The following is a 121,896-nucleotide window of genomic DNA, read 5'->3' as shown; positions in this document are numbered from 1 at the left end:
ATTAAAGTTGTTTAAATCGCTTTCAAGCCAAAAAAAAAAAAAAAAAATGCTGAATTTGAAATGTGAACATTTGCCGGTTTTCCTGACTGTAACCTCCATCCAGGACGTCCCATCACACCGTCTAATCCAAGTAACCAGCAGACACGCCGTCTCCACTCTGCCGTTACGTGGTTGGCGTTGGCGAAGGACAACCATGTTTTGTAAAAAAAAGAAAAAAAAAAAAAAGAAAGAAAAAAAAAAGAGGGTAATTGAGGGTTTTACTTGTACATTTAAAAAAAAAAGCATTAGTCACATTAATACAGAAATAAACAAATGGCACATTGGATTCCTAATTTAAAAATAAAGTGGTGCTTGAGGAACTTTCTTACTGAGGAGACAAGTTAAATAAATTACTACCATAAACGTTACATACAAATCTGGAGTAGTATATACAAAGGAGTTATTAGACACAAAAAAAAAAAAGAAATCTACAATTTCAAATTTTAAGTTCGACAAACAGACAGCAGTAGAACCTTATTTTACAAAGCAGGGTTAAAGAGTGTGGGTCAGAGTGGTGTGTGTGTGTGTGGGGGGGGGGGGGGGGGGGGCTTGATGTTTGAAACCGTCCAGCTGAACGTACTGTTACTCTCCGACATGATCTGGAACAGGAAGTGTGACCCTGAACGCCTCAGGCCTTGAGACGCAGGTTGATGATGGAGTATTCTTGGGACCGGCACTCACACACACGCACACACACTTGCACACACACACACACACACACACATGCACACACACTCGCACACACACACTCACACACACACACACGTCTGGGTGACTCCCCCCGTTCCAGCATCCTTGCAGACAGATCCATCCGTCTTTCCAACCAGACTCTTATTCCCACAGATGCGACTGATTCTCCGGTGATTTTCTGAGGTTTCCTTGACGACGACGGCGGTGTGAGACCTCCCGAAAAAAAGCTTCCCATAATGAACACAGGAAGTATAGCTCCCTTTGTTAGCTTCGGGAGCTAAAGCTGCAAAGGGATCTATTTCCATGGCGACCAGCCGGCTAACCAATCAGGTGCCGGCTCGTTGACCATAAACCTCACACAGCTGGTTGCACCGGCCAATTAATGTAAAGATGAGCTCTTTGTTGATCACGTGACTTCAGCACATCCATAGTGAGAATGAGAACTCGGTTGGAAAGAAAACAGACTTGACCTTTCACAAAAAAACATCCAGTTTCCAAACCTCTTTAAAAAAGAACAAACAAACTGCAGTCTCTGTGAAGCATCCCATAATATCACTCATGTTCATTAGTATCCCTCCTCTCTGGATCGTCCACCTGCCGGCTCTTCTTCCTTCCATAGATTTTTTTTCTTTAAAGATATCACTACAAAATAAATCCCTCCTCGTTTCCTTAAAGAGTCTGAGTGTTAATAGTGGTTGATTATAAAAAACAGGGGGAGGAGTTTATCTTTGAGGGGGAGGGGCGTTGTAAACACTCTCAGTGACAGTTCACCGACACACTCGCTACCTGACGGACTCCGCTCGGCTCCTCCGTTTGATCTCCGCCACCCCATGTCGTGGCTTTCACAGTATGTCGCCGTCGCCGCCGACGACCGTTCATCTGGTACGAATTTGAGATTTTTTGTGAAAAAAAAAAAAAAAAAAAAAAAAAGGAAATCCTTCATGAACCGTTGAGGAGTCCCCCCCCCCCCCCCCCTCCACTTAGATATCAGAGATCCTTTCCCCCAGCGGCTCCTTCGTCCTCCCTGGAGTGTTTTAAAGGGGGTCACTAGGAGGGGGGGGGGGGGGTCTGGAAGGATCTTCATGCTGGCCCCCCCCACAGAGAAAACGTGCTGTAATATGACATCCGGCTCGTAGTGGTCAGACGGGACGAGGGAGGCTGCAGCCGAGTGGTTCTTCACGGATTGGTTTTTTTTACATTTTCATTTTTTATAACAAAAACACTGAAACGTTGTGACGCAAGGTTATTAGTTCAACACTAGCGAACAGAACAGAGCTTAAGTGGTGAAAGGCCCCCCCCCCCCTCCCTTTGCTCCGCTGGGATCGGACCCCCGGGGGGGCAGAGACGTCCGTCAGGCGCACCGCGGCGCCGCTCCTTCGTTCCCGGTTGCTCCGCCCTCGTTAGGCGTCCGACAGGCAGTTCTGGACGCTGTCCATCCACAGCTGGGCGTTCAGGCTGTCCTGGGCACAGAAGTTGTACACCCGTTTGGTCGTCTTCAGCTGCAAGACGACGGGAGAGGGATTAATACTCACGCAGAGAGGATGACATCACTGTGTGCCACAATAATTGTGATTCATGATATTTTCCCGATAATTATCAGGGTTTATTTTAAAATAATCAAATAATCTGAAATAAAATGATCATTAAATGATAACGTCACCCTGCATAAATATGATAAATAAATAAAATACAACTGATACTTTGTGAAGGTTTTTTTTTAATTCAATGGATGAAACCCAACTATTATTCTTTGTTATTATTTTTCCTATTGGATAAAAACTTTCTGTGAAGTTTGTCAGAAATGTCCCGAAGGTTTAGCCAACGACAGCCGACCAATCAGGCTCCAGCTTGCTCTCGGTACCTCTGACTGATTTAAATAAAGGCCGGTGAGCTCACATCGAAGAAGGCTTTCTCCTCGATGTTCTTGGGCGCTCCCATGGTCGGCGTTCCCGGGGTGACGGACTCCACGTCGGCCAGCTCGATCACTCCTTTGCACTCTTTGTCCTGTCGGGTCTCGTAGTATCTCAGCTGGGGGGGCAGAGGGACGCCTCGTCACACACACCTCCCACCGAGCACATTGTTATTAATTAAATCACCCCTCTGTCTCACCTGGTGTTTGGTCTTGTCCAACACGAACCACCGCGGTTTCCATGGTTTCAGCAACGCCCCTTTCTTGAACAGGATGCCTTCGAAACTCCTGACGGGAGAAACAGGGTTTGTTTAACGAACGTACGGATCCTCGTTAGAGCCGACGGGTTTTTTGGGTCACAGACCTGTTCTCGCTCTCGGTGCTCTGGAACTGGCTGTACAGCGTGCTGGTGCTGGGCCGCCCGGCGACGGGCGTGGAGGTGGCGCTGGCCTCGCAGTCCAGCGCCAGGTTGATGGAGGAGCCCACGCCGCTCTCCTGCAGGTAGACGCCCTGAGAACGCCGCTGGTGGCTCAGGTTGGACGACATCAGCAGGGAGCTGGAGAACGACGGCTGCAGAGGAAGAAGACGTTAAAAAACAAACTGCTTGGAAAGAAGGAAGCAGAAAAACCTCAGTGTATTTTAAAAATTGTGCTTGATTTGGATCTAAAAACACTTTGAGTTCTTGGCTGCATTCTGCTTTTTCACCACTAGATGTCCACATTTCATCACCTTGACTTTTACTTGACATCCACACTGCAGGAGGATTGAACCCTCGGTCTTACCTTGCTCTCCAGTTTGGCCTCGGTCCTCTGAGCCGTCTTGATCTTGTCCCACGTGTCCTTCCACTTCTCCGACGTCTGGCCGAGCTCCGCCTCCAGGCTCTGCAGGTCCTGCAGCAGCTTGGTGATGGCGTCGGGCACCACCTTGCTAAGGCTGTCGTAGCACGGCCACACCACGCACCGCTGCGACTTGGGCCCGCCGCCGCCGTCGGGTTTCTCTGGCGCCTCCTCCGCCGCCGCCACGCGCTCCTGCCGGCCCCTCAGCTCCCAGTCGTAGGAGGGGCCCTCGGACAGCGTCTCCTCCATGTAGAAGTCCCACACCTTCAGGTTGGAGTTGAAGGTGTACGGCCGCAGCACCTGGGAAACACCAACACTCACGTCAGAAACTCACCAACTCATCAACGCTTCCTTAAATGTATTCAAGAGCAACGGAAACGGGAACTCCTCAGCAGACCAGAATCTCTCGTTTCGGCTGTTGCGGTCTTCAAAAGGACCCGGGTCCTCGCTAGTAATCATGGTGAGGCTGCATCTCCAAAGCTATTAGGCTGGTACAAGTGTGTGTGTGTGTGTGTGTGTGTGAACAGGAAGTGAGCCTCACCTCCTCGTCCTCCGGAGAGTACATGTAGTTGTAGAAGACGGGTGTTTTCTTGTTGAGTCTGTCGATGTAGTCCCACACAGACTTGCACACCTGAGGGCTTTTCCTCTCTCCCTTCTCCTCATACAGGACTCCTGCACACACACACACACACACATACACACACACACACACACCTGGTCAGAAACACACACACACACACACACACACAGATGCTGGAGATGGAGCTGTGTTGTTCTCACCCAGCTCGATGCGTTCATAGTCAGAGTCGAGCAGGAAGGTGCGGAAGCGGTTGGACACGTAGTGGTAGGCCAGGAACTTCAGGTAGTACTGACTGAACTCAAACTCCATGGGGAACTGGAGGTGGATCTGGGGGGGGGGGGGGGACACGGGTCAGTCCGGTTTGAAGGGGCGGGTTCGTGCCGGATTCACATGAACTGTACAAACGGCTAAAAACTTGAATAAAACTCTAAATCTGAAAGTACTAAACGGTGCAGTCCTGATGCTGACCTCTGACCTCCCTTTTTTAGGGGCATCACAGTGATTGAACCTCAACATGCAGCGCTGCAGGACCCACCTGGTGCACGCAGTCCAGGAACTGCAGGAAGACGGGGGTGAAGCCGCTGCTCTGGCTGCCCAGCGTCTGAGCGCCGCGGTGGCTGAAGCGGTGGCCGAACGACAGCCACTCCTTCTCCACCAGCAGCCGGAAGCCGTCGAAGGTCCGGTAGTACGGATCGGACAGCAGCTGCACCAGAGACACCACCTGCACACACAGCACAGGGTCCAGGGTTCCTCCACTTTCTCAAAGTCACATTCAAGCACTTTAAGGTGCATTTCCATGCTTTTCCAGCCCCTTCCAGCTGTGGTAAACTCCATATTTGTACCAATCCAATGGTCAGTATTCAGTCTACTTATTATGTCACTTGTTCATCACATTAAATGAGATGTTATTGTCCTCTAAACAACCAACATGATGTTTGGAGACAGCTTTTTACAGAAGGACCACAAATGAAAGGAAAACTAATTCCACTAACAGATCCACAGAAATATAATCACCAACTATTTTCATCATCTGTTCATCATCAAAAGTCATTTTTCATAAAGAAATGTCAGGAAATGCTGTTTTCAGTCCCTCAGATATGGAGATCTTCTTTCCTCTGTTCTATCATAGATGTCATCACATACAACACACATTTATAGACCTTTAGTCTACATCCAAGTACTTTTCAAACCTGGAAAACACCACATTAAAATTCAAGTGTTTTCCAGGATTTCCAGCACCCTAAGAGCCCTGAGGTTGGCACCGAGCCTAGAAACGAGGACAGTTTGGGGACTAATGTGGCGGTCGAACCTGCGTGGTGACGTCCCAGCCGTCCTCCAGGCTGACCATCACCGACGAGCCCGAGTCCAGAAGCTCCACCACCAGCACCGACACCTGCAGCACCCTGTGGAGCTGGAGAGAGACACCCAAGGGTGCTGGGTGAGAACACCGCCACGGAATGAGCAGTAAAACGTCCAAAAGCAAAGGACTAACCAGGGCCATCCACTCAGACTCCTCCAGGCAGCGCAGGAAGCTCATGTTGGGGTCGGAGGTCGAGGAGCTCGGCACGCAGGCCTTCATCAGCTTCTTGAAGCTGTTCTTCACCTGCCGGACGTCGCACACCTCGATGGGAACCACCTCCCACTGCTGGAACGAGTCCTGCTTCCCCCCCTGGACACAACGGCAACTTAAGATGCAATACAGGACAATACAGTGTGTGTGTGTGTGTGTGTGTGTGTGTGTGTGTGTGTGTGTGTGTGTGTGTGTGTCTACATCAGGAATTAATATCAAGAAAAAAACATGGGATAATATGAAAAACGAAGCTACAACTGAATATAATTAAAAATGTGAAAATAATAAAAAATAGTAATAATAATAACTACTAATAATGAAAGATAATGATCATAGCAATAATAATAATAACAGTAATAATAATGTTAACAAACAGAAACAGAAGAGGTGGAGCTGATGAGTTGACCCTTAAAGGTCACATGACTCGGTGCGTTACCTTGAGCTGGGCCTTGTCCCCGATGATGTAGAGGTAGGCCTTCTGCTGGCGGAGGAACAGCGCCTCGCTCGGCCCTCCGTTGGGCTGTGGAGACTCTTTCCCCGCCAGACGCGTCCCCACGTCGGGGTTGTAGGCACTTAGACGCCCGCTGCCCCGGATACTGCCCCACTTCCCTGCCATCCACACACACACACACACACACAGTAGCATCTTCAGGGGGAATCGTGACAATCAAAACGCTACGTGGACGTCATTTCCATGTCCAGGATCGAAATGATCCTTTAATAAAAACACACTGATGTGCATGACGTCCACTACCACTAGCCATGCTGGCAAACCCAGGCAGAAAGGACTGAAAGTCCCCGTCACATCGCCATGACGACGAGGACGAGGAGTCTAAATGCTGCTGACATTCAACAGAGAGAAGAATCAAACAGGAAAGGACAGAGAAGACGTCGGAGAGCTGCAGCAGCTGCATGCACCGGCAGCGGCTCTCCGATGGACACGGACATCTGCAGAGGTCAGGAGCCACGGCAAACACACTACTGTTAAAGAGCTCTGATTGGTTAGACAGGAGGGGCGGGGCGGAGGGGGGCGTGGCCTACTGTACCTCTAGGGGAGTTCCTGGCCTTGCCAGACACTTTGGGCTGAGACAGGGAGATGACTTTCGCCCTTTGACCCAGAGCTGAGGTCAAACGACAGAGATGGCCAGTTAACCAACAACAACAACGATGCTTCTACTAAAAAACATCGTCCCGGTTTCATGGGAACGAATGTAAACACCAGGAAGTGTGACAGCTAACAGAGGAGCTACGGGAGCTGAGAGGACACGCCCACGCCGACTCACCTCCTCGGCTGAACGTCCCAGGAACGTCCTCCTTGGTGCCCATCACCTGCTTCATCAGGGCGCCGATCTTCGGCTGCCGGAGCTTGTCCGACGAGTCTGTGGACGAGGAAGAGACCGTTAACGTCTCAGTGGGTCCACCACAGGTCTCTAACAGGTCTGTAGTCTCCGCCCCTCTAATCAAAGAGCCTCCGATGATGCAACATGAGGATGTTTGCGTCATCGGAGGCTCTTTTCCAGAACAGAAACACGGAGATCTCGGTCTGAAACGAGGGAACGATGACGACATTCAAACACACTACCGGGTTTCTAACACACAACGCTTCATGCAGAAGTGTCCCTTTAAGAGCCCTGTGAAGCCTGAACCGTTCCCGGGTCAGCGTGTCAGGTGACCCACCGGAGGTGCTCATGTGTGTGGAGGTGAAGCCGCTGAGCGTGTTCCTGCCGCTGGTCTCGCTGTAGGAGGGCATGGAGCTGATGATGGCCTGCAGGTACTTCTCCTGCTCCAGACTGGTGGAGTCGGCCTGCGAGGGCACTGCACGGGGACAAACACCTTTACTCTTACAGCTGCACCAGTTCACAAAATGCATCTCATCTTTTATAATAATCATAATAAATATCATTCATTTTACTCAAAAGGAGCCTTTTTTGGCACTCAATGACACCGTACAAGACATTAATCAAAGAAACAAAAACAAGATACAAATAAAACATACAAAATAATGATCTAAAATAAGCTTTTTCAATATAAAAATCTCTCTCTACCTGATGAGGGGGCGTTGGGGGACTTGAAGAAGCCCACCACCCCCTTGGCGTGAAGGCCTGCGGACCGCAGCAGGACGCCCTTGGTTCGCGAGTTCCTCCAGCAGACGACGGGGAAGCGGTTCTGCCGGTAGCAGCGACAGATTCTCTGGATGGTCGTGTCCGGGATGCTCTGAGGCACGATCAGCAGGCCGGGGTAGCTGTGACACACACACACACACACACACACACACACACACACACACACACACACACACACACACACACACACACACACACACACACACACACACACACACACACACACACACACACACACACACACACACACACACACACACACACACACACACACAGTATTACACACTGCAGAAGTCACCCTGCCATCACGTCCTCCGGCGACCTCTCACCTCCTGCAGACCGTGTACATGCGGTTGACGGTGGAAATCCTGAACGGCTCGTTTTTCGAGCGCGTCAGGCTGTTGCTGAGCGTGCCCAGGCCCAGACGCTGGTAGTCACGGCAACAGGCGCGCTCCACGACGTTGCTCATGGTCTGTCTGTCGGACGAGCGGATGGTGGAGGAGAGGGTGAGGGAGCTCTGGTCCACCTCCTCGGAAACTGTGGAAGTGAAACGGGACGGATTTAGTGAACTTTAACTTGTGTGTGAAACGAAGAAATGGCTTTCTGATGGTTTGAAAGTTTCACGTTATACACGGAACGGTGACTACCTGAGATTTCATCCTCGTCCAGCTCCAACTGGAAGCTGCTCCTGTTCTCCCAGGTGGGGGGGGAATACTTCTTCCGGGTCACGTACTGCCGGCCGATGGTCCTCTTGGCGCTCTTCACCAGATTTTTGGAGAGCGTCCTGACAGAAGACAAGGAGGGAGAAAGAAAAGGGAACGTTTTTTAATCAACAATCCACTTCCTGTTGGGTCTCTTAGCACAGAAATGTGAATTTACATCTGTGGCATCTGACTCAACGCCTTCAGTGTTAATTCATACGTCTGAATGGAGGAGGGGGGGTTATTTTTGCACACAACAGTGCAGCGATGGAAACAACAGGGACGATAAAACGGCTGCCACATTTTCCACTAATGAATTATTCAAAGGCTTCTCCCATGGCCTTTCATTCCTCAGAAAGGAAAGTGTGTGTGTGTGTGTGTGTGTGTGTGTGTGTGTGTGTGTGTGTACGTGTGTGTGTGTGTACGTGTGTGTGTGTGGGAGAGTTGGTGGCTAAGACTTTGAATAATGAAGAAACAAATCAAAATAAACAGACAGGAAACTAAAAAGGTAGGATACAAAAACATTAAGTCAAGTTGTGGCTGCAGCTTTAGGTTCTTCAAGGAACTCACATTTGATGCTACATGGCAAAGCTAAATAATAATAATAATAACTTTATTTATATAGCACCTCTAAAAAGTGTCTATACACAAATACAACATACACATCAGCAGAGCAGGAGTTAGAGGTCGATGCAGCCAGGTTGTTTGGCTTGTGTGCTTTTTAAGCTGATTTGCAGTGACACCAGCTAAGAATAGCTGTAGACAGACTGAGGTTTAACTCAGCCCATAATAACCCAATAACATCAATATGCACGAAGCACCCGACGGCTGCTTACTTGAGGGACTGGTTCTTGTCCTTGGTCTTGTGCTCCACCACCATCTTCCCACACTGACCCACGGTGAAGGCGAAGGTGCCCTGGACGTGCTGAGGGTAGCGCAGCTTGTGCATGTGCTTCCTGAAAACCTCCGCCAGGTCCGAGGCCACCTCCTCATCGAACGCGATCTTCATCAGCTACGGACGCACAGAGGAAGGGTGACATTTAGAGACCAGGGTACGAGGGACTGGATCGTTGTGGATCAGGGTTTGAGGATCTGAGAGTACCTGGAAGGTGCAGGACCGGAGCTGTAGACCCTCCTGGACGAACTGGTCCATCGGTAACGTGACCGAGATCCTCTTCTCCTTGGTCAGAGAGGCGATGGGGAACGAGCGAGTCACCACCTGCTCACCCACTGCAGGAGGAAGACAGAGAGCAGGGTTTAGAGGACCCACAGACAGAGAGCAGGGTGTAGAGGACCCACAGACAGAGAGCAGGGTGTAGAGGACCCACAGACAGAGAGCAGGGTGTAGAGGACCCACAGACAGAGAGCAGGGTGTAGAGGACCCACAGACAGAGAGCAGGGTGTAGAGGACCCACAGACAGAGAGCAGGGTTTAGAGGACCCACAGACAGAGAGCAGGATTTAATCAGACAGAGAGCAGGGTTTAGAGGACCCACAGACAGAGAGCAGGGTTTAGAGGACCCACAGACAGAGAGCAGGGTTTAGAGGACCCACAGACAGAGAGCAGGGTTTAATCAGACAGAGAGCAGGGTTTAGAGGACCCACAGACAGAGAGCAGGGTTTAGAGGACCCACAGACAGAGAGCAGGGTTTAGAGGACCCACAGACAGAGAGCAGGGTTTAGAGGATCCACAGACAGAGAGCAGGGTTTAGAGGACCCACAGACAGAGAGCAGGGTTTAATCAGACAGAGAGCAGGGTTTAGAGGACCCACATACAGAGCAGGGTTTAGAGGACCCACAGACAGAGAGCAGGGTTTAATCAGACAGAGAGCAGGGTTTAGAGGACCCACAGACAGAGGGCAGGGTGTAGAGGACCCACAGACAGAGAGCAGGGTTTAGAGGACCCACAGACAGAGAGCAGGGTTTAGAGGACCCACAGACAGAGAGCAGGGTTTAGAGGACCCACAGACAGAGAGCAGGGTTTAGAGGACCCACAGACAGAGAGCAGGGTTTAGAGGACCCACAGACAGAGAGCAGGGTTAAGAGGACCCACAGACAGAGAGCAGGGTTTAATCAGACAGAGAGCAGGGTGTAGAGGACCCACAGACAGAGAGCAGGGTTTAATCAGACAGAGAGCAGGGTTTAGAGGACCCACAGACAGAGGGCAGGGTGTAGAGGACCCACAGACAGAGAGCAGGGTTTAGAGGACCCACAGACAGAGAGCAGGGTGTAGAGGACTCTCACCCAGCGGGTCGTTGGGCGTGCCCTTGAAGATGAGCCGGTAGGTGGTGAGGAAGATGGCGCCCTCGGCGGGGAGCAGAGGTGGACCTCCCATCAGCCCCGTGGCCTCCTCGCGGCCGTCAGGGACCAAGTGGACCCGCATGCCGTCCATGACGAGCTCCTCGCCGGCCAACAGCGTGGGCCTCAGCAGCTTGGGCTGCAAAGAGACAGACAGAGAGGAGGGAGATTAATGAGCACATATCCTAAAATATATATATTTATTATTATTAACAGCTTCCCCGTCAGAAAGGGTGATGTAGTTTTTCATTTTCATGGCCAAACAACCACTTCACTCCTCAAAAGCTCATGCATTCATAAGCATGCTGAGGCTACTGGCTGGATGAACGGTCCAGAGCAAAGAAATGACGTTGAAATGTTTTCAACATGATCTGGGACGCTGGGATCTTGGCCGACACGATGTCACAAAAGATAAATATACAAAAAAGAAATGTATAATATTAATTCGGGTGTGTTTATGCGATTGGACGTTCATTTCATATTTCCTTTCTTGTTTGTTAAATACTGTCGTGTTATGAGCCCGAGGAATCCAAAGCTTGAGGCCTTGAGCTCTTCTGAATACCAACAGTATGAAACATTGTCCTCCTCGCCCTTTTTTACGTCACTTCCTGCCCCCCCCTCCCCCCATTGAGGCCCGGAGAGCTTCCTAAGGAACTCCACCTCCGACAGGAAACGTATTACAAGTTCGGTAACCCGTTTCTGTTACGCAACACTCCTAAAGCCCACACATCCAGCTGCAGGACCACAACAGAACCGGAGCACAGTTTCCTCTCTGGGCATTTAACTCCACGATCCTGCTCACGACAGGCATGCCACACCAGGGACTGCTGACGGGACATTGTGAGGTCAGAGGCGGGGAGGAAAGACATTCCCGGGGAGGGAGGGAGGGAGGGGGAGTCTTTAGAGGAAACAAGCAGCTACGACACCCTTCACACACTGAAGGCACTCGGCTCTGCAGGAGCTCCCCCCCTCAGAGCCTCGCAGACCAAACGGCACGACAAAGGGGGGAGAAGTCACCCAGCATGCACTGCTCTGGCGTGCTGTGAGTCACACAGGTTCTGTCTCCGGCGGCTGGAGGGGGGGGGGGGGGTGGACGTACCTGCTGTGACACTGTGAGTCAGAGCTGTAGGGAATGGCGGAGAGGGGAGTGGGCGAGGCTGGCCGGGGTTCTGGGCGGCCTTTGTCCAGTGGGACGTAAAAATAGGAATTGGTTACCTTTTGGATGGGAGGCAGCCTCTTACTCTCCCTGTGGACGGCGTCCAACGTCTCGATGTGCATCTGAACGATGTCTGCAAAGAGAGAGGAGGGTTGAAGGCGGAGGACGGAGGCTGCAGTCTGGGTGCTCTCTGGTGCAGAGAGGACCAGCGTACCTGGTATCATGGTGTGCAGGGCCTTCAGGTGCTCGTTGGTCACGCCGCTCTCGTTGCACACTTTGTCCACGAAGCGGTTGATGAAGCGCACCACGGAGTTCGCCACGTCGGAGCTCTCGGCGTCCTCGAAGCCGCTCTCCGTGTCGTAGCTCTCCGCCATGCTGCCGGCAATACTGCAAGAGAGGAGACAATTCTAGATGATCAACCACCAGCGTTCGGATTTACAGCAGTCTGTCTGTCAGAGTCACTTCCTCCTCTTCCTCTTCTGAGAGACCACGAGTGGATCCTGAGTCTCTTAGATTTCATTCACAGTGTGTGTGTGTGTGTGTGTGTGTGTGTGTGTGTGTGCGTGTGTGTGTGTGTGTGTGTGTGTGTGTGTGTGTGGACATCAGGAATTAATATCAAGGGGATAATATGAAAAACGAAGCTACAACTGAATAAATAAAAAAATAAGAAAAATAAAATAAAATAAAAAAGAATAATAATAGTAACAATAATAATAACAATACTAATAACATTAAGTCCCTGATGCCGGCCCCTCTGACCCCTTTAAAGTCCCCGATGCCGGTCCCTCTGACCCCTGACGCCGGCCCCTCTGACCCCCCATTAGGCCCCTACCTGTTGGTGACGTAGCTGTTGCTGACGCTCTCCACGTCTCCGAGGCCGGAGCTCCTGAGCAGCCGGTTCTTGCTGGTGTCCAGCGGCAGCAGCAGGTAGCTCATCCTGTTGGCGTAGTGGATGGCCTGGCTGAACACCGTGCTCTCCTCCTTCTGCACGCGCTCCGTCTGCAGCTCCTTGCTGAGCGTCGGCCACAGCCGGCTCTGCTCCGACGCCAGCTCCAGGGCGCTGACCTCCCTCGCGTCGCCCGCCGCGTCCTGCTGCTCCTGAGGAACCAATCAGAAAGGGAGGCTCGTTAGCGATGTATCACCCTACAGTCTCGTTAAGCGAGTGTAAGGTAGGCGTGCTCACAGAGCCGTTGGGCTGCTCCCCCTCCTCCGTCTCCAGGTACAGAGCTCGGATGTGGCTCTGGACGTCGCTGTAGAACATGGCCTCCCAGAACTGCATGGTGGTCCACACCATGTGCTCCTGTACGCAGCTGTAGGCAAACTGAGTGATGCCCGCGCCCATTTTCTGCCAGACAAAAACAGGAAGAGACTTTTTATGAGGGGGGAAAGCCTGTTTAAATTACATTCAGAAGTATTCATGTTCAGACATCCCACCGGCCTCAGAACAGCTCGCACCACTAAGGACCCCCCACTTAATCCATTGTAAAACCACGGCGAGGGAACGGCGGATTCTTGGTGGCTTTCGGGGCTCTTAGCTGTGGTCGGGGCTGAATTTAACGTGAGTGAACTTACTCGGCAGAAGGCTGTGACCAGAGGAAGGAGGGCGGCTGCGATGCCGTGTTCATCTATGTGGGAGCAGTCCTGGAACAGAAAACACAGCGGTGAAGGACTCATCAACATATATCATCTGGGGCTAATTACTGATCAAGTACTTTGGTCATGGGACTTTGATTATGAAACATCGGGCCCAGACATAAGACAGCCTTTACAGATGTTTAGCCTCTTCATTGTCCCACTTTGAAGTCACTACGCATTATTATAATCGCCTGAGTCTCTATGCAGTTGTTTTGTATCTATTTGTCATTTTGAGTCTCTTTGTGGTCATTTTGTGACACTTTTTAGTCATTTAGTGTCTCTTTGAAGCCTTTTTGTTTCTCTTTGAAGCCTTTTTGCTTCTCGTTGTAGTCTTTCTGAGTTTCATTGTAGTCTTTTAGAGTCTCTTGTGATTTTGCCCGTTGATAGTTGCTGTCAGTCACTATTTTGGTCTGTTTGTCGTCTTTCTGTAGTGGTTTTATGTTCCTTCTTGGTCACTTCCTGGTTTGTATGTCTCTCTTTGAGTGATATTATGAAGGTGAAGGCCAGAGGGACACCGACACTTCAGGGACCTGGACCTGAACCTGGTAGGCCTGCTCAAATACTATCCACATTGTTTTCCCGCCAAGCTTCAATTCCCCATGTTTTATTTATGATTTTTCTGGTGTTTGCAGACTCACCTGCAGGGTGCAGTTCATCATGCGGACGATGTAGTCAAACTGCTGGTCGTCCAGCACGGCTCGGTTCTGGAGGACGTGCTGGTTGAGCTCCTGGGTCAAACAGAGCCGGGCGGCGCGGCCCTTCAACGCCCGCAGCACGGCCGGCATCAACTGGACACGGAGACGAAAACAAGCACAGCAGCTGAGTCTCACACACGGGACCACTTCACAAAAACAGTTTAACAAATGATGAACTAAGAGATTTCCTCTCTTACCTTCTTGGCCTCCAGCATCTTGTTGTCGAAGATGTACGTGATGCAGTTCCTGACCACCTCCAGCCTGCGGGCGCTGTTCGCCATCACGCTGCCGTTCCTGTCCACGGTGTCTCCTGTGGAGACGCGACGACACGTCGTTCATCATCACCAAAACTCATTAACCCTCATTGACCGCCCACAGTGAGACGGACCGCCGGAGTGAAGAGTTTTTTTTACAATACAACTATTGAAGTCTCACCCAGCGGGGGTCCGGATGGCACCATGCCCTTGACCTCCGCCTTGACCACAGGAGGCACGTTCTTGAGCTTGGCGGCGGCGTGGTCGATGAAGAGCTGCACCGCCACCTCGTCCAGCACGGGGAACGGCGTCCGGCTCTGTGCGCCGTTCTGACTGTTCTCCGACGGCCGCTGGACTTTGTGCATCGCCACGGCAGGGTACGGGTTCTCCTGGAGAGAAGGACGACGGGACGAAGGGGAAGACGGAGAGAGAAAGGGATGTGATCTCTTCCTTCTTAATACATAAAGATCATGTTTATTGTGTGTAGGGACAAATACAAATCGACTTAAAAACATTAACGTAGAACCAAATAGAAATAAACGGAAGAGTCTCCCAGGAGGAAACTGGTACGACGAACAGGAAAGCAACAGGATATAAAGTAACTTTCATTAGAGAACGTACATTTTTGAAGAGCAGCTCGGCCAGCTCCTTCACGTGGTTCATGACTTTGTGTGGACACGTTTCCTCTTGTCGTATCCGCTCCACGTGATTGGCCACCAGCTGTGGAGACACGACACCTCATATTTCAGCAACTGTACATGAGCCAGGTTGTGTTTAATTACCCCACCAGTCACACACACACACACACACACACACACACACACACACACACACACACACACACACACACACACACACACACACACACACACACACACACACACACACACACACACACACACACACACACACAACTCACGTCATCAAACAGGTCCGTGACTCGGTACGGAGGCCCTCGCTCCGACACGAAGCCTGCAAACGCCATGCCGTCCAACACCTTCATGAGGAAGTCGTCCTCCGTCAGCGACCTCTGACCCAGGAAGGCAGCCTGCAGAAACACACACAGTATGCTAATCTGATGCATTTTAACAAACACACACACACAGCTGATCGGGATGGTAGGTGTTCTTCACAGACCTTGTGGAAGCGGATCACCGGTTCTGGGTGAATGCGGATGATGTGTAAACACCAGCGGTAGCCCTGGAAGAGCCGGGCGAAAAGCCACAGGAAGACCCCCCTGATCTCCTTATCCTGAAACACACACACACACACACACACACACACACACACACACACACACACACACACACATAATGAGGAACTGAACTGGACACAGAGTCTGGGAAACTTCATGAATTCTAGTGAATCAACATACAGAATATACTCAATGAAGTTAGCTAATGTTATCGTTATTTAAAAAACCTGACTATAAAGCCGAGACGTTCTGATTTCTGCGTTTTTTCTCACCTGGATCTTGAGAGCCGAGGGTTGTGTCGACTGTGGGGGAAAGGCTTGATCGGCCACCTCCAGCTCCGGATCCAAAACCTGCAGAAACAAACACGGAGCCACCGTCAGTCTGACTACGACTCACAGCCGTTCTACTGCATCAGTGGGATTATGGGTAACTGAGTCAAGATGTTAAAGAGAGAAATTAAGGGACTTTTCATGTTTCCAGCAGGTATAACCTTTTTAAACCTCAACTTTGGACATCTTGTAAACTAAACAGTTAGTCCATCAATAGAGAAAATAACCAGCAAATACACACAAATCCCACCAAACGACTTGTAGTCTGGCTTACGCATCGTAAAAGACCAAATATGAAATTTATTTAAAAAGTAGTGATTCACTCTAGTTATTTCTAACGTTGGAGACGGTTTAGATGCATGACGAAACATTATGTTTTGGTCAAAAACATGTAGAAAAGTGAAACATGAAACGTATCCAGAACCCTTGTCATCAAACGCCACCATGGCAACAAGCCTTTGTTCTCAAAACACGACACGAGAATTAACTCTGCTGAGTAATAAAAGAGGCCGGCGGCAGCTAAGTCCTGTTTCACGGTGGCTACTCGACGAATCAACGGCGTTGATCCAAACCAGCTTCCAGCCCTTTCGCTGGGAAACGCCGTCAAAAACAACTCAATGAAATCAAACACCACCTGCACAAACCGGCTGATCCGGTTCACCCTCTATGTGAGCCGCTGTCGGGTCACTAGTTTATAAATCTGTGCAAACAACAGACCCGTAACCCAGTGAACTTCTCACAAACAACCACAGCACACAAGAGTCTCCAGGTTAGAAGCCAGAAGGCAACAGGAACAGCTGACTCACACCAACACACGTGGGATGATTCCCCCTCCAGCTCTCACACTGACTATGTATTTTCAGCCTCTTCATCTCGAGCCTGGTTCAGTGTGTCGAGGTTCAACGTCTCACTGGAGGACACTTTGACACACAGCCGACGGTGGGAACAAATGAGCTGCTGTTGGGGATGTAGAGAATATTTGTACTGGGTTTACAGATCCTGAATCAGGGTCTGCTATTAGGCTCACTAGCAAATTAAAAACAGGAATCAAACCACCGTCATCTCTCCAGGAGGTGATGCAATATATTAAAAACAATATTCTGGGACAATATTCTGATTTATTTCCTTCTTCTCATTTCTCCAACCAACCCTAGAGCAGCAGAAGGAAGACCTTCTCTTTTACCAGAAACGCATTAGTCAGAGACAATAATCTAATAAAGTGAATCATCATCTTTTAAACTGCAATCACAACAACAGCAGATAAACCAGACAATCCGGGAAGGGAGGACACGCCAGGAGGAGCTTTCCCCACAACTGACTCAATCAAGAGAGCCGAAAGCAATCCACTTCACAGCTGATCAATAATAAATTAATCATTTTAAGAAGCTGCTTTTACCTTAATGGCTTCACGTGTTACAATATTGAGTTTCTGCAAATTCAGAACTTTAATGCTGATGAAAAGTTTATAGAAGTGGTGTAGTGAAGCCAAACACTGGAGTGGCTTTAAACTGTCATTCTCTCCGCTGTCCACCAGGGGGCGACTCCTCTCTGGTTGTATAGAAGTCTAAGAGAAAATGGTCCTACTTCTCTCTGCTGGCCACCAGGGGGCGACTCCTCTCTGGTTGTATAGAAGTCTATGAGAAAATGGTCCTACTTCTCTCTGCTGGCCACCAGGGGGCGACTCCTCTCTGGTTGTATAGAAGTCTATGAGAAAATGGTCCTACTTCTCTCTGCTGGCCACCAGGGGGCGACTCCTCTCTGGTTGTATAGAAGTCTATGAGAAAATGGTCCTACTTCTCTCTGCTGGCCACCAGGGGGCGACTCCTCTCTGGTTGTATAGAAGTCTATGAGAAAATGGTCCTACTTCTCTCTTGATGTATTATCTCAGTAAACATTGTAAACATGAGTTTATGGTCTCAATCTCTAGTTTCAAGTCTTCTTCAATCCAGCATGATGTTCATTTAGTACATTATGGTCCATTTAGAGTCCACCAGACCAGAAAGCAGGGGATGCTTTAGGGGGCGGGGCTTACCTGCTGATTGACAGGTCGCTACCAAGCTAACTTTAACACCTAGCTCTATAGATCACAAACCAATGTCACCATGACAACGTCCACTTCTTCTACACGATCTAAGGTCTAGACTGAATTATCTCTACTATGGTAGCATGCCTGCAGATTATCCCTCATTATCAGTGTCATAAAATCCAAATTACATCCACCAAGGCAGTAAAATAATGAAACATGCTAAAGTGAAGGGGAGTGAGTTTTTATGGCCGCTGTATAATTCTGTAAACATGGAGTGTCTTCACTACTAGTTTGTGCTAAAATGGAGAATGTACACGCTCGTTTGGACACGTACACACAGTAAACAGCAGCGACTTAGGGAAGCATGAAAGGAATCACATCAATACAAGAATAAGACTCATGTGTTTACACACGTTACACAGATAAAATAAGCATTTCTCAGAATGGGCTTGAACTGGAATACTGGAAGGGGATGTGGCCACAGGAGGCAGTAAAGTGCTTGATATTAACAAGGCAGCACGCGACAGGACATTCTCTACCAAGTGTGTGAGGGGTTATGGTGAGTTGGTGGCGTCAAGCCTCAACTTAATAGACCGAACTGCAACTACAAGTTTCTGTCATATTTGTGAAAAAAACTAAAATGCTTACGATAAAAACAAGTTTTGTGAATGTCTGCGCCTTTCTGATTTAAAAAACGTGCTGGATGTACAAAAATAACCTTAAGAGACAGCATCATTTTATCGATGAAGCTGCTACCACGATCTTTCGTTACGTGTTGTTTTTGGTGCCCTCTGTGGAGAAGAGTGGTAGTGCCTCTGAGCATCAGAGTCCCTTTAGAAAACCATGAAACAGCCAATCTTCACGCCGGTCTCATTCCCTTGAAACTTGATATCGATTTCTGAAAAAACCTGGAGGACGTTGAACATCACAGAACGGCTTCAGAAAGTATCCAAACCCCTTTGACTGTTTGATAGATTTCCCAAATCCAGGTCTGCGTCCATTTATATATATATATTTGCACAAAAAAATGTGTTATTGTGTGTATAATGAAAGGCAACAAATGGCAATTTTATCCATTCAAAAATTAAATCTGCACCACTCTGAATGATGTAGTGCATTGAAGGGGTCCGACTACTTCCTGAAATCGCTGTACGTGTTGTAACGCACGTGACTTATGAATGAAACGGACTTAAGTTAATCACCCAATTTTGTTTTTTTTATACTGTTTTTGTTGCTTTCACGCCAAAACCTCAATTCAATCTGTAATAAGTAATGCAGGAAAACAAATCCCCTCAAAAGCTTCCCGGCACCTCGTCCCACAAAGCACCGCTTCCTGGTAGAAAACCACCCACCCATGTAGATTTCCCATCACCCCCTGGTTGTGTGTGTGTGTGTGTGTGTTCAGCTCTTACCATGGAGAGCACAGTCTGGGTCTGCTGGAGGAGCGGCTCAGGCAGCAGCGAGATGTGGACGCACTCGGGGATGGTCACCGTGCCGCCGTCCAGGTCAGCGATAATCACGTCCAACTGGAAAACACACACACGCACACGCACACGCACACACACACACACACACACACACACACACACACACACACGGTTAAAGTGCAGCCGGGCTTCGATACATGAGCTGATAACGGCGACTGGAGGACGGATAAAGTCGTCTCCGTCATCGGCTGCTCATTACAGGACGCTTCGCAGTCAAACAAGCAAACATGCAAAAACGCAGTCAGCAGGTCGGACGCTAACCTCCGACCTCCCACATTGAGAACACGTCACGTGACCACGGTGCCAAACACAGCGTCTCATTGTGTGACGTGAGACGTCTCAGGGTTCATTACACCTTCATCAAGCTTTAATAAGACAACAGCTAATTGCTCTCTTTGATCTCCACTGTAATGATATATATATATATATATATATATATATATATAATATATATGTTGGTATAATCTATGTTGGCACAGGAGGCGGGTTTCTTAGGAGGCGGATGAAACCAGTGCTTCATGGGTCAGTGAGAGTTTACATGAAACAAGCATTGTCCGAGCAGCCGAGGGTGAAAAGTACACGACAGGGTTCGCTGAGCCTCTGAAGAGACGTTCGGGTCAGAGTTTATTAAACCTGGAACAATACTCCAGATGTTTTCATAGCATTTTGTTCCCTCATGATGCCCGATACCCACAAATTAATTTAACTTTAATTTCGTCTATTTTATATTGCTGTGAAAACATCTTCAAAAGAACTGGATTTACTCAAGTTGAGCCTCTATGGGTTTCATGCCTCTGCACTGTTTAAATGTTTTGTCTCTTCTGTTTCTGTTTTGCATTTTAATTGTGCAAAATAAAAGAAATTAAAAAATTGCAGCCGGTGTTCCGACTTTGTCTGCCTTCCACCCGTTGCATGCTGGGTATTTGCAGCGATGCTCGCTGTGTGTGTGTTGCTGATGGAGTGGACTTGTGTGCGCTGCCAAACATTTTCTGCATCCCTGGTTCTTTTCTGCACGAACCCCGACTTTGTTTTCTCTTTTAGAACGCCAACAACATCCAATAAAACACTAAATAAAGAGAATAAAGAGAAAAGGGGGGGCTGCTCTGCACATTTTCCCAAAAAAGGAACTCTATTTATTTTACTCAGAAGATTCTGTTACTTGAAAAGATTGATTGTAAATACAGCTATTAGTCATTCAAATTAAGTATGTTAAAAGTATCCTTAGCTTGAAAATAAATTGTTTAAAAAAGATATAAATATTGTTGAAATGATACGGAAATGTATGTTGATTGTATTTGATGGACGTGGGAGACGATTCGTCGGGGTTCAGATATTTGTTGGGAGGGAGTTTTAGAAACTGAACCTCTTGGAAATATTAATAATTGACTTATTGTTAGCAGTGAAGAAGAACTCACCAGTTCTTGAGTCTCCGAGCGGAAGAAGGAGTTGACGCCGATGATGAAGGGGGTCGGGGTGCTCAGGACTTCTAGAAGTTTCCCCGGGAGGATGGGAACGTAGGTGAAGCTGAAAAACACAACAGGAAGGAGGTTTAGCTCCTCTGGAACTCATGAAACAGCAACCAGGGTTCCTCCACCTTCTCCAACGTCAAATTCAAGCACTTTTCAAGCACTTCAAGGTGCATTTCCATGCTTTTCCAGCCCCTTCCAGCTGTGGTAAACTCCATATGTGTACCAATCCAATGGTCAGTATTCAGTCTACTTATTATGTCACTTGTTCATCACATTAAATGAGATGTTATTGTCCTCTAAACAACCAACATGATGTTTGGAGACAGCTTTTTACAGAAGGACCACAAATGAAAGGAAAACTAATTCCACTAACAGATCCACAGAAATATAATCACCAACTATTTTCATCATCTGTTCATCATCAAAAGTCATTTTTCATAAAGAAATGTCAGAAAATGCTGTTTTCAGTCCCTCAAATATGGAGATCTTCTTTTCTCTGTTCTATCATAGATGTCATCACATACAACACACATTTCAAGACCTTCATTCTACATCCAAGCACTTTGCAAACCTTGAAAACACCACACTAATATCCAAGTGTTTTCAAGGATTTCCAGTACCCGTACGAACCCTGAGGAACACCCAGGTAGAGGTCTCCCACCTGTATTTGAGCGGGAACATGATGGCCAGCAGGCCCCGGCAGGCGTCCGTGAGTCTCTGGTAGCTGCTGGACAGGAACAGGATCTTGTGCTCCGTCAGGGCGGCGCAGAACAGATACAACACGTTGACGATACCTGAAGGAAGAAGAGTCCGGAAGTTCATCATCACACCTTCTATCGGAGCAAAAATAAGTTCCTCATCCGAACTAACAATCTAAAAAAATGTTTTTACTAAGGGTTTTGATACCTCTGAAAAACAGGCTTTCTATGGAGGTCTAGAAATTCTGTCAGATTATATAATTTTCACTTTTGTAATAATATGCAGCTAAATTAGGGCCACACGGTTTGATAATTAAAAAAAAAGAAACATTTTAAACTGAAAGTTCATGTGTTGGTCTTGAATTTAGAAAACATATTCAAACAAACAAAAAAAGTATTTTTTTCCAGGTTAAATATACTTTAATATTGGCCCTGATTGATCTCCATACAACAGCAGCAGTTTACACAGAGAGAAAATCTGAAATCAATTATTGTAGAAAACTTTATACATTTATCAGAGTGAGTTTGATTCACCAAGTTAACAAACAAACAGTATTAATAAAACAGTGTTTCCATGTTCACAGTTAACGTACCAAGCTGTCTGAAGAGCTGGGCCACGGTGCTGCCGCTGACAGGAAGTGAGTCATCGATGGGGGTCTGGATGACTTGCCGGTCTCCAGCACCTAACGTGATGGTCCTCTATAGATGAAGAGAGAGAGAGGAGAGAAAAGAAGAAGAGCCGTGAAAACCAAAGAAGGTGTTCTCAGAAAACGGTGTGTTTTTAATCAGGAGTCCGGTGAGCAGCGTGAATCAGCGAGGATCCCAGAAGCTTAGCAGCTACATCACAAAGAAGAAAACACAAGCCATTCCAGCTGAGCGGGACGTGAATGGAGGGGGGGGGTCTCCATGACAACGACCTTCACGGCAGAAAGATGACACTTTGGCAGGTGTCATGCGCTGGCGATTTTTCCACCGCGAGCGGAAAGCAGGCTGATCGGAGCGGGTCTGTGTGGAGAATTCATTTTGAGGGCCGTGAAGCTGGTCCAGGGATAAAACAAACATCTTACGTGACCAAATTGACTTTGCAAAGCTAGAATAATCTACTCGGCTGCAGACAGGAAACAGAAAGCCAATAAATATCGGCCTGTGTGCGGTTTGGATAACAGGCGTATCTGAGGGTGGAAATGGGGATGATTTAAATCAATCAAAACAGCAAAGCAGAATAATACAGAACAACTAAGCACTGCACTTTTCTTTGTTGTCTTGTGATTGTATTCAAATTATTTTTAAAGCTTGAAAAAGGGAAAGTATCCGATATTTACCTGATTTCTGGTATTCACTCTCGTTAATTTTCTCTTTGGGGACAAGATATCTGATACTTTAAATAAGTACAGATACAATCATTTTTATTTCAATGCCCTATGGAAGCCCTGAGAGGCAAATAAGTAACAAGAAAAGAAAATGAGATCTATTTTCTAAATCTAATTTACATAGTTTCTCCCGTGTGAATAAATTAGTATAACAGACGGAGGAAAAAAAGGATATTTTTTCTAAATTCCTTAAAAAAGTTTTGCCAGGATAATTGTTTTATAAAAATGAATTAAAGTGGCATGTGGGGGGAAGCATTGTTTCAGGCTTTTGCAGCAGCAGCAATAGCGTCAGCAACCATCACAGCTGTTAGCAACTCAATGCTGTGATTCAACGTCTGATCATCAGGTGGTCATTGATAATAAAAATATTTAAAACTTTACTACGACGTTTGCATCAGATGTGATATGAAACGATCAGCTGTTGGTCACATATTGAGCGCGTAACAAAAAGCTTTATTTGATTGGCTGAGTGGGAAACGGGTGAAGGGGGAAAGCTCGAAGCTGATTGGTTAGCGGTGGGAGAAGGAAGTCAAGCCGGCGTACCAAACTCTCCTCTCTCTCCTCGTGGCCCGGCTACACAACGAGACACCGGCGGGATAAGACACAGGTTAGAAACCACAGGAGTGATGCCCCAAACTTACAGTATTACGGTAATGTGTCGGCGTGGCAACACAAGAAAGCTGCAGCACAGACAGTAACATCGTAAACAAGAAATGTGTAAAAAAAACATATGAATGAGAGACGCGTGCAAAACAAAAGCGAAGCCGTCGTTTAAGCATTCGGCAGCAAAACAAACAGCGGACGAGTCATCGAGTCGTTCTGCTGCCAAATCCAAATAAACAGCACCAACGCTGGAAACGCCGTCATATAGAGCAGTAATGACTGTAATAGAGGGGCATGTGGATTACTTTTTATTAGAGCAGTTCACTGTAGGACACACACTCACAGACACACACACACACACCTATATTTCAATATGAATCACACTTCATACCTATGTCGACATTATCTTTCTTTATCTTTTTTTTATTATCTTTTTCTTCTTTCTTGCTTTAGCAGGGTCCCTCAATTCTGCTTTATCAATCTCTGACAGCATGACTTGTATATTTATCTGATTATTGAGACATTAATTATGCTGGATTTACGACTAATAAACACACACACTTATTCTCCATCTTGTTTACGTTGAAGACAGGAGTGTTTGCTGAATCTGACGCAGTACGACTAAAAAAGTAAAGTTAAAATTAAGAATAGGAAAAGGGTTTTTGTTGCTTGTGATTTAAATTAAAATTCTATGAATTCTCCTCCGCCGGTGTAATAAGTGAATTTCTAAAAGCTGACATGCTTGAGAAGATCCTTCTTTTACTAACACTGCGTGACTGTTCCCATAATAGTCACTCATACCGATACTGGGAACACTGGACTTCCTGCTGTGAAATCAGATAAGCAGAAGAGGTAACGGGGGTTAGACTGAAGATCACGGCTACGTCTTTGTCATGTGACAGAAAGTGTCGATGACCTCCAGCAGAACAACTTGTGCAAACTCTCAGTCCCGTCACACAAATTCATATCGGGGAGATACATTTACACATATTCCTGTAACAGCTCTGTGGCTTGACTTTCTTCCATTCTAAACAGGAGTCATCCCACACTGTGGGGAAATCCACACACACGGAGGTTAAAGGTCAGGGTCGTGTACTGTACAGACTGTGGGGGGATTCATTGTGTTGTTTAAGGTCGCCTGTTGAGAAAGGATGCACACGAACTCGGCCGGCTTTTCCCGAGCCAGGAGGCCGACGACCTGAAGTTCAGCTCACATGCAGGGTGCGGCGTAAACTACTAGCATGACCGATCCTGCTGGTCGACCTGGGCTTTGTCATGCAGTCTTTTAATGTTTCACCAAGCGGCACAGCAGCGATGCAACAGGCACTATTCAGGCTCTTTTTAAAGACAAATATGGAAGGTTTAAACACTAGTGAATGTAAATGGAGCTTAAAAATTCCATTTTTGGTTTAAATCTTTAATCGCTACGACCATCAGTATATGAGCACTTTTCCAATACACGTCGTGATTTTGTTATTTCAGCATCCTCCTTGATCCAATCATAGCAAACCTCTTAAATCAACGTTATCTTGGGTTGATACCGCTGTGGTAAATCAGATTAATGGTTTGAGAGAGACTTTGCTATTAACATGGGCATGAGCCACGTCTTCTGTCTCCGGGCTTCGCAGCAGAACGCGTAGCTGATGGATAACAAAGGCCCGTTGTCGTGGGAAACGTTTGATCAATAGTGTGAATATAATGTGCAACTTGTGTATCACACAGTGTTAACATTCCCAAATATTACAGAACAGACATGAATACATATTGTAATAATAATAATAATAATAATAATGGGGCTTTGCAGAAGATTTGAGGTTTAAAAAGGCGTTTGGTGTTGGTGATGATTTCAGTGTCACGATGCCTGTGTGCGTGTGTGTGTGTGTGTGTGTGTGTGTGTGGATGTGAACAGACACACTCTGTGGTAATGACAGACATTTAGTGATAGAAGAGTGTGTGATTACACTGTCATGGGAATGTGTGCAGAGTAAGTGTGTGTTACTGTTGGTGCTCAGAGAGAAGCGGCATCAAGCTCACTTCCGAGGGCCTGGAGGAGCCGTGTGCACACGTTTAAGGGTGTTTGTGTTTTCAGATGTGTGTGTGTGTGTGTGTGTGTGTGTGTGTGTGTGTGTGTGTCTGCTAGTGTGTTAATGCTGATTAGATCTGATTCTCTCATTCAGACGCGGCGCTGCATGGTAGGAAGCCATCTGTCGTCCCATATGGTCACCCGGCAACGGAGCTACAACCGGCGCAGCAACGGGTTCGTGTGTGTGTTTGTTTTTAAAGAGGGAGCAAAACAACTTGACAATAATCACCGTCCTAAAATGCTCATAAATAGCTACAACAAATCAGGTTCATGACAAATATGAGCAATGAAAACAAAACAAAAAAATCAAATGTTTGAAATGATTCTGCAGAAAACCGTTTGATCACAAAACACACAGAACAAGCAGGTCGGAATAAAAACAGCTGCAGCGCCATCAATCACGCATGACTTTTTTTGCGGGGACACATTCATTAAAAGGGGGAAGAGACCCCGACTTTGTGGTCCACTTTGATTAACAGAACATGGAGCTGGCTGTTGATTGGTGAAGCTTGCAGAACGGGGAGTTACCTGGAGACAGGCCAGCAGCCAATCACAGGCCTGAGGAACCTTGTCTAAACTACAAACTGGGGACTCCTCTGTCTGTAACACAGAGGAACCAGTGTACAGTAGGGTGCAACCAAATGACACACATGGGTTACAACATCTGGAAGCCACATCTGCAGGGTTGCACATAGACACTTCCTACTGCGTGGCCGATACCTGATCCAGCATTTTCAGGCTGAAGCCATTTCTGACACCGGTAACCTTATTTCACATCTCACACCGTCGACACAAACATGTAAAAACAACCAGAGGAGCTATGATGAGTTTATAAAAGCCTACACAAACATTCTTGTCTGGTCTATCTGGCTATGAATGGAGGGGGTTGTGGTTTTTGCTTTGCTGAATCTATGGTCTATATCTGCTAAGCGGCACTAATCATCCACAAAGGAGGCTATGTGTGTTTTTAAAAAAAAAGCTCAGACACTAACGTCTCCCAGTAAGCCCACAACAATGAAAATGAACAGAAATAACATCTACAATAAAGTGTGTTTACTGTATTTAGGACTCGGGGACCTGCTGTAAATCCAGCTCCAAACCACGTGACTCTTAGAGATAGTAATCCACAAATTACTCAATTATGCATGCACAGAAAGAAATGTGCTCATGTCACATGTGTGTATTCATAGTCTCGTTACACGCATACATTCGCACATGAAGGGACTCAGACTCCTCCACGCCGCTCGCCGCCTGGAGAAGCTGCAAAGGCGGCGTGGAGTGTGTGTTTATATAACCCAGCGCAGCCAACAGCACGAGAAATGCAGCTTTAAATCATCACCCAGTGGTCAGCTGTGTACAGGTGTGTGGCTGTGTGTGTGTGTCTGTCTGTGTGTGTGTGTGTGTGTGTGTGTGTGTGGGAAAAGAGACGACTGGTCAGCCGTTACCTGGGAGCCTCCGGCGATGGGGATGATACAGGTGAGGAGATTTCCAACCACCGTTTCCAAGGGAACCGACAGGCCATCGACGTGGACGGTGTAGACCAGACCCAGGCAGTTCTGTTCATCAAGACACAGAGGTCAAAGGTCAACAAAACCATCACTGTCACTGTCATATCCTGGGTTCCTCCAGCTTCTCCAAAGTCAAATTCAAGCATTTCCAGGTGCATTTCCATGCTTTTCCAGCCCCTTCCAGCTGTGGTAAACTCCATATTTGTAACAATCCAATGGTCAGTATTCAGTCTACTTATTCTGTCACTTGTTCATCACATTAAATGAGATGTTATTGTCCTCTAAACAACCAACATGATGTTTGGAGACAGCTTTTTACAGAAGGACCACAAATGAAAGGAAAACTAATTCCACTAACAGATCCACAGAAATATAATCACCAACTATTTTCATCATCTGTTCATCATCAAAAGTCATTTTTCATAAAGAAATGTCAGAAAATGCTGTTTTCAGTCCCTCAAATATGGAGATCTTCTTTTCTCTGTTCTATCATAGATGTCATCACATACAACACATATTTCAAGACCTTTAGTCTAAATCCAAGCACTTTGCAAACCTTGAAAACACCACCACTAAAATGTAATATTGAATATGAATATTGAATATTTACAGTGAAGCAAATGATGGAAATTGACACAAAATCAAAATCTCTCAAACTAAAATCATTGCACGCTTGTGTGTGTGTGTGTGTGTGTGTGTGTGTGTGTGTGTGTGTGTCTGTGTCTGTGTGTGTGTGTGTGTGTGTGTGTGTGTGTGTGTGTGTGTGTGTGTGTGTGTGTGTGTGTGTGTGTGTCTGTGTGTGTGTGTCTGTGTGTGTGTGTGTGTGTGTGTGTGTGTGTGTGTGTGTGTGTGTGTGTGTGCGCGTCGTACCCTGAACACCTCGGTGTAATCCAGTCGGGACACCAGCACCAGACTCTTGGGGGCAAAGACCTGAGCTCGGTGGACGACGGCGAGATCCCCGACCACCTCGTCCACCTCGCTGGTCTCGGCCTTCTGCAGCTGAACACAGAGGAGCACAGACACAACGTCAGTGTGCAAACCTAACATTCTTTCCATGCTACTTGAACCTGCTGGTATCTCGTTTACATTTTGTGAAGAAGTGAATATTTGTATTGCGTCACAGATAAGACAAACAACCAAATAATCTGAAATATGGTGATCATAAATCAAAAGGTCTCCCTGCATAAATAAAGGATGAATCAAATTTAAAACACAGGCGGAAATTAGCAAAATTGCTATAACCTGGCTCAATACATGTTTTCTTGTTTTACGAGATGAATGTTTTTTTGTGCATTGTCCCTGTTTTAAATAAATAAACTCCTATCCTAAAAGAAATGTATTTGTTTCCTGTATTTTTATAAAATAAGGCTCTATTTTTCACTTTATCCCATCCCCAACCATGACTATATCCAAATCCACACAACTGAAAATGAAGAAAACCTGAAACCATTGCAGTCTATGAAGCGCTGTGATTGGAGGGGCGGGACTTAGTGAAGGGTGAAATGGACAGTGTTCATAAGTGGGAAAACATCTGTATTAAACGAGTCTGCACACAAACAGCATCCCGATACGACAGCTTCTATAAAACACACATTCTCTGACCTAAACCCACACATTAACCTCCCGCTGGCTCACCTGAGTGTTGTCCAAGCCCTCCCAGAAGGTGAAGCAGGCGCAGTAGTGCCGCTCCGAGTTGATGTCAGTCAAAACCGCTACGAAGAAGGAGGTCGGCTGCCGCTCAGAAACCAGCTGCCAACCGCTGGGCTGACAGAACTGGAGGGGAGGAAGAGGAGGAAGAGGATGTTAGACAGGTGATGGCAGCATTCGGAGGGGAAACCGGGACACGTTTGAAATCAGATAGCGATGGAAATAACAGAAAGATTAGTGTTCATAACAACCGGGGTGACATATCAGATCGGAGATAGATAACGTGTTGTTACGGCGCCTCGGGGCTCGGCTATCAGCAACAAAACAGCTTCTCAAGTCTCTCTGTCGACTGGAATAACATCGTTGGATCACAATGTAGTTTGAAGAAGTTAAAGAAAGTCATATTTACCTGCACAATAACGCAAACAAAAGAAGAAAATGGAGCAATCGATACTGTCGTTCATGACTGAGGTGAGCAAACAACAGAGCGTCAATATTAGCTGTTTTTTTCTTTGTTAAGATATTAAATTCATCATGTTACGCTCATTATTCATTAAGCTGCCTCACTGACATGCTTTTTACCAAAACCATTTATGAAGCAACTTGTTTCGTTGAGGATTTACATTTTTATGTAACTTTTAACTCCCCTGCATTAATTAGCTTCTAGTTATCCAACTTTGAAGATTCAGATTTTCGGGTCATAAAATATGATGCAGTATTAGGTATAATATATAGTTTAATTAAAGTAGTGAAATATGAGCTCCACCTTATTAAAAGTGACAAACACATCAATGCACTGATAATTATGAGTCAATGTTATGGGCCAAGCCGTCAATATATTATTTTAAATGAGCGTAATGAGCGTACTTTGAGGTTTTAGGATGTCTGTCATCGTAATTTATGATGCTATAGCTCATATGATTTGTGGTCGTATAAAGGAAGGTATGCAGCTGCTATACAACCACGTTAATGCAGGTGCAGGCAAGACGGTAAAATGTTTTTATGGGGGTTTTTTCCACTGAGGTTTAAATGTAAGTAAATGCCAACAAATATGGATTAAAGTGGTAGATTAAATTAGATAAAATCACGACATGCTACAGAAGTCTACTGTTCCACATAAAAGCCATAGTTATAAATGTTTCACCTCATTATCATCTGCCAACAAACACATCGACTTCCGTGGCCTTCTACGGCGTTTACTCTTTGTTATTGTTTTAGAGCTTGCGGAAGTCAGTTCGGGACCGTGACCGAAATAATGTGACCAGCCAAATAAATAAATCAAGATTTGAGCCATGAAATCAGAATGAAGCACTAAAGCTTGCTGCGTGAATGTAGCTTTGGAAGAAAAGGCATTTAAACACGGTTCATCCTCAGGGGACCATGCCTTTCCATGACAAATATTATGCAATCTGGCTCGTATTTGTTAAAGTTAAATTATGTTGGCACGGAGGAACCAAAAACAGTGACACTGCAATCCTCAGATAACCCCCGGCTGGTTGTTGTTTCTTATCAGGCCATCGGGGTAGAAGTGGTCCATGACAGTTCTCAAGTTCAACTGTTTCCTCACTTGTTAGTGGATGAAAAAATGTGTTTTCTTTTTTATCTATAAATACCAAGAGCCTGGAGGGAACATGCGTCCAAAAAAAACACAGAAGCAGTTTCATTGTATGCATGGAAGAGATAGGACTATGCTGACACTTAGCGAAACCACACCCAGGTGGGTTGAATGCATGAAATCTATAAAAACCTGTAATTCCTGCAGTGCCTTGCACCGGCCACGGAGCTGCTCCGGGGGGGAATTGAACCCTGAACCCCGACAGAGTACACGTGCCTTGTCCTGCCCCACCGAGTTACCCCGAAGCTCGTCTGTAAGTGTTGACTCACCAGCTCTATGCCTTGTGGGAACGGGCTGTCCTCCCAGTCTTTCTCAGGAAACCGCTGGAGAATGCAACCTTGACCTTCACCCTCCACTGCAACGAAACACAGAGACAAACACAGAGGTCAGCCGTGTTATTTACATGCTTTTGTTGTCTGTTTGGTTCTTGGAATAAGCTCCTTTGGGTTATTTTCTTTCACCATTTGTATGTTTGCATATACATCAACGTATTGCCACACGTTCCACAGTGATGGATCGTGGAGGGGAAAACAACGAGCCTCCATCAAAGGCTCGTTGTTTCACCACAACTATGACTTTTTATATTTGTATTTGTTCTGAACAAGTAAAGAAATAAAATAGGAATAAAAAACAACAAAAATCAAATTCCTTACAGCTCGATAACCCTTCAAACCCTTCTTCCATATTTAATAATTAATGAATGACTTGTGCCTCGTTTCATTACAGTATGACATTGGTAGATGTGATGATGTCACTGAAGATGTTGGAGGAAGTCTGAGAAACCGTTCCATGTCTGCCCGTTAAACAGTAGTGTGATGTGTTAAAATTGCTTATCTGCCGCTGGTTAATGAGGCCATTTCCAGGGGCCCGGCTCATCACCGGGGCACAATGACACGACAAAGGGGCCACTTATGTAACCACCACAAGCCCGTCTTTCAGCTTCATTCCAGCCGAAGCCCTGCATGCCGCTTAATGGCAGCATTCATCCGCACAGAGAATACACTTATCCTCCCCATACAAAAAAACAGCACAAAACAAAATATTACCCCGCTCCGAATAAAAGGGAGAAGGTTTTTTTTTTTTTTTTCACCAGCATTCGGGGACAAAACCTGGAGAGTTTAGTGCTGCCTCGGAGAAAATAACAGAGTGGGGCCTTTACCGAGGGAACTAAAACAGAAACGCAGACACACACACAGAGACAATTACACAAACAGAAAGCAGGCCAGCTCCCAAAACACACAGCGGACTGCTAAAGTCATCCGCTCTCCCTCCGGAGCCGGGATATGTGGACGGTGGTGGGATCGAGCCATCGAAGACGAGAGGTCTCCTTTTTGTTGTGGGAAGACGGGGCTTCGTTTCTGAGCCTTTAGCTCTGACGTGCATCAGCAAAAAGTAAAGAAGAAGCTGGAGAGGGAAAGCTGGTAGATCGGTACTCAATGCCTTTTAAAGATATTGACCATCAGTCAAACGACACATGCAAGCAATCGTTTGGTGTTTACTGGATGCACAGTGTGTCTAATCAAATCAGATCATCAGCGGTGCCATATGTCTAATTTAACTAAATGTCTACATAAACATAATAAACTATATTTAGACCAGAGTGTTTAATAATCATTAGGGATCTTTACCAATCATTAAATGTGCCAAAAGGTGAAAAACACAAACTTCCTTAAAGCATCCGTTTAATTCACAACATGACCTGAACACAAAAGGTGCAGGAAGACTACAGCGATATCAGAGAATTTAAAAAAGAAATCAATTTATCTGCAAATCTGCTTCAAAAATAACCCAAAACTGATAATCATAAAGATGCTGAATATTTATATATAAACCTAATTAGTGTAAAGAAGAGGTGAAAGTAAACCAGTCTGCTTGTAATAAAGGGAGCTGATGGACTAAAGAACACGTGACTTAGCCAAACCCAGTTGGTAAACTGATGAATCACACACAGCTCAATTATTCCAGGACTCAGCTACATCCTTTTTTTTTTTTTTTTAAGCAGCACGTGTCACCTGGCACGGCCGTCGTTCAGCCGATAGCGAGGCGGGCTGGAAAACTCACTTTTCACTCCAACTCCCATGATTCATTTCAACAAAACAAACAGTTCTCTCTCCTCCACGTCGTCACGAGAGGCTCATTTTCACCCTAATCCCATTATGTCAGGAGTATGTGCATGTATGGAAAAGAGGAATCTATGGAATGTAAACAAGAGACTTGAGTCGACTTCACGACACCAGCAGTTACTCAGAGACATGACAACGTGACATGAAAAACTAATTACACCCGCTGCACAGGACTTAAATATTTAAAAAGAAAATTAGACAGCGATGTTTCTATTTGTTTATCAAAACAGTTACCAAACATCAGCCGTATCTAAAATCAAACTGTATCACATTTGGCATTTAAACTCACTTTAATCTCCGTTCTGTGTGCAATCAGATCAGATTTCTATAATGTTTATTTTATTGTTTTGAGGACGTTGATGGCCGTCTGTCAGCGTGGATTACTACAAGCAACATATTCCTGAAGTCATTCAGGAAGACAGTGCCAGCCCCTGAATAGCTAATAAAACTAAAAATGACCAGCCTGTAACCTCTCGGCCTTTTCTTGGCTAATCCACCAGGCGAAAAAAAAAAAAAAAAAAGCAACCGCCATCAGGCCCAGAACAAACAGGAAGTTATGTGCCAGTAATAACCTCCATATCAGCCGCTAGCAACCACGACTGGAACGACCTCTGGCACCATGCCAGGGTGATCCGGTGTGATGCAATACTCGGTGACCGATTCCCAACTGAAAAAGAAAAGACAAAGCAGGTGTTTGCTTTTTAAATGACCAGCCCTTTGAACAGGTGAGCGATTCAAACTGGTGTCAAATATCTCTGTGTTGGATAAAATACATAAAAAATAAAGTGTCATGAGCAAGCTGTACCATGAATTTACAAAACCACCTACATAGGAAATTTATTTAAATATTTGCTTTTATTTAAAAAAGAAAAAAGTTGTTTTAACTCTGTATCATAAAGCTGCTTAAAGTCAGGCAGTTAAAAATGTCATAACTCCCTTTTTATTATCTATCTTAGTGTGAAAACAGCATTCTTCAAGTTTCCATTTTACAAGATTACATTTGAACACATCGTGACGGCGTTATAATCTCCCTTCACCCCATAAACTTTTACAAATCCATCATGATGTAAGTCATTGGAAGCAGTCACTGATTCATCTGCATGGGAATGAATTACAATGCTGACGTCAGGAACAGTGAAAAACTGACTAATCACTAAAAAGTGACGTTTTTAATAATTGGTCCAGTATTGAGAGAGAACGCAGATTGCAGATGGCTGATAGGATTACATTGCAGCCTGTTTGGCAGCTGCTATCTGCATCTTTCTCAGTTCCCAAAAAATATGGTCCAGATTGAAAAATACTGTCATAAAATCAGTTATTTCTCCAAACTGCAGCACAAATAAATATGGCAGGAATATGTAAAACCTGCAGGCTTCCTGCTGAATGAAATTAAATTAACATTCCTGTAGATAAAGTGACAGATCTGTTCCTGGTACAGGGTGAAACTAAAGAAGCACGCCCAAAGGTGGCACTGATCGAAACTTATGAATGCATGACTGATGATGATGAAAAAACAAAAAGCTGTGATGAAATCGTTTACTTTAAACAAATACCACTTGATTGTTGGCAGACCATTCTGCAACAGCAAACTTAAAATAAGAGATAAGCTGCGTTTCACGGAGCCACTGTGCGACAATTTCTTAATATTAAAATGTAAAGGTCAGAGGTCAGCAGGACGGTGCTGGGAAATCACTGATATCTGTATCAGAAAACGATAATCACATAGTGAAAGTGCGATAACACATAATAATGTGATTACGTTGCATTTTGTATCAAGTTGGTTATTAGCTCTCATGAGCGTCTGATTGTTCATCCGCCTTTTTCACTGAGTCGTTGAAAAGACTTGAAAAGAAGTGCTGCAGAAATCAGGTCCATTCATGACGAAGACGGTTTGAATCAAGTTATACGAGCGTGCATAAATCAAAAAATAGCTGCCAAAACTGAACATCGTCCACGTGTCACACCCACTGCTTTCCAGTCGGATGACTCTAGATGGAGCAGAGCACCGGCAGGTTGTGTGCAGAGGAGCTGCCACACAGAAATATCAAATCATACTTTCGTTTCCTGCACTTTTGCATTTGACAGTTTGTACTTCCCGACATTGCATCTTCAAATCCGCACCAAACCTTTTATTTTACTTGCTCTTACACGATTTTGATATTTTTAGATTGTTTACTCTTGTCTTGCCTTTTAAATGACTTAGTTTTCATACTATTTATCCATTTTTTTTTTTTACTTGTTATATTGTTGGCATTCTTTACTGTGCATATGATAATAAACCCTCCAATCATCTTCTTCACATTAACACTAATCCCAATTAAAGTCAGGTATTTTCCTGTGTAACCAAAATGACACCGCCCCGGGTGAACTCACACACACCGAGCTGGCAAACGTCCACGGCAGCGAAGCCGTCTGCAGGCATGACTGCACAACAGATGGCGCTGACGTCAGCCAGCGGTTCACTATCAGCCTGCCGTGTGAGAGGAATGCGGGGCGATGTGAAGCGGCCTTGCAGGGAACGGTGGCAGCAGCTAGACCCGTCGATGTTACTATGCAACGTTATTGAGTGGGGAGGCTCGCGGTTTTCATTTTGGAGGTGTGATCGCAATCACTGCGGCTACGCGGCGGCATAAGATGCACTATGTTTTAGTTTTTTTTGGACAACGCCTTCCTGGCACCACTTTGTCTGCGTCTGATTGGGATCATTTCCTCCTTCAGCATCTCAAGTCTCAAACTCAGGATTCGGCCGTTTTGCAACAACAAAAATAAGGTGTGGATGAGCATGCATTGCTGTCTAGGGGTGTCATGAGAACCGAGGCGGACGTGACGGTACTTATTTTTCTTTTCTAGGTACCGGGGGGATCCTGGGCTGTGAGACTACTATGGTGACTTTCTGGTATTGTGAAATAAAAGCTCACACATAACCCACCAGTAATCTCAACAAATGCTTCTAAAGTTACAACAGCAGAAACAATATCTAAAACAAGAGTGACCACAAGTCAAACTGACTGAACGCACTTGAAACACAACAAACTACAGCGTCTACGTAAAAAGAGAAAAAAACACACACATCACCACCGACCGAGAACAAAACACTCAAATACCAAAGCGGTGATTGCACTCGTATCTTCCCCGTGTTTGTGTGATTTCTTTTTTGTCCACCTAGTGAATTGGCAGGAGTGCAACAGCAGCTGTGTGTGTACGAGCGACACAATCAGAGTCACAATCGGTGCATTCGGTTCCTACAGTGCTGAGCAACCAAAGAGATCCAGTCAATGTGCAGACTGGGAACAGGCTTTTATCAGCCAGCTGAACTCTCCAATCCGCCAGTTACAGCCAAGTCTGGTTGGCTTTGAAACTCCATTTGTTGTGGGTCATATGTTCACACTGTCATTTATGCTAAAAATAAAAAATACATACAGCCTGATGTTGTGACTAAATAGCCATTAGGTTGTAAATGACACATTCCAGTCTCAGCAGTCCATGTCGTCTGAAGTCATTTTCTTTCAACACTCACATAAATTAAACATTCAGAACTTCAACATCACATCCATCGACATGTTGTCCCTCTGTGTGTGTTGTAACCTCTCTGTGCTTTGTTTACGTCATGTCGTCGCCTCATTGAGAGCTGCGTGGAGGAAATCCCTCAATCACAAAGATGCTCTGCATTTGGAATTTACCTCCTTATTAATAAGTTATGCAACATAGCAGAGGACAGCGGTTGATGCAGAGAATTATTATCACAGGAATATAGTCTATGAGGCAGTGAAAATACAAGATCCTTTCTACAAGATCAATGTTGTATCAGTTAGAATGTGGACAGTCAACCAAAACGAATGTGTTCAAAGCTAGTTGACTGGTTCTGGCTTCATTTTAAGCACTAAAACAAAATGCAGGTTTCTGCTAAATGAGTCTATCTTCCTGCAGATATAACACAGATATCATCAGAGCCTTGTGCCAGCCACAAACAGATCAAACAGGAAGTTCACAGTCTGAACCTGAAGCAGTCTGCCTCTTTGAAATAACACAAGTGCTGGTCGAATAAAGGTTACAGGAGAAAAAAAACATTTGGAGAGAGAGAGAGGGAGAAAGGTGAGAGCAAGGGAGGAAATGCTGGTCACACATGGGCGGTTGTGTGTGTGTGTGTGTGTGTGTGTGTGTGTGTGTGTGTGTGTGTGTGTAGCTCACAGTGTGTGTAGCTCATAGTGTGCGTCACGACTGTCCTGGTGCTGCTACCAGACCACAGGTTCTCGCTCGCAGGCCTCCAAACCACGGTGACACGACATCGGGCCGTTTCCACGGCAACTGTGGCGGTCGCAGCAAAAGAGCTCTGAGCCTTGTGTGTGTTTGTGTGTCTTTGTGTGTGTTTGTGTGTCTTTGTGTGTGTTTGTGTGCACATGCATACAGTGTGCAGGTTTGCAAACTATACGGATACAGGCTGGTCTAAAGCAAGTTTAGGCAAATACTACGATACTATCCCTCAATATGACATTGGGTCGCCACGGTAACGGTCCTGGCATCCACGATAACACAGCGATATTAGATTATTAAACGCCTGTCGGTCTTTCTCTTTGCTTCACCATGTTGTAGTCTCGTATCCTAAGAAAGGAACCAAATATCTAGCTATGTTTTGGGTTATTTTGGTTGTATGAATGTAATTTACGGGTTTGCTGTGAAAATGTTTTCAAAGGGATTACAGCCAACAGATATGCACCGAAGCAAAATATTTCATTAGATAAAGATAAAAGATGTTTTGTTAATTTTGGGAAGTTATTACATCCATCATCGCTTGCTGTTTGAGAGAAAGAGAGAGGAAGAGAAGGTGGATGCTGATGGATTACTGCATTCTCTAAGTTATTATTATTATTAAAATGTAAAAATAATAATTCAGTACAACCCTGGTTATTACTGGAGTGGAAAGATGTCTGTGTTGTGCCTTTAAAGTCGGGACTAAAGATGGAAACACTACAAATCTCCACTTCCAATCTTAAAACATCCAACATCAGATCATAAAGCAAAACAGCCAGTCGAGGAATTTCAATCACCCGTCCTGCTCCTCTTTAAGGTTCAGAGAGAGTATGTTGACTCCTATCTAATATAACGCTGCAGAAAAGAGAGCTAAGTGGGATCCGTATGCAGCAGGTGAGCATCCATCTCTGCAGTCGGGATCACGTTTTCTGCACCGTGTGGAGATAAAAATCTCCAGAAACAAAGTCTCAGGGTGAAAACGATGACATCATGACATTCAGCCTCGTATAACCACACCCTCTCTGCTGTCCGCCCAAGTTCTCTGGTCTGATTATAGCAGCGTTGTTGGGTCATACGGACGTGTGAGTCACTCTCTGATTAGAAGCAGCCGCGGTGATGTCAGAGGCAACACGTGGAATCGGCACATCAATAGGTTTAAAACTTGACGTCTAGAGTCGTCTGCATTTTGGCGACGACGATAACCCTCCATAAATATGTAAGAACAACCCTGCTCTGCCTGGAAACCGGAGACAAAGTGGGACATTTTCTCTTCTTCAGCAAACTCACATCCTTCCTGCAAAACCAATGCTCCCGCCCCCCAAATATCATCACGCAAACCCCCCGAAAAAAACAAGGAAATGCTCTCCAGGAGCGGAAATGTCCTCAGAGGGAGACACGGCAGCTAAAGTGACACTAGGAAGTACGTTGCTTCAGGTCCAACTCAAATCAAACATTATTAATGACATGATTTATTGCCTCGGCAGCTACAGGTTGCAGCTTCAGTCCAATCCACCAAACTGACTCAGAGTCAGTGAGAGTCACATCCCGGTACCTAAACAGCAACATCGCTACGCTAGTTTGAAGCGTAGCGATGTCAGCCCTTCAACAGTTGCAAAAATATATGGCAGGTCACGTATATGTGAGGTGTGCATAGTTTAAGAGCCAAGAAATGTGACATTGAGGCCGGCGTGACGTCCAGAGTGACATAAAGCTGAGGCACTGGATGACAGTCACATGATGTGGAGGAACATGGCCTGCATGCTGACATGCTGCTGTCATGGTGCAACTTCAGTCTTGTGGCTCTAAAAGGAGTTTGAAGTGGACGAGTGGGGGGGATGTATGTATTGGCTAAATGAATTACATAATTCCCAGCATGCAAATGGCTTCAAGATGTCAAAGAAACATCATTTAATCTTCACGGTGGCTCTGTGGTTGCACGTGGTGTTTATGAGTGCCGTATTAAAAGGATTCAGAGGACGACAGGTCGTCTTAAAAAACCTGGGACTTCCCTCCACATACACAATGACACACAGGAAAAAATCGCTCTGTGCAAGAAGCTCCTCGAGAACAAGATTTCCGCGTGCCGCCCCAGAATACCCGCGACAGGAAACCCACGGCTAAAGCGTTCAATCACGCCGTCCGCCACCCAGACCTTCTGTCTTTTACTCAGCAATACAATACAATACGTCCTGTCTAATCACGTCAAGCCAAACACTGTTCCTTCCTCTTTCATCACTCGCTGTGTTCAAGCACCCCGATTGTATTCTGTTGCAAATGTTAATTTAACCCTTCCCCGAAAAATAAATACTTTCTCCCGCCGCGGCGCTCACACCCACGGCCTGCCGGAAACTGCATCTGGTTACTTTGGAAACCAATAAGCAAGAAACAGGCGTGTGTGCATGTCTCGCACCATGTGACTGTTAACCTATGAGGGCTCTCTGAATTCCCAAAATAAATGCTTTAAATAATTGCTTATTCCAGCTCTGTGTCATCAACAATTAAAGCACAATATAGACACTTTCCGCTGGATAAAAAACCCCCACTAACATCTGCTTTTTGTCTTCGGTGGGAAACGTTACTCATTCTCTTTGATTCCCGGGACAGATGACACCGCAGTCGTCATGGCGACTTATTTATGGGCCGCAGCGAAGATCGGCTGTGATGAAAACGTGACACGGGACGATAAGAAAAATGCCATGTCATGATTATCCCGGCCAAAAAGTCAGATTATTATCCCGACACTGAGAAATTCACGACCAATTTAGTGTTTTCTTATCCCGATAAAAAAGGATAATAATAAGATTTACCCTTAAAAGACGCTGACCTCTTTCGTGGGGGGGTCCTTTAATCTGCACATTCAAACCAATCACAGCCTCCAGAGATTAGAGCGAGCAGAGTGGTGGGGGCAGATTTCCTTTTTGAATGACAGATTTGACCTGGAGGCCATCTTAATGGAGCTGAGCCTAAACACTGGGGCTACAGGGATGAAGGCACTCCATTCAGGAGTTAACGTGGTACTATATGAAAATCTCATGGCACCATTATCCTGGCCAAAACTTCTTATTTCACGATATTATACCAATAATCATCAAAATATGCTTGAAAAATGACACTTAGGCGATTTAAACATTTAAATATGAGTTGAGACGCATTTCAACAAGATGCGTTTGTTGACTGATTTTATATTAAACATCTAAAACATTATTTCTATGTAATAAGGGAGGCAATAATATAAGTTGTGCTGATGTTTTTCCCAGGCGTAGAGAGTCTATGGCATAAAGACAGAAAGAGGGGCGTTGCAGTGATGTGGTTGCCACCTCAGCCAACCAGCCTCACACCATTAACCTCCGCTAACCCCAAACACCCCCCCTCACCCCCTATCTGCACATCAAAACTGCCCCCGGGACGCGCTGCAATCGCCCCTCTGGGATCTGAACGATTGCCCCCTGGAGCACCGACAGGCTGGCTGTGACCAACTCTGACTCAGCCTTTGTCCCAGAGAAATTCTCTGAATTCCTGGGAAACCATCAAAGAAGCAGGGCATCCCCCTCTCACACACTCTCTCTCTCACACATACACACACACACACACACACACACTCTCTCACATACACACACACACACACACACTCTCTCACACATACACACACACACACACACACACTCTCTCACACACACACACACACACACACACACACACACTCTCTCTCTCTCACACACACACACACACACACACACACACACACTCTCTCACACACACACACACACACACACACATACACACACACACACACACACACTCTCTCACACACACACACACACACACACACACACTCTCTCACACACACAACCATCAACATGTCTCAGTTCATGGATGGGGTGATAAAGGATTTTATCGCAGATCCTTATAATAAATAAAAAAACGAAACACTCACAATAAGTTGATTGTGGTGAATTTCAGTTGTCACAATAATCGTGAATAAGAAAAATAAGAGCCTGATTTTAATAATACAAGGTAAGAAAAAATATGTGTTTTTTAATATATTTATGCCTTTTGATTTATGATAATCTTATTTATGATTATCTGATTTGTTTTTCACTGAAAAGGATGTTCACTAAAAAAAGATGCGTCTTATCCGTGACAAAAAGTTATGATTGTGATTGCAGTATGTTTTGGTGCCATTTTAAGCTTATTTTTATGATTATCTGGATAATATCGGATACTATTTTACTGTTGATCAATACTTTCGATCAATACAGTCCTAAAAATGGTCTCTAAAGTGGATCCATGCACTGTGTGGCTGTAAATACAAAAAAAAAAGTGCATACTATTTTGGCACCTTAACGAGAGGAAATGTGGGTAATTGCAATAAATCTTTTAAAAGTGCTTGAACTGTGTATCTCAATATGAATCTAGGGCAATAGACCAAACCCCGAGTCTCCTCGGGATGTGGATCACATTTACTTACTAACACACACTAACACACACACACACACACCAACACACACACACACAGATTACGATTGTGAGTATATAGTGGATGACGGGAGAATACGTCTACCGACAGATGTGGTGTTCGAGCCATGTGTGAGGAAAGAAGCATGTGTGTCTGCGTCCCTCCCCCCAGTGTACATGCACACACATGCATGCACACACACACACACACACACGGACACGCACACACACACACACACTCCTCTGTATCTATGTAGTAGGAATGAGGGCAGCGCTGGGGCCCCGGGGCCACCGTCTCCCTTATGAATAACAAGTATTCAGCACAGCAGACAGACTGTTGTAACACACACACACACACACACAAGTACGATGGCAACATCAAAAATGTGTTGGAAGTCGTTCTTGCCTTCAGCAAGATCGTAATCGTCTTGAAAGGCTGCAAACTTGTTTCCTGTTCTTTGAATCACATAATTCTGATCTATAAATATATTTAGTGTTTTTACTGCCATAAGCTCTTTACCTGACCTGATCTTTACCAGCTGCTAACACGGGGATGACTGGTGTCCTGTGGTGGTGTACATTTACGGATGGGACGACACAGGATTTCATCGTGGTTACAATAAAAAAATCCTCCACAATAAGTTGAGTAAGATAATCGAGATAATCGTAGATATCGTCAGGAGTGACTTTAAAAGATGTCTAGCTCTAGACAAGTGAACATTTATTTATCCTTCATTTATGCAGGGAGACTCGCAAAAATAAAATTTAAGTTTAAGATCATTGGATTGCTTTTCACAACAAAAGGATGTGCATCTTCTGTAACACAATAAAAATATTAGTTTCTCAACTAAATGCAGGTTCCAGAGTGTTTGGCTGCCATTTTAAGATTTAATTTTGATGATTATCATATCACTGGATAATATCGTGAATCGCAATTATTTTAGCCAGCATAATAGCAACGTTCCATGCCTAATCTAAAGTGCTGCCTTAAAATACTGATATTAAAAAGTTTACTTTTGTTTCAAATTTAAAAGGCGATGCAAAAAATGCCACCCACTACTTTCACCTAAAAAAAAAAAAAAAAATCTGCATCATGACTGATCACGAACTAGTCAATATGCGACGAGGCACCAACTACAAACACCGGCAAGCCCACATGGGGGTTAACGTTGCCGTGGTAACGCAGCAAAACACATAGCGACGGCCCCAAAACAGCCAGGCAGCCGTCTGAACCCCAACACACACACACACACACACACACGAGCGGCCTCGATGACCCAGCGTCCCTCGGCCCCCCTATGAAAGGCAGATTGTGAGGGCTATTTCTGGAGGGGCTGAAAGGCTGCGGCCCTGCTCTGGAGCGATGGAGGAAGTGGCTGCCCACAAGCAGTCACTGCTGGCAGCATCACACACACACACACACACACACACACACACACACACACACACACTCCTCTCTCTCTCCTCCGCTGCATCTCACTTTCGATCTGAGAGGTTTCTACCCCCCCCGCCGCCACGTTTCCTGCATTCACGCCGACTCTACTGAACACACCTGTGAGCGAGAGCAACGTGGATCAACCATGAAATAAAACCCTGACTGCAATGCTATGCAATACATATAGAAATAATATATATATATACATATATATACTTATGTTACACTCTCTGGAGGGAGATGGTTCACTCGTGATCTAGTTCCAATCCTGGTTTCGGTATCGGAGCCGCTCCTATTGTCCGGCGCCGCCTCGTTAACTGAAACCTCTGGTGATAAAACCTGGTAACCAAGTGGAAGTGAAATCTTAAAACAATCCTGCTTCCCAAGCTGACAACCGAGCCGACACCACGACCGCTGCTACAAAACCGTTCCATCCGAGAAGTTACAGCACACGGCTTTTTGTTCAGGGTTCCTACACCTTCTCCAACGTCATTCAAGTCATTCAATCCAAGCACTTTTCAAGCATTTCCAGGTGCATTTCCATGCTTTTCCAGCCCCTTCCAGCTGTGGTAAACTCCATATTTGTATCAATCCAATGGTCAGTATTCAGTCTACTTATTATGTCACTTGTTCATCACATTAAATGAGATGTTATTGTCCTCTAAACAACCAACATGATGTTTGGAGACAGCTTTTTACAGAAGGACCACAAATGAAAGGAAAACTAATTCCACTAACAGATCCACAGAAATATAATCACCAACTATTTTCATCATCTGTTCATCATCAAAAGTCATTTTTCATAAAGAAATGTCACAAAATGCTGTTTTCAGTCCCTCAAATATGGAGATCTTATTTTCTCTGTTCTATCATAGATGTCATCACATACAACACACATTTCCAGACCTTTAGTATAAATCTAAAAACACCACACTAACATTCAAGTGTTTTATGTATTACAGGTACGAAGCGCCCTTAAACCTCACAGTGAGTCATGACAACGCGGTAACAGAGATGTAAACACAGCAGAGCCTGCTCAGTCCACCCTGGCTGCACCGCGTCGTGTCCCCGCCGGCCTCCAAATGTTGTGAATGGTCCCAGATTCCCTGCAAGCTGTGCCGGTGTGATTGTGTGTGTAGAAGAGCTGTCGTTTCGGGCCGCCGTGCTCACAAACTGCACCGCCAGAGGCCCGCAGATGTAGCAACAATAGAGCCTCTAGGTTAGCGTCTTTTTGTGTGCGTTTTGTGTGAATGCAAGCGAGTGTGTGTGTGTGTGTCCATGCTTTCTTGAATGAGAACCGCCTTGCACACAAACACACACGCCCCCTTTTCCTGGGTTTTTCAGACGCAGCAAGAAGGAGACAATCTGGATTCTCACTCTAAACACAAAGTCTCCCTCAGGTCCTCACACCAGCTTCCTGTTTGGGCCTCGGACTGGACGTCCATTTGGGCTGCTGCTGTGTCAAAACTCAGGGACACGCCGTGGAGTTTGTCAGGAGACCATGGCTAGGGAGGACCACACCCTCCGGCATCTTGGCTCCCGGTGAGATCCGCCGATAGTAAAACTTGGATTCTAGGTTGAGGCACAATGTGAGGCAACCTGACACCTTAGAGAAAAATGTGGAGGGTGAATGGGAGATTCAAGGCTCTGCCCTCGGGGGTTAGCATCAGTTAAACAAGCCAAACTGTCACTTTTTTCCAAAACAAAGTACTATAAGCAGGTGGGAAACAGTTCTTCCTGCAGGACGTTCTGTTTGTAAACACCCACGGGCTTTCTGTTGGTGTCGGCGCTCCGAGAGATGAGCGGCGATGATGTCAGCCCCTGAAAACCTGTCAGTGCCCACGCTTGCAAAACATTCCACTGACAGAGTGACAACCAGCAACCACACACACACAGAGAAACACACACACACAAACACTAACACACACACGGACAGGATGTATGAAATATTTAAGCACAAGAGGAAACGCCACTGTGCTTCAGAATTCCTGGTATTCCTATAATCGACGACCGTTCTTGACTCAAAGCCAAGTTTTCTCGACAGTCATTTAAGCGCCGTGGCTGGAAAAGTTCAAACGCAAAAACTGTCATCAAAAACTATCGTAGACGTGCACAGGAAAGTTCAGAGCCCCTGACGTCTATGACTCACGCTGCAGCAGACGATTGGCTCTTTTGAGGAACTTGCCCACAATCGCCTCCATCTCCTTTGGGAGCTTGGCAACGATTTGTGTGAGGAGCCAGACAAAACTAGAAGAGCAGGAGACAGAGAAACTGTGCAGAAGCGTGGCCACCGAGCTGAATTAGGAAGTCAACGATTGGCTGCCAGTGCATCAAATAGTGGTGGCAATGATTGCTGATGACAGGAGTAACCTCATTGCTTGCTTCCAGCTTGAAATTTCACTTATATACATATTGTACATAGTGAGGCGGCGGGGCAATGCCAACAATCATCATCACCTTTAAGTGTTTGGTTTTACAAGACATGGGGGGGGGGGGGGGATCCATTAAAGCCACTGTGGCTTTAATGTCTGGTTCCCAGATGCTTTATTTTATGGGCTTGTTCTGCTCCGCGTTGCATTCAGGCAGCGTCGAACAGGAAGGAGAGATTCTGCAGCGTTCGCAGTGTCCACGTTATAACATCCTGTATTAGAAAAAAAAAAAAAAACAAGGTGCAATAAGAGCGTTCATGCGATGAGAAGAGGTGGATGTGGATGTTTTTGCTCCAGCATCATGGAGATAAAAGCCAGTTCCTCTTGCCTCCTTGCTTTTAGCCACAGGAGGCTCCTCATCGTGTTGCAATTTGCCTCTTCTGAATAAGTCATAGGCAAAAAAAAAAAAAAAAAAAAACCCACTCTATATAAAAGAGTCTACTGGGTTACAAGCTGCATGCTTCCTTTGGTTGAATATTTCATGATTAAACGGACCATTATACTACAAAGATCTAGGCCAAGGCCCGGGCTGAAGGGAGGAGGAGGTTGGAGGGGAGGAGGGGGGATAACGGTCCAAACCCCGTCCCAACAACACAAGGGGGAACAGAGCTCCGGTCCGAGGGGGCTCAGGGAGGGGCAAAGCCAATCTGGGTTAATCCACACAAAACACAGACAAAGAAAACAATCAGCAACTCCGCCGAGGAGACGCATCGATTTCCAGTTTTGTTTTAAAACACACGTTTCAAAGTAAAGTCCAAGCGGAAATCAGCAGCACTTTCGTGGCGTCCCAAGTCTAAACTACTCGGGACACTTGACAACCTCGCTGTCCGGCAGATCCGGCACTCAAGTCAAATGCCACTTTTATTTATTTTTTTATATATAAATGGGCGACAGTTTGCACAGCTAACAATGGTAAAAAAAAAATTACAGACAACCCGATGAAGAAGCGGCTGAATCTGTGAATAAATCCCGTCTTAGGTCACAGCCGACCAAGCCCCCCCTCCCTCTCCTCGGAGCTAGCCCGGCTAACGCTAGCTCTTAGCAAATAAAGTTAGCCTAACTTTACTGTCAACAGACTGAGACCGGTTCTTTTTTTGTTGCTAAAACTCAAACAAAATATGCCCGGAAACTAAGCATTGTAAAGTGGTTTTGTCCAGTCAACGTGCCCCCCGTCAGAAATGCGGGGACACCGGCTGACAGGCTAGCGTTTAAGTACACTAATCCCGCGAGGCCTTCGCGTCCCCGAGTAAAAGTTGAAGGCTAACACCGCGCTGACAGCGCCTAGCGTCGGTTGGTCGCGAGCGGCGGGCCCGGCCCGTCCCCGCCTCCCCCCTGAAAAAACCAGCCCCCTCCTGTTTACCCACTAGCTTATAACACGCAAGCTAACAGGCTAGCACAGGGGGGGAGGCTAACTGAAGTACCCACCTCGCTTGTCGAGGTCGTAACCGACCACTACATAGTAGTCTGCGAGCCTGGCCATCTTCGGAGCTCACGGCGACGAGCCTTTCACGCAAAATCCTCTTCTCTCGTTGCCGTCAATTGTCCATGTACGTCCTGCCGGCGCTAGACACATCACGGGCGACGGTAGCATCCTTCCAGCTGCACCCCGCCGCCATACTGTCAAGTCTGCCTTGCCCTGACAGCGGAGAGAGCCACGAGTCTGCGCACTGGGGACTTCCAGGGAGGGGCTGCTGCTGCTGCTGCTGCTGTTAGTGCTGTTAGTGCTGCTGCTGCTGCTGTTAGTGCTGCTGTTAGTGCTGCTGCTGCTGCTGCAACTGCTGCTGCTGTTAGTGCTGTTGCTGCTGCTGCTTTTAGTGCTGCTGCTGCTGATATTAGTGCTGCTGCTGCTGCTATTAGTGCTGCTGCTGCTGCTGCTGTTAGTGCTGCTGTTAAAGCTGCTGCTGTGAATGCTGCTGCTAATTATGTTAATGCTGCTAATGCTGCTGCAAATGCTGCTGCTGAAGTCTGACCAAAAACCTATGATAAAATAACAACAACTGTACCGTCGTTGGACATGCAGCAATCTCAATGGAGGAGTTTATTATGAATATTATTATTTAAAAAAAAATATGATTATGATAGAAAAAAATCAACTTCTCTACTGAGAGATTATATATAGTTATGTTATTAAATATATAATATATTAAATCCCATAAAGGTGTTGCATGTCCCCTGAGTACTAAATCTATTTTTTACCACTTCAGCTCTATCTCATAAATACAGGTGGACGTCACACACACACTGCTAATATTGTAGTCCTCATTCTGGTTTAAATCTAGCAGTTAGAATATCCTCAGTGAGGGAAATGTGATGGATTACAAGAACACATGTTGGGCTTTTGTCTGTGAAACTCGTTTATTTTGCTGAGCTGGTATGATGCATGCGGTGTCACCTCGGCGGCAGGCGGCAGGCCGGTGGATGTGTGGAAGGTCCGTCCTGAGGGCCCACATCCGCGTGGGCCCGTCCTTGGACGGCGGCCTCGAGAGAATTCCAACACTTCCTGCCGGTGACCTTTGACCTAAAGTGCTTATCGCTCTCTGGTTGAAAACAATCCCGGGCGTTTGGGATGTGTCACATATTTCTTTCTTTTAAGAGCTTTGTTTTCCCCCCCAAAACAACTCACTTCTCACCCGGTTATCTGAAGGCGACCGCTTCCAAACATCCAAAAGCATCTCTTCAAATAACATATTGTGCATTGTAAGGTGACAAAACGTATAGGACATACTGTCTAAACAGGGAGACAGCTTGCAGCTAACGGTGCTAACCGTGCAAACAGTGGCAAACCACACACAACCATTACACACAGAGGGAAAGTCATTCTCATGCTCAAGTCGACATTATAGCTTTGCATGGCTAATTGCTGCTTTGTTTATGCTCTGAATAATGTAGAGAGCAAAGAGGCTACGAGTGCTACTGATTTATTCATTTTATTAATTATTTATTTAACCTTTATTTAACCAGGTTTGAGATTAAAAACCTCTCTTCCAAGGGAGACCAAAACAGTCAGCAGCAAATACACATTTACAAACATACAAATGGAGACAAAGTACCGATACTTTTAAAACACGTAAGATTTACATTAAGAGAACAATCAGTGAAGGAGTGAGCCAGTTATGGAGCCCATTCAGTTAAAACATTGACATCTTATTCTCTTTTACTCTTGATTTGAAAGCTGTTTATGAGACGAGCTTGATTTCCAAAGTATATAATTATTTAAGGAGCAGAATACCCAAAAGCTTTTTTCCCTAATTTCTGTCCGAGCATTCGGGACAGAGAGCATAAAAAAAAATCCTGGGAAAGCAATGTATGTTCAGTATTTTTACGATTGATAAAACACATAGGTGTAGTTTGGCAGCAGTCCAACTGATAAAAGAGAATATAGAGATATTTTTGCATTAACGTGGCAAATCGTATTTAACCTGACCTGCTAAATATACAGTAGAAGCACTGAATGACAGTATTTATTGTGAAACAGAACAAGCTTTTTATTTCTAGGAATGAATAAAGAAGAGCAGGCGAGGTGCCCGTCCCCGTCACTGATTCTGAGTCCTCGCTCATGCGGCCCAATCAGAGCACAGAGTCACTCTCTGCAGGATGCAGCCACCATGTGACTTCCTGCAGACAAAACCAACACACAGGAAGTGGGTTTGAAGGTCTCTTGCACATCACTAGTTCTTCAACATGGGGGGGGGGGGGCTATTCTAGCTGCCCACTTCCCCTTCATCAGCTCAGGTGAAGCACAGCAAATGACATCGCTTCATTAAGCAACCCAAAGTCAGTTTAATCCCCCAGAGAGAGAAACACATGCTTACAGTCACAGCAATGTGGGTTTCATTTTTTTATCTGATGCTGTCACTGCATCCTCATCGCGTATCCAACTGCTGGAACTGGATCTTTGTAGCAAAAGACTGTGTGTACAGTAAACTGCTGCACATCCTGATTATTTGACTTGTTGTTTTCACCCACAACAGCCGAGGAAGAGGACCGCAGGAACAGGAAAACACTGGCTTATTTGTTTATTTCTGCTGTGCCAATAGACGAGAAGTATTGTATCACAGAGAGAGAATAGAAAAGAGAAAAGAGAAAAGAATAGCGAACCTTTGAAAACATTAAATCCTACACTTCCCATAATGCAACATGCAGAGTAAATGCCCGCGCCTTGCAAGCACCAACATGAAACACTCTTTACTTTTCTGAAAACTCGCCTTCAAATCATTTGACTGTATTTCTTTTACAGCATTAAGGGAAAAAAAGTGATACATTTTTTTTTTAAATACACATACATATTTATTTCTAGTACATAAAACAATTTCAACGATAAAAAGCTTTAAACTGAGCGAACACAGCAGGAAGCTTGAACCCAGAGTGAGACCCGGCGGTGACATCAGAGTGATGTTTTTAACCACATTATTAAGAAAGACATTCATTTCTATGGAATCTGTCTGCGGTCGCCGTGTGGAATCAACACACATACATCTCATTTCTACTCGCTCCTGCTGTCAGGTGGCGTTATCGTATACTATTATCGCCATGGCGACAGGCATCCGCCCTGCTGAAGCGTCTCTATATAGTAAGTGTGTTATAACTCATTATCTGCAGTTAATACTTCCTCATGCCAATTCATAAAAGATGGCAGGAATATTCAGAGGATGTTTGAGTTATATCGTGTTTTCTTCTACTGCTGTTAATGATGATTAAAGAGAAGAAAATTACAAAACTATGAAATATTATGGTTCATAAAATATATAAATAAAGCCTTTATTTAGATTTCTTCCAGCATGTTATTAATATATGCATGGGAGATGTTTCATAAATAATCTATTCATTTGTTTTTAACATGATTATATGGATAGTAACTTTACTCTGCAGCATGCTGGATCTGGTCCGGATCAGTTTGAGGGTTCTTGTGGGCCCATGTGGACATTAATAAGAAAACAACATCGCCGTTAGTGAGGTCAAACACTGAGTTCGGGAGCTGAGTCCTGGTCCTGGACTAGTTCACCTCTCAGGTGTTGATGGGGTTAAGGTCTGGGCCTCTGTGCCGGCCGGACCAGGTCCAACTGGGGGAACCTCGTGTCTTTATGGAGCACAGAGGCTTTGTCATGTTAGTGGAAGCTCAGTTTTCTGCTTTCTGTTATCATCCTCCTCTTGTCCTTTCTGCCATCATGTTTCCCACACTGACATCCAATCCCTCGTTTGTCCTCAGAGCTGGCAGCAGTCTGTCCTGTTAGCTCACACACACACACACACACACACACACACACACACACACACACACACACACACACCACTGGTGAGCAGCCAAACGCCAAACAAACCCACAGAGACAGCATCATCTCAAACAAGCGAAATGTAAATAAAGTTCACTGGAGCAGCAACCACAGTGGGAAAAATGTCTCCAAAATGGATTTTTAAGAGAGAAAAAAATGGAAGACAAGGGCGTAATATGATGTTTGGTTTTGTCGTCCAAAATATACTGTTAGATGTTATTTGTTTTGTATTTTCGTGGGGGTTAAATGAAGGGGGGGAGGTCCTCGTGGGAAGCACCATCAGAGGCTCTGTGAAGGATCTGCAGGGTGCACTGTTGATGTAACACGAAGGTTCACTAGGGGGCAGCAATCATTAGACTACCACACTGTGGCTCCTGATGGGATCAACCCGACCAGTGAGACTTAAAAAAAACAGGTTTGGCTTCAGTTCTGTCCAAAAACCCCCAAATCCAGAAAGCAAGAAGACTTTGGGGGAATGACATGACTGTTATCTCTGGGCTGCGTCACTTCTTTGTGCCAGGAAGGAGGAAGAAGAAGAAGAAGAAGAAGAAGAAGAAGAAGAAGTGGAGGGTGTGCTGCCGAGGTGTGGTCTGATTTCCAGGAATCACGACTAAATAACTTGAAGATGTCGCTGAAGTGTAAAACATGTTGACTTGGAATGTGGTTTCAAATAATCAGCAGGACAGGACGGAAAGATCAGAGAAAAGATGCCGTCTTCAGGCCGAACAGAAGAAGGATAACGATGTTTTCTTTAGATACAAGCTGGTTTTCCTCCTCAGGCCTTAGGATAATCCTTCAGCTCAGACATTCAACACTTCACCTCTGCCAGGTTTATAAAGAGAGCATCAAGCTGCTGTTTATGTGCCATTTTCACATTAACCCGCACTTTCAAGGTCAAGAATAAAAGTAAATTCTCCTCCATTGTATATAAATTGGAGAAGATCCAGATCTGGTCTGGTATAAAAGCAGAAATATCTGCATGGGTCTTTTAAATCTACTATAACTTCTTCCACAACTTGAAAGATAGATTATTTTACTGCTGAAGTCCGCAGAAATTCTATATTTGACTTAAATAACCAACAGTGAATCTAACAAGTATTGTGTGTCATTCCTCTGTGTCATAGAAAATCCAAAAACCACAGTGTCCAATTGTTTTAGAGCATTTCTGAGACGTTTTGCATTTTTCGTCAGTTAAACTATATAAACACTGTTGCCCATAAAGTTGGTATATTCGTTTTCAGACACAATTCTCTGTTTATTCCTATTTAAATGCATCAGTCATCACTTTTGACAAGATATCTGTCTTCAAAGCATCTGTATATACGAGATTGGGAGCGTTCTCATTGTCTCTGCGTGGCTGTCAACACGATGGCGGCTGAACCGGCGGCTTGCAGCTAACGGTGGCATGGTGGGTGCTGTGATTCGGGGATGAGGGGGCTCTGAATATCTGGATTTATTCCCTTTTCATAGAGATACAGATCTGTTAACAATAAGTAAGAAACATAGAATAGCTTCAGTGTTCGCTGCAGGTCGTCGGGGTCGCAGTTTGACGTGTCGGCTTCCAGTTAAGACTCATCAGCCGGCTCACCTTCCTTTCTGCCTCCGAGCGACGTCTTTGAATGCATGCGAGAGTACGTTTGGCCTCATCACTATTAACGAGACAACTAAGTGCTTATTGGCACTGTTTACATTTACCCTTTAAAGCACGCTACGCCTCCACCCACTCAAAAGACAAATCCATCAAAGGTCTCTTTGATCACTTGTCCTCCAAGTTGTCACAGATCGGAGACTCTTTAAAAAAAAAAAAACGGCCAGTTGCCGCCGCATTGGCTTGCTCCACAAAGTGCGTTCCCGTTTGTTCGTTAATTGGCGCCATTCGATCGGCCTCGGTTCAGAGGACTCTTACATAAACGGGTCAGAATCAGCGGAGAAGTGACCTGTTTTGTTTCCGAAGCCAAGTCTGAGTGATAGAGATCTCTATCAGCTGTCTTTATTTGTTTGGAAACATAATAAATCTAGCAAACTCTTCAGGAGCCACGCCTGAAAAAATGAAGGCAATTAATTAATAGCATGACCTAAAAATTGGCTTGTGGACTTGGATTCTTTCCAGCGCATCCAAAAAAATCTGGATTACCATGTCACTGGAGGTCACGCTCTAAACTGTGATGGTATTAGTACTCAAACTACACGAGACGATCAAAGGGAGGCCTGAGGCGAGGTGGGAGATGATAGCAAGAAGGGGGGTGAGAAGTTGGCAACCGCCACTGACGAAGCTGAGCATATATCGCTTCATGTTACACGCGAGGCCAGGATCGCGTTAAGACGTCGGGGCTCTTGACACTCGTAGCATTTTCTCACGCCGGTGGATTTGTAACGTTTGATGCGTCTGCGGAGATAAATTACTTGTTTTGCTCGGCCTCAGATATCGCCCCACTTTTGTGACAACAATGTAATATTATTATGGTCAAGTCAGAGTGCCAAGATTACCATTTTAAAATTAAATAACATTTAAAAAAAATCGTATTGCTGTTCCGAAGATATTTACAGAGTCAGTTCTAACCATGTTAGCTGTTTTAAAAAGCAGCAGCAAGTAGTTCGACTACGTGGCATAAAACCTCTGTGTTTTCATGAAACACAAACAAATTATTGTGTGGCTAAATGAGCTACTAGCCTGGGTCCAAGTGAGCTGTTAGCCTGGGGCTCAGGTGTTAGCCTGGGAGCTAAGGTGTTAGCCTGGGTCTAAGCAAGTTGCTAGCCTGGGGTAAATGAGATGCTGGCCTAGGGCTAATGAGATGCTAGCCTGGGTCTAAGCAAGCTGCTAGCCTGGGGTAAATGAGATGCTAGCCTGGGGCTAAGTGAGCTGTTAGCCTGGGGCTAAGTGAGCTGTTAGCCTGGGGCTACGTGAGTTGCCAGTATGTGGCTAAATGAGCTACTAGCCTGGGTCCAAGTGAGCTGTTAGCCTGGGGCTAAGGTGTTAGCCTGGGGTTGCTCCGCGGCAGGGTACGCCACGAGTCTGCAGGGTTATCCCCACCGATTCCCCCCAGGAGATCCAGACTAAACACGGGGCTAAAGGTTGCCGGTTTGAAACTGAGCTACAGTAAACAAAAGGAATATGCGTCATGTTTTTTTGTTGTTGTCCAATCTGTCGTCGCCATGCGTCATCCTTGAATGTAAACACTGGTCACATGTGACACATTTGGTAGTAAAGAGGTCAAGGTGTGGACGGTGGTGTGTGAAAGCTTATAGCTGTATTTAATGTCGTCATCCAAAAAGAACATTTAAAGCAAGAACATACAGAATGCCATCTCCATCTTCTTTTAAAAAAACATATACATTTTAATCATATAATAGATGTCTATTGACCTTTGACCTTCACATCGTCTCTGCGATAGGCCGACTGGTGTTTATTAAAGGAGCCTGGGAGGATTTTATTTTTGCATCAGCAAGAAGACAAATAACAAACATGTCGTCCTCACATTCCTCGCCGAGTCTCTGTTATTGTCTCTCTCTCTCTCTCTCTCTCTCTCTCTCTCTTGAGCATCGGACAGCTTCTCGTCTACCCCCCCCCCCCCCCCCCCCTTTTCGCGGGCTTTTTCTCGGAAACTAAATTAACAGTTGCGTAACCATGGCAGGATCAGGTGTATGTATGTCTCCACATCAATCAAGCGAGGTAGAGCAGGAGGAAGAAGGGCACTTGGACGCGGGACAACAATCCGCTCTCTAACGAGATGAAATAATAATAATCGGCGTAGGATTTATAGAGTCGTTAAACTGAGATGCACGTTCAGACCTGTGCGGTATATACGTTTTACAAAAACACAACTGACATGTTGTTGTGTAGCAACACACAACTTAATAAACAGCTTTGACATCAGATTTGACAAATGAGGGAACTATTAGCTCGAAGAAGAAGAAGAAGAAGAAGAAGGTTTCCCAGCGAGGATTCCTTCATATCTCGTCTCACACACTTGCCCCCCCAAGAGTGCCGATAAGAGATTAAGAGGAGGGTTTGGTCAGGAGGACAAACTGCTCGAGAAATTCATGTAAAAAGGGACTATTTTTCCTGAGAACTTGCGTGGATGGTTACGATTAGCGTATAAAATGTATAGCCACCGTAGCATCCTGAGCTGTTCATTATAACGACCTCACACATATTTAAGAAGTCGTATCTTTTATTGCTATAATATAATGTACTGCTTAATAGTGAATTTACAGCGAGTTGTAAACTTGACATACTTTATGGTCTGGTACTATAAACATCCAACATGTGTGTTTTTTTCATGTAGGTTGTTCTTGTTTGTTTTTTCAAGGGCATAATATCCACAAAACTTTTGTATATGCCAACCACAGGATTAATCCCCCTCCACTATGGGTGATAATGACGTCACTCCACCTTTTGCCTCCGAAATTGCCCACCGGCAGTAGGCCCCGCCCACTCGGCAGCTATTTAAAACCCCACAATGTCACCAGGCGCTCAGCTTCACACTGCAGAACTTGATCTTGACCAACACGTTTGGATTCATAGGAGAGAGAAGAAGAAGAAGAAGAAGAAGAAGAAGAAGAAGAAGAAGAAGAAGAAGAAGAAGAAGAAGAAGAAGAAAAAATATATATATATAATTAAATCCTTAGGGAGGTAAGTTTGCTCTTTTTTTGTATTTGCATAATTGTTTTTTTTGTTTTTTTTTTTACATTTTCAGAAGAATGTAAAGTCGTTTTGTGCATATTTGAGTGTTATGGGAGGAGGGAGAAGAAGAAGAAGCTGTGATGGAGATGTGTTTTTTTTAAATTTATTTCAAAGTTAAGGGTGTAACTTTAATTATTTTTTTATTTCTGCTTTTTCCAAAGGTTTCATCTACAATATCCGCAGCAAAACTTGGATATTAAAACTTTTTTTTTGAGGGGGAAAACATTTTTAATCTTGCCTATATTATTTATTTATTTATTTTCCCACCCGAACCCCTTGGGATTAAAACCCGTCTCCCGGTCCGTGTGGCCGCCGCCTCCTCCTCCGCCTCCTCCTTCTTCCCAGAGAGGGTGTAAAGTTGGCCCGGAGATGCAGTCCCTTCTCCCGCTTGCTGTGTATTGCGTCAGCCTGGTTTCCCTCCAGCAGCTGTTGGCGCTGGCGGCGGAGCGTCCCGACGGCAACAGGTAGGAAGCAACACCCGGCTCGGGCTGTCTCTTTCCTGGGTAACTACTTTTAAAAAGGGACCCTGTTGCGCGCTTCTGATTGGCTGGACCTCTGTAACGTACGCGCACGCGGGGCCGCATTACAGTTGATTTAAATATTCTTACGCCACCCGGTACTAACTGTCCGCTTTAACCTGCTATTAATACATCTTTTATTACATGTAAATGAGCAATAATGTTGGTTTTTAATAACAGTAGCATTTAATTTGTTAATACGTCAAACTTTCGCTATTTTAAGCTAACGTACGGCATTCTGTTAAACTGGCGTTAATTTGCGTTGTTTTCCAGTGGAACGTTGTGTTGTTTCAATGATTAGACATCGGTGAGAGCGCAAAAAAAGGTGAATTGTAAACTTAAAACTCACTTTTCCCCTCGTAAATATTTTTTTAAGCTTGATTTTATTTCACTTTCTTCAGTTGGTTAATTCGGCTACATATCGGCTGTGTTTCACCGCTATCCCAGTGTAATAAGGGCCACTGTGTGTAGAAGTGAAAGTGCTGTGTTGTGTGGGGCAGATAGACTGCAAGGTCAAAGGACATAATAAAACACTTTGTTTCTCCTTGAGATAAGCCAGAGCAGATCAGACTGCTATTTCATATTAAACCTTCCTAAAATATGTAAAACTTAAAAAAGAAAATCCTTTTTATTTCACAGATGCTTTTATTTAATTCTGCAGCCTAATTGTTTCTAACAGCCATAGTGAAAGTTCACAAGTTTGAGTTCATAGTCTTTCCCGCGGCATGCTGGGATATCACTCTCCCTATTAGTAAAGCAGGTACATAAAAGATGAAGATTAAATCATGCAGGTTATAACTTGGTATATATAACTGATCCTACATACCACGTTTTACTTTGCCAACTCGGTTTATTGGCGGCCCTTCTGAACATTTCAATTAGCATTTTACTACTTTTCTGCTTCTCTCTGCACCTGTTTAATCGAGTCTGGTTTGATCTGCATGTAAAACTGGTGTGTCCGAGGTGTGAAAACCAGTTTGCCCCCGCAGCCCGGCCGGAAACACCCAAGTGAATCCTTGTAAAGGATCTGGTACTTTTCCACCCCGTTTTAAGTGGCAGCCCGGCCCACGTACAGTGAAGTCTATCTGTTTGAATGTGTGATGGAGGCCTGCCAGCGATGCAATCCGCCTGTGGAGTTGCATTGTTGAGGAATGTGGAGGACCTGAATGCCCCCTTCTGGTGGATTCTGGACCCACAGGTGCTGGGCTTAATGTCAGCAGTGGTGTCATTCACGTCTGAGGGGGGCCCTGGTCGAAGGCCCTGGAGCCCCCTTATAGTGTGTCACTTGTGTTACTTGTGTGTCGTTGCCGTGGTTTCACATCTACGAGTCTGAGAGAAAGCGATGCAGCATTTAGTAAAACATTAACGTATCTCCACATTCAGTAAAGTCCCATTTTGCCCATTTTCTTCAGTAATATAATTATTTTGACGTTACAAATTAATTGAATACCCGAGCAAGGCAACCCTGAACACCTTCCCCTGCTAATCTGCACCGGAGAATAGACTCATTTTTAATTTCTTCGTGTGCTTTACCTACTTTGGAATGGCATATTTGCATATCTGCTGTATAAATATGTTGCCTCACCAGGAGGGTTTAACCCATACCGAACCCCTTATTTTAAAGACTTATTTCACCTCCTTCAGAGCTTCTTATAGACTGATAAGTGCCTGAGCTGTGTTTCCACGGTGTCATTTTAATAAGACCTTTCACACCGTAACTGATCTATACAATTATAGCTTGACAGCCAAGTGAAAGAGCCCCCCCCCCCCACCTCTCACTTTGAACATAAACGTCCTGTCTGGCTTTTATAGGGACAGTAAATTCTCCCTCTTCTCTTGACTCCACCGAGCACATCCTGTTCTGTTACCATCACATGCTGACAGCATGATTACAGCAGACGAGGCTGCTCTGCATTTTCTTTTCTCCTCCCGTTTGGATGCCGGTTACTGTGTCTGAGCTCAGATGTCTGTAATTCCTCACCCCTGTTGTTCTCGTCTTTGGAGTCCACGTCGTCCCCCGAAAAAGGGCGCCCCAAGATCCCTTTTTTCATTGTCGGTGTCTTGAGTTTTTTTTTTTAATTAGTCTAGCAGGCGTCTGCAGCCAAGCAAGTTGAATAGTTAAATATGGCTTTAGCAGCGAAGCCGCTTTACGATTCCAGAAGCGAAAAACGGCTAATTTGCTTCCAGACGAAGGACATGTTTGCGTTGGTGGAAGCTCGTTGTTCCACAGACTTATTTCCTTTATTTCTGGACTCGGGGTTCGACCTGACGAGTTCAGTCCATGTGGTGTGGACACAGGTTTGTCCGAACCCCCGTCAAGGCCAAATAAAGGCATGTTTTCCCCCCTTTTTGCTAAATCATTTATCCATTTTCGCAAAAAGCGTGGATGTGGATGGATTTAACATAATTTTTACTTGGGGAACACACTGAATTCAGGGTGGCTTCCTGCCTCGTGGACGTTTGTCGGCTTTGGGGCACATCGTCTTGATTTGCTATCTATACCCTGACATGTTTACACCTAATCAGGGAACAACAAGAACATCCCTCCCTTCTTTATCGTGTATACATTCTCAGAAAACCACTTTTATGCTGGCAGAATGATTGAAACCAGGAGAGAGATCCTGGCTTGTAAACAGGGTTTTTTTTTGGCTCGGACTGCCGAGTATGTATGCGCGGTGTAAACAGTGGTATGGCTCCGTAGGGGGTCAATATGACCAAACACAGGCCAAGGCTGCTGGAGGCTGGAAGCCGGCGACCGATGCAAGGGAACAAGAATTCCACTGTGGATTAATGGCTAAGACCTAAATTCCACCTTCCACATCCTTAAAGAGCAGGTTTCCGATCCGCTGCGGAGGCACAAACCTGTACGCTATATATGTACATAAGAGGCGCGGCTTATAGTGGTGAGCACGGATCAAAAAAGGCTTAAGAAATAAAGGGAGGGGGGTGGAAACCTTCCTCTCGTTTGATGTTGCGAGAGTGTTTTTTTTGTGCACGACATTCGTGACGTTTTTAACTCGGCCTCCTGTCGGTCGGTACGATGGACCAGCTGATGCTCAAGGTCCAGTTTAGCTTCCGTAAACTAAATCCCGACCCGCCGAAGGTGGTTGTGAAAGCCGACCCGCTACCCGGATAAGTAGGACCAGTGTTTTTGTGTGAAATAAATCATCTTTATTTTTGTCCCCGACAACAATCTCCCCACTGTTACCTATTGGCAGACTACCAATGAATGTACCATATTTACTGCCGATTAAGACTGCCCTCGCTAAGCTTCGGGGGATCGGATTCAGGTTAGGGAGGGCTTTCCGTCTGCTGGCAGGTTCCGGTGGCTGCGTCCGTCACCTTTTGTTACTTCCCAGAACCGTCAATCCGTCAATCCGTTGGCCAACCAGGCCTTCGAGTGCGGCGATGTGGAACAGACGATGATCTCGGGGATCGGCGATATCTGATACCCTTTGCCAATGTTTTCCCATTACTGTATACAATTATAATTAGGGTTGGGGTTGGGGTTTTTGTGGGAGTTTTGGGAGTTGCTTACCCTCTGCCGGGTCTGCCAGGAAAAAATCATCTTCAGTCAGAATGAGTTTTAGATTTAAGCCCTTAAGCTAAGACCATGCAAGGCGTTGAGAACCGCGGCAGGCTGAAGAATTAAACTAGCTCGGATCGCTTTGATCGTCCGCCAATCATGGAGATCCCTATTTCTGAACAGTTGTGGGACCAGGTTCCTAATAGCCCACTTGGCCCGTCTTGTGAGATCAGATGTGACGGAGTGAATGAGCGAGATTCCAGGAACTTCTGGAAGGAAACAGCAGTCCGAAGTCCTTTTAAAGAGAATCTAACTGGAGTTCGGCCTTGGCTACAAATACTACACACCTATGTATTTACTTATAGTGGTAAATATTCCACTTCAGGAGACATAAGCAAGAAAACTGTGGCATCGGAAATCTTGAAAACCAAACAGGACCTCCAGATACCAAACACTTAAGAACCACGTTCAACCTTATATAACGAGCAAATAGGATGTTTATCCTCACTGTTACAGGAAGTCACAGGGTCCTAGTGGACCATAATTTAAATTCATGGTTATGATGTTTACTGAGATAATATATCAAGAGAGAAGTAGGGTCGTTTTCTCAGAGACTTCTATACAATCAGACAACAGAGTCGTCCCCTGGTGGCCAGCAAAGATAATGCAAGTCACAAAGAGACACCTAGTTATTATCAAATTGGGGTGTCAACAGGGGCCCACTGGTTACTTTTAAGGGGCCTCCTGGTGGATTAATCCAGCCCTGGGGTTCTATCTCTGACTTTTGACCTCTAGGATCTGAAAAATGCATAAAAGAAGATCAGGCTACGGTTCTGTCTTTCATAGAATAAAGTCATAATAGGAATCTGGTGCTGCTTTGTGAATCGCTTCAGTCAAAAGCGACTTCTGCTGACCAGGTGGGTGTAGCCTGGTGATGTGGCACCACGGGCGCACCAAGCCCGTCCTGGAAATAGTGCCAGCCTCCGTCTGCGGCCTGGCGTTATGCAAACTATTTATCTAGCCACAGCCACTGTTGTGCAGCAGGTCACCTCCAGGCTACCAGACATGGCAATCAGCAAGCTGAACCGGCTTCACACTTAAAACCAAGGAAGCCAACCACAGTAAAAGAACACAGCACAGCACAGCACAGACTGTAAGAGAGTCCAGCTGCTGTGATGATTCACATCGAACACACAAAACACAAGTCAGCGATTCACAAGTTTTATAAATAGATCAACTGGCTTTTGCTTGTCTGAAAATGGGAAAATAGTGCCAAACCTGCTGCTGTGGAAGCTTTTTTCCCCCTCTGACTCAGATATGTTGACCTGATTCTGTATTTAAACCTCTCTCCAGAACACTATCGCTAATTTTAACGTTTTCCTGTTCATCCCGTTGGCTGCCGGTTACAGCAGCATTTTCCTATTTGCTTGTGTTGATGAGTTTCCAGTCCCGCTGAGCTGTGCAAACACGGCGGTGACAGTTGGGCGAGGAGCTGCAAGGTCAAGTTGCAAGAAGCGACCGTCTTTGTCAAACAATGAGCAGATGGCGAGTCGGTCGGCGCCGTGTTTGCTGAACGGCCCGTTCTCGCTGGTCCAACGCACTGCAGAAGCTGCTTTTTGTAAAAAAAAAAAAGAAAAATATTTTTTGACACAATTTAACTCTAGTGTTGCTTAACTTCTAACGTGGTCACGTCCGTATGATGGAAGCCTCGAAGTGTCGTAAAAACGTAACAGCAGAAACATAGCATTCAGCTAGCAGAAATGCTAGCTCAAATGCTAGCACCTCCGTCTATAGAGCGCACATCCGCTCTCCAGGAGACCCACGTTTCATTTTCTGTAACCAAAGTAATGTTAGCAAGAAAACATGGTGGAATTAGCAAGCTAACGTTAGCTGGTTCTCGAAGAAGTTAACATTGTTTTATTCCGTAGCGTAGATCAGTCGGAAAATGGTTGACTCAATCATAGAATTGGCCTAGCCAGATTAAAAACAGATTTTAAAACAGCAAATTGCGTTTTTAATTTAATTTAATTAAAAAAACTTTATTTGGACAATTGGGCAATTCAACCATTAAGTGCAAAACATAATGAAGGAGTTAATGTAAAATAATGTAATTTCGACCCTATAAAGAGTGAAAATGTGTGTTTATTGGGCAACGAGATGTCCACAGTTTTACTTTATGTTGATAAAATCCTTTTAAAATTCATTCACGTCTGATGAAATCTAACTCTCCACTGAGGTTTTAATGCTCTCTCCTCCGTCACGGCTGGCCGGGCTAAATCTCCCATAGTTACCTGTTTGCTGAAACCCAGCTGGCCATTAAAATGCAGCGGGGTGCAGGTTTTTTTTTACTCGGAGCACCTGTTGTTCTAGGAAATGTGAAAACAAGGCCATTAACTTTAATGTGGTACATTAAGAGATGAGCGTTCAGACAGCCTTTAAAAGAATATTTGTTGATCAAAGCTGCTAATCGGATTTCTTTCGAAAATTACCTGTGCCCTCACACATTAGTCGTCATAGTAACAATGCTGGCAGCTGCATGTGTTGTCTCACAGCCTTTTCTGACCTCATTCTATACCAGATCTATCCAGAGCTTCCCGGCTTTTCCTTAATTTCATCGTCCTTTGATCCGTAGCCTTTATAGCTTCTATCTTTATCCATTCAACATGTTTTTACTGCTGAATCACTCTGACATCCTTATCCTTCGAACGCATGTCGTTGACCCTTCTGTCTGCTTCTCTGTGATATCGCTGTTTCGTTTTACAAAAAAAAGATTGGATAATATTTGTTCAGATAGTGTTGGGCTCTTTGGATAGCTTGGCGAAGGGTCGGTTGAACCTCCTCATTTGTCCAGGACGAACTTTTAACCTGATTTCTGTCTCCTCCTCAGGTCGGACCTCCTCGACGCGTTCATCGACCGGACAGAGGGTAAAGCCTTGACTCACATCGCCGTCCCGTCTTCATCCCCGATCCGAACCCCAAAACGGCTGCACGAATTCCTGAAACACAAACCGGCTTCGGGTGTGGCCTGGTCGAACCTGGCGTGGGCCCGACCCGCCGAGGCTGTGGAGATTGAGCGCAGGGCGCCGAGAGCTCGTCGCCACGCCCACTCGCGGGGCGGTCACCAATACCCCCACCACGCCCAGCTGATGAGGGTGGGCTGCGTCCTGGGAACCTGCCAAGTCCAGAACCTCAGCCACCGCCTCTACCAGCTCATCGGCCAGAGCGGCCGGGAGGACTCGTCCCCCATCAACCCCCGGAGCCCCCATAGTTACGGATGAGTTAGCCAATAGCTAACGCCCACAGCAAGTCTATCTATATCTCCCTTTATTTATCTCTTAATGTATTACTGATCGCCTTTGCATTAGAGTTTGATGTAGTCCATTACCTTTTGTTGATCGATCTCAAAATGACAATCATCCTCCCAACACGTGACTGCCTACCTTTTTTTTGCGCTGATAGACAAATTTGAGGATTCAAATTCCTTTTAGACCTTTTTGAGTTCTCTTTGACCTTGTTGGCCTTTTTTTTGGGGGGGGGATCCCGCTGCCGAAAGAAAGATGGCATCAGTTTGACGTCTTAATCCTGTTACATTCAATATGAGCTCGAAAGGCTTGTCCTCGACGTGGCCTGGCGGTCCAATCTGCCAAATTACCTCATTGATCAAACACTTAAGCCCTTAATGTGGATTTCATCCTGCACTCAGAGCCGGAGGGGGCGAGGGTCCCATGTCAAAACCAATGTATTCCCAAAAAAACCCTTAATGAACCCTTTTATCTTTTATTTTTCTTTCTTGGTGTCAACTCTGGGACTTTTCACAACTGACAAGATTATTCCACAAGCTTTTGGTTGGGACTTCATCACTCAGCTGGAGTTTCGTGTTTCAGGACCACAGTTTACAGTCGAAACCAGTCTCGGAACGTAAACCCCCCCCCCCCCAAAAACTCCACGCCAAACAAGAAAAAAAGGTTCAGCATCCAGAGCCTTGGGTGGAGTCCAAAAGGATCAGCTTCAACGTTGCATTACAGGAGGGCGGGTTGGCCGAACACAGTTGGTGTGAAAGTGAAGGCCAGGTTTGAAATATTAGCCTTTTCACGTGCTTCATAAGTCAGGACGTTGGGTTGACAGCTGTTTTAATAAAAGTGACCGAATCGCTTCAGGCGTATGAACCGCGGGAGAGAGGCTCCCATGGTTCTCGGCGTTAATACATAAATATCCAGCAGAGCGAGGCATGTGGCTTTCACACACATAGTTTGCAGATATTAAAGGGTCATGCCACGTTCTTTGTGTTGGGGTGGAGGTTGAAATCTCTAAATTAAATCACATTTAAAACATTTCCTACTTGAGGAAGCATTGCAGTCGTGTCGGCGGTGACGGGGCGTCCTCGTTTTCTGTCACTCGTGTGTTAAAGGGGTTCAAACTGGCGAGACGATCATTCCATTGCGGGTTTCTCATATTTGACAGAACTTAAAATTGGTCGTATGTAGAAAACACGATTATATTACATGTTGTTTACATACTTTCTATTCCAAGACTGCATGGCAGCCTGAATGCGGACCAAACCAGTGACCCACTTTATGATTTTAGATCACCATATCAAGTATTTTACCCCCTTTTTTGTGTTATTTTTACAAACATATTTCTTAAGAGCATTAGTTTTAAACTCACCAAAATACCTGGCAATACTTGACAAATTGAATGACTTTACATGCGATCTACATCATATTATAATGTATTCTATTATATCGGAATCTCTGTCTGTTTTACGTGGTTTATTTATAATTATTTTTTCTTCATTTATGTTTGTGTCTTTTTTTCTTTCTTCATGTTTTTAGTGTCTCCATTTAAAAAAATGTTTTGGTGTGTTGAGTTTTTTTTGTGTTTTTGTGTCAAGTATTTTTTGTTTTTGCTTCTATAGTTAATTCTACTTTTTGGTGTCTTTAGGCTTGTTTTTATTCATTTTGTTGGTGTCTTTCTGGCTCTCCTGTCTCTTCTGTTTGTAATCATGGAGGTCACAGGGTAATAATCAGTGGTTCCTTATCTGTTCAAAGGCTTGCTGAGGTCAAACATGCCATTCTCTCTGCTGTAATAGAGCTAATCGATGTCTCGTGACAGATCATTAAAAGGCTTTTCAAACGCTAAATAAATCCTGGTGGATCTTTTCTACTTTTTTAAAAAACAAAAACAACATCCTGTTTCAGACGTGTGGAGCTGCTATCAGGACACTTATCTCCTCTGTTTGATCTGCGCTCGGGACCATTGTGCTATTTTTCTTTTTTTGTTTTTGACGTCAAGAGTTTCGTCACGTCGAGTTGTGTGAGCAAACTGTGCACGACCGTGAACACCTCCCTCCCCCCCATCCCCGTAGAAACACTTGTTTCGTGGCTCCTTTAAGGGCGACAGGAAAGCACTTTAACGCGTTGTGTAGATACGTTTTAAAAAACTTGTGAAAGTCGGACGAAGTTCCTCTTGTTAAATGTTTGAGATTGTCTGCGAATGTGTTTGAGGATGTCAGTGAACGCGTGTGCACCTATAATAATATATATATATAAGAGAGAGAGAGAGAGAGAGAGATTCAGCCAATCTATTTAAAGTTATGTATTTAAGTTATCTTTGTATGTTAATATCTGTATGTCACCAAAGACTATTTATCTCACCTTTTCCATTGCTCCTTAAATATGACCGTATGGTAGGAAACAGAGTCTTTTAACTGTAGTTAAAATGTTAATATTTGTAAAAAAAATGTCCTTCACTCTGTAAAATAAAGAACTATACTGTAACGTGATGGAGTTTGATTTAATAGAGAGAGTGTGTTTGTGTGTGTGTGTGACTACAAATGCAGTATTTATACATATAAATATGTTGTATATTAAAAGGCCTTTGTCCATGTTTCTGTGCCCTTGACCAAACTGTTCTGAGCCAATAAGCAGTCAATCATTACAAGTCGACCCACGAGTCTAACGGGCGACGGTGTGAATGAAACGACGGCGTTGGGGGCCTTGGCAGCCACGTCAGCGCTAAAGGTCGTACGACTGGACGGAGTTAATGAGTGACGGGGGGGTTCAACCGCGGACCAGCCATTGGCTCATTCCACCTGAGGTGAACGAGAGAGAGAGTGAGGGAGGGAAGGCCAGGCAACGCAGCATTTAGCAGCTAAAGAGCCAAACATCTTAAAGGAAGTCCCATTCTAAATCACGGAACACCTTCAAGATGGATTTATGAGGCCCTTCTCTGGTTTTTAAACATTCCTTCACCTCCTCTGACTTTCTGTCATGACTTTGCTCTTTGGTTTTATCGCTATGTAAATAACGAATACCAAAAAAGTCGACCAGAACCAGAAGTTATGTCATACGGTCTACAGCAGAAACTGTGTCACATACCAGCAATCTCACCTTAAAACTGCAATTCAGGCTTTTCTTCTGGTTTGACTCTCACAGAGTTGAGTTTAGTATTTATGTCACTATCTAGGCCAGAAAAGAGTGGTAAAAGAGTGTGACCAAGCTGAAATGTGGTCAGGTCTTATTGCAGTGATTTTTAGCCTCGTTATTCATGTTAATGGAGGAAAAGAGAGTTGGGAGCAGCACGATGTTCCAGAGCATTCAGAGGAATGTGATCCTGCAGACACCCGGTGTAAATCAGAGACGTGACGCTCACAGAGGGAAAAGATAGAATAAGCTCTGTGATGGCGACTTCTTCGGGACGCAAACACCGGTGCAAACTGGGAGGTCTTTATGTTTCTGGAAAAGCTCAGCAGAAGAATGCTGCAGTGTGTGCCGTCCTGATACTAACAGTATATTTCATATAATGGTTTTGCAGCTAGCGTGCAAGAAGGGAATTTACTGTAGAATAAATACAGTAGATTTAAGGCTCCAATAATCCAATAATCATCTTCATTATCATTATTTTCTTGATAAATTGATTCATTGTTTTGGTAAAAAAAAAAATGGACACAATATCAATAATACAAGAGGACAAGGTGGCATCATTAGATGTCCTATTTTTATGATTTATCATTTATTTTGGTATTTGCGAAATATAATATATAGAAAATGCATAAAGCTACTTTTAATTTATTTTGAAATGCAACAGTTGTTCAATGACTATTATTCTTACTTCTTACAGTTAAGGCACCGAAATACTGGTATATATTGTCAATATGTGACAATTCCATTACTAATTTTACACAATGGCTAAACCAGCTGATGCACACCTCACCTTCTGCTCTGCCAGCCACGCCCACCTCATCATCGCTTCATCAGCCCAACTCACAGCTGCAGCTGTTATCCAATCATCCAATCAAGCCATTATTTAAGTTGCTGCCCGGCAGTTCTTAATGTCGCCTTCTTCTGCCTGAGACTTTTACCTGATAGCCTCCAGTTTCCCCTTTTGTATTTTTGTCTTCCACCTCGGTGGAGTCTTCCTGAGTTGCTGTTGGAGGTTACAGGTTCAGTACAAATTTGCATACTCTTACACACCTACAAAGAAAAGCAGCAATGTTGAGATTTAAGAGCCTGGAGCCATCATATGGTTGCCATTTAAATCGTTGATGTTTCGATGATATAGCATTGGGTACAGAGATTCAGGGCTCTGTGGAGTCAGTGGCCCCTAATAGGCCACGGCTTGTGGGCTGCAGTTCATTTTTGCTGTTGGATGCTGGATATGGTAACGTGACACCCCAAACGTTTTTTTCTTCCCTGGAGTACGAGTGGTTCCCGAGAGCCAAGCAATCGGCCTGCCTCCAACCTGGTTCCAAAAGGGTAAGTGTTCCAAACGAGTAGTTCCAAATGGGTACGCCCCCCGATAAACATTGTAAGCAGCAATCCCAGCTAGTAGCCAAACTAACTAAGTGATGGAAATGAGGGTTGTTGGGTGGGATTTTCAGGACACACAAGGGCAAAAACAATTAGCAACAATAGGGCAAAAAAAAGAAGCTCCATGAGAGCTTCAGAGTCAGGTGATTATTCTCTGTACTCCATCAGGCTGCTTGGAGGACTCAAGGGAAACCAGATGATGTCAGCCCGTTTGTTTGAATTTCTTCCATTGGGTCATGGCAGGCCAATTTCTCCTCTCCTTCCTAAAAAGGCCAATTGGCCACGAACAGCCGCTTTTTTTCTATTAATGGAAAAGACAAACACACTATACCAGAATCACACAATGTCCATTGATGGGGTTTGGTTAACAAACACAAGGCAGACGCCGTCCTCACCTCGTGCACCTGTCCGTAGAATCCTCCGGATCCGAGCTGACCCCCCTTTCAACGTCATAACATTTACATTCCAGCCCAGGACAGGACTCAGGGCCCACCTTTATGGGACTCGCACTGATGGAGTGTACATCTCCGACATACATACTTTGGATTGAAACACCTGGTGAGGTCAGCGACTCATGAGCAGTTGACTTCGTTGGAATGCATCCGATCTTTGTATCGAGGGTGACTCGCTGGAAGTGAGACGGTAGATTGCTTTGTAAATCACGCCAAGTACGAAGCCAAGTATGAAGCCAAGAGTGGCTGTTGAATGTGGAAACGGACAACTAAGGAAGTGTGGGAGCCGGACAAAGCAAAGCTTCCAGGCTTTGATCTGATGCTAAAAACACTCGACTAATCTCCGTGCTAAATCTGTAGTTGCTATTGACGTGGTTTTTCGCAAATGTCAGATATATTTAACTTTTTCTAAAACCGTTCATCCACTTCCAATCCATTCAGCATCCAAACATGAGTAGTGTCTATAGAAGGTCGCTAACTGCATTACTTTGGTTTGGACTTGAATTACACAAATATTTTTTTTCAATTAAAAAATTAAATAAAATTTGCACACCAGAAAAGTCACATTTTGTTGTATATCTAAGTATAAGACTGAAAATACGTAATTAGAAAGACGACAATAAGTAGCGTCTCTCTGAAGCTATGACACCCGTGTGTTCAGTACCAGGATGTAACGTTACTGACGCTAACAGGTCTCGCTACTTCTTTCTCTTCCCGGCTGATGAAAAGTGTCGCTGGATAAAAACACATCAGCTCAGATAACGTTAAATTAGTGATGGAACGTAGCTAAGTTAGCTCGCTAGCTAGCTACCTAAGTCATCGCCAGACAACATTACCCGCATTTACAGAGATTAACCTCATAGCTAAAGGCTATTTAGCCATTTATTGACTGTTTTGTGACATGCTGAATATATCCATCAACAGAATAATTCTATCCGCACACTGAATCCAGCAGTGCATGTAGGACAGAGTGTGATTCCTACAACAGCTGAGATAAGGATAAGAGGTTGAGTGAGCTTGTTTTGACTACGACTGAATGAACACTGGTTTGATACACTGTCTGTACAGAAATATCAGTGTGGATACACAGAAAAGCGTGCACAGCGCTAATCTGTTAACCGACAACGGTTTGGACCATATAACGCTGACATAAACTAAAAAAGAAAACTAGAATGGAGATTTGGTTTCAAGGCTTTTTTCGGCGTTGCTCTGCTGCTTCTCAAATCGAAGCTCTGGCTGTATTTGAACGGGCTGACGGTGTTTACATGAACACTTTGGATAGCTTACAAATTCCTGCTATCTGACTCCATTGTAGCGGCGTGGGAAATATTTAAGCGTGACGTCACTTTGTCCACACGACACCGTTTATCTACTGAAATACAGCGAGGCCCAGAAAACGTGACCAGAAACCAAACATGACATTGCCAACACCGTTTTCTGCAGCACGTGCTTTAAAGGAATGGAATTTGACCAGCTAGCTACCTTAATGGTGGACAGCAGGCTAGTTAGTTAGCTTGCTAATTCTGCCATTTTTAACGCTACACCGGTCACAAAAATGACAAACTAGCTAGCTCTGCTCTACTCCTGGCAAGCTGTGACATCACTTTACGGCCCCACTGACGTTTATCATCACCATAACAACTAAGAACTAGCGCCATTTTCTTCTGTGCTAGTCAAATGACTACTGAAATCTGTTCTACTATGCTAAGCCAAGATAAACGCCTCCAAGCTAGCATTGAGTATGCTAGAGCTAGCTAGCAAACTGTGTGTCAGTTTGCTAATAAAATATGGCTTTAGTTTGATTCACTGAAATGAGTAGACAAAGAAACAATCTGTTGATTCAGTCAAGCTTGATGGACTTCAGTGCTGGTAGGGAGATGTTTTTTTTTTTTAACTCTGTTAGCCAGGCTAGGTGCTTCCCTGTTTCCATTAAACTAAGCTAAGCTAATAGGCAGCTAGCTCTAGCTTCATATTAGGCATACTGACATGACACTTGAGCAAATTAACCCCAAAATGGGGAACATGGCAAACATTTTTCTTTACTATTTTTCTTCTTTGTTCCCAACGAGTTCAGTGTTCAGCTTTAGAAAACAAAAGAAGTAATGTTTTGAATTTGTTTGTGGTTCATTTGGAACGTTTGCACACTACATAACATATCAACAAAAATGCTAACAGTCATTTTTGATGCACTATCAGGAGCTTTTTTTTTTTTTTGCCCTTTGGCCCAGTTAAACTCCAACACACATTCTGGTTGAGGCTTCTTCCTGTTTGTAAAGGGGATTTTTTTTGTCTGTCAATTAAAGAGCAGGGTCGACCTGCTCTATATGCAAAGTGAGATCATTTCTGTTTATTTTCGCTCTATAAATAAGATAGACTTGTCTCGACTTGTTGTTACCTGGCGTCAGGTGGGGTGTTGTGACAGGAATACGGCAGTGAGTCACCGGCTTGAGCAACAACGTGTTTCCCATACCTGACTAGCTAGGGATTAGGAAAAACACCTGATCCATGCAAAGTCCCACACACACCTACAACAGAAGGTGTGATCAAAACTCAGATACTGCGGAAACGTTGGCCTCGCGTAGACTCACGCAAACCGCAACACAACACGGGGATTCCAGTTGTCGCCTTCCATTTACTGTGATTGTGCACAGATTGCATGCGGTCGTCACAAATTTGCCCGTGGGAGATGGAGGACGACTCCGGGATGCTATTGGGTTTATCATCATTTTTTTTTTTTTTGGGACATGTGGCTTTGGAAACAATCATGGGAAAACCAAACATGCATTCCCGCCGTGGCAACGTTCGGAACGCTCATGTTTGAGAAAAGTAGACCTGACAATGCAATTGCATGTTCTTTCAAGGATAGTCCTGGAGGCGACCAGCTGTACGATGATTGACTGTAATGGTGTGGTGAAACTTTAAACATGCTGTAGGTTCACAGGGTTTCGAGGTCAGAGCCATTGCAGTGTTCTGAGGTGGTATATTTCAGGCTGCCAAAGCAGCTTTATTACATAACATGAACTAGAGAAGCCATGAGAGAATGTATACTGTCGGAGGGGAAAGAAAGGGGAATCTATGGAAGAGCATCGAGTTTTGGTTTTCAAAACCATCGGCTTCGAAGGCTGAGGCTGGCCTCATTCTGTTTATTATCTTATTGTCAGCAAATTGTTTAAAACCCAGTAATATTAATGAATCACCAGCACAAACCTTTAAAAATGGGCATCAGTGTTAATTCCGTTAACGAGAACCATGAATGTATATATTCGACAACTGCGTGACTATATATGGACATGCGATATAACCGTTGAAAAAAGACAGGTTACAGTTTCCATTACTTGGATAAACAAACTTAAATGTGGAGACTTTTAATCAATAAAACTTGACGAAGAGGAGATTCCCCAGGTGAAAAGGGTAGAATAGAAACTTCTCCAGGTAGCTACTCACATTTAGATAATGATATATATTTTTTATTACAAGCTTTCTGAATCTGTATGTTTGCATACGCAAATGAGGCATTATCTTATCAAATGTTATCAAATGCTAACTTGCACACGTTTCCAGAACTGAAATCTGAACACTGGATAAGACCAGATTCCAAACGTTGGACTTGATGAGATGAACGAAAAAAGGGAATAAAGATGAAAAACATTCAACACAATATGGAAAAAATATACAAGAATTTGAGTGACTTCAAGTAAGAAATGATCCGTGAACCCGGTGACTTCGGAGTGGACGTTCTTGGCCGAGCTGAGGAAAAAACGGATCCGTGGAAAAACCCATCGGTGTCAGGCGAGCGATGACATCACACAATCTGCAGCCTCCACACACACAGAAACAGGGGTTTCCTTTCTGCACCCGAAGGGACATTTTTGCAAGACTGAATCTTATATATTAATATGAATAAGAAATAAAAGAATCAATAATTCCCCTCCAATGCATTAAAACTAAAGTAACAAGCCTGTTTTGAAAAAGTAAGTACAGATATTTGTTTTAAAATCAAGGGAGGAAAAGTTAAAAAAGTTGTCAGAAAAAGAAATACTCATGTAAAAGTACAGTTACCTGAGAATTCTACTTCAGTACAGTAAGGAAGTATTTATACTTTGATTTAAAAGAGTACATAATCATATTTTTAATAAGCTATATATACGTTTTTTTTTGCATTTTAAACCGTTTGGTGCCGATCAACCATAAACCAATTTCTCTTATAATACATTTGAATAAAAAAAATGTATTTAGTTGCCAAAATGTATGTTTTTGCCTCATAAATGGTATAAAAACAGCTGTAGCTCTGTACATAACGGAGCCCAGCAGAGCCTGAACTGGTTAGATCCCCTGTTCAGGTCCAGACCAGGACCTTGGATTCTGAGTGTGAGATAAACGTGCCTGTGCACACGCACACACCCACATCCTCACACTCACCCTCGGCCTGCCAGCTGTGAGACGGCTTACGTGCAGCCTCTCACATCTCCTCACCGGCCACAGACTTGTTTCTCACACTGGTTGTTAGGAGGACTCTGGCTCAGCGAGGAACGACAGTCGCACTCCTTTTCTAGTAAATGAGCCGCTTCACACGACTAAACTCAGGTTTTTCCTGTCTTTCATTTTCATTTTCTGCCTCCCTTTCTGTTGTTTTAAAAACCGTAAAACCGCCCCTCTAACTCAGGGTACTTTTCAGGTGTCCGTGTGGTGATGTCACCGCCAGGTGTGGTTCAAAGGTGCAGCCCGGGCACGCCTCTGGCGACGCCCATCGGTGACGGGCATCACGGGACTGAGACAACGTGCTCGTAAAAGCGTCACGTGGCCGCCAAGTAGTGAGCATTACAGGAGATCGGTAACTTCTCTGACACCTTCTGCTTAAACCCCCAAAGAGTCCAGAGCACCCCGAGGCCCCTCTTTCAGGGTCTGAATTCATACTGAAAACCACATAGACCTCTAGATCTCTATGTAGTCTTCTATGTAGTCATCTATATCTACCTCTATGTAATTCTCTACATAGTCTATGTAGAGTACATAGTCCTCCTATGCTGTGCTCTATGCAGTCCTCTACCTAGTCCTCTATTCCTCTATAGTCCTCTTCATAGTCCTCTATATAGTCATCTATTCCTCTTCCTAGTCCTCTACATAGTGCTCTACAGAGTCCTCTATGTAGTCCTCTATATAGTCATCAACATAGTCCTCTACATAGTGCTCTACAGAGTCTTCTATGTAGTCCTCTACATAGTCCTCTAGTCCTCTACATAGCCCTCTATATAGTCATCTAGTCCTCCTTTATAGTCCTCTATATAGTCATCGACATAGTCCTCTACATAGTCCTCTACATAGTCTTCTAGTCCTCTACATAGTCCTCTATATAGTCCTCTACATAGTCCTCTACATAGTGCTCTACAGAGTCCTGTGCTCTACAGAGTCTTCTATGTAGTCCTCTACATAGTCCTCTAGTCCTCTACATAGCCCTCTATAGTCATCTAGTCCTCCTTCATAGTCCTCTATATAGTCCTTGACATAAAGTATTCATTTATTTGGTAAAATACACATTGCTGTTGCATATGCCGCTCGCTTCCTTCTTCCCTTTCACAATAAAAGCCCTGAACATCACTACTCACCAGGGAGAACTTAAATTCACTCACATTTTGAAAAGAGGCGATCTGAAAGAGTTAAACAAAAAAAATCTCGACTTTAAGACCAAGTGAGCCTCATCTGTCTGGTGTGGACCAGCGAGTGTGTAGAGTTGACCTTGACCAGAGGAACACGTTTCACCTCAAATGTCAGGAAGTGGTGAAGTAAACAGGGAGTCGATGGTATTGATCGGCAGATATTCAGAGAAAGTGTTAATATATAATCTCACACACACACACGGCTAAGCTAAGCTACGCTAACCTGTGACCTTAACCCTACATTCGGCCGGTAGGAGTGAGCCCCGACTCCCACAGCAATAACGAGCAATAATGTCTCTGACGAGGAATTACATATCCGCTAAACGAATGTTTGTCTTTAAAGTAAATCCCGTAGGCTGATTTAAGGCGGTAATCTGTGACGTGGGCCAGAGAGAGCAGGAGGCCGACTGTACACACTCCCACGGTGTTTGCTTGAGCTTCAACATTGTTTCCCTTAATTAACATTAAAGCAAGCTTAACCACAAAATACGTCCATACACCAGTAATATAACTGCTCTCCCACTCGCTGAGGAACTCCTCAAATATCTCCACTAATGATGGGATTAATCAGCAGTGGATCCCCTAAAAACAAAACTACAGTTACTGAGAAATGGCACATCAATACCAACACATCCAATAATAGTAGTAATGGTTTTTATTTGCCGTTAAACAATTTTACACTTACAGGAAAAATTACACATATTATATTATTATATTACACATAAAAGTCAAAGACTCTGACGTCAGAAATTTAATAGCAAATGCTATTAAATTACATAAATCATTTATGAAATTCTGAACAAAATTTTGTTTTTGATATCATACAATCCAATGTGGGCTAAAATTATGAAGAATAGAGAAAAAGAAACTTCAAATATTGTCCATTACTATAATGAAAAATAAAGTTGTGAAGTACATAAATGATTTAATAAAAAAGTTGTGAAGTACATAAATGATTTAATAAAAAATAAACTCACTGTTGCTAAGTTGTTTCCATGGTCACCATGTTTCATTGTAATTATTATTGTTATTGATTTTATTTTGAAAATCTCCTTTACAGTGCATACTGTACATTCTAATTTTCACCATCTTCTATAAATACGTAGGCTTATTATAATTCTGGCCCCCAGGCAACTCCACAGTGCAGAATTTAGTTGAGTTACTTAAAATGTAATTAAAAAAAAAATGTATTCAAATTTAAGAAAAAAAAACAAGGTGAGTCTGTCAGAATCGGCTCCTCAGATCCGTTTGACTCTGCTGCCCCCTGGCGGCCATGAAATATAAATGTTCTCTTTAGGGATTCTGTGATGCATTTGAAATCCACAAATATGAAGTTTAGAAGAGCTGCCTTGTTTTTCTTTTTTTTTAGCAGGTTGGAAAACCCACTCATATAACCTTTAAATGGACGAGCGAATTATGAAGATAAAGTTTTTTTTTTTTTTGTTTTTTTTTGTTTTTTTTTTTTTTTTTTTAAAGAAAAAAATGAAGAAAATCGGAAAGTTTGTCAGGTGATTCTGTTATGATTGATCTACTCGGTTAGTCTGGTTTTCACCATACTAAGGTCAATCTTTTAAGATTGAACATTAGTCTGGGGAAGCTGCGCTTTGTTTCTACTGCTCAAGAGGCGGGATCAATGGGCATCGTTCAAATGACTCCGTACGCAATTGGATAGTCCTACAACCAATCAGAGCGTGCCAGGAGAGAATGGCCGTTTCTGATTGGAGCCAAAGATTCTGGCAATGTAACAGCGAAAGTAAGCCTGAGGTAGAGTTGTCAACGGGCCTGAAAATTACAGCCCGACCCGACCCGGCCCGCGGGTTTTTAAACCCGAACCCGACGCAGCCCGACACACCAGCATGAATTGTCGGCCCGAACCCGACCCGAACCCGACCCCCCGCGCGCCTGCATTGTTTTCCTCATACACTTGTTATCACGATCAGACAGACAGCAGACGTGAATTCAAATGAAACTTACTCTGCCCCATGAAGCAGGCAGCCAGATTGACCAAACGTGAACAGCGATGATTCACAGCAAACAATATATAATTTACAACCTACAATTTTTTATTTTTTTTATTTTTTATTTTTTAATGAAATGTGTTTTATAAAAAAAGGAAGCCCAAGGCCCGACCCGACCCGGCTCATTTGCGTATTTTTTCGGCCCGGACCCGGCCCGAAACTTCGGGTCCCGTCGGGTTTGTCGGGCTGGGCCGACCTGTTGAGAACTCTAGCCTGAGGGTGTGCAGCCGCGCTTTGTTTCTACTGCTCAAGAGGCGGGATCAATGGGCATCGTTCAAATGACTCCGTACGCAATTGGATAGTCCTACAACCAATCAGAGCGTGCCAGGATAGAATGGCCGTTTCTGATTGGAGCCAAAGATTCTGGCAATGTAACAGCGAAAGTAAGCCTGAGGGTGTCCAGCCTAAACTGCCGAGCGAAATCCAAATTTCCCGGAAGTTCAGGCAGGGTTCACCCAGCCTACTACTCGGTGTGATTGATTGGATAAATGGCGAGGGACGAGACATTTTCACCGTCGTTATTATGCCCGGGGCTGAAATACGGGTAGAGAGTCTCAGCGAAGAGACAGCGTGTAAAAGAGTAGATCAGAGCTGCAGCTTCGACGTCGTACAAGGAGACCACAGCCCCCTCGTAATCCACGAACACGCCCACCTTCTGCGGCAGCGACGTCGGGCTGAGATGCAATGGCGTGTCGTCACTAGTTTTGTACTGGTTGCCGTTTATCAAGGCCACGGTCCAGTAGCCATTGAAAGGGCACATCCGGATTAAGCTGTTCTTCCTGTTGACGGACTCTCTCACCACTCCCAAAGTCCACCCGCTCTTCCCTTCGACCTGCACTTCGTAGTAAAACTTCCCCGTGGAGAAACCCGGCGTTCCCAGCACGCAGCCCCGGGAAAACCCATTTGGGTTGCGTGGGATTTTCTTCTTTCTGTCGCCTCGGCTGACTCGCTTCCCGTCGTCAGACAGGATGAGGTAGCGATTGGCCGTCTGGGGATCGAGAGTCACATCCGTTGCGAACCGCCGGAGCCTCTTCAGCTCGTCGGCGATGCACAGCTTCTCCATCTCGATGCTGAGCGTGTTCTCCAGCTGATCCACAGCCGTCCTCACCTCGCCCTCGTGCGACGAGCAAACTCTGACCTCAGTCCAGTCGTTAAAGGGCGGGGCAGCGTTCAACGGGAAGCCCTGGAGGAATCGGAGGTGGTCGGAGGTGCGCAAGAGTCGCTCCAGCTCCGAGCTTCTCTTCAGCAGCTCAGATATCTCCTCTTCCAGCTCAGCGACGAAGCCTTCAGCCTGTCTCTCCGTCGCTTCCTGCTTCTCTTTAATCTCCTCGATGAACTCGGACAGACTTCTCTCCACGAGCTGCGGAAGAGCGGCGAAGATCTGCACGCCAGCTTCCGTCTCTCTGGCCGCGTCCTCTTTGCCGAGCTCCACCGACCGATTGATCTCCTGGATCTTCAGCCGTCTATCCTGGATCAGCTGCTGAACTCCAGCCTCCGTCTTCCCCAGCTCGGCTTTCTTTACTTCATACTCTTCGATCAAGGGAACGCCGTGGTGAAGCCTGTTACTTGACTCGACACAGAACCGACACACGCACATCTGGTAGGTCTTGCAGAACAGCTCCAGAGGTCGCCCGTGGTCCTTGCACACCCTGTCTTCAAGGTTCTCCACAGGATCTATCAACTCATGTCTTTTCAGGCCGGCGATTCTCCGATGAGGCTCCAGGTGAGTCTCGCAGTAGGACACCAGACACACCAGACAGGACTTCAGGGCCTTCCCTCGGGTTTCAGGGCAGATGTCACAGTGAATGTCTCCGGGTTCGGCACATCGTTCCTCCGAGATGCCCCCGTCGCCGGCTTTCTTCTGTACCGACTGCCTGAAGAGAGCGGCCATCTCGGATATAAACGTGTTAACCCGGAGTTCAGGTCTTCTGGCAAAGAGCTCTTTACACAGGGGGCAACTTTGGACGTTGACGTCCCAGTGCTCTGTGATGCAACTCCTGCAGAAGTTGTGTCCACATGGTACGGTGACCGGGTCGGTAAACACGTCCAGACAGATGGAGCACAGGAACTGGTCTTCAGAGAGGAGACCATCAGCTGCTGCCATGTCTTAAAAAAATGTTAAAACAGTGTTTATTATTACAGTAGGCTGTCGTAGCCTGCATTTGAAGGCCGAATGCAACAAGGAAGCGAGACTCCTTCGAATGCGGCCTTCTTTCCCGGATTCAGAGGATCCGACTGATGGATCCTTTGCGGCCCAACTTGACAACACGAGTTGGGCTCAGCACAGGGCAGAAATATACACTCTCAGCCTATAATATATCATGAACGTGTCTGCCATCATAATATAAAAGAGAAGAGGTCTCTGGGTTTGGAGGAATCTTGATTTGTTTTCTATGACTTGAATCAGTTTGAGGTTCATGTTCTACATTATATTGTGAGTGGACTTAGGGACTCGGTCTTGACTTGGTCCTGCCCTGCCTCTGTCATGATTTGGTCTCAACCGCTCAAAGTCTTGGTCTTGATACACAAAGCTGCAAACCTGCAGACCTTTAGACTTTCAACGCCATGTTGTCCTCTTGCGAGCGTCGCCTCGTCCCTGCTGATCCGAACTGTGGTTTAAAGATACAATCAATAAAGTACCAACTGTACCCCCGTTTCTGAAAGCTTCAATCCGTTCTTACTTGTTATGGTTCTGTTGCACTGTCGACCTGAAGTTGTTGGATGAGAGGGGAAAGTCGCCTCAGCTGCAGCTTGCTGTTGCTCTGACTCACTTTCACTATCTAGCAAAGCAGGTGCCGGTGAAACACTCCTCTCCTGTTGCCACGCCTCTTCATGGACGTCAGCTGGTGATCTTTTGTGAGCTCTCGCCGATCAGAAGGCGATTCCAGTGATTTGTATTTATCAAATGAGCCATTTTGCACTTCCGTTTTCCCTCGTCTCGGTCAACATTTGTTTTGAATGTGTTGTGTGTATTTTAACGTTTTGTACTACGATATAAAATACATTTTTACATGACTTTAAAAAAGAAATGGTTTCTGACAAGTAGCTATGAAATGGCATCCCCCTTTAGGTGGTAGCTTTTAGGTAACTTTAGCGTGTTAGCATGGTGACATTGCGTAATTAGTTTCAACACACACTGCAGCTGGGGCTGATGGGAACATCAACTTTGCAGGTATTATTTTGATTTCCAGGAAACTGGGAACGTTGGCCTCCTTTTTATTTATTACCTTTTACAGATGGTCCTTATATTAGTCATAAATTCCTGAGCGGTGACAGGACACAGTTATGTATTCTGTTTGGATCTCAAGGTCATGTTTGAAGCATTAAGGTACCAGCAAAGATGAGATTTCTTAAAATGTATTTCAGGTTAGCACAGATACACATTTTCCTCTTGTTTAGCACAATTTACAAAAGTGTCAGTCAATGAACACATTCTTACACTTGAACACATCCCTACAAGTTGTATTATGATATCTTTACAGGTATCTGTCACTCGCTGTGGACGACAGATTAGTCACATTTAGTGTATTTAGCGTACGTAGGCTACATGCACGGATCGCCCACTCCGCCAACAGTTGCTCATAAAACAGCATTTCATTTACATGAACATTCCTCAGCATTACTTCACTGAACGTCAACGCCATTACATTTACATTCACACGAGTCCTGAACTTCGCATGCTTCATGTCCCCCCGGCTCAGACGTGGTACGACCCACAGACCTCAGCTGTTGCTCTCTGGTCGCACCAAGGAGAACCTTCTGGAGGGGTCTGGGATGAACCACCTCTCCCACAGATCCAAGTGAACGGCAGGGTAGGTCCATGGTTTGAAAGGACCGTTCCAGTGCAGCAGATGCGCCTCCTGCAGGAAACTCTCTGAATGGCGGGCATCTGGACTCCAGCCTGGACAGATTGAATTGAACAGGCCTGAATTGAATTTTGCTGTCTGTATGTAGCATATTCAATTAATCCACTTCACATCACTTGCCATCATTAATGTATCATAAGGTCAAGTGTCAATATCTCTCTGCATCCTGCCGCCTTGTTAGGTTGATTTGTGATAAACTCTTTATTGTTAAAATACTTTATTTTTTATTTCTAAACTCGTGCTTTCTATACTTTGCATGCTAAAACAAGCTTCCAATTACCACAGCAATTAAGTACAAAGCAACTCATCCTGAAGTTCTTGTGTACGTGAACCGGAGTGATGACCTTACCCATGTGTCTGACGTGCCACAGTGGGTCCATCCTTGTGTATTTGTCATGAAACACTATTAGCATGGGGGGAGTAGCCACGCCCCCCGCCATGGCACTGCTGTATATGTTGTGCCTGGTGGAGAGGAGAGCAACAACTGTTAAAAAATATATTAGAATAATGTATATTTATGCTATTTGTAATACAAAACTGTATGATCGTGTATCATCAGCATATCTGTTGAGATTAACAAGCTGTTGTAACAAGAAACCACCACAAGGAAGCATCTATTTAAAAGCAAACGGACAGATTATCTGTATCACTAGAAGATATATTTCCTCCTTTTGATGTATGTTTGGAATCTTGAAACCTTGTATCATCAAACCAGAGACCCAGGCAAAGTTTTCATAGTAAAACACAGACTCCTGTTTTGAAACAGAAATCTCCGATGGGGGACTGAAAATTGCATGTGGTTGGTTGTTTTATATTCAGGACAATATCCCATTGTTTTCATATTGTTGTATTGGAAAGCAATTCTCAAAGCCAATCAGTGTTTAAATTTCATCAAAGCTTCATCATCTTTGAGCTGAACATGTGGCAAAATGCAAACGTGGGTTTTTTCCCCCCCTAGAAACTGCTGGACACGGTGCGTACCTGAAATTCTCCTCCATCCAGTTCTCCAGCTGTTTGGTGATCTTCTGTTTCTTCCATTCGCTGACGTCCGCCACAAACACTCCGGGGTTGAAAGAGCACTCTCTGGGGTCGATGCCCAGGTCTTTAACTTCCTGTTTCCTGTAGTCCAGGAAGCCCATGTAGGTTGTCTAGGGGACGAGCTCAGAGGAGGGGGGACGCCATATTTAGATAACCAAAGTGTCTTTTCAAAGGAATGTAACATTTAATCCTAAATTGTCCAAAATGGCATTAATTGTTAATTTGACACAAATGCACATCCAATTTGAATGAGGCAACAAAAGATTTTAGAAAAACAGCCATTGCCTAGCATCGTCACACTGGCAGGTTAATACACAACGTGATTGTGATACATTTATGATAAAAAAAAAAGGATCCACCTGCATGCCGATGCTGCGCACCATCTCATGTGTGGAGGGCAGGTCGCAGTCGGTGGAGAAAGCGGCGGCATGACCCGGCTTCAGCTTGATATTGAACAGATCCTTGATGTCGCCTGAAAAAGCACAGAAAGCCTGTAAGTGATACAACACATACACTCTATACCCTCGGTATAATCTGAAGTATGCTCAGTAATAAATCAAGATTTTCCCATGGATTACCCTGCACAATGACGTCATCGTCCAAGTATATCACCCTCTTGTGGTTGATGTCAAGCAGAGGCAAGTAGAAGCGCACAAAGTTGAGCTGCAAAAACAAACAGATTTTTTGTAAGAGTAACATTTGGATTGCGGGATAGCACGTGTTAAGGTATCAATAACACAAACAAAGGCAAACTCACTGGATGTAACAGGTCAGGTCGAGAGGAATCTGGCTTCACTTTTCCTTTCAGAACCATGGGGTTGAATTCCAGTATCTTAAATTGAATGCCTTTCAGTTTAGTCTTCATTATGTATTGTCTGGAAGATGCAAAGAAAGTAAAATTGGGTATATAAAAATGAGAGTCATCAGGGTAAGCAATGATACTGGGATGTCAGGTGGACCAAAAAACAAACCAAACACACGCACAATGACAGATTTAATAAACGTACAGTATTAGAGCACAAATCAAAGCTTGAAATCAACATTTTCTCGCAACTTCAAAGTTTAAGACGAACCTCGCCAGTTTCACGGTGTCACGAAGGGTGACGATATAGAAGAACACGCTGGCGTCCGTGTTGCTGTAGACGCTGTTGATGGTCGCCATGGTTGCACCGATGCGCTCCTCCGATGCACATATGATGACTGGGACGACATCGTCCACCTCCGACACTTTCGCCACGGGGACTTGCGCTGCGCTTCCAAGGCTCTTCCAGTGATCTGAAATCAATTTCCCCCCAAAAAAGATGCTCAGAAATCTCGTAAACATGTGCTCACTACGACGGCGTATTAGGGCCACTGTAAGAAAAAAATGGAGCTGAGAGAGGGGGGCAATATTCCCAGATAAAAGTGACAAATTTGCAAGTTTATTACAATCCTAACAACTAGCATCTATGCTAGCTAACTTCCCATAAATGTTGGCATTTATTTTTCTAACTTTCTGCAACTTGTTTATTTTGGTTATATATTTAATAAAGTCGCAAATTTGCACCTTTTTTTCACAGAATATTGCGCCCCTCTCTCTGCTCCGTTTCCCCCCCCTACAGTGGCCCTAATACGCCGTCGTAGCGCACTGACTACATTTACACGCAAATATGAAAATATTCAGAATTTGATATGGATCACATCATATAAACATCATGTTCTGTTCAAGTTTTCAAACAAACTTTGACTTTTATTTGTTGATGCTAAGTAGTTAAATGACACAAGCAGCTCCTGTTGTTCTACTTTTGCATGTTTGACGTGATAAAATTTGTGTAAACTGCCGAAAATATACTGTGTGTGTGTGTGTGTGTGTGTGTGTGTGTGTGTGTGTGTGTGTGTGTGTGTGTGTGTGTGTGTGTGTGTGTTCATGATGATGCAGGAACAACATGTCACCGAGTCCATCAGTGTGGCTCTTTGATTTTTGTATTTTACCTGAGACTTTGGGCCGAGGTGAGGCTCTGAGCAGTGAACTGTGCAGGAGGAAACACACCATCAGCAGCAGCAGGAGCAGGAGGAACCGGTTAACTGAAACACAGGGAGTCAGTAGCTTATATCCAACCAGGCTGTAGGAGTGTGTGGTTTGAATGTTTCACTTGTTTTTCCAAGTTTCCTAGGAATATACCAACTTAAAACATATATCAGTAATATAAAAGAATGATTGTTGTATAATAATAATGATATCATTCCGAATATTTGTGATAGCCAGCAGAGAGAATGCAAGTGTAAGGCACTTCAGCATTGGCTTCACTTTTCAGGACCGGAGGTTGCCGCTCTCAACATGTCTGATATTTTATTGTAATATTTTCTTCTCATTACAGAAGAAATACACACATGTAAACTCTCTCCAGCAGTTGCTGTCAGCCAGACCAGAGATAAAGCTGGATCCAACACCCATCTGCAACCAGCTAGCAGCCGCTTCCTTCATGTCTGGCTGCTCAGGTGCCATAACTACTTCTGCACAGTTAACTTTTGAGACATTTTCAGGAAAGTTCTTATCCTGATCAGAAGTTGTTTAGCTTCTTTTGTTTTCTTATGGAACATTCATGCTAGAAGCTAACAGTGCTAGAAGCTAACAGTGCTAGAAGCTAACAGTGCTAGAAGCTAACAGAGCAGGCAGCTAGCGGTGCAAGCAGCAAATGGTGCTAGAAGCAGTAGTAGTTGGAGTAGGAGTAGTAGGTGTAGTAGTTGGAGTAGGAGTAGTAGGTGTAGGAGTAATATGAGTTGGAAAAGTAGAAGTAGTAGTAGTATAAGTAGGAGTAGGAGTAGTAGTAGTAGTAGTAGGAGTAATATGAGTTGGAAAAGTAGAAGTAGTAGTAGTATAAGTAGGAGTAGGAGTAGTAGTAGTAGTAGTAGGAGTAATATGAGTTGGAAAAGTAGAAGTAGTAGTAGTATAAGTAGGAGTAGGAGTAGTAGGAGTAGTAGTAGTAGTAGCAGCAGCAGTAGTAGGAGTAGTAGGAGTAGTAGTAGCAGCAGTAGTAACTGCAGCAGCAGTAGTAGGAGTAGTAGGAGGAGTAGTAGTAGGCTAGTAGTAGTATGAGGAGGAGGAGTAGTAGTTGCAGCAGCAGCAGTAGTAGTAGTAATAGTAGTAGTAGGAGTAATATGAGTAGGAGTAGTAGGAGTAGTAGTAGTAGTAGCAGCAGCAGTAGTAGGAGTAGTAGTAGCAGCAGTAGTAACTGCAGCAGCAGTAGTAGGAGTAGTAGGAGCAGCAGTAGTAACTGCAGCAGCAGTAGTAGGAGTAGTAGGAGGAGTAGTAGTAGGCTAGTAGTAGTATGAGGAGGAGGAGAAGTTGCAGCAGCAGCAGCAGTAGTAGTAGCCTAGTAGTAGTAGCAGTAGTAGTATGAGGAGTAGTAGTAGTAGCAGCAGCAGTAGTAACTGCAGCAGCAGTAGTAGGAGTAGTAGGAGCAGTAGGAGGAGTAGTAGTAGGCTAGTAGTAGTATGAGGAGGAGGAGGAGTAGTAGTTGCAGCAGCAGTAGTAGTAGTAGTAGTAGTAGCCTATAGTAGTAGAAGTAGTAGCATAGACCAACCCACTATGCAGTCAGAGAGACTGATGGGACAAATAACACGTTCTTTAAAAACCTTTAAACGTTCAGGGCTGGAAAACATCTCTGCTTTCAGGCTAAACTGTTTAGTTTCTGTTGTTTAACAACAGATGGAAATCATGAAGTTTAACTCCATACAGGCGTCACCTGGTTACCTCATCACACACACACACACACACACACACACACACACACACACACACACACACACACACACACACACACACACACACACACACACACACACACACACACACACACACAGATGCACGTGTGGAGGCTGGATTGGTTCCTGCAGAGCATTGTGGGGGTTCCTCCGCCGGAGCGATGACGCACAGTTACATCTGAAGGCCATAAATCCGCCACATCACATTTGCATTTCACTTTACTTTGACTTACTTTTCCTCAGGAGAGTCATGTTTCATGTTCGCGCTGACATCTGCAAACACAGAGAGACGGAGAGCTTTTAAGTCCCTGAAGATGAAGGATGAAACAAAGCGCTGCAGGGATGATTTTTTGTTGGCCGACAGGAAGTTAGCATCGCACACGTTCCCTCGACACGCGGGATTCCTCCACTGGATTTGAGATTATTGCATTTTCTGTTAGCTACATTTATGATCCATACAGGTTTTGTATAAATGCACACACACACACATGGAAATGACCCATTTGTGTGACCGTGACCTTCTGAAAAACCCACGAGGCCCTGAAGCCATCGGACCCTGGACGGCACATGTGGCTGCCCTTGTCCAAAACCCTTTCCACCACTTCCTTCCTTCCCGGGGCTTCATCGAGGATTATGTTTGCCTTCTAGTCATTTTTATATAACTGCACAATAGAAACGCTTCCCACAAACAAAAACAACCCCATCACCTCTTCTTAGAAACATCACTTTCACACCCTCGGCGTTTCTGCACTCGACGCCCGGGGCCGAACAGATACAAGCAGCCCGTGTCATGCATTTGTTTCTTGTGTCACTGTTTAGAGAGCGGGGGCCGAAAAAAACATCTGGACCGGATTAGCTTCAGATGGCGAACTGGCTGACACGCCGCCTCTGGTCTGCAGGGTTAGTCAAAGACTTGAGACCTGATTACAGTCTGATGGGACGCCTTCTCCAGTCTCAATGCATTCACGCGTTGTCAATGTTCTCTTCATGCAGAATCTCTCATGATTTCATGCCGCTTGTATTCTTAATTTTTGGAGAATTTGTTGGATACATTATTTTCCTTAAACTGCTTCTTCAACATATAATTGAGTCATTAGGCCGAGTTAATTTACTTGATTGTGGAGAAAAAACCGCTTGAGAAGTTCCTAAAAGTTTGCATATGGCGTGTGTGTGTGTGTGTGTGTGTGTGTGTGTGTGTGTGTGTGTGTGTGTGTGTGTGTGTGTGTGTGTGTGTGTGTGTGTGTGTGTGTGTGTGTGTGTGGAGGGATTCACATTACATGCAAACTTTTAGGAGGATGGGGGTTGGGGGTCCAAACTGAAGTCATCACACTGCAAAAAATTCCCCAACCAGGATAAAATAGTTAACTAAATCAAATTAAACACAAGAGAGGGAGAGAGAAAAAAAAGGTCTGTAACTTTTCACTGATTTGCAGTGAGGTTAAATGTTTGGGGGGGTTCTATAAAAAGTAAATGTTTTGAATGAGCTTAATTGAGGCAGATGACTTCCCCTCAAGGGAACACCTTTAACTCAACAAACAAACAAAACAAAGCCTTATTCCAGAAAAGAAAAGGGCTGAGCTGCATTGGCATGATGGCAAAACTGCGTCATGCATTTATAGATTTTCCACTAGTTAAGTTAAAAAGTTAAATGGAGACTTTTTTTGTGATATTTTTTCCAGTGTAGCAGGACAAACGGTTCTTTTTCCCCCACAAAGAAATAATACAAAAACACAATAAGGTCGCATAAGTGGATAAAACACACATAAATGAATAAACATATACGTGCAAAAGTGTGTAATGTTCGTGAACAAGCAGTGAGGGCAGATATGAAGGAGCTGTGTTCTTGTTGGTGATCATGAAGCACAATTATAAAACAGATTGAAATTGAAATGCAGCTTCCTTACCAGAAGAAGGAGGAGGTGGTGGTCGCGGTCGGTCCTGGTGTTCCTGGGTCCATGTTGTAAACCCTCTGAGGACCGAGACTCACCCTCACCAACAATCCCACTTTTCTGCTCTCCCACCTTTTTTTCCTTTTTTTTCTCTCTCTCTCCTTCTTCCCTCCAGATGTGACTCATCTTGTTCACCAACGCTGATTCTTCGCTGTCATCCCGCCAGAAAGAGGATCATCTCTGCTCTCAGCATTGGTACTGAAAGCTGTATTTATTCTGTGAAAAATAACCTTTATTTAAATAAAGTATCTAGTGTGGGCTTTTATCCTCCTAAAAATCTCCATCACTAACACCTCTAATCGCCATTTAAGTGCTAATTAGTATTCCAATGTGGGCAAATAACATTTAGGTTCATATCCTTGAAGAAATAACTCATTTAAAACAGTTTTGGGGGAGTTTTAGTGAAATCGAATCGCACTTTGTCACAAAAACTACACTTCCCATGATGCCCTGCGTGTCGTTCTGGCCGTTCTGGCCGACTAAAGTATATCCCTCCCTCAACAGTTTGGGTTGTCATCGTCCCATTTGTTATCCAACCATGTGGATATTAAAAGATGACATTTTTGACTAATTTTAATAATGTTTGAATTATTAAAAAATAAACTGCGACGCAGAAAACATGAACAAACTGAAGATGAAGTATGTTTATTTCAAACTTGTAATTTAAAAGTGCAGTTATAAAATGTTCTTAAGAATTTTCCTACGAAATAGAAATATTTAATTACTTTGATTTTAACAAATCGTGTAAAATTCGTATCTGCGAGCATTCTACGGAAAACGATTAGGGCCATACGTGAGCAATAGAATCGCGTTTATTTGAGGTTATAGTTCGCTTCCATATCTCCCAATGATCCGATTATATTCAGCGTATTAGTTACAACTATAATAATAATTTAACTTTACTCCACCTTTACTTGTACTTGCCGTGTTGCTTCATGTGCTGAAGGAGATGCACAGGGATAGGTCATGGTTGACCACTCTTTTAAACAACGTAAACAGCCGCTCTCTTGAAGAAGTGTCTTGCAGAAGCCCAGAGTTTATTTTCCTGTCACTCTGAGGAAAGTAAAGTGATTTTATTATTTATTTATTATAACAACACGATGGACGAACCTGCTTTCAAACTGCTGGTGAAACTCACCCAGGAGGGGCAGTTAGGCTCTCTGGAGGACCGGATCACGTCGGGGGGCTCGGCGGCGGTCCAGGCGGTCCGCAGCCGACACTTCGGCCGGTCGGGGGACACCCTGCTGCACTACGCCGCCAGGAAGGGCCACCTGGACGTGGTGGAGTACCTGGTGGAGCGGGTCGGCGTGGACGTGGAGGTCTACAACAACGACTACAAGAGGCCGCTGCACGAAGCCGCGTCCATGAGCCGGCGGGCGTGTGTTAGCTACCTGCTGCGGGAAGGAGCCACGGTGGACAGTCTGAAGAAAGCCGACTGGTGAGGGAGATCCGACTAAATCAGATCTGATATCAAAAAATATAAGATCCGATTAAATCATATCTGATATTAAAAAAATATAAATGTGGAACATGTAGAGGTTTAAAATGGAAAAGTTGCGTGTCGGCTGTCAGTTCCCTTCGATAGCTCAGTTGGTAGAGCGGAGGACTGTAGTGGCATAATGCGGAGATCCTTAGGTCGCTGGTTCAAATCCGGCTCGAAGGAGAACCTTTTTATTTAATGTAAGGGTTAGGATTAGTGGGTTAGGGTTGGAGTTGGGGTTTGTTAATTCAGGATATGATTTCTTTGCCCCGGCCTATTTATCTGGTGGTGGTAGAAGTAAAAAAATAAAAAAATAAATAAATATAAGATGATAATAATAATAAAAAAAATAAAAAAATAAAAAAAAACAATCTTCTCGTATCCATTTGCACATTGTTTCCCTGATATAATTTTTGTAATATTTAATTTTTTTTTTAAATATATATTTGCAATGTCCCCCTCAGGACTCCCTTGATGATGGCGTGCACGCGGAGAGACGTCAGCGTGATCGGGGAGCTGCTGGGTCACGGCGCCGACCCCGCGCTGAGGAACAAGGACGGCTGGAACTCCTTCCACATTGCCTGCAGGGAGGGAGACCCGGCGGTGGTCCAGCACCTGCTCAGCGGGGCGCCGGACGTTTGGAGGACGGAGAGCAAGACGCGCAGGACGCCGCTCCACACTGCGGGTAAAAACACGTCCCCACACCAACAGATGATCAGATCCAGTGATCGATGACGAATGTAAAATGATGTAATATTATGACGCGTTCTCTCTGTTCCTCATCCAGCGATGCACGGCTGTGAGGAGGTCGTTAGGATCCTGCTGGAGAGGTAGGATGAAGGGGATCACATGGGAAGGTTTACGGTTCGATCCCCGGTTTGGCAGGATCAATCCCATCAAAGGGCACTTTGACGTATCACCTTTTTAAAAGTCGAGTTGAAGTGGAAAAGTGTCTTTCAACCTTTTTGAGATAAACTATTTAACAATATATTCTGTAAAAAAAATGTCTTTGTATTTTTTATATAAAAATCCAATGTTTCATTCTTCCTGGAAAACCAATTATATCATGACGTCCATCCATCAACCAATCAGAGCCAGAGAATGTCATGATCATCTATTAAACCATCAAATCAAAGTCCTCCCAACATTAAGTCCCTCCCCCTTTTTTCACTCAGAAAAAATATGTTAATATTCAAAAACATGTGTGACAAACAATTACAAGATCAGGATCCACTTATTTTAGTTCCTTTCAGCCACATTTGATTATTTCTACTGTAGATAAATAAATATTTCACATTAGTGATGTTCTTCCAGATGTGGTTACACCCCGAACACCACCGACAGCTGTGGAGTCACTCCGTTCATGGACGCCGTCAGGAGTGGACACATTTCTGTGGCCAGGCTGCTTCTGGAGAAGCACCAGGTAGCACAAAAGCATCTCTTCTGTAGAAACGCACGTATTTATGTACATATGTGCTGTCGTGACCTGACTTGTATGTGTTTGTGTGTCGTAGGCGTCTCCAACGGCAGCAGACGTACTCGGGGCTCAGGCAGTGCACCAGGCCGCCGTCACCGGCCAGCAGGAGGCGCTGTGCTTCCTGGTGCGGGACCTTAACGTGGACGTGAACCAGACGGCGACCGGCGTCCAGCTCACTGCCCTGCATTACGCTGCAAAGGTCAGATCAGATACTTCCACGGTAGCCTGGGAGAATGTGGGAAAAGACCAACATCGCTAGCAATTAAGACATTAATTAACATTATTAGTCATCGAATCATTCATTCCTCTGCTGTATTTGTTGCAGTTGCAAATGCAGTGAAGTAAAATTAAAAATAATTTGCAAATTAACTCATTGACGTTCAACCATCTCTGTTCTGGGAGGATCTTTAGGCAAACACTGCATATGAATCAAGTGTATGGAAATGTTGACAAACCTGTTTACACGCCTCGTAAATGACACTGTAATAATAAACTCCTCCTCGGTTAATCTGTGTGTTTTTCAGGAGGGCCACACGTCGACGATCAAAACCCTGCTGGATTTGGGGGCAGATCTTCATGTTCGGGATAAAAAGGGAAGAACTGGTGAGCAGACCATTTTTTAACAAACTTAAAGCCCAGAGTTATTATCCCTGCTGGCCACCAGGGGGCGACTCCTCTCTGGTTGTATAGAAGTCTATGAGAAAATGGTCCTACTTCTCTCTGCTGGCCACCAGGGGGCGACTCCTCTCTGGTTGTATAGAAGTCTATGAGAAAATGGTCCTACTTCTCTCTGCTGGCCACCAGGGGGCGACTCCTCTCTGGTTGTATAGAAGTCTATGAGAAAATGGTCCTACTTCTCTCTGCTGGCCACCAGGGGGCGACTCCTCTCTGGTTGTATAGAAGTCTATGAGAAAATGGTCCTACTTCTCTCTGCTGGCCACCAGGGGGCGACTCCTCTCTGGTTGTATAGAAGTCTATGAGAAAATGATCCTACTTCTCTCTGCTGGCCACCAGGGGGCGACTCCTCTCTGGTTGTATAGAAGTCTATGAGAAAATGGTCCTACTTCTCTCTGCTGGCCACCAGGGGGCGACTCCTCTCTGGTTGTATAGAAGTCTATGAGAAAATGGTCCTACTTCTCTCTGCTGGCCACCAGGGGGCGACTCCTCTCTGGTTGTATAAGAGTCTATGAGAAAATGGTCCTACTTCTCCCTGCTGGCCACCAGGGGGCGACTCCTCTCTGGTTGTATAGAAGTCTATGAGAAAATGGTCCTACTTCTCTCTGCTGGCCACCAGGGGGCGACTCCTCTCTGGTTGTATAGAAGTCTATGAGAAAATGGTCCTACTTCTCTCTTGATGTATTATCTCAGTAAACATTGTAAACATGAGTTTATGGTCTCAATCTCTAGTTTCAAGTCTTCTTCAATCCAGCGTGATGTTCATTTAGTACATTATGGTCCATTTAGAGTCCACCAGACCAGAAAGCAGGGGATGCTTTAGGGGGCGGGGCTTACCTGCTGATTGACAGGTCGCTACCACGCTACCAATGCTAGTTAGCTGCTAAGATGACGTCAACACTTAGCTGTAAAGTTGACCCTCTGGTCTTCTGTTCCCTAGCTCTCCACATGGCCGCCATCGGGCAGCATGCAGATGCCGCCGGGACACTCCTGCAGCTCGGACTGCGAGACTCGGAGGACGCCAGTGGTACGACGGCGAGGCAGCACGCCAGGAAACCAGACGTAGTGCGAGTGTTCGGATGTGACTCACCAAACCCATCATAGTTTAACACAGATTTGCCATTGACCTGTATCGTTAAAGTAAAGAAATGAAACCTCAAAGTTGATCAATTAAGGTTGGAATAAATCTTCACTTGTATTGTGTTCAAAGCTTCAAACATGGCTGGCTGGCGTGTATCACTTTACGTGAAAGTACTGTTCGTAAAAAATGAGTGTCTCTGTGTAAATCTGTATAGAATAAACTTATTGAACGTAGTTTTGAGCTCCTGAGATGAGTCACTTGGGTGAGTAATACCGAGGCTGACTTCTTCAATGTTTATTAAACAGGTGTGTCGACCATAAAATCTACAACGTGCAACATGTCATCTCACTTTTTGTGAGGGTGGATAGACATTTTAAAATATGACAAAACTTATTTGAACACGTGGACCATAATTTACTAAATGACCATCAAAAAATACCTTGAAACTGGAACTTGAGACCATAAATTCATGTTCACAATGTTTACTGAGATAATAAATCAAGAGTCGCCCCCTGGGGGCCAGCAGACAGAATGTAGGTTTAAGACACTTCAGCTATTAAAAACTTAATAAATTGTATTTTAAGATTTTTTTAAATTAATTAATTTATTTTTTAACAGAAGCCCAGATGACTCGAGGCAAAGTTATCTAAACGTAGACCTGAATCTTAACATATAGTCAGCAAATTAAACATACAATACATTAAGTTGTGAAATTATTATTATTATCACGTTATAATAGTTGGTATTCTGGTTATTCGCGCATCTCAGCTTCTTAATAAAACAGGAGCAGGATATTGAAATTTCGCTCAGGCGTTTCCTCCAAGTGACAGCCGATAAGCCCCGCCCCCTTCAACCGAGGCGCAGGGTTCTCTTCCTCCCACAGTGATTGACAGCCGATAAGCCCCGCCCCCTTCAGCCGAGGCGCAGGGTTCTCTTCCTCCCACAGTGATTGACAGCAGAGAAGCCCCGCCCCCTCCGCCGAGGCGCCTGACGCTGAACCGCAGCCCCTTCTCATTTCTCCAGCCCCGCAGATCTCCATTTTCTTCTTTCCTGCCGTTATTCAGGAGCGGACACGTAACGCCTTTAAAAATGAATGAAGAATACGACGTTATCGTTCTGGGCACCGGACTTACGGTAAGCCTGGGAATCAAACGACACGGATTTGCAACCTGTTACCCCCGACGCAGTTAGCCGTCTTTGACAGTTTGGCTTCGGAAACCCCAAACTAGGCCTAATCAGCGGAGCTAAGTAGCTAGCTTAGCCGCTAGCCGTGCGCGAGCGAATTAGCCGTCAAGGCTACACAGGAAGCCCTTAGCAAAGTGGCTAAGGCGGTTAGCGCCATCGCTTGCGTGAAAGATGGAACGGTAGATTGTTGATTCACACGCGATACGTTAAACGTTCACTCCGATAGCTGCGGGTATTAAGCACCGCGTCGACTACTAAATAAAGCCAGCGGCTATTTGGACGCCCCGAGTCACGGTAAGATTATACGCGGATGATTAGTCCGCTAGCCGACCTAAATCAAGCTAACTAATTAGCCTGCTAACAACAGAATAAACGACGTGTCAGCTCCACCGGCTAATCTTTTATAGCTCGCTGCCTGTGCGCCCGGGTTGTTGACTTTATCCTAGTTAAGTGTAATGCATTTAATCCGAGCTATCTGTTTATTTAAGTAGTTAAAACAATAAGCAAGCTAACTGTCTGTCAAGTTTCCGTGTATGCTCCGTGTGGACTCAACAGGCTGGGCAGGGGGGGAAGCAAGTCGTCGCCATACAAGTTTAATAGCGAACTTTTTAATAAATTAAGCAAGACATTTGGAGAAGGAATGAACCTGCTTACCCCCCCCCCCCCCCCCCCCCCCCCCCTAAAAAAAAATCGTTGCATTGCTTTGGTTCAGTGTGATACAATGCGTTGTCAACCTGTAACTTGAGTATTAAATACATAAAAATAAACAAAAAGGCTGATCCAGGATGTTGTGAGGGGTGGCAGATGTACCCGGATGTAAGGATTTGTGAGCGTTGATCATGGCGTTATTATTATTATTATTATAGGCCCACTTCCTGGCATGCCTCCTGACTTCATCTCATTCCAACACACTCCATATTTTCCTAACGGCGTGGCCGAACTGGTGTGGTAATGGTTTGCCAAACACTGCTTTGTTTCATGTATGTGTCTTAACCGCTTGTATATCTGCAGCAGGCCCAGGTTGGTGAGGGGGGTTTCAGTTCACCCGGCGCATGACTACCGTGAAAACACTGATGCCAACGGGCTTATTCCAGTCAACTCTGAAGCGGTAAATTCGTAGCAGTTCCCGGGCTTGTTATTAATCTTGAGAATAACTAGCACACAGTTTTAATTTTGATTATAATCTGTGGCTGAACGCATCTTTGTGAAGTTTCAGCACGTTGACACTGATTTAGTGTGTGTTTTGCGTCAGGCTCTGGTGAAGTTTTTGGTGTGGCAGGCTGTTGATGTAGCTCACATATGGTTGTGGGTTTCACCTAGACTGAGGAACTGAAACTACACTGTAAGTACTCTGTAAGCTCAGTAAACCCGAGTGCTCGACTCCTCCCTGCCAGCCCAGAAATCTCTGCAGAGATCGTGGCACAGTAGCTCCACGACTTCCCTTACGTGACAAAGATGTGGCAAAGTGACTTCATATCTGACAGACTGCCCTTTTTAGGTTACATGCTAACATTTGCAGTGCTCAGACTATCGACTCAACAGGTTACACAGAATCATCATAATATTACATGCTTATCCACTAGTTTTGTATCTTTGTCATTGGGTTAAGCGACTAGTGACACATGCGAGGAGTGACTTGGCATAAGATAGCCAACTGTTTCTAACGGCAGTCTGCTTCACATCGCGATGCTCGTGGTGATCCCAAGTAAGCAGCTTGTTGTTGATGAGAGAAGAAAATAGGGCGGCAGTGGAAGGAGGGGAAATATTAGTGAGGGATGTTTTACTTAGTCACCAAATAAAACACTAACAATAGTGCAGTAGAATAAATATCTCAAACTGTGGGACTATTTTAATAATTAATTATGATGTCAGTTTTCAAGCCAAATATTCTGTTTCTTAGTGCTAGTTGCACTAATTTATCTTCAGTGAAAGTAAACTATATTTATTTGGGCTGTTGGTCAGGAAATAGAGGACATTTGAAGACAACATTGGGCTTTAAGGAAATTGTGATGCTTTTTGTCACTGTTTTGTGATATTTTTTTAAATCAAATGATTAATCAAAAGTCGCTAATACTTTTACTCTTTATCAAAAGAAATTGGTATATTACTCCAAACTGAAAATGTTTACTAGCCGAGCTGAAGTTGGATATACTAAGGTATATAAAGTAAAATTACGGAACTTTCTTTTCATAGTACTAGTTCTATTATCCAGGAAGAAGTATACAGTATCTTTGTGTCCATCAAAAGGAGGAAATTATATTAGGGGAAAGGAAATAGATACAATGCATGCATTCACTCAAAATATAAGGAATAAGGGCGGCTGGCTTGTGTGGTTGTTTCAGGCATCGGCAATCAAAGAGATAAACAACTAAAATATTTGCGTCCACCAAATGCGTCATGAAAATTGTCTTCAAAATCTAAAATTCCTCCGACGCCAAGACATTCCTGTCTGATTTTATAAGCTCATCACATGTTTTGCATGTAGAACCTTAATCTGCTGTGTAACTACAGAGATGGAAACTCAAAGTCCAGCAGATTCTTGTGACTTTAAAGCGTGTTGGAAATTTTCCGCGTCGTATAAATGCGAGCGAGCGCAGTCCTGCAGTGACTGTAATGTCTGTCATGTGATGGTATCTTGTTGAGCGGCAGGGACCCGTCCAGCCCTCGTTGGACTTTGCTGCCTCCCACACGTTCTGATTTTTATGAGTTTTATGTGTTAAAAATTGAACCGAGACATTCCCTTTGGTCCCAATGTTTTAAACTGGCTCAATTTTCTGCCTGACTGTACACTGGATCAGTGTGTTTTCCTCTCCGTCAGCATGGCCTCTACTATCTGGCTGAGGTAATGACTAGGCTGCCTCCGGCTCTGTGTCAAAGCCTGTATTTATATAAGCAGCTGTAGGTTGGCTTCAGTCGCCTCACCCCAACAAAGTGACGGTGACACATCAGATCTGCTCTGCCCCCCCCAAGTTATTAGTAGCATGAATGCATCATAAGTCAATGGCATTGCAAGATCATACAAGTACATGAAAGCCAGACATTATCCGGTTTCACTGGGGCAAGTGTTATTTTGGGAGGGCGACTATGCAGAAGCTAGCTTGAATGTTGCAGGATGTAGAGGAGTAGGTGTGAAGGGGGGGGGGGGGGGGGGGGGGGGGGGGGGGGGGGGGTAGACAGTGCACCAATAACATCTCATCAATCATGGCTGAATTAACCACTGTTGCTGCTTTGTACATATTGTGAAGTCCCAGATACACCAGGAAACCCCAACACCGTCCTTTCTGAGTTCTTGACATCGTCCATTCATGAATTTCACCAAGCTGTATTCACTGTATCCAGCACATCTGCTGGTTTACTGCTGTGGTATAAACCCTAAATAAACAATTTAACTTTAATTTAATTGCAATAATCAGATAAAAAGGATTCCGAAATAACTCCATAATAACGACAATTTGGTAAAAGTCAGAAGTTCTGCGTTGTTAGGTCTGGCTGCATGACGACAAGCAAACGACTTTTAAAATGATTGTTTTCTGAATGGAGTTCGGCTATGAACACAGCATAACAAGAATGGAGGGTGTTACGTCTAATCGATGACACAGCTTTGTGTTTGATGGCAGCAGCTTTGTGCCGCCGCACCAGCTAAACACATTAAATGTGGAGACAAACGTGTTGTCAAAACGAATGGATAACGTCTATAAACTGACAAATTGATTGCATGTTACAGTGTGTGAAATGGGTCCAATCAAGCCTGGCATGTAATCTGTTTAAGGCTGCTGGAGTAAATAGTGGGTACCACATTGTAACTGGCTGGAGGCTGTGAGTAATATGTATTTGTAGAGCTGCATTTGTTGAAGAGAAAACATCGGAGACATTGAGTATCTATAGAGAAAACACAACCACAAGGACACGGTGAATGAAAGTGCTACGATGTAAGTAGGAAAGAACATTCATCATGAAAAAATGCAGTAAACGAGCTCGAGGTTTAAAGAAAACAACCTCAAACTAGGAGGAGGACATTATGAAGCCAGTTTTTGTGAAGTGAAAATAAGTCAAACTGGTGTTTTTGCATCGTGAGTTCAAGTCAAATGTGTTTTTTTGGTTGTTTTGTTTTATCGGTGAAGGAACAAAATCCCAGTGAAAATGAATTGCAGCATTTTTCATTTTAAGTCCTAGACAACCTTTTTTAATGGATATAGCTTTAATTTTCTCCTGTGTGTTAATAAAGTGTGGAGACTGTTATCAAGGTTCGTGATATGGTTTATTAAAAAAGGATTATTTTTGTCAGAGCATTTGATTCATTGATGGCTGCAGAACAAGAAAATCTATATATTTTAAGATGATCAACCCCACCGTTCAAAGAGAGGATGAGAATATTTTAAATAGTTTTTAGTTTGACAGGTGTAACCGTTTTGAACCCGTTAGCTTTATCTTTCCTCTTACTTCATTGTTTTCTCTACATCCACAAACAAGCAGTGTGACCCCTGACACTTCCTGTGTCATCAGACAGTCTCGGTGACATCGCCCAGCTGCGATGCCTTGTTGTCGTTTCGTCATGTGAGTAGTAACAAGTCAGACCACGAGCTGCCATATTGTAAAGCTGTCACTGGACCGTGAAACCCTGTTTTAAGAGTCCACACGGTCATATGATGCACACAGTAATCCCATTATGTGCCTTTGTGCTCCGTGTGCATAAATGTGCACATTTTCCCTCAACATGAGGAAGACACGATGCTGGTATGGGTTGTCTTGGATATAGTGCTGGGCGGTATACCGGTTCATACCGAATACCGGTGGTTTTTTTGTTTATGATATGCATTTTTCATATACCCCAATACCGGTGAGTGTGTAGCGTATGAACGTCGGGAACGCAGAGCGGCGGAACGTCGCGCCGCCGGACATTGTTTGAGAGGGGGCTGTTTAGCAGCTGCACCAAACAAGCAGCATGCGAGAGCACAGCCTGTGTTGAGCGTAAGATGCGGTGAAAAAATAGATAAACACGGCGAAAGTTTCTTTTTGCCGAAACTTTCGCCGTGTTTATCCATTTCTTTTTTTCGCCGAAACTTTCGCCGAAAGTTCCGAACGAGCAAGCAATGAAACAGAAGAACTTGTGCCGAAAAGAGGAGCCGTGTCTGTTGTTTGGAAATTATTCGGCTTTAAAAAATCGACGTCGAACAAACAACAATATTCTGCAAATGCCGTCGGGCTAAAGTTGTAGCCGCTGTTCGCACTGCGGGAGAAGAGACGAGTCAAATGTCACTCAAAGACGCGTTTGCTAGGGGGACTGCCTACGACAAGAAAAGCAAACTGTGGAACTATTTATTTGTTTCAATATTATTTATGGATGTTGCCTTAATTGATGTCCAGTGGATAAAGAAGTCTTCATATTGCAGTTACAGGAGACGTATTGTTTACATTGTGTAGCCAGTTGGTTTACAAAAGATGTTTTTTCAAGTTGCAAAACAATAAAGGGTTCTGTATTTTGACTGCAACAGTCATGCATTCTGATTCCTTCACATCATTAATGCTAGTGTGGACATTAATGTTTTTCTACAATATTCACTCCTTATGACATTAAAATATGTCAGTCCAAGCCAATTTACTGCAGTAATTATTCTCTAAATTATTAGAAAATTAGGTTAACACCCAGTCGTGCTTGAAAAAAAAAATACCGTCAAATACCGTGAAACCGATATCATTTTTAAAAATACCGTGATATACATTTTTGGTCATACCGCCCAGCACTACTTGGATACGGTCGTAATAACAGTAGTTCTGTTAAACTTGACTCTTAGTGATTGATTTCAGACATCTTTAACATTCACTCGGTTCATATTGATCGGGACTGAACCTTCACAGAAATGCCAGATACTGGAGGCTTTATAAATGCTCATGACGTTATATAAACAGCCCATGTGTCATCCTTAATTACGACGTGATTAAACTGCAGTTAAAGGAGCCCCATCACTTCCATCTTGTGTTGTTGTGTAATCCGTGTCAAACTATGCGTCTGTTCTACTGGAGCGCTGCAGTTAATCCCGCTTTTCAAGTGTGAATCCATTTTTGCCTTATTTGACCACGGTCGGTCCAGAGACGGGCAGGAAGGGAGAGAGACTGGAATCAAACCAGCGATGTTGTGGTTATCTGGTATGCTGTCATCGTGAGGGCTGTCAGGGCGAAGGAATTTCCCCTGTGGTGGAGAACTGATCGACGGTCTGATATGTTGTTGTTGTTGCCTTTTCTTCTTTCTTTTTTTTTTGTTTTGCAAATGACTTCCTGATTTTAGTGCTATAACAATAAGTCGTATTGTTACGCTATTAGGCATATTGTTGAAGATCATTTTTTTTGTTGAACTTTTGAATGCAGAACACAGATTAGGTGCATTGTTCCTTTCAGCTGGGATGCTCTGATTGTGTCTGGTTGCTAGGATACAGGACCAAGTAGTGGACTTGCTCTGGATGAAGAGCATGTAGGGAGAGAGAAGGCAGGTCTGTCGGGTTCTCTTCCATGGTTCTGGTTCAGGACTTGTAGCCCACATACAGGATGTGATGGTTGGTCTTTGTGGTGTTTGTCCCGCCCCTCCTCCATTGTGATTGGACAGCTGGGTTAAACAACAACCAAACTCTCCACGCTGCTGGCGGTTGCTGCGTTGTGTAAATAATATGATAGTGTAGTTCTAGTGACGGTCCTCGTGCTGGCAGTGATACGTTAGGTGCTGCCTGGTTTTCCCTACTGGTGTCGGGCTGATTCCTCTTCTGCGTTGTCGTCTCCCAACAGGAATGCATCTTATCAGGCATCATGTCGGTGAAGGGGAAGAAGGTTCTGCACATGGACCGAAACTCCTACTACGGAGCCGAGAGTGCCTCCATCACGCCTCTTGAAGACGTAAGTAGATCTCTTTTAATCCTCTCAACACACAAGTCCTGTATGGCACTAGAACAGTGACATTCCATTTTTATAAACTCAGTATTTCATTTTAATTTGTTTATTATCTTTTCTTTAAATGGAATCTTTGTCACTGTCCGGTCCGCATGTTTTAGCACAAACATACACTTGGACTCGAGGCAGAACTGTTTAAGATTCTAGTGGTCAGAGGTCAGAGGTCGCTGTGTAAAGAATTGATCTGCTTATTTTGACAATGTCACACAAACGTCTGATATGATAAAATGATGGAAGCGATGATGTTTGGGACGAATGTGGATGTAAACTGCAACTCGACTGGTTGTAAAGTTATAAATCAGAAATAATGAATCAATTAAAAATAATTTGTTATCTTGTATATGAACCTGCAACATTATGATGGAGGTATATGGTGGCCAGTCTCATGCTCATGTCTCAGAATTTCAGGGCTGATTTGTTTACGCATTTAATTGACAAAAATGTGCAAAAATCCCTCCAAAATACACGAGTCTTTGAGGAACACCACAGAAACATGAATGCTGTGATAATCAAAAACATTTTTTCTCGTAAGAGTTGCTTCTGTCCTGGAAACTGCTGGGAAACCTCGTTACTGTGAGTCCAGCTAGGAAAACCGTTCTCTCCCTGGAGCTCCTCCCTCATTGGTTACCCTGCTCTCTGAAACGCTCCTTATTGGTAACCAGTGAGTTACTGACTGAAACTCCGGTTCTGTGTCTCCCTGCAGCTCTTCAAGCGCTTTGAGCTTCCAGGCAAACCTCCAGAGTCGATGGGAAAAGGCCGGGATTGGAACGTGGACCTCATCCCTAAATTCCTGATGGCCAATGGTATTACTTCGATCACTCGCCTCGTTCTGGTAAAATCAACCTCATTGTGTGTGTGTGACAGCATTGCTGATGTCTGCGTCTTGCTCCCCCTCAGGTCAGCTGGTGCGCATGCTGCTGCTCACAAAGGTGACCCAGTACCTGGATTTCAAGGTGATCGAGGGCAGCTACGTCTACAAGGCGGGCAAAATCCATAAAGTCCCCTCGACCGAGCCCGAGGCCCTGTCGTCGAGTGAGTGGTTTGAGGACGAGCGGCTGAGGAATGTGCACATCTTGGGCTTTATATGCTGCAGTCTGAACTCTCGGTCTCCCCCAAAGGTCTGATGGGGTTGTTTGAGAAGCGGCGCTTCAGAAACTTCCTCCAGTTCATCGCCAACTACGACGAGAGCAACCCCAAGAGCATGCAGAACGTGGACCCCCAGCAGACCACCATGAGGTGCATCTTCCAGAAGTTCAACCTGGACAAGGACGTCATGGACTTCACGGGTCACTCCCTCGCCCTCTACCGCACAGACGAGTCAGCGCTCCCTCTGGTCCTTCTGATAATGATTTCTTTAATGATATGTACAGTTTGAAACGGCCTCTCTCTCTCTCTCTCTCTCTCTCTCCACGCAGGTATCTGGATCAGCCCTGCATCGAAACCATTAACAGGATCAAGCTCTACAGCGAGTCTCTGGCCAGATATGGAAAGAGTCCTTACCTCTACCCGCTGTACGGCCTGGGAGAGCTGCCGCAAGGGTTTGCCAGGTAGGGACGCTCCCTTCTGGGCTTTCTGTGGAGTTTATGTACCAAACCAAATAAAAAATAACATAAAAAACATTTAAATGCTTTGTAGGATTCTAGGGTCTCACAGTTTGATTTGAGTCAGATTGTTGATTCAGAATCGATTTACAATGATTCAGGATTCAAAATTCAAATGATTTTGAACGAGTGAATGCTTCCAGTCCTCTGAGCTAATACAGTTAGGGTATGAGAGCGTGAGATTATATAATAACAGTAAAAAAAAAAGAAAGTTAAACTGATAACAACAATGTAAATACGCAAAGGCAAGTTTAAGACAAAAGACTACATTAATTCATGCTTCAATCTTTTAGTATTAAAAAAAAATGCCCAAAAAATGAGATCTTTGTCATTTATTAATCCATTTAGAACCTTGGAAGATACAAAATGCGATTTAATTTACATGAATCTATTGTTTTGCCCACCCCTAGTATTTTCTGATATGTGCAGTAATGTGAAAATGACAACAGTTATTGTAATCTGACCCGCTGGTTTCCGATGATGTGGAATAACATCTGGCGTTGCTTCCGTTCCAGGCTGAGCGCCATCTACGGCGGGACGTACATGCTGAACAAGCCCATTGACGAGATCGTGGTGGAGGACGGGAAGGTGGTGGGAGTCAAGTCCGAGGGAGAGGTGAGAGTTTCCGTCACTCCGACCTGTTCTGTAAACCCTAAAACCCCCCCTCTTCTCCAGCAATTAACCCCATCCCGTGACCTTTCTGGCTCTTTTTTGCCCTGTCTCAGATGGCCAGGTGCAAGCAGCTGATCTGCGACCCCAGCTACGCCATGGATCGCGCCACCAAGGTGGGTCAGGTGGTCAGAGTCATCTGCATCCTGAACCACCCCATCGCCAACACCAACAACGTCAACTCCTGCCAGATCATCATCCCCCAGAATCAGGTCAACAGGAAGCACGGTGAGCGCTCGCAGGAAGTCTCCACAGCAGCTTCTTTCATCTTCAATAAGCATGCATCGTGTTTACATATTTATGAGCTGCTAAGGTGTTCATTTTAATGTTTGATACAACAGATAGGTAAACTCACCCGCTAACACGAACCTCCGTTTCCAGACATCTACGTCTGTATGATCTCCTTTGCCCACAACGTGGCGGCGCAGGGTAAATACATCGCCATCGTCAGCACCACGGTGGAGACGAACGACCCCGAGAAGGAGGTCATGCCGGCGCTGGACCTGCTGATGCCCATCGAGCAGAAGTTTGTCAGCGTTAGTGACCAGTACGCTCCCACTGACCTGGGATCTGACAGCCAGGTAGGAGCTCCGCTCGACGACCACCACTCAGTTAAATGCTTGAAAAGGGCTTGCATTTGACTTTGGGAAAGGTGTAGGAACCCTTGAAATTTAATCGCCTTGTTTCCTCCTCCAGGTCTTCGTCTCCCGTACGTACGACGCCACGACTCACTTCGAGACCACCTGCGACGACATCAAAGACATCTACCGGAGGATGACGGGCGCAGAATTTGACTTTGCCGAGATGGAGCGCAAGAAGCAGGACACGTTCGGTGATGTAGAGTAGAGACAGGCGTCCGACACTCGTGATTATTAAAAGATGAAAAAAAAAACGCTGCCGACAACTGAAATCTTACAAAAAATAGAAAACCTATACAAAAACGTACACACAGCGCTGGGGGCCGGCCGGTCGTCCAGGTTTATGGTTTGCCCATTGAGGAAATTTGTGATGATATAGAGAGATATGATATAGTATTGTTGGATAGGGTTCAGGGAGGGAGCTATGCTTTTTAAAATCACACTCAGATGGATGTTGCACTAAAAACACTGGTTATGCCTAATATACAGTAAAACCCACATTCTTCTGCTTCTTCATGTAAAGACGACGCGTAGTCCAAAGATGCCAAATCAACGATATCCATAATAGTATCTTACAAAGCGGGTGTATGTATCGGCGGGGGTGGGGCTGGGGCGTTTCCCAATTGTTCTGTCATTGTATAAAATCGGAAGATAAATAATATCTATGTATCAGTTATTTGGTCTCTGAAAGTGTTTTTTTTTTTTTTTTCTTCATGTCGGGGTTGAGGGAGGCGTGGCTTGGCTTTGTGGGAGTGGCGATCCTTCAGGCCCCGCCCAATGTGTGCTGGGCCTGTTGGTGTCTTTTTTAAAACCTGTCCCGATCTGCAAAAACCAAGCCACATGGGCACAGATGACGTCCAGCATAAATCCCCCCCCCCCCTCTAAAAAACCCCTGTTTTCAACAGCTTGAGTTACTATAACGCATCAGAGATATATTAGTTTTTGTATCGTGCAAAATGATGGAGGATCCCGGCATTAACAGCAGAAGGGTGGTTGACTGTAATTGCTTAAAGAAGGACCAAATGTGTACTGCAGCAGTGTTGAATTGATGAGAGCCCCTTTTTGTGTCTTGTGTCAACTTTAAGAGAAAAACGAACATCTCGGGGCTCAAATGATTTCTGTACTGCAAAGTAAAAACCAACTTTGTCAAAAACCTAAGCTGTGTTTGAGCCCTTTATTCTTTATTTCAGACATGTTGCCTGTGTGGAGGGGAACGATGAAGAATGCAGCTAACTAACCCATCTTGATATGTTCTTACGGGAATTGTAAGCTGTTTAGATTTAATATTAGAAATCTTGATTCATGACAAAAAAATGGCAACATTTTGTTAGCAGATTGAGATTTCTGCCACAAAACTTTGAAATGGGAAAAAAAAAAAAAAATGGGTTATATCCATTTAGACAGAAAAGGTGCATTAAACATGATTTTAATAAAGCTATAGTTTTACTTTTTTATGAATAATTTGACCATGTTTTTATTTTTATGAAAAGCAGTTTGAGCGTTTATGACTTTTTTTTCCGACATCCTATTCTATGATTTGTGATGACCCTTCTCCCATGCGTTAGCTGTCCCTGTGTGGTCCCAGTTTTCTGTTGCAGGTGCTGAAAGGAAGGTCATCGGCTGCATGAGGGACACTTCTGATGGTTCATGCTTATTTCACGTCGTAGTCTCATTCTGGCTGGAGGAGATCCTTCTTCCCACCAACATCACACAGTTTCTGTTTCTTCATTGACAAACAGCCGACATACACTTCACTACCGACTGATTTCTCATGTTGTTGGTTTGAATACGATTCTGCTAACAAAGGAATAAAAAGTAATTAGCTTGGTTGGTAGGTTGTGTCTCGTTTTGGAAGTTAATTAATACATAGTATGTCCAAAAAAGTCATATATATCAGGTTGACAAACTCTAAATTTGTGTTGGAAAACACAAATTTGTGTTGGAAAAATTATTTAAAGGTCATAAAAACCGCTGGTATTGCTAGTCACGCCAAGTCTGAGTGTCGTGAGTCCAAAATAAGCATTAAAAGCCATGGTAAAAAAAAAAGGGAAAAAAAGTCATACTATAGCATGTCGAAAATTCACGAAAAAGGGCAGCCGACAAAATTCATGAAAAATTATAAAAAAAATCATAAAAACGCTGGTATCGCTTGTTGCACCAAGTCTGATTGTAGTGAGTCCAAAACAGTCATAAAAAGCCATGGTCAAATTTTTCAGGGAAAAAAAAAGTCATACTATAGCATGTCGAAAAAAAAGTGAAAAATCGACAAAATTCATAAAATGTTGTAAAAATGATTTAAAAGTCATAACATATGCTTGTATATCGCGTGTCAATCAAAGTCTGAGTGTAGTGAGTCCAAAATAAGCATAAAAAACCATGGTCAATTTTTTGGGAAAAAAAAGTCATACTATAGCATGACGAAAATTCACGAAAGAAAATCAGTCGAAATAAATTCATAAAAAATATATAAAAAATATTAAAAACTCATCAAAACCGCTGGTATTGCTAGTCATGCAAAGTCTGAGTGTAGTGAGTACAAAACAGTCATAAAAAGCCATGGTCAAATTTTTGAGGGAAAAAAAAGTCATAGCCTACTATAGCATGTCAAAAATTCACGAAAAAGTCAGTCGAAGCATATTCATAAAATTTTGTAAAAAATGATTAAAAAGTCATAGTATTTTTTGTTAAATTAAACATCTCTGGGGAACTCTATCAAACTCAGAATCGAACCTACTACCTTCTAGTTGCCACGTGGCGGCGATAACCACTACACCAATGAATGGAAGTAAGGACGAATATCACTGAGTACGTTACAGGGAAACCCACCTACTAAACTACGACTCCCACAATTCTCTGCTGGCTCTCCGTTGGCCGCTCGCCCCGTCAGCTGGTGTTTGTTTACGGCTCCGCTGCCTCGGTGTACCGGCCAACATGGAGCTGACGGCCGCCCGCCGCTCCTTCCTCTGCGACATCGGTGAGAATCTCTAACAGGGAACGGAGCTTTGATTGGACGCTTTGTAAATGCGCTGTATGTATGTAAATGTGTGTGCGTGTTCCCGTGCGTGTCAGGCTTCTGGGCGGACCGGACCGCGCTGCACGAGGCGGCGTCTCGCGGCCGGGCCCTGCAGCTCAAACAGCTGATCGAAGGCGGCGCGTCGGTGAACGTGGTGACGGTGGACAACATCACCCCGCTCCACGAGGCCTGCACGCGGGCTCACCCGCTCTGCGCCCGGCTGCTGCTGGAGGCCGGAGCCCAGGTGGGACCCCCCTCCCCCCACGGTCCGGGTCCTCTATATGGAGGACCAATCCTGCCGTTTACACGTGAAGAAATAAAAAGCTAATACAGAATAAATACCTCTATTGTGAGGTTTAAACTAGAATTGTGTTTGGTTTCTGACAAATAGAAATACATGTTATTAATATCAGGGTCTGATATTAATAAAATATTAATAAAACCGATCATTGCTAAGGAGGCTATATTTGTCTCTAACCAACAGAAAAAAGTGTACAAATTTAGAATAACACAAACACAAAACACACAAAACTTTAATTCACAGAACCTTCCTACGTGACCTACGAGGAAGAGCAGCGACATTATGAAAATGAACAAATAAATAAATAATAAACAATAATAATACAAATAAATAATAAACAAATAATATAAATATCTAATAATAAATAAATCATAATAAATTCATAAATGAATACAATAAAATAGAGAGTAGCGACTGCGGCTGCATCAGAGCCAAAGTAACGTGTTTTAAAATGAAATTACTTTATTGGCAAATCGACTTTCAAATAATGACCGATGCCCATTAAGATGCTGAATATCGGTGCCGATAACTGGTCGAGTCCTAGTTCAGATGTACTGGTGTTGATGTACTGGTGTTGATGTACTGGTGTTGATGTACTAGTTCAGATGTCCTGGTGTTGATGTACTGGTGTTGATGTACTAGTTCAGATGTCCTGGTGTTGATGTACTGGTGCTGATGTACTGGTGTTGATGTACTGGTGCTGATGTACTGGTGCTGATGTACTGGTGTTGATGTACTAGTACAGATGTACTGGTGTTGATGTCCTGGTGCTGATGTACTGGTGTTGATGTACTGGTGCTGATGTACTGGTGCTGATGTACTGGTGTTGATGTACTGGTGTTGATGTACTGGTGTTGATGTCCTGGTGCTGATGTACTGGTGTTGATGTACTGGTGCTGATGTACTGGTGTTGATGTACTGGTGTTGATGTACTAGTTCAGATGTACTGGTGCTGATGTACTGGTGTTGATGTACTAGTACAGATGTCCTGGTGTTGATGTACTGGTGTTGATGTACTAGTACAGATGTACTGGTGTTGATGGTGAACCCTGACCGGCGTTGCAGGTGGACGTGCGGACCATCCACGGCAGCACGCCGCTGTGTCACGCCTGTGCGTCCGGCAGCCTCGACTGTGCCAAACTGCTTCTGGATCACGGCGCCAAAGTGAACCCGAGCCTCACGGCGCTCACCGCCTCGCCGCTCCACGAGGCCTGCATACAGGGTAAGACCGCCAGGCAGAGTCATATAGAAATATATGTACATATATACAGTATATACAGTATATGTATATAAAGTGGACTTTCCTCTCAGGCAGCGTGGAGCTGGTGAGGCTGATGATCGCCAGCGGCGCCCGGCTGGAGGCGTACGACGTCCACTTCGGCCCGCCGCTCCACATCGCGTGTGCTAAAGGTCGCGTGGACTGTGTGAAGGAGCTGCTGAGTGCAGGTCAGCGAGCCGGCTGCAGGTCAGGAGGGCTCTGAAAGCTTTACAACCTGGAATAAAAACAAGAATAAATGAATATACGGCCGGCCTGAGCTCATCTCTCCTACTGCAGGCGCCAACGTGAACTCCGCTAAGTTCCACGAGATGGCGCTGCACCTCGCGGCGCGGCTGGACATGGCGGACGCCGTCCAGCTGCTGGTGGAGTTCGGCGGCAACGTCTACGCCAGCGACAACGCGGGCAGGAAGCCGGCGGACTATGCCACGCCGGCGTCTCCTGCTCACACCTGCCTCGTCTTCTACGAAGGTGAGTTTAAAAGAAAGCTTTTCTCAGTTCGGCTGTTGAATTGTGATCCCCCTCCCCCCTCTCGGCTGTTCTCCTCGACAGGCAACCCTCTGAGTCTGCAGCAGCTCTGCAGGATCGCCGTGAGGAAGAGCCTCGGCACCAGAGCCTCGGAGGTCATAGGTCAGCTGGACACGTCCCGTCGCATCCACAGCTACCTGCAGTACCGTGATCATCCTGCATCGCTATAGCAACGCGTATATCAGCATCATTCTGTTGACCTGCTTGTTGTCATGTTAAAGTACACAGAAAATATAAAATGATGTAATATGAAATAGTATAGAAGTAAAAATAGTAAAAAGAAATGGGAAATGTCTGGGATTTAAATCAAGTAATTTGATTGGTCTGCTAAAAAGGGGCGGGCTTAGAAAGAAGTTTCACATTGATGGATGAAAGTCATGATATTATTGGTTGGTGCTAGTTCACGTACATGCACGTTATTATATTTATTTTACAGAAAATAAACATGATTTTATTTAGATTTAAAAAAAAATGCAAAAAAGCATCTTGTATTTCATTTATACTTCAAAGATGTTGTGTCAAGACTTTAACTTTTTCCATTTTTGGTTTTGAAGATTAAAGAAAAACGCCTTTTGTAAAATTCTGTGCATTTCTATCTGCAGACTGAGCAGAAAGCATCCAGCATGTCTAGCAACACACCACCGGGGGGCGCCATTGGATAAAAGAAGTATCAGGCAAATCTGTCAGGCAGGTTTGTGAGGACGTGTTATTAAATAGTTGGTTCAGATCCATCAACCTTAGTTCTGTGAAGGTAAAAAATGCCGTTTTTTCAATGGAGTCTGGTCTTTGAAGAGAGCGTCGATGGACGGCTTCAGAAAGGGCAGCGAGGTGAAAAGGTGAAAATGTTGGCCTGATGGTGATTATTGTAGGAGTCTGGACTTTGTCCCTGTGAGTTTGTGAACTCCATCTACGACCTCGGAGCAGAACCTCGTACAACCAGCCCGCCTTAAAAGTCTGTAGTAGCACTTAATGTTTGAAGGCTGGTCTAATATTAGAACTGTTTAGACGTTTCTAGTGGCGGAGAGAGAGGAGACCAATGGCCTAGATTCAGTTGCTTTGTTGCTCCAGTAAACAAAGGTTGCTGGATTGATTCCCAAAATGCGTGTGTTGCTAAATACCCTCAAAATGCAAAGTTTGTGAGGTGTCGGCAAAAACATGACCCCCAGGAGGAGCGGCGTCGGATTCCTGAGGTCCTCGACGACGGCCCTTTTGGTTTCACACGGACCCTGAGGTTCCAAAGGAAGCCGGCGGACCCAGATGGAGGTTAGCTATTTATAGCCCGGCGTCTCAACCTGCCGCCGGAGACGACCCAGAAAGCTCGGCAAGTATTTTTAGGAGACGTTGTTTACGGATTCCACGAGGTGCTTCAAGATTTCTTTATCGGCCCTCTTCGAAGTTTACGTGACACATCCGTGGAAGTCGAATCCGGCCAAAACGCCCACCTGCTGAATTTTTGTTGTCAGATGCTGCCGTTGCCATGGAGACGGGACACTTCATGCAAGAACATTCTTCTGCAGTGAATTCTGTTCTCGGCTCCTCGGCTCTTATTGAAGATGCTTGTGTTTCTTTACATTTCCACTTTGTGCCAAAGATTTCTTACAAACTGAGCAGCTGAAAAGTTTTTAACCTGCGTCTGCGTGTACACCTCTTTGCATCGACGTTGTTTAGAAAAAACAACCTTATTCTTTATTAATCAGAGCACTCACACATGAATATGAGCCACGACCAGCATCCAAAACACTACCCCCCCCCCTCCCTAAATGCTGCCCGTCTGAACACGAAGCCATAAATATGCCAAGCTGTTACAGAAATGTAAATTCCCTAGAAAACAATCCTCCATCATCAAGATCTCTCTTACTGGTCTTCATGCTACAAAAATGTGGTTTCTTGTAACGTTAGCCTGTAAGTAGTGTTGAAGGAGAGATCCGGATCAGATCCAGACCGAGTTTCTACTCACGGCAGGAACGTCGGTCCTGGTCCTCGGTTTCTTCAGTCTTCAGGCCTGGTTTTAAACGCCGCCGGTCGGGGAATTAAAGTGAATGAAGTCACATTTGACTTAATCATCCCAAAAAATGTGAAGCTGAAGATGAATATTTGTTGAATAAATGATTCTGTTGACTTGCTTGTTGTCCTCGTGTTTTGCACGGATTGTCCTCCTGGTGGCGCCGGTCTGCAACTTCCTGTAAACACAAACTACGAAAAGTACATGACAGATGTAGAATAACGTAGCTGCATATAAGAAATACAACAGAAGTAAAAAATGTACAAATTGTTAAAAAAAAGGGACCAACAACACACTCGTTCAGCACCAGGGGGCGCCATTGGATAAAATAATTCATGATCAGACCTGCAGAGTCCACAAGCTCTCTCTCGTTCTCTCTCTCTCGGCTAATCAATCTGCTTGATTAACTCATGTGACAGGAAGTGCGGCTCTGGTGAGAAACAGAACTAGCGTTCGCCGGTAAACAGACGGAGGACGGCAGCTTGGCAGAGGAGGAGGAGGAGCGGATTGTGGATTTGAGAGTAGACAGGAAACCGGGAGGCTTTTTTGTTTGAGGATCAGATAAACAAGAGAGCTGGATGCTGTGATGGTCCAATGCTCCCCCCCCCCCCCCCATCAGACGCTGCAGCTTTAAAATCACCACCCTGAAACCAGATGCAGATGTGTTCACAAACCCAGAGACATGTAGCCTCAAACACTGGAGCCTCAAACGTTCACATTCATTTGAAAGTCTGAAAGAAGCTTCATGTTAGTTATTTTGTTTTATACACAGGATTTATTAGCAATCATATAATCATGCCCATCATGTTTTATTTTCTGGTGTGGTCATGTGATCGAAATCGGAACATTTATGACGTTTAGCTGCAATAAAAATTATTTGAAGTGAGATGAACTTTTATCTCATTTCAAATAAAGAAACAGGCAACAACCTCCAGTTCTGAGAAGTGAAGCCGAAGCTGAGGCGCCTTAAACTTGTCATTTTCTCTGCTGGCCACCAGGGGGCGACTCCTCTCTGGTTGTATAGAAGTCTATGAGAAAATGGTCCTACTTCTCTCTTGATGTATTATCTCAGTAAACATTGTAAACATGAGTTTATGGTCTCAAAAATGATGAGATAAAACAAGATGTTGACAAACTGCATAATTAGCAGTAAAAAAAAATTGGAATGTCAAAATATGTCGCAATACTCACCTCACTAGCGTATCGCCGGGCCTAAAAGCTCATCTTAAATATGCGTGATATGAAAACTCAAGTAACCGACTCGAGTGAACACATTTCCACTTTAATTCAACTCAAAGATGAGTTTCTTTCTGACTCTCTTTCCACTCACTCTGCTGCTGCGGGGGGGGGGGGGGGGGGGGGGGATACTTTGAAGATAATCTCTGTGAAGGAGAAAAACCCGACACAGCAGCTGTCGTAGTTCGAGGCGTCGAAGCTGAAACCAACGTGGAGACAAATATGAAGGTGAACTCGAGGCCTTCTCTAAAAAACATGTTTTTGTTGAATACTTGCAGCGTTCCCATGTCCAGACATTTTTAGCATTAAAACGTGATGGGCTGTGGGTTTATTCTCTCGGGTGAACTGACTCAGGCCAAGAACTTCTGAGACTACCATCGTCAGACTTATCAGGAACACGGAAACGACGTTTTACCACAGAAGAAGACGTCACAGCGCCGTCTAGTGCCGAGGACACAAAACCACAAACATCGACTGATCGGATTAAATGGAAGACTTATAAGTGGTGCGGGTTGATTTGATCCCAGCAGGGTTCGATTCCCGTCTCGCTCCCACACTTACAGTGAGTGTGTGTGTGTGTGTCTGGGCGACGTCGCCCCGGGTTACGCTCCCTCAGACAACAGGAGGAGACATCAAACAGCGGCGAGACGGCCCGACACATCTGGTTGTATTTTGCAAAAAAAAAAAGGGAGTCCCCCGTCCCCTGGAGTGGCCCGAATCTCAAAACCTGCAGACGAAGTGAGCAGACGCTCTGTTTTCCAGACGGCCTGGAACGCCACGAGGACTGGCCGTTCCTCAACTCTTCTGAGGGATTCTGTGTTTTTATTTTACGGGGGAAAGAAAGTGAACGACTTCTCCATCGAGCGAAAACACTTCAAAGTGTGGGTTTTAAAGATCTCAGTGTAGTTGAGGTAGGAAGGTTGTTTTTTTTCGTCCCGTAGAAGCTCATTCATCCTCGGCCAGAGAAGCCGAAGAGAAACCATCTGCCGACGGTTACTCAGCAGGCCGAACGCCAAAAACGAAAACGGAAGGTGATTCCAGGTCGGTGGCAAAAACACAGACAGATGTGAGGAGGCTGAGCCTGAATTAGTTTGCCTGTCACCAACTTGGAGGCGGGGCCTCGGCGGCAATAACATCCCCTTGATTGGCTGCAGGCCGTCCTCCCTGCTTGGGAGTTACGCGTCCGATCGGAGAGGAGGTATTTGAGGGCACTAATGCACGGAAGACCTTTCTGTTTCAGCTCTTCCTGGACCCTCGGGAGGTTTCGCCGCCGTGGGAATCAACTACTCTTGGTCCCCGTTCAGAAAATACCTCGTCCATCATCCGGCCCATCTCCTTCACTAAGAATAGCTAAACCCCCAAATAAGGTTTCAGCTGAAAACCAACCAGTAGGATTTATTTGAGTTGTGTTTTTGATAGATCCAGGTCCTAACCTTGGTATTTTAACTCATATTGTGTGACAGGTATGTCTAAAGACTGCCCTCTAGTGGTTGGAACGTGGCTACTGCAATTACATTTTGCTGTCGGCCAATCAGGAGCCAGCTTTTGTCAAACCTCCTTTCGTCTTCCTTTAAAAACAGAGAGGAGCGTTAGTAACGAGCAGCTGTTGCCCTTTCAGTCAGCCTGTGATGCTAATGCTAACCGCTAGTGGTTATGCTAATTGCTATATATTAGATAAATAGATCGATCGATAGATACTTAATTTATCCCGAAGGAAATTTAAGCATCCAATAGCAGCTTAGAAAACACAACATGGAAGACCCACATATATCACATAATTATAATAAACTATATACTGTATATATGCAGATGATGCAACTCTTTGAAAGCTGGAAAAAAAAGTGTCACAAAGGATTCATTGGTTGATATATAAATAAAACCCTTTAGACCCTTTTAGCACTTTTACCATAAAAATCAGCACACTAGCAATTAGCGTAAACTGATTTAAAAACTGTGACGTCCGGCTAAATGTTTAAAGCAACTCCGACAAAGCAGCTCCAGGGAAAATGTTCTTTAAGAAATTATGAAAGCCCGTCTCCGAACTCAGTGTACTAATTCGTCAAGAAGATAAATGGGACAATGACCCGGCCGATGTTGCATCACAACCGCGGAGCAGCAGGAACATCGTCTTCTTCTAAGCCGTCACTCGTTTGTTCTGTCAAATCTGAACATTCCTTCAGCGTTCATGCACACCTGAGAAATCACAAGCATCCAGAATGCAGCTCATCCGCCTGCTCTACTCCACAAAAACCAAATCTATCAACGCCGAGGACGAGGAGGGTCAGTTGTGTAACGAACCTGAGAAACCGTTACGCAACGTTCATCGCTGACAGTTAAACTCCAAGAATATAAATGAAATGTGCTGCAATGTTGAGCCCAGATTAGATATGAACAGAGACCTGAGATTGGAGGCTGCACTTTGACCTTATGCTACCTTCAGGTGCCCCTGATTAGCTTGTACTTCTCTGTTTTGAGGCCGAAAAGACAAATCAACATTACTTTTAACTAAATACGAGCATATGTTGACCCAAACCTTTAACTCACTATTCAAGCAGATATTCATTAATCTGAGCTAAATATTAGTATATATAAGTATGAATGCATTAATTTGAGCTAACCGTATAAAGTATATATCAAAACCTACGTTGACGAACTCTCACACATCTCTGCATATAAAACCGAGTCTCATTTGTTCACTTATGTATCGTAATTAAAACCTGGAAAAACAAAGCTTTTTTCAGGAATTAAAGGTATCACAGTCTTAATCCCGACTACAGAAACATAATTGAAAATCATTACAGGCTGTAATTCAGTGTAATGGCTGTTTACCAGTTGGCACCCTGTGGTGAAGTAAATGACAGCCGACCGCCGAGGCAGCGCTGTCCTTCCTGAAAGTACACAATGTGCTGTGGTTTTTTTCTCTCTCTCGCCAACAGCTACTAATTAGCCCTTAATCACCCAGCGGACGCCGGGCCTGTAGACCTGCTATGATGTCACACAGCAGGTGAGAACGGAGAGGAGGCTGTAAACGCCTCGGCCCAAATATGAAATCCGCTGACATAACGTTCTATTGCTTCGTGTCCTCGTTGATTGGCGGGTTGACAGTTTAATTACCCTTTTAAAAATCAGAACTCAGTATTTGTTGGACTCCGTGTACCAGCGCTAAATAAACACATTCGTGACGTTAACCGTTTTATTGTTTATGAAGAGTTAATTGAGAAAATTTACGCCAATAGAGACTTTAACGGTTGGCTCTAATCGCAGGTCATCCATTGCACGACACATACGCAGTAAAAGTAAATACATATGGAAATGTTTGTATGTGGTTTTTTTTAGCTGTTTTCACAGTAAAACAGGTCAGAGCCAGCAGCTGTTGTTACACGTTACATCCTGGTACCGAATGCACACTCAGGTGTGTCGTCTTTCTAGTTACGTATTTTCACAGTTACGTGACAAAATTGTTCACATGTAAAATTAAATTTAACAAAATTTGACAAATATTCGTATTTGTATCTCGCTGTTGACTACCATTCATATTATTAACAAAATAAAGTCCTGTGGTGGTCTACCGGAAAGGGGCGGGGCTTAGCCTCTCCAGGCGGCTCAGGTGAGTCGAGGTGAGGAATGTGAATGAAGTCAGCAAACAAAATGAGTTTAATTCAACAAAACATTTTTTTCCCTGCAGCATTAAATCACCGCGGCTCCTTCAACTGTAATAACAGTTCATAGAAGACGAGATTAGCCCGAACATATCAGCCTGGCGCCTGCGAGGTGCTGAGGAGAACAGTTTACACCCGTGGCAGTCCTGCCCCGCTTTCATCCCTCCCGTGCCTCCACCGCAAACTGGTTTTTGGGGGTGGGGGGGCTTGCTGGTTGGGGAGCGAGACTCCTTAATTCGCCGTCTCACGTGTGTTTATCTGACGCTGATAAAGAGGAACACGGTGAAACTAGGTGATCAACATTCCTGCAGGTGCCGAGGCACGAAAGTCTCGTCTACGTCTCGGTGAGAGGGCGGTGTGCTCTGATAGGATTTAAGGTCAGTATGTCCTTGAGCATAACAATGAATCCTTTGTGACACTTTTTCTAGCTTTCATAGAGTTGCATCGTCTGCATATAGATATATATATGTTTCACATCGGTGAGTGTGCATATCTGTGTGTCCTACTTGTGTCTTTGGGTCGTAAGCCGTCACTCAGGCTAATGGCTCCATACATATCTCTTTTACAGCATCCTCACAACATTGACCTTTGACCCCGAGCTGCCCCCCTCCATTTAAAGTTAGAGTCAGCCGTCTCACAGTGGACACGGTTGTTTTCCTGCTGTTTCCGATCTGCATGTTAACAGAAGCCAAATTACTATGATGAAAAAAAAAAGAGCGTTTTTTTCTTCTTCACCAACAGGAAACATTTAAACTTTCCAGCCTCGTTTGTGAAAACTGGAAAATTGGGTGAAGGATAAGAGGGCAGGGAAGGGGGCGATTCCTGGAAGCTGTCCGCACCACCACCACCCGGCACTAACCAACTTCTCCCCTGAGGTGGGGGTGAGGGAGGGTGGGGGTGAGGGGGGGTGAAAGGGCACCAGGTCAGCATTGTGAAGTGAAGGGAGTGAGAGAGTCGGTCAGCTGGCTCAGGCATCAGGAGAGCTGGTAGTGGTGGTCTGCTGGTTTCTTACATTCCTACATATGTACACATGTCGCTAATATTGTCAGTCTGCTGTTCGGCGCTACACATGTAGCATCATAGAACAAAACAATAAGCTGAAATACATTAAAATGCTCCGATGGTTGAAGCTTCTCTCTGGGGCTACTGGAAAGTCTGGTTGTATAGAAGTCTCTGAGAAAATGGTCCTTCTTCTCTCTGCTGGCCACCAGGGGGCGACTCCTCTCTGCTTGTATAGAAGTCTATGAGAAAATGGTCCTACTTCTCTCTGCTGGCCACCAGGGGGCGACTCCTCTCTGGTTGTATAGAAGTCTATGAGAAAATGGTCCTACTTCTCTCTGCTGGCCACCAGGGGGCGACTCCTCTCTGGTTGTATAGAAGTCTATGAGAAAATGGTCCTACTTCTCTCTGCTGGCCACCAGGGGGTGACTCCTCTCTGGTTGTATAGAAGTCTCTGAGAAAATGGTTCTTCTTCTCTCTGCTGGCCACCAGGGGGCGACTCTTCTCTGGTTGTATAGAAGTCTATGAGAAAATGGTCCTACTTCTCTCTGCTGGCCACCAGGGGGCGACTCCTCTCTGGTTGTATAGAAGTCTATGAGAAAATGGTCCTACTTCTCTCTGCTGGCCACCAGGGGGCGACTCCTCTCTGGTTGTATAGAAGTCTATGAGAAAATGGTCCTACTTCTCTCTGCTGGCCACCAGGGGGCGACTCCTCTCTGGTTGTATAGAAGTCTATGAGAAAATGGTCCTACTTCTCTCTTGATGTATTATGTCAGTAAACATTGTAAACATGAGTTTATGGTCTCAATCTCCAGTTTCAAGTCTTCTTCAATCCAGCATGATGTTTGTACATTTAAGTCCTGCTGTGTTTCCACCATTGTTTAAAAATGTATACCCCCTTCCCCCCATTCACAGTAGCAGAAAACAGACCAGAATGCATTGCAGTTAATTCCCTGTGTTGTTATCATAGCTCAGGGTACTGAAATGAATCACCAGACGAGTCCCAGACTTGCACAGATGGACAAGTCCCAATAGTGTAAATGGTGGCGGTGGATTTCTCTCTGCAGAGCAAACACACGTCCATCCTGATGAATCTCCTCTGTGCCTTTAGACCGGTCACACACAAACGTTGGCATGTCTGCAGCCTAAATGAACCCCCCCCCCCCGGACCCTCTCAGGATATTGGGTAATGTCTGGATTCCTTGCATTGTGGCCGTCTGTTAAGGCAATTTTCACGGATGGTGAAAGATATTGTGATGGCTGCAGCCAAAATGTGAAATAACGATGTGAACGGGGAGTTTTCCATCAGAGGTGCTGGATGTCTGCAGCGCTCTGAAGGCAGACGGCCGGTAATAAGAGCTGGAGAGGCTGTTTGTCTGAACCGGCAGACGACGAGAGGGTGTGAACAACTCCCCTGTTATTGTATGAAAGTGAGAGAATGTGTGTGTGTGTGTGTGAACAAGCACTTAAAATATCCAGACACAGAACGATGTGTATGTTTAAGATCGTGGCATGAACAGAAATGACAAAGTTCTGTTTTTGTCAGTTTAAGGCAGGCGGCAACCTCTGGTTCTAAGAAGTGAAGCTAAAGCTGAAGTGCCTTAAAGCTGCATCCTCTCTACTGGCCACCAGGGGGCGACTCCTTGTATAGAATTCACATGATGTATTGTGTAGCGATGGATCCAGCTGGCAGCGTTGAAATGCCCACCGCGAGTTTAGACACGAGTATCGTCTTTCCGAAGGGAAAATCCTCTTTGAATATTTTACACGACAATTAAAATTCTTCAGGGTCCTTCGAGCGCGTCTCTCAGGGGAAACACATCGGCACGCTAAGAAAACCCGTCGACCGAGATATTCTGAGTTGGGGGGCTGGCAGGCAGGTGTGCTGTCCTCAGGCTCTCAGGTCACGCTACAAGGTCAAAGGTCAGATTGTTTAAAAAATGGAGGGCTTTGACGGCTTGTCAGAAACATCCGCTGCCTTTTTGTTGTTGAAGAAAGTCTCTTCATTTGTGCTGCAGACGAGGAATTACTTTATTATTTTGATTGATTTATTTCTTGTTTGTTTTACCGTTTTTTTTTTTGTTTTAAATGATTCTTTACGTCTCTTCCCAGTGCTTTTTAATGTTTCACATAAAGCACTTTGAATTGCCTCGTTGTTGAAATGTGCTGAATTAGGCCGAATGAAACCAACGGAATGTAGCAAATACAGTAAATATGATGATACATAACATTTCAAGATGCTCCACAGCTGGATTTCCCCTTAAATTAAAGTGACATACCTGTTCCCGTCCTACAGAGAAACCACATGCGGTCCACGTTATGCAACGAACCCACAACAGATCAGATGTGTTGCCCTCGTCTGTTTTGTTCTCTTGATGATTATTTAAGGAGATGAGATCGGATTACACCGACCCCGGGACGACAGACTTGTCTTCCAGCAAACATCCATCTTTTGTTACATAATCCTGCGACGGCGAAGCTGCTCTGTTGCGTGTCTGCAAACGTTCAGACGGCGAGTATTAATCTCCGCAGATTAACGGCCTTGTGTTAAACCACCGTTTTATTTTGACATTACCTAAATTAAGACTTGGATTACATAACCTTTACATATTTAGTGTAAACCAAACACCCGGTAATCCAACGTTTTAATGATCTGCTACTCCATAAATCAACCAGTAAATGAAACGCAAATTGATTGACGACCGAGCGCACACTTCCCCTGGACCGGCTGTGAACTTCACGTTTCCTGCTTTGCAGCACTAAAACCTACTTGAACCTTTTTGTTATTCATTTTTTCTTTTTGAGGATTGTTTGAAGAGGACACGCTGAACCTAAAAATGTGCCAAATGGGACATTAAAAGCACAGAAGTTTCCATTTGTAAAACAGCTCTGTGAGTCCTGGCAGCGCCTGAACGCACCGCTGGTTTCCACATCTCTGCTCTGCAGCAACGCTGTGTTTTTATTCTCAGTTTCAGCAACGATGCTGCGATCGCTTTTAGTTCTGCAAATCAGATAAAAGCACTTCTTCTCACCCCCGGTGTTCAGAAGATTTCTTTTGAAATCACTTCTTCAAAGTCATTTGATTACTTCTCTAATAAACGTTTTAAACAGGGTAGTAAAGATGAAGAGTCATAAAAACATAAATTAACAGACCAAATAAGAAGTTGTAAATCACACTTTTTTCTCTGTTTTGGTCTCCAAAACTATCCGTCTCTTCAGCAGCTAGCTAACTTTTATCCGTCTACTGTTTGATGCTGCACAGGTTTCAGCAAAACCAGTAAAGTTTTGTAAAAAAACAACTAGAAGAGAACTAGAAGAGGCCAACACGGCCATCTCTCAAAGTCAAAGGTTAAATAAAAGACATGAAAGCATTAAAATATCTATTTGTTATGTAATAACATAGTGGAGTAACGTCCAAGAAGTCGCTCTCCCTCTGTGTGTGTTGTTATCAGAGTTTCTACATGCTTTGTTTTGGTAGCCACACTCATACAGCATATATACTACTACTACTATTACTACTATAAATAGTAACTTACTTAGAAAAACAAAGGATTACATACACCGCAGTGATGACGAGTCTTCGAACTGAAGTGATTTTCCTGACCTACTTTTTCGGATTGGTAGCTAGCGTCACGGTGAGGGAGATGGCGATGAATAAAAAGGTCACAAATTCCTCGGCCGACCCCGAGTGTTTCTCGATGACCCGCCCGTCACTTTCCACCAGAGGCCTGCTGGGAAACTTCCCTCTTTTCCCTTCGTGGCCTCACACCTCTCGCCGTCTCGGCTACTTGCACACAGTTCTATCTCTCCCTCGACGCGTCCATACGTTTAAAGATGGAAAACAGCTGCCCGCCGCCTGGATTTCCCAGCATGCCTTTGGTTTTGGATGACTCCCCGGTCCGACGGGCCTCACCTGAAAGCTTCACACGCTCGGCCGTCTGGACGGAAACAATGACAGAACACAGACGGGTCCACAGCCTTTGATCCGGGGTTTAGCACCTTAATGCCCGACACATGCATACGGTGTGTTTTAACGGCACACACACACACACACACACACACACACACACACACACACACACACACACACACACACACACACATTACAGGAGGCTCTTTTGGGAGAATTCAGTCCAATGATTCATGGTCTCAGACAAACCTCCCACATAGCAGCATCACTGCCCTGACCTGGTTGGTCAGTTTAAAAAGAATCATCGCCGTCGTTTATCTTATTTACAACATCTGACTGTAATTGTTGCATCATCTGATGAAGTGGGAAACTAGAGGTTGAGACCATAAACTCATGTTTACAATGTTTACTGAGATAATACATCAAGAGAGAAGTAGGACCATTTTCTCATAGACTTCTATACAACCAGAGAGGAGTCGCCCCCTGGTGGCCAGCAGAGAGAAGTAGGACCATTTTCTCATAGACTTCTATACAACCAGAGAGGAGTCGCCCCCTGGTGGCCAGCAGAGAGAAGTAGGACCATTTTCTCATAGACTTCTATACAACCAGAGAGGAGTCGCCCCCTGGTGGCCAGCAGAGAGAAGTAGGACCATTTTCTCATAGACTTCTATACAACCAAAGAGGAGTCGCCCCCTGGTGGTCAGCAGAGAGAATGCAAGTTTAAGGCACTTCAGCTTTGGCATTCTAAGCCCGCCCACTATTTAGCAGTCCAATCAAATGCATAGGATTCGATTTAAACCCCTCCTCTAACTGTACATCGCTCAAATATTTACGAAGACGCTCTTACTTAGATTTCACTGGGACTTTAAATAAAAACCTTTGCATTCGATTGGATGATTGAAAAGTGGGCGGGCTCAAGAGTTTGGTACAATATGGAGCTACGAAGGAGTGTTGGCTGCACACAAACACACACACATGCACACACACACCTCAGATGTTATATAAGGAAGAGGACAGGGAGGAAGACATGAAAGGAAAACTAAGCAGCTAAAAAGTCTTTGATTGGATTATTTTTTTTGTCAACACCCCTGATTGCAGGATGAGTCATCAAAGATTTTAAGCCGTTTTAGATAAATACACTTAATACTTGTTTTGACTTAAATTTGTCTTATAACAACATATAAATGAACAATTAGCGCAGGGACAGAGGATTTAAATGAGGAATGTACTTTTTCATTTCACTGGAAACGAGCACAAACACGTCTCACACCTAATTTTCTCTCCGTTCCTGTTTATACTTTTACTTCCATGCAGACACACACACACGTACACACACACTGTCCAACATCTGCTTTGGCGAGACATTTAATTTCACTCGTTACGTCAGCCACACACTCCGACTTCCAGGAGAAGCCATTAGAAACCTGACCCTGGACCGGGTCAGAGGCTGCGAGACAAAGGAGGCCTTTCACATCGCGGCGTTGCCTTCTGACCGAAGCCGCTGAACACCGCCGGTAAAACAACACGGCTGCAGGAATCACGCCGACATGCACAACTGCTGCTGCCGAACATGACCGGGAATATATGCAGGTCAGAAGAGGAATTTGAGGCGTGTTCTGTCAGGATTTTACCTTTCAGGGCTAAAAAAAGGAAAAGAGCAATATGAAAGGGAAGTTTGGAGGTTTTTTGTGGTCATTTTGGACATTGGTTTGCAATATGCTTTTCCATGTTTCCTTTAAAAATAAATACGATTATAAAAATGATAAATAATGATAATTTCTCTTTCAGTAATTAAGCCAACGTGAATGAGAAAAAATCTGTGTCAATTACATTCAGCAAAATAGAAGCAGACTGGTGTCATAAAAAGCTCGGTTGTTTGTAAAAAAGAAGAAAAAGAAGAGGACCGAGGGTTGATCCTTGTGGGACACCGCCCAAGATGTTTGCTGAAGTACTGAACCCTCAAAGCTGCAGGAACTTAATTTGGCCAGTAAAGTTTCATTATTATCCATCTAAAAAATGTATTCATGATCATTGAGGGCTTATTGATTAAGGCTTCTCTAATCGATTAGTTGACGTAGTATCTCCCAAAGCCACACTGTTGCTGACACACAACTACAGTATATTGTAATTTTCATCCGTTCTCTGGGCCTCTAAGCTGCAGCAGTGGGGAGTTTACAACTTACAACAAAGAGAAGCAACTCTCACTCTACTCGGTATTAACGGTCGTCCACAGTGGCAACAATTCTGTGTACAATCCCTCAACCGACGTGGCTGAATGTATCAACAACGCCTTAAATAAAGGCCATAGTAGCCACTCCATCCTACAGTGTGTTTGACAGGGTTTTGAGTCCATGCTGGAGGGTTTTTATGTGGAGCGGACTCGAGACCCCGATGGCGGGCTGGAACATTCTCCGTATCGAACTGGAAGCGACGGCTGGAAAAAGAGACGGTCGACGAGAAGTGGAGAAAGTTCTGAGTGGTGGGTTGTGGTGTGGCACGAAAACCACCACACGACGACGAAACCACTGTGTGTGTGTTTGTGTGTGTGTGTGACTTGCCAGATCTGTGGGTCTATTAGCGGCTCTCAGAGGAGCAGGAAACCGAATCTTTTCATGGCTGCTGTAAGTCACTTTACCATGTGGAGCTGCCAGGGCCTTTAAACCTGTCTGCTGCATGCATTAGAGACCAGGTCATATAAATAACCCCCGAAAACCAGCGCTGTGTGTGTGGGTGTGTGTGTGTGTGTGTGTGGGTGTGTGTAGTTCGCCCGCTTAGGAAATGAAAGCCCAATTAAAGTGAGCTGCGTCAGGCTTATTAGTGGGACTGTGTTTATACAGGGAGTGTTCAGGGAAAGAAAAACAGAGGGGAGTGTTAAACTGAGCTCAGATCAGCAGCAAGGACACAGTTCAACACACACACACACACACACACACACACACACACACACACACACACACACACACGGAGCCAAATGATGCGTCTAATACGATGTAAGATTAACGACTTTACGGACATTATTAGTGTGTGTTTTAATATTTGCTAAAGGCCCACGATTTATATTTTATTTAAAAAATTAAATAATAATAAGTCATAGACTTCTATACAATCAGAGAGGAGTCGCCCCCCGATGACCAGCAGAGATGACAGTTTAAGGCACTCCAGCATTGGCTTCACGTTTCAGAATGGGAAGGGTTTTTAGGGTAAAATAAAGTCAAAAATTAAATCTGATGATTCAAGAAAACATGAGCACAAACCTGACAACTTATCGGTGAGACTAGATAAGGTTTTTCTGTGAAATGAGTGATTTTGATCCACATTTCAAGTGTGCTCACTTTCTGTTTTTAAAGTGATTTGGTTCCTTGAGAACAGGATCATCCTATCAGATCAAAATTTATGTTTAAAAGCCACAAAAATAAGATGTAACAGAGCAAAATGTTTGTCTGTTTGCTGATGTATAGTCAGGAGTGACTGAGATGTAAATGTGTGAGCTGCGAATAA

The 121,896-nt window shown here is 44.5% G+C and overlaps 7 protein-coding genes across 11 annotated transcripts; 4 read left to right on the top strand and 3 right to left on the bottom strand.

Annotated features, from left to right (window-relative positions):
• Positions 1-213: 213 nt before the first annotated feature.
• On the bottom strand, positions 214-46,835 carry sbf1 (SET binding factor 1). 4 transcript variants are annotated; one of them, XM_084038342.1, is made up of 42 exons: positions 46,631-46,835; positions 30,785-30,870; positions 28,889-29,026; positions 28,124-28,252; positions 27,191-27,301; positions 23,603-23,632; positions 22,283-22,388; positions 21,653-21,785; positions 20,938-21,046; positions 19,448-19,561; positions 15,953-16,030; positions 15,623-15,736; positions 15,405-15,533; positions 15,107-15,205; positions 14,667-14,874; positions 14,429-14,541; positions 14,175-14,324; positions 13,474-13,542; positions 13,085-13,246; positions 12,734-12,999; positions 12,116-12,288; positions 11,961-12,034; positions 10,692-10,884; positions 9,551-9,678; positions 9,285-9,460; positions 8,395-8,531; positions 8,077-8,284; positions 7,670-7,866; positions 7,302-7,439; positions 6,908-7,003; positions 6,671-6,745; positions 6,061-6,233; positions 5,547-5,723; positions 5,364-5,465; positions 4,590-4,775; positions 4,255-4,381; positions 4,016-4,146; positions 3,421-3,774; positions 3,003-3,208; positions 2,839-2,926; positions 2,626-2,757; positions 214-2,228 (listed from the first exon to the last, which is right to left on the bottom strand). In XM_084038342.1, the coding sequence occupies exons 1-42, from the start codon at positions 46,683-46,685 to the stop codon at positions 2,130-2,132; spliced, it is 5,769 nt and encodes a 1,922-aa protein (XP_083894468.1). In that variant the 5' UTR covers positions 46,686-46,835; the 3' UTR covers positions 214-2,129. The 4 variants fall into 4 exon arrangements, with proteins under 4 accessions (XP_083894468.1, XP_083894470.1, XP_083894469.1 ...); XM_084038344.1 differs by lacking the exon at positions 6,671-6,745; XM_084038343.1 differs by lacking the exon at positions 23,603-23,632.
• An 8,124-nt stretch (positions 46,836-54,959) lies between these two features.
• Positions 54,960-64,979, top strand: adm2a (adrenomedullin 2a). Its single transcript, XM_084039390.1, has 3 exons — positions 54,960-55,108; positions 55,321-55,623; positions 62,091-64,979. The coding sequence occupies exons 2-3, from the start codon at positions 55,529-55,531 to the stop codon at positions 62,479-62,481; spliced, it is 486 nt and encodes a 161-aa protein (XP_083895516.1). The 5' UTR covers positions 54,960-55,108; positions 55,321-55,528; the 3' UTR covers positions 62,482-64,979.
• Positions 64,980-75,598: 10,619 nt separating this feature from the next.
• LOC311032227 (E3 ubiquitin-protein ligase TRIM21-like) lies at positions 75,599-77,239 on the bottom strand (the record flags this gene model as incomplete). Its single annotated transcript, XM_084038863.1, has 1 exon — positions 75,599-77,239. The coding sequence occupies one exon, from the start codon at positions 77,237-77,239 to the stop codon at positions 75,599-75,601; it is 1,641 nt and encodes a 546-aa protein (XP_083894989.1).
• A 1,237-nt stretch (positions 77,240-78,476) lies between these two features.
• glt8d2 (glycosyltransferase 8 domain containing 2) lies at positions 78,477-85,890 on the bottom strand. 2 transcript variants are annotated; one of them, XM_084039387.1, is made up of 10 exons: positions 85,688-85,890; positions 84,017-84,056; positions 82,011-82,103; positions 81,113-81,314; positions 80,797-80,914; positions 80,618-80,702; positions 80,399-80,511; positions 79,983-80,149; positions 79,351-79,463; positions 78,477-79,036 (listed from the first exon to the last, which is right to left on the bottom strand). In XM_084039387.1, exons 2-10 carry the CDS (start codon positions 84,033-84,035, stop codon positions 78,858-78,860), a joined length of 1,089 nt encoding a protein of 362 aa, XP_083895513.1. In that variant the 5' UTR covers positions 84,036-84,056; positions 85,688-85,890; the 3' UTR covers positions 78,477-78,857. The 2 variants fall into 2 exon arrangements, with proteins under 2 accessions (XP_083895513.1, XP_083895514.1); XM_084039388.1 differs by having other exon boundaries at positions 82,011-82,048; positions 85,688-85,889.
• An 861-nt stretch (positions 85,891-86,751) lies between these two features.
• On the top strand, positions 86,752-91,102 carry ankrd16 (ankyrin repeat domain 16). The gene is made up of 7 exons (XM_084039386.1): positions 86,752-87,170; positions 87,677-87,897; positions 88,000-88,042; positions 88,527-88,635; positions 88,727-88,888; positions 89,214-89,292; positions 90,305-91,102. Exons 1-7 carry the CDS (start codon positions 86,833-86,835, stop codon positions 90,466-90,468), a joined length of 1,116 nt encoding a protein of 371 aa, XP_083895512.1. The 5' UTR covers positions 86,752-86,832; the 3' UTR covers positions 90,469-91,102.
• Positions 91,103-91,421: 319 nt separating this feature from the next.
• On the top strand, positions 91,422-102,632 carry LOC311032523 (rab GDP dissociation inhibitor beta-like). Its single transcript, XM_084039385.1, has 10 exons — positions 91,422-91,579; positions 98,405-98,512; positions 99,270-99,369; positions 99,464-99,598; positions 99,685-99,883; positions 99,982-100,113; positions 100,683-100,782; positions 100,893-101,064; positions 101,218-101,417; positions 101,533-102,632. Exons 1-10 carry the CDS (start codon positions 91,535-91,537, stop codon positions 101,680-101,682), a joined length of 1,341 nt encoding a protein of 446 aa, XP_083895511.1. The 5' UTR covers positions 91,422-91,534; the 3' UTR covers positions 101,683-102,632.
• A 1,719-nt stretch (positions 102,633-104,351) lies between these two features.
• asb13a.1 (ankyrin repeat and SOCS box containing 13a, tandem duplicate 1) lies at positions 104,352-107,119 on the top strand. Its single transcript, XM_084039389.1, has 6 exons — positions 104,352-104,448; positions 104,544-104,731; positions 105,854-106,010; positions 106,100-106,234; positions 106,344-106,535; positions 106,617-107,119. Exons 1-6 carry the CDS (start codon positions 104,406-104,408, stop codon positions 106,760-106,762), a joined length of 861 nt encoding a protein of 286 aa, XP_083895515.1. The 5' UTR covers positions 104,352-104,405; the 3' UTR covers positions 106,763-107,119.
• The last annotated feature ends 14,777 nt before the right edge of the window (positions 107,120-121,896 follow it).

The sequence above is a fragment of the Eutrigla gurnardus genome (genome assembly GCF_963514095.1).
Source record: "Eutrigla gurnardus genome assembly, chromosome: 21".
Taxonomy (NCBI): Eukaryota; Metazoa; Chordata; class Actinopteri; order Perciformes; family Triglidae; genus Eutrigla; species Eutrigla gurnardus.
The sequence above is the reverse complement of the archived record's forward strand: the minus strand, read 5'-3'. Positions and strand labels throughout refer to the sequence as shown.

Coding starts and splice junctions, on each gene's coding strand:
- sbf1 (XM_084038342.1), bottom strand. CDS start 46,685: ATGGCCAGGCTCGCAGACTACTATGTAGTGGTCGGTTACGACCTCGAC. Junction 8,285..8,394: donor GGACGAGGATGAAATCTCAG/GTAGTCACCGTT, acceptor TCACTTCCACAG/TTTCCGAGGAGGTGGACCAG. Junction 2,229..2,625: donor AGGAGAAAGCCTTCTTCGAT/GTGAGCTCACCG, acceptor GTCGTCTTGCAG/CTGAAGACGACCAAACGGGT.
- adm2a (XM_084039390.1), top strand. CDS start 55,529: ATGCAGTCCCTTCTCCCGCTTGCTGTGTATTGCGTCAGCCTGGTTTCC. Junction 55,624..62,090: donor GAGCGTCCCGACGGCAACAG/GTAGGAAGCAAC, acceptor TCTCCTCCTCAG/GTCGGACCTCCTCGACGCGT.
- glt8d2 (XM_084039387.1), bottom strand. Junction 80,915..81,112: donor GACACCGTGAAACTGGCGAG/GTTCGTCTTAAA, acceptor TGCATCTTCCAG/ACAATACATAATGAAGACTA. Junction 80,512..80,617: donor CGATGACGTCATTGTGCAGG/GTAATCCATGGG, acceptor GTGCTTTTTCAG/GCGACATCAAGGATCTGTTC.
- ankrd16 (XM_084039386.1), top strand. CDS start 86,833: ATGGACGAACCTGCTTTCAAACTGCTGGTGAAACTCACCCAGGAGGGG. Junction 87,898..87,999: donor GACGCCGCTCCACACTGCGG/GTAAAAACACGT, acceptor TTCCTCATCCAG/CGATGCACGGCTGTGAGGAG. Junction 88,636..88,726: donor TGCTTCTGGAGAAGCACCAG/GTAGCACAAAAG, acceptor TGTGTGTCGTAG/GCGTCTCCAACGGCAGCAGA.
- LOC311032523 (XM_084039385.1), top strand. CDS start 91,535: ATGAATGAAGAATACGACGTTATCGTTCTGGGCACCGGACTTACG. Junction 100,114..100,682: donor CTGCCGCAAGGGTTTGCCAG/GTAGGGACGCTC, acceptor CTTCCGTTCCAG/GCTGAGCGCCATCTACGGCG. Junction 101,065..101,217: donor TCAGGTCAACAGGAAGCACG/GTGAGCGCTCGC, acceptor CTCCGTTTCCAG/ACATCTACGTCTGTATGATC.
- asb13a.1 (XM_084039389.1), top strand. CDS start 104,406: ATGGAGCTGACGGCCGCCCGCCGCTCCTTCCTCTGCGACATCG. Junction 104,732..105,853: donor TGCTGGAGGCCGGAGCCCAG/GTGGGACCCCCC, acceptor CCGGCGTTGCAG/GTGGACGTGCGGACCATCCA. Junction 106,235..106,343: donor GAAGGAGCTGCTGAGTGCAG/GTCAGCGAGCCG, acceptor CTCCTACTGCAG/GCGCCAACGTGAACTCCGCT.